Source organism: Rhinatrema bivittatum, chromosome 5, assembly GCF_901001135.1.
Source record: "Rhinatrema bivittatum chromosome 5, aRhiBiv1.1, whole genome shotgun sequence".
Lineage (NCBI taxonomy): Eukaryota > Metazoa > Chordata > Amphibia > Gymnophiona > Rhinatrematidae > Rhinatrema > Rhinatrema bivittatum.
In genome coordinates this window covers 268599269-268743447 of record NC_042619.1, presented here as the reverse complement: position 1 = coordinate 268743447, position 144179 = coordinate 268599269, and the positions used below count along the sequence as shown (strand labels likewise).

Below are 144179 nucleotides of genomic sequence, written 5' to 3'. Positions count from 1 at the left end.
AGGGCCGGGCGGGTGGGTTAGGTAGGGGAAGGGAGGGGAAGGTGAGGGGAGGGCAAAAGAAAGTTCCCTCCGAGGCCGCTCCGATTTCGGAGCGGCCTCGGAGGGATCGGGGGTAGGCTGTGCGGCTCGGCGCGCACCGGCTATACAGAATCGATAGCCTTGCGCGCGCCGATCCAGGATTTTAGCGGCTACGTGCGTATCTACTAAAATCCTGCATACTTTTGCTTGCGCCTGATGCGCCAGCAAAAGTACGCCTATTCGCGCGGTCTGAAAATCTACCCCTAATAATTTTACACAAAGCAATACATGCAGAACATGTAGAATGCATCCATAAGACTACATACACCACAGCACAATTTAAGATCATCAAATAAAGGACTATTGGCAATCCCATCATTATCATCAGATAGACTAATATCAGTTAGAGAAAGGGCACTATCCTTTGCGGCCCCTAAGATTTGGAACACCTTACCTGTTGAATTAAGGCTAGAAACAAGACAGTCAGGATTATATCTTGCGGTGGCACTTTATCTAATTTTATATTTAATGTGTCAATTTTGTTTTTCAAAAAAGTAGCTAATTCCTGACTGAGGTTTAAATTTAGGTCATTGCTTAATTGTGTATGTTCTATGGTTGTTTTTTACTAAATTGAAGAGTGCCTTCGGATTCTGTTCACATTTATTGATTTTCTTCCAAAATATTCTTTTTTGGTTCGATTTAAATGAGGTAATTTGGTTCGAGATAAATGAGGTAATTTGTTAAGTTTGTATTATTTTTGTTTTTTCTCCAAATTCGTTCTTAGTGTTTGTTTTGCTTTTTTAGTCTCCATGTTGAACCATGGGGTTGCCTTTTTTGTATTCTCTTTGTATTTAGTTCTCATTGGGTTTAATTTATTTGCTAAATTGGTTGTAATAGTATACCATTCTTCTATTGCTGTAGTCGTGTGTCGGGGAAGACTATAGAGATAGGAGTGTACTACTGTCCACCTGGTCAAGATGGTGAGACGGACAGTGAAATGCTAAGAGAAATTAGGGAAGCTAACCAAATTGGTAGTGCAGTAATAATGGGAGACTTCAATTACCAGAAATATATAGAAGCAATCTTGCACATAAGCAAGTCCACAAAAACACTGGTGCAAGTAAAAGAATAAGGTTCCATTCAATGAATATAAGAGTCTTTATTAAACCCAAAATTTATAAATCATTCAATTAGTACGGCAACTCCATACGGGTAGCAGCAAGAAGAGTTAAAGTCCCCCGACACGGTCCCGTGTTTCGCGGAGGCTGCATCGGGAGGGACCAACAAGACGTTTATTCACATCTGTAATATAATATGCAGTAGTAAAGAACGGAACAAAGAACTGCCATAAGGTTTATATAGAGAAAGATGTACATACCTCTTAGAGTCTCACAGGAGCGCAATCGCCCTCAGTGTTTCAAACATTTAAAGGACAAAAAGGCGCGAAAGGTAACTCTCGCGGGATGCTGTGATTAGTGAGCTGACACCTGGGATACAGACATCCGATCAGGATTCAATAAAACTGATACCATTCGATATCTTTATTTAAACCAGAAGGGGCGACTGTGTGAAGGGTATATATCCATCGTTGCTCCTTCCGTCCCAGCATGCCGGCAAAGTCCCCTCCCCGCGAGGGGGGCGAGACCACCTCCAATACCGTGAAGGAAAGAGCATCGATGGAATGTGCCGTCTCAAGCCAGTGAGACACCAGAGGCTCATCAACTCTGGAAGATCGTATATTCGAACAGTGTTCTATGATTCGCGTTTTAACCATCCGGGCGGTCTTGCCCACATATAGCAATGAGCAGGGGCACCTAATGACATAGATAACCCCTTTTGTACAGCAATTGGATTGAGAGTAAAGTTTGAAGACCCGTCCAGTCAGAGGATGTATGAATGTGGATGCTGGTTCTGTATGCTTACACATCGTGCAGTGGCCACAAGGCTGATGGTGCCCACCCAGCCTTAGTGGCGATTGCGTAGGTAAAGCAGTGTGCACAAGTCGATCCCTTAGGTTGGTGGCTCTTTTAAAAGTAAATCGTGGGGGACCATGCATCAAAGTGTTCAAAGACAGGGCTGACCAGTGACATCTGATCATAGTGGCTATAGCTCTTCCCACTGTGGAGAATGGGAGAATACAGTTATGCGAGATATCATCCGAGTGCGTGGGCGGTGTAAAAAGCCACTCCCGGTGTGTGTATAGTGCTCGCTTAAAAGCTTTCTTGATAACCCGCATAGGATAACCCCTTTCGGCAAACCGGTTAATCATACCCTGGGATTGAGACAAAAATTCTTGTCTTGTTGAGCACAAGCGACGGAGTCTTAAAAATTGCCCCGTAGGGATATTATCCCGAAGTGCCCTAGGGTGGAAACTGTTATAAGCAAGCAGGGTGTTCCGGTCGGTATGTTTGCGAAAGAGTGTCGTCTCAAAATGATCCTCCACCCACCTGACAGTGATATCTAAAAAAGATATACAAGTGGAATGAATGCAATAATTGAATTGGATATGGGGATTAATCATATTCACCCAATCCAGAAACATAAAGAATTGCATATCTGTCCCTGTCCAGACAATAAAGATGTCATCAATATAGCGTAGCCATACATGGATGAATTGATGCCACTCAGAAGGATAGATGTTCGATGTTTCGTAGTCATCCATGTATAGGCACGCAAGGCTAGGGGCCATAGTAGCCCCCATCGCGGTCCCCTTGACCTGCTGATATATTGTATCCTGAAATTTGAAAAAGTTTTTTGTAAGAGCCAATTCGGCTAGTTGAATCAGAAATGGTGTGGACACTCTCTGCGGAGACGGGCGGGCATTCAAATACTTCTCAATCACTACAAGGGCATCATGCTGGGGGATATTTGAATACAAGGACACCACATCCAGTGTAATAAGAAAAGTCGTGGATTGTGGGGTCTGCAATCCAGATAGTATTGTCATGAAGTGAGATGAATCCCTAACAAAGGACTAAGGATGAGACCAATGCCCTTAATGTTTTGGCTCGAGATCATTCTATCGTTATTAAGCCAGCGGACAAAGGGGGAGGGACAGTGGTACTGAATAGAGTTGACTATGAGGCAGAAGTTTTGAGACAACTTGAAGATACCTCATTCTATGTCCCCCTCCCGTTGGACCCCACGGACGTGTTGAGCCAAGAGATTAAACTCATTGTCCAGTCAGCATTAGAGGCTCATATAATCACGAGTAAAGAGGCTAAATTCCTGACCTCCACACATCCGGTGATGCCCTTATTTTATGTCCTCCCAAAAATACACAAATCTCTGGAAAAACCTCCGGGACGCCCGATCGTATCCGGTATCGGCTCTTTATTAGAGCCTTTATCTCAGTTCGTGGATGTGTTTTTACGACCACTGGTACCATCTATAAGGTCCTTTTTTAGGGATTCATCTCACTTCATGACAATACTATCTGGATTGCAGACCCCACAATCCACGACTTTTCTTATTACACTGGATGTGGTGTCCTTGTATTCAAATATCCCCCAGCATGATGCCCTTGTAGTGATTGAGAAGTATTTGAATGCCCGCCCGTCTCCGCAGAGAGTGTCCACACCATTTCTGATTCAACTAGCCGAATTGGCTCTTACAAAAAACTTTTTCAAATTTCAGGATACAATATATCAGCAGGTCAAGGGGACCGCGATGGGGGCTACTATGGCCCCTAGCCTTGCGTGCCTATACATGGATGACTACGAAACATCGAACATCTATCCTTCTGAGTGGCATCAATTCATCCATGTATGGCTACGCTATATTGATGACATCTTTATTGTCTGGACAGGGACAGATATGCAATTCTTTATGTTTCTGGATTGGGTGAATATGATTAATCCCCATATCCAATTCAATTATTGCATTCATTCCACTTGTATATCTTTTTTAGATATCACTGTCAGGTGGGTGGAGAATCATTTTGAGACGACACTCTTTCGCAAACATACCGACCGGAACACCCTGCTTGCTTATAACAGTTTCCACCCTAGGGCACTTCGGGATAATATCCCTACGGGGCAATTTTAAGACTCCGTCGCTTGTGCTCAACAAGACAAGAATTTTTGTCTCAATCCCAGGGTATGATTAACCGGTTTGCCGAAAGGGGTTATCCTATGCGGGTTATCAAGAAAGCTTTTAAGCGAGCACTATACACACACCGGGAGTGGCTTTTTACACCGCCCACGCACTCGGATGATATCTCGCATAACTGTATTCTCCCATTCTCCACAGTGGGAAGAGCTATAGCCACTATGATCAGACGTCACTGGTCAGCCCTGTCTTTGAACACTTTGATGCATGGTCCCCCACGATTTACTTTTAAAAGAGCCACCAACCTAAGGGATCGACTTGTGCACACTGCTTTACCTACGCAATCGCCACTACGGCTGGGTGGGCACCATCAGCCTTGTGGCCACTGCACGATGTGTAAGCATACAGAACCAGCATCCACATTCATACATCCTCTGACTGGACGGGTCTTCAAACTTTACTCTCAATCCAATTGCTGTACAAAAGGGGTTATCTATGTCATTAGGTGCCCCTGCTCATTGCTATATGTGGGCAAGACCGCCCGGATGGTTAAAACGCGAATCATAGAACACTGTTCGAATATACGATCTTCCAGAGTTGATGAGCCTCTGGTGTCTCACTGGCTTGAGACGGCACATTCCATCGATGCTCTTTCCTTCACGGTATTGGAGGTGGTCTTGCCCCCCTCGCGGGGAGGGGACTTTGCCGGCATGCTGGGACGGAAGGAGCAACGATGGATATATACCCTTCACACAGTCGCCCCTTCTGGTTTAAATAAAGATATCGAATGGTATCAGTTTTATTGAATCCTGATCGGATGTCTGTATCCCAGGTGTCAGCTCACTAATCACAGCATCCCGCGAGAGTTACCTTTCGCGCCTTTTTGTCCTTTAAATGTTTGAAACACTGAGGGCGATTGCGCTCCTGTGAGACTCTAAGAGGTATGTACATCTTTCTCTATATAAACCTTATGGCAGTTCTTTGTTCCGTTCTTTACTACTGCATATTATATTACAGATGTGAATAAACGTCTTGTTGGTCCCTCCCGATGCAGCCTCCGCGAAACACGGGACCGTGTCGGGGGACTTTAACTCTTCTTGCTGCTACCCGTATGGAGTTGCCGTACTAATTGAATGATTTATAAATTTTGGGTTTAATAAAGACTCTTATATTCATTGAATGGAACCTTATTCTTTTACTTGTACCAGTGTTTTTGTAGACTTCAATTACCCCAATATTGACTGGGTAAATGTATCATCGGGACATGCTAGAGAGATAACGTTCCTGGATGGAATAAATGATAGCTTTATGGAGCAATTGGTTCAGGAACCGATGAGAGAGGGAGCAATTTTAGATCTAATTCTCAGTGGAGCACAGGACTTGGTGAGAGAGATTATGGTGGTGGGGCCACTTGGCAATAGTGATCATAATATGATCAAATATGAATTAATGACTGGAAGAGGAACAGTATGCAAATCCACAGCTCTAGTGCTAAACTTTCAAAAGGGAAACTTTGATAAAATGAGAAAAATTGTTAGAAAAAAACTGAAAGGAGCAGCTACAAAAGTAAAAAATGTCCAAGAGGCATGGTCATTGTTAAAAAATACCATTCTAGAAGCACAGTCCAGATGTATTCCACGCATTAAGAAAGGTGGAAAGAAGGCAAAACAATTACCGGCATAGTTAAAAGGGGAGGTGAAAGAAGCTATTTTAGCCAAAAGATCTTCATTCAAAAATTGGAAGAAGGATCCAACAGAAGAAAATAGGATAATGCATAAACGTTGGCAAACCATTGATAAGACAGGCCAAGAGAGAATTTGAAAAGGAGTTGGCTGTAGAGGCAAAAACTCACAATAAAAACTTTTTAAAATATATCCGAAGCAGAAAGCCTGTGAGGGAGTCAGTTGGACCGTTAGATGATCGAGGGGTTAAAGGGGCACTTAGAGAAGATAAGGCCATCGCGGAAAGATTAAATGATTTCTTTGCTTCGGTGTTTACTGAAGAGGATGTTGGGGAGGTACCCATACTGGAGAAGGTTTTCATGGGTAATGATTCAGATGGACTGAATCAAATCACGGTGAACCTAGAAGATGTGATAGACCTGATTGACAAACTGAAGAGTAGTAAATCACCTGGACCGGATGGTATACACCCCAGAGTTCTGAAGGAACTAAAAAATGAAATTTCAGACCTATTAGTAAAAATTTGTAACCTATCATTAAAATCATCCGTTGTACCTGAAGACTGGAGGATAGCTAATGTAACCCCAATATTTAAAAAGGGCTCCAGGGGCAATCCGGGAAACTACAGACCGGTTAGCTTGACTTCAGTGCCAGGAAAAATAGTGGAAGGTGTTCTAAACATCAAAATCACAGAACATATAGAAAGACATGGTTTAATGGAACAAAGTCAGCATGGCTTTACCCAGGGCAAGTCTTGCCTCACAAATCTGCTTCACTTTTTTGAAGGAGTTAATAAACATGTGGATAAAGGTGAACCGGTAGATGTTGTGTACTTGGATTTTCAGAAGGCGTTTGACAAAGTTCCTCATGAGAGGCTTCTAGGAAAAGTAAAAAGTCATGGGATAGGTGGCGATGTCCTTTTGTGGATTGCAAACTGGCTAAAAGACAGGAAACAGAGAGTAGGATTAAATGGACAGTTTTCTCAGTGGAAGGGAGTGGGCAGTGGAGTGCCTCCGGGATCTGTTTTGGGACCCTTACTTTTCAATATATTTATAAATGATCTGAAACGAAATACAACGAGTGAGATAATCAAATTTGCAGATGATACAAAATTATTCAGAGTAGTTAAATCACAAGCAATTGTGATAAATTGCAGGAAGACCTTGTGAGACTGGAAAATTGGGCATCCAAATGGCAGATAAAATTTAATGTGGATAAGTGCAAGGTTATGCATATAGGGAAAAATAACCCATGCTATAATTATACAATGTTAGGTTCCATATTAGGTGCTACATCCCAAGAAAGAGATCTAGGCGTCATAGTGGATAACACATTGAAATCATCGGTTCAGTGTGCTGCGGCAGTCAAAAAAGCAAACAGAATGTTGGGAATTATTAGAAAGGGAATGGTGAATAAAATGGAAAATGTCATAATTCGAAATGTCATAATTCGAAAATGCCAATTCGAAGGCCCCTCGTTAAAAGCCTATAATTTTATTGTTCTTTGACCCTGTTACTTGGCTCCAAGTTATATTATACCTGTTATATGTAAAAGCATTCTTACATGCTAGTTTGTGTTATACTGTAAACCGAAGTGATGTGTAATTGTCTACATGAATTTCGGTATATAAAAATGTTAAATAAATAAAATAAATAATGCCTCTGTATCGCTCCATGGTGAGACCGCACCTTGAATACTGTGTACAATTCTGATCGTCGCATCTCAAAAAAGATATAATTGCGATGGAGAAGGTACAGAGAAGGGTGACCAAAATGATAAGGGGAATGGAACAGCTTCCCTATGAGGAAAGACTAAAGAGGTTAGGATTTTTCAGCTTGGAGAAGAGACGGCTGAGGGGGGATATGATAGAGGTGTTTAAAATCATGAGAAGTCTAGATCGGGTAGATGTGAATCGGTTATTTACTCTTTTGGATAATAGAAAGACTAGGGGGCACTCCATGAAGTTAGCATGTGGAACATTTAAAATTAATCGGAGAAAGTTCTTTTTTACTCAACGCACAAACTCTGGAATTTGTTGCCAGAGGATGTGGTTAGTGCAGTTAGTATAGCTGTGTTTAAAAAAGGATTGGATAAGTTCTTGGAGGAGAAGTCCATTACCTGCTATTAATTAAGTTGAATTAGAAAATAGCCACTGCTATTACTAGCAATGGTAACAAGGAATAGGCTTAGTTTTTGGATACTTGCCAGGTTCTTTTGGCCTGGATTGGCCACTGTTGGAAACAGGATGCTGGGCTTGATGGACCCTTGGTCTGACCCAGTATGGCATGTTCTTATGTTCTTATTATATTTATATTTAGAAATGCTTTGCTACGAGCTCATTTGAAATCCCATGTGTTATTTAAATCTGTTTTGCTAGCCTGGAGGTATTTGTGGAAATGGTGGGGTGGATCACCATATTACATGTAGACGGAGTTACTTCCCTCACCCCCTCATTTATCAAAATGTGTTTTCGCATGTGATAGCACCATATCGTATGGTGCAATGCAATTCTGAAAAAGAGGAGGAGTTAGCAGCAAGGTTTGCTAAAGCCATAATTGCCAATTTGAGAGAGAGAGAGAAAGAGAAAGAGCACCTAGCCGTAATGCCATCACCCTAGATACATGTTTATATCTCTATGGGAGGCCCACCTAGTAACTCGAGGTGAGGTTTAGGTATTAGTGTAGGGGGTTAGGGGCCACTTTGACATTCAATGTGAGACATATGAACAGAACAGTGCTCTCTTGTGAACATTTGATGACCCTCGGAGTGAGAAAACTCACCCAAAGATGAGATTAGTGCAGTGTTCTCTCAACCTAGCTTGATGTTACCCAGGTAGAGAGCCCATCAAGCTAGGTTGAGAGAACATTGCACAAATCTCATCTTTGGGTGAGTTTCCTCACTCCGAGGGTCATCAAATGTTCACAAGAGAGCACTGTTCTGTTCATATGTCTCACATTGAATGTCAAAGTGGCCCCTACCCCCCTACACTAATACTTAACCCTCACCTCGAGTTACTAGGTGGGCCTCCCATAGAGATATAAATACCTATCTAGGGTGATGCCATTATAGATAGGTGTTCTCTCTCTCTCTTTCTCTCTCTCTTTTTTCCTGGTAGTAAACATGTGGGGAAATACCACATTCTGGCACTTATCTCAAAGTGCAAAAATGTTATCACAATTGTATTAGTGCAAATTGCAATAAACTCCCTATTACCATAAAACACACCCCTTTTCCCATCACATACGATATTTACTGCATTTTGATAAATCCAGGCCTTAGTTGGTAATCTGAATTTTTTACCTGGTTTACAACATGTAGTGGTTCAAGAACAGAAAAAAAAATTGTATTTTGAACAAATGAAAACACAGTATTCTTTACCCAATAAGCATTTTTTTTTTGCATATCTTTAAACTCGACACTATATAGGAGAAGTGCTATCAAATTTTCATTGTTTTTTATCCAGATTCCATAGCCGGTGTGCTTCATTTATTGAATAATCAGCGTAATTCTCTTTCTCACTGGTACAAACTTCGGGCTCTCAGGCATCAATCCTTCAAACTCAGTTTTTCTCTGGCAAAATTCTGGAGTGATAATATCGGCCTGAAAGTTACATCAGAAAATATAGTATTATTTTTTGAAGTAGCTTTTACATTATTTATTGACTCTAAATTCCAAGAGCTTTATAGACATGATGATACAGGCATATAAAATAGGTATTGGGGAATCACCAGACTGTGTTAAATGCCATATTGAAAGAGGTTCTCTTTCCATTCTTTTGTACTTTGTGCTAAACTTTTTTCTTTTTGGACAATTGTATTAGATACTATAGAAAACGTGATCAATGTCAAGTCACCTTATGATAGCCTTTTTTTTTTGCTTCAGATGTGTCTAAAGGGTGCATTCAATTTACCAGAAAAGCCATTTTATTAGCAGTGTTTTGTATTCTTAAAAATTGGATACAGTCTTTCCCAGCTTTTGAAATACTGTGCTGTCATTACATGGCTGACTGGATGCAATTAGAATGCCTGGATGTCACATTTACTCGACGGAGTGTGGCTAAGGATTATGTGAAGATATGGGAAACTTTTTATTAACTTCTTCTACAAGTAATATAAGACAGACTGTGAGCAGCGGATTATTCGCATAAATGGCACTAATATATGTTCTTAAATGGAGAGATCTGCTCTGCTGCTTGGAATGGCTGAGGTATGTTTGGATGAATGCATGGGATGTCTAGTGTGTGGCTGTTTGGCAGCTTTCATGTTTCTCATTCCATTGAAAAATGTATTGTGATGCAGTTTTTTACAAGGTGGCACTTGGAAGGGTTGTCCACATATCCTTATCATTGAACCATAAGACAGTAATTTTCAAAGAGGCACACAGACACACATGTGCATGCGTTTGTTGGCCTGCGCCCTGCTATTACACAATTGCCTTGGTTTATTGTGTCACTTTACTTATAAATAAAATAAAATATATATATTATTAATTTATTCATTTTTACAGCTGATACATTGCATCCAGATTTGTCTTCTAATCTTCTTATTTTGTCTTCTAGGAGAGCATGGAGATTTGTGAGAGCCTGGCTTCACTTGTCTTGCTTACCCATTTTAGGAAACCCACCTTCCATTCCCTGCACACTTTTCTGTATCCCTTTTTTATTAGGTTGGCAAGAGGCGGTGTTGTCTTACTTTAGGATCTGCTGATCAAGGGAACAACACAACTAGAGTCATTAGACTTTTGTGTTCAGAGCCGGGAGTTCCAAAGGCACAATATCTATGTACAAATGAGGCATTATTTAAATTAGATTTTCACCCATGTATTAGACAGAGATTTAAAATGTGAAGAACTTTGGTATATTGTCAGGGTAAGTTAGACCTGCGAAGAATTGAACCACTGACTGAGCTGTATAAATTGTGAACATATACTGTATATTTAGGATTGGTTAAGCTTTTTGGCTTCTCTTTTCTGTTAAGCTCTCTGTCTTTTCTGGAAAACTGAACCACTGAATTTTGTATGCTAGTAGTGAGTCTGTAAGGCCCTCAGCAAATCTGCATTATTGAGCTACCTATAGATCACATTCTGCTGATCTTTTTAAGCCAACATCTGGCAGGGCCCTCTGCCTTACAACTGGAATGCAAGAGAAAGAAAAAAGTGCACAACATGATTGATGGCTGAGTATTGGTGGAAAAGTCAGACAAAGAACAAGATATTTTATATAAACCACCTTACAAAACCAACACTTCAGTCCTGGTGGTAATGCAAGACATTCAATGACATGCCATGCTCCAGCGTGCTTTCTTCCTAGAGCAGTGGTTCTCAACCCTGTCCTGGGGACCCCCCCCAGCCAGTCGGGTTTTCAGGATATCACAATGAATATGCATGAGAGAAGATTTGCATGTTATGGAGGCAGTGCATGCAAATGTTCTCTCATGCATATTCATTGTGGATATCCTGAAAACCCAACTGGCTGGGAGGGTCCCCAGGACAGGGTTGAGAACCACTGTCCTAGAGAATGACAGTCTTCTATACTGCTAAGGTGATCTGAGGGACATAAGCAGATTTAGAATTGCATTGTATATATATGTTCTCTGGGCCTGAGATTTACTCAAGAGAATGCACTTTACTCAAGTAAGTGTGATTTTGAAAATTGCTACAATATATGCCATTGAATTGTCCCTAGATTTTACTTGCGTAAGTGCATTTTACTCAAGGCCTGCAGCCCTCCACTGACTGTCAGATATGCAGTTGCAGTTGAAACTCAAGACTTGGCTCTTCCTTCAAGCTTTCCCAGAGAGCTAAAGCAGGAAGAACAAACATCCAGCCTTGACTTACCACAATAATGTAATGCTCACATTGAGTCAGTTTTGTTCCAAGTTGTTATCTAAGTTGATCTTAGTTGTTTCTTAATATAATATACTATACTGTTTTATAGTTCTTCTGTTCATTATATTATATTTGATATGTTCCATGTAAACCGCCTACCCGGCGATAGTTATCTCTGTTAAATGTGAACCGGAGTGATATGTATTGTATACAGGAACTTCCGGTATATAAAAACCAATAAATAAATAAATAAATGGCTTTTGAAAATTGCTACAATAATAGTTACATTTATTTATATTCCACTTTTCACAGCACTTCAAAGTGGATTACATGCAGGTATTCTCCCATCCCCAGAGGGCTTACAATCTAAGTATGCACTTGAGACAATGGAGGGTAAAGTGACTCGCCCAAGGTCACAAGGAGTGGCAGCAGGACTCGAACCCTGGTCTCCTAGGTCACAGCCCACTGCTCTAACCACTAGGTTACTCCTCCACACATGTAACTCCTTTTTAAAATTACCCCCTCTGGATTTTAATTTATTCTATGCATATACTTTCTTGTATCTTCTACTACATTTTTATTTATTTTTCCTTGTTTACATTATACCTTATTCTTAAGTACATTGCAATTTTTATTCGTCTTATATTATTATATATATATATATATATATATATATATATATGTGTGTGAAAATCAGCTAAGCACAGTGTATAAGTAATTTTCTTTGTGTCTGTGGGAATGGCTGTATGCCCTCCACTAACTTGAATTTGAAGCTGCCTCCTGCCGTCCCGGGTCGATGACATCAGATGGCTGGGTCTCAGGCAACAACCAAGAAACAAAATGATGAGAAAACTTCCACGGCAGTTCAAGAAGTAGTCTCCTTAGTAGACCAGGGAAAGGATTGCATTCTCTTTGCAGTCCCCGACATGCGCGCTGCTCCTGACTTGAATTTGAAGCCACCTCCTGCCATCCTGAATCGATGATGTCAGATGCTGGGGTCTCAGGCAGGAACCAGATAACAAAACGATGAGACAAGAAAACCTCCATGTCAGTTCAAGAGGTACTCTCCTCAGCAGAAGGATGGCACTCTCTCTGCAGACCCCTATGTTTTTCATTTTCAAATCAAATGAATATCCGTACTTTGTACATAGGAGCTAGGGAACTGAATTAAACCGCTCAGGATGGAAACTGCTGCTTGTACCATGCCGTAAGCTGCATGTCTGCTCCATCAGAAGGTCAGTTATCTTCGACATTCGAAAAAAAGAAACATGGCAAAAAAGTTCACAGTCCTAATCTTTTGTAGTTTTGAGCAGTTCCCAGAAACAATTAAAAGTCCTTAATAAGCAAAACTGACTACCCTTATCCACTGACAGATTGCACAGTATTGCTGAAAACTACCGATTCAAAAAACTTCCTGAAATGCAGTGTTTATGTGCTGCACCCTTTTCCAAGGTTCTTCGGTCTTGGGCCTATCATGGAGATGGCCCACTGCAATGTCATTTAAGGGTAAGATTGATGGTGGTACCAAGTGATGGTGGCCATAGTTGAGTGCCTAGATCACTGAAAACCACCATCGCTACAGACACCAATGGATATCCCAGGCATTAGGCTGGGCAGAGAGCACAACCATCAGAGAAAGCCCCATGGAAAGCAGATTGAGGTACGCTGGCAGGGCAGCATGAGGAAGTTGGTGCTTGTAATGGTAAGGACTAGGGGTGTGAATTCGGATTGACCGCATTAGTAAAACGCAACTCATTTTTTTTTTACTTAAAAAATTGATTCGACATAAACGATCGGATTTCCCACATATCGAACATAGATATGTTCGATATGTGGGAAATCGCGATTGTTGAGCCAAAATAAAAATTTAAACCCCCTCACCCTCCTTAATCCCCCCCCCAGACTTACCACAACTCCCTGGTGATCGAGCGAGGAGTGAGGACGCCATTTCTGCAATCCTTGGCGAGAAGCATGTGACGTCGGCGGCACGTCGAGTGACGCCGGCGTCACGTGATTCCCGGCTCGTTCGCGCCGGACGGCTCGTTCGGCCCAAAAAGAACTTTTGGCCAGCTTGAGGGGGTCAGGAGGCCCCCCCAAGCTGGCCAAAAGTTCTTTTTGGGCCGAACGAGCCGTCCGGCGCAAACTCGCCGGGAATCACGTGACGCCGCGTCACTCGACATGCCACCGACGTCACATGCTTCTCGCCAAGGATTGCAGAAATGACGTCCTCACTCCTCGCTCGATCACCAGGGAGTTGTGGTAAGTCTGGGGGGGGGGATTAAGGAGGGTGAGGGGGTTTAAAATTTTTTTTTGCACATATGTACATATACCCAACTCATTGGATTTTTTTTATGTCCATATTGGCCGCAAGTGGGACCCCCTTTCGGACATAAAAAATATGAACATAAAATTTTGCTCTGCACATCCCTAGTAAGGACCCTTACTCGTTTGAAACCAAACAGAAAAGAGTGTCTACCCCTCACTCTCCCCAGAGTTTAACAGATGAACAAGGGACAAGTTGGGAGAAGGGGGAAAAATAGTGCAGGTAGAAAGGGAGAGTTACTGAAATGGGTACCTACCCCTAGGAGCAGGGGACCAGCGAGGAGGGTCCAATGGAGGACAAGGACAGGCCATGGGGAGGAGTTGAAGGAGGGAACTAGAGGATAAATTGGGGGGGGTGGGGGGTGGACAGGAAGTGGAGGAGATAGAATGCCTCCCCCTAAGCAGAAAGATGATGAGGAGTAAGAAATGCTGGAAATCTGTTCCTCGGTAGGAGATGACGAACCGATGGATACAGCAAAAGCAAAGTAGAATGTAGGCAGGCCTTGAAAGGAATGTGAGGCAAGACTGACTGTGGGAGGTAATGACTGAAGTTATGAGAGTAAAACCCTCAGTTACCTGGAGGGAGGAGGCCAACTAGCAGCCTATCACATAGCTAAGGCAAGCTGTAGAAGAGAAAGCCAGTTTTGTTTAAAACTGCTTCTTACTGGGAGGTGGGGGTTTTTTGTGTTTAAAACTGCTCCTAAAGAAAGAGCGACTGTGTCTTTTGGTTGTGCAGAGGCTGTGCTAATTACTTATCAGAGAATTAATGAAGAGAGACTACCAGAGAAAGCCAGTGCTTAGTTTAAAAACTGTTCATTCCTCATATTATTATTTGGTTCCTAGGTGGGAGATCTGCTCATTTTGGAGAGGCTTCCAGTCCTGCATGTTTCAGTGGACATGTGAAGAGTGACAAGGAGACCCCTGAAAGCATCATTCCCCCATACAAACTGCAGGCCTAGTTACCCAGAACTTGGAGGAGAGCGGCTTACCTGTGTGTGTGTGTGTGTGCGTGTGAGTGAGTGTGTGTTTGTGTGTGTGTATGTGTGTGTGAGTGTGTGTGTGTGTGTGTATATATGTGTGTGTATGTATATGTGTGTGTATGTGTGTGTGTCTGCATGCGTATGTGTGTATGTTTGTGTGTGTGTGTGAATGTGTGTGTGAGTGTGTGTATATGTGTGTGTGTGTATGTGTGTATGTGAGTGTGTGTGTGTGTGTGTGTGAGTGTATGTATGTGTGTGTACGTGTATGTGTGAGTGTGTGTGTGAGTGTGTGTAGCTTGCACTGCTGGTGCCTGTGCTGTACCTGTTCTGTGGTAGGGCAACATGGGAAACCTGCAGTGCTGCCACCTGTCCTATACCTAGCCTAACATACATACAGCCCGATACTGTAAAACCGTGGGAGAGCGGACGAACGCCCGCTCTCCCGGCGCACGCACTGGCCCTTCGCCGGTGCGAGCTATCCAGTATGCTCCAGCATGCAAATTAGGCAACGCGGTGCAAACGAGGGAAAGGAGGCGCTAGGGACACTAGCGCGTCCCTAGCGCCTCCTTTTGGCCTGGAGCGGCGGCTGTCAGCGGGTTTGACAGCCGACGCTCAATTTTGCCGGCGTCGGTTCTCGAGCCCGCTGACAGCCACGGGCTCGGAAACCGGACGCCGGCAAAATTGAGCGTCCGGTTTTCGGCCCGACAGTCGCGGGCCGAATTCAAATTTTATTTATTTTTTTTTTTTTACTTTTGGGGACCTCCGACTTAATATCGCTATGATATTAAGTCGGAGGGTGCACAGAAAAGCAGTTTTTACTGCTTTTCTGTGCACTTTCCTGGCGCCGGAAGAAATTAGCGCCGACCTTTGGGTCGGCGCTAATTTCTTAGAGTAAAATGTGCGGCTTGGCTGCACATTTTACTTACTGGATCCCGCGCGCATACCTAATAGGGCCATCAACATGCATTTGCATGTTGAGGGCGCTATTAGGTGCCGCGGGTGGGCCACGTGTTTTCCTCCCCTTACTGAATAAGGGGTAAGGGAAAACACGCGTCCAGAGCAGGCTGACAGTGCGCTCTGACGGAGCACACTTTACTGTATCAACCTGATAGTAAATGAAGACAAATGCTCCATACAGACTGCTCAGCAACTCTTTTTTTTTTTTTTTTTTTTTTTTTAGGGTAACTGCTGCTCTGTGCAGGTTACCCCTAAACAGAAATGTAAATTAGATGTAACACAGGTTACCCCATGTCTTCATTTCCATTCCTTATCCAGTAGGGATCCTCTGTTTGTAGCCCTTGCCCTTTTGAATCCCATTACCATTCTTGTCTTCATCACCTCTTGTGGGAGGGCATTCCATGCATCCATCATCCTTTCTGTGAAGAAATATTTTCTGACATTGTTCCTGAGTCTTCCCCCTTGGAGCTTCATATTGTGACCCCTAGTTTTACAACCTCCTTTCCATCAGAAAATATTTAGATTTGTGTGCATCATTAATTCCTTTCAGGTATGTGAAAGTCTGCATCATATCTCCACTCTCTCTCCTTTCCTCCAGGTTATACATATTTAGGTCCAGTTTCATCTCAGACCCACACCATCTTGGTTGCCTTTCTCTGGACCGCTCCCATCCTGTCCTTATCCTTTTGAGATGAGGTCTCCAGAACTGAACACAGTTCTCCAGGTGAGGCCTCATCAACTATCTGTACCAGGTGCATGTTCACCTCCTGTTTCCTGCTGGCTATGCCTCTCTCTATGAAGCCCAGCATCCCTCTGGCCTCAGCGACTGCCTTGTCACCTTGCTTTGCCACCTTCAAATCATCAGTTGCTATCACACCAAGGTCTCGTGGTGATGGGGCAGAATGTGTGAGTGTATAGCTTGCGCTGCTGCTGCTGTCTGTAGATATGTGTGTGTGTATAAGGGAAGCTGTTGCCTGTGCTGTACCTGTTCTGTGGTGGTGCTATGTATGTGGGGGGGGGGGGGGCAGGGGGGGAGTGCATGTAAGGGAAATTTTCACTTATGCTGCCCATGCTGTTGCCTGTCTCTCCAGGACCCAGTTAAAAAGAAAGCATTGGTCGGAGCCGCCTCGTCTGACCTGCCGCCAATTGGACCCCCTGAGGAGAGAAGCACCTCCCAGGACATCAAGGCCACCCGACGTCGACATCATCACTGCGCCAGGGGCCTAGAAAAGGAGGTGTCCTGTGACGCACCAAAGCCACATGCCAAAGGCTCTCGCCCCTTATGCCTTTTTTTTTTTTTTTTTTTTTTTTTTTTACTTATAACGGCTAAGGATGGGAAAAAAGAGGAAAGGGAAGGTTCAAGCTTAGACTTCTTCTCCTATAAGTGGGCCAATGGATCGTCATTTATTATTTATTTGTTTATTTATTTGGGCAATTTTATATACCTTCATTCCAAAAGACGATCACAACGGTTTTACAAAAGCAACATTCGCATTATGATTCCACGCAGCATCAAAACAAGTTAGATTGTTAAAATAGTAATTTGTTATACATAAGTTCCTTTTCAGTAACCTTCACATATTAGTCTGAGTTGTCTTCATAAACTTTACGTCTCTCAATAATTGTTGTTTGTTCATCTAACAGTATCTATGTTTTTGATATTATAATTTTCTGCATATTGTTATTTTATGTTGATCATACATATCGTCATGTAATCCACTCCAGTTCAACACTGCAACAGAATGTGAGTACCAGACTGGAGGGTCTCTCATTGAGTCCTGAAGTCAGATCTCCTCCCCCTAATCCAGTTGCCCAAGCTAGATTAAACTAGGGCAATATCCTTGTTCAGACGTGTAGTGAAGTTCCCTCTTCTCAAATGGAAGGTTCTGACTGTTTGCTGGAGTTATGCTCGGGACAGTCAAGCGATGGGAATAATATCACCCCCAGTTCCACTTCCTGCCCCAGTCTCAGTAATGGCCGGAGGAGAAATTGATGGGACTAATATCACATCTATATCTGGGGACGTTTTCCTTAAAGATATTTGGAAGGTAGTTGTTGGGATTGACTCTAAACTATCTAATTTGGTCTCTCAATTATGCCAGTTCTCCCAGGAGACTTCCAACAAACTGCAAGGAATGGACACTAGACCCTCACTATTAGATTCTAAAGTTGTTAATCACTCTACATCTATTGCCAGCTTACAGTCAGTCTCTAATACAGGGATTAAAGACAGGATATTTACTTATGTAAAGTGTGAATCTTTAAAAACAAGCTTAGATATAATAATTTACGCTTGTTGAACTTTCCATGTTCTCATCTGATTTCAGGTGAAGAATAAGAAATATGAGGTTGATGTATTACAGTTTAAGTCTGATAAGAAATTTCTTATATCTAAATTTTATTATATACCTGATAAAAAGAAAATCCCTGCACTAGAAGTGGGGAAAATAGAGGCTGTACATCCTGATCTTTCCCTGGTTTTGCAGAGCTCTGATGATACCATCTCCACCAGATCCACCTTTGTGGTATCCTTTGCACTGGCTGCTGACAAAGAGATTTTCTTCAGGCAGTATTTCAGATTTAAAGATGTATTATTTTGTAGTCAGAGAATACAGGTATTCTCAGATGTTTCTAGGGAAACCCAGGTAAAAAGGAAGTAATTTTTTCAGTTAAAACCTAGGGTTGTGTCATTGGGAGCTTTGTTGTATCTTAAATTCCCTTCTAAGGGGCCAATGCAATAAATTTGCGTAGAAAGTGGGCGCTGAACAGTCAGCGCCCGCTTCCTTAATGAGCCCCTGGGGGGGCACATGCAATATTTAAATTAGGGGGGGTCGCATTAAGAAGGAGGCGCTAGGGTTGCTTGTGCGCCCCTAGCGCCTCCTTGCTAACAAGAACCCGATTGGCGTCGGCGGTCTGCCAGTTAAGAAAACCAATGCCGAGTTTATCGGCGTCGGTTTTCCTAAATGCTGCACAGCCAGGGGGTTCAAGAAACAGACGCTTGTCATTCGAGCGTCTGTTTCCTGCACCTGACTGCCAGTGGGGTTTTTTTTCTATTCTTTAACTTTATTTAAGTTTGTTTTTCCTCCTACTTAATATCGCAACGATATTAAGTAGGAGGCAGTACAAAAAAGCAGTTTTTTCTACTTTTCTGTACTGGTTTAAGGAGCACTCAGCAATTAATGCCTGCTCCAGGCAGGCGTCAATTGCTTTGTGCGTCCTAGACACACATTTTTTTTTTGCATCTGGAGTGAATGCTAATAGCCTCAATCACATGCATTTGCATGTGATTAGCGCTATTAGACTCACTCCATGTTGGACGGGCGTTGAATAGGCGCTAATCCCCTTATTGCATTAGGGGATTCATTAGCGCCTATTCAACCCGCGTCAGACTGAGCGCACTGTATTGCATCGGCCCCTAAGTGTATTGTCACTTACCAGAAAAACAAGTTTGTATTTGTTGATCCTCTCCATTTGGAGACTTTTGTTTTAGACAAATCTCCCTTAGTATAGCTAGGTACCTGAAGATTTCGGTATGAGATCTGTACTGTTTGAATAATTTTCTCTGAGGAACTCCAATAAATTGGACTGTAATCTTTTTTTTTTTTTTTTTTTTTAGATGTGGTTATAATATTTTGTGATCTGAATTTTTTTTCCTGTTTTATTTCAAATTTCTTTGTGAATATAAATTAAACTCAATAAAGAAATAATTAAAAAACAAAAAGCATTTATCTTAACTTGACATTCCTGGCCAATTTATATCTACCAGTGACTTCAACAATGCTTTACTAATAGTGGGGCTAATTCAAGGGAACTGTGCCATCCATACCAACCAATTAATGTTACAAATCTGGGACAGATCCCCTGCCCTGATCCCAGCAGATATCTACAGAACTAACTGTGGTTGTTGCACAAGAGAGAGAGAGAGAGAGAACGCCAGCATGCAGAGAAATTTTGAATGTATAGCATTCCATATGCTAAACTGTTCAGCTGACAATTATGGCCTGCAGGAGGTATCAACAAATCACTTTGCTTGGCGGGAGATGCTGTACTGTCCCTACAGTACTGCATGGCAAATTGACAGATGTATACAAGGCTTCAGGCTTCAACAGTGCAGAAATCTTCAAAATTATCATGAATTTCCCTAGAAACAAAGGAATCTATTCACAGCGATATTAGGGTCTTTTTTTCTCTTTCATGCATGTTCTCTTTCTCTGTAGAAAAATTAGAAGTCATCATGAAATTCTGCCATCAAGCCTCCTTAAGAGAGAGCTGTTAGAGATTTAGTCACATTCATGAGCCTAAAAAGATTGTAACAGCAGCAAAAGAGACCTGTGTTTCATGCCAGCATGTTGCAGCAGAAAGGCATCTTAAAACAGCAATCTGTGTTCTGATGTAGACAGATAGATATTTTATTTTTCAGAATATTGCTGAATCAATGGTGCTCCATTACTTTTCTCAGAAAGGATCCATAAGTTCTGAAACCAGATATTAAAATGGTGAAAGCTATTATTTGATAGTAAACATAGTAATGATGGCAGAAAAGGACTGGGTTGTCCATCCAGTCTCCCAGCACCCTTCTTATGATAGTGTCTGCCGTGCCGTGCAGGTTACCCCATGTTTCTCTTAAGGATAGAACTGCTGCTCCATGCAGTTATCCCCAAGCCTTATGAAAACCCATAAAATATTTACTGCTAGCAACATTTTTACTGGGTGATGAGCCTTCTTGAAAATTCAGATAGTGCTGCTTGATGGGCTATGCTTATGGACTTGGCTGAAAAAGCAGTCCTGTAGATTTTCCCTTATGTCTGCGTATCAGTACCCCAGGCCATAAAAGTTAGGGCCTGTGTTGGTTATCATCTGAATCCAATTCCTCTCCTTCCTCCCACTGTCAAAGAGGGGAATGATGTTGCAGTTACATCAAAAGCATCAAGGCTTATTGGATATGTAAGCAATATAAGGGTATACATAGCCGGGGGGAGTGCCTGTTCCTCCTCCCCTTCCCTCTCTGTAGGGTACTGGCCATGTTACAGAACTTACCACTTATTATTTTATTATGCAATATGAAAAGCCCAGGAAAGGACACCTGTTTGTCTTAGAATCAGACTGCTTTATTTTCAGACATTCCAGATTTACCACTTAGAAGAGTATTTCCCAACCAGTGTGCCATGACCGACCTGCAGGTGTGCCGCGAGAAGAGCCAGGTATGAAAAGAGGGGCCACCATCAGTCTTCTGTTTGTCTCCCTTCCGAGCTTGCAGGTTGTCCTCCTACCAGCAGAGGGCATCGGAGAACAGCTCCTATCTGCTGCTGCTGCTGCTTCCCACTCTGCTAGCTCTCTTGTGCAAGGCATGCTGGCCTCTGCTGTTATTTTTGCAGAGGAAAGCTGGCAGAGGAGGAAGCTGCTCAGACTTGTGCTGGTTCTGGTGGGAGGGGGAGAAACAGCTAAATGTGCCAAGGGGTGTGGGGGGAGGGAAAGATAAATGTGCCATAAAGTGTGGAGGAGAGGGAAGGTAATAATGCCAGGAAGGTAAAGGGAGGAAAGGTAATGATGGCAAGGGGTAGTAAAGAGGGAAAATGATGATGGGGCTAGACTAGGGCTGGGTGGCTGGACAAAGAAGGTGATGATATACAGAGGAGTAGAAGGAGAGGGAAAGGAAGAAGGTGATAATGCCAGGGGAGAGGGAAAATTAAGATGATGATAGTTTATAGTTTATTGTTTTTCTATACCGTCACATCGGCAAAGCCTTCACAACGGTGTACAATTGTATTGACAGAGAAAATACATTAAATTAATAAAAGAGCTAACAGCTAGCATTAATAAAAAGATGAAGCACAAAAAATATGTTAGCTGTTAAAAAACATCATAATACTATAGTACTTAAAACATATTACATTAAAAATCCTTAAAAGCAAATATTAAGAATAACTAAAAACTTCTCATATTTTACTAAAATATAAATTAACATTAATTAAAAGAAAAAAAGTTAAGCCCATGATGATGATGGTGCTAGAAGGGTGGAGAGAAGGGAAGAGAAAGTGGGGATGATTCCAGGGGAGAACGTGGTGATGCCAGGGGTGGAGGGAAAGAGAAGGAAGAAGGTTATGATGCCAGGGGAGAGGGAAGAAAAGAAAGTGGTGCTCAGGTGAGTGGAGGGAGAAGTGGTGATGATGCCAGGGAACGAAGGGAGAGGGGTTGGGGAAGAGAGAAGGTGGTAATAATGCCAGGGAAGAGAAAGTGATAATGCCAAAAGGTTGGAGAGTAAGGGAAGATAAGATAGTGATGATGCCAGGAGAGAGAAGATTAAGGTGACGATCATGATGCCAGGGGGTGAAGGGAGAAAGAAGTAAAAGCAGTGATAATGCCAGTGAGTAGAGAGAGAGAGAGGTTGGGGGAGAGGGAATAAAACAAGGTGATGTCAGGAGAAAGGGAATAGAAGGTGGTAATGATGCCAGAAGTTTGAAGGAAGAGGGAATAGGAGGTGGTGGTGATGTCATATGGGTGGAGGGAATTAATCCATCTAGCGGTTTACAATAAGACATACATAAAATCTTTATATGAGAGTAAAAACATCATTCAAGCAGTTAAAAGGGGGGGTTATAAATAAAAACATCAAAGACTGGGGGATTAATATAGAACACAGCTCGATAATAGACTAGAATTAGAATTACTTGGTAATTCTAATTCTAGATAATAGGAGGTGAACATAGGAAGATAGTTTATTTATTTATTTATTTATTTATTTAACATTTTTTATGGACTGATATTCGTGGTGACATCATATCGGTTTACAGATAACAATAATGCAGCGTTAAATAGCTTTACAGGGAACAAAAATTAACATGAATGATATATGGCTCTGTTCCTTCCTCCCTCTGATGTCTAAACTTTTGAGGCATCTCTATTTCCCTGATTCATCTCCATCATACGATATCTATGTTCAATTCTCCCATACATATCCTTGATACCATTTCATTTATACCTGTTCAATAGTCCTAACCCCTCAGCATATTCTAAGCAACCTTGCAAGTAATTGATAATCTTCCCCTTAGTATCCATCTATAGATAATCTTTTTGACATATATATTGTTCTTTGCATTGATATTTTTGTTCTCCTTTTTCTTGTCAAATGCATCTTAAGTGTGGTTTATTGTTTTACTGTTAACTGATGTGATATCATTGATGAATGTCGGTATATAAAACTATTAAATAAATAAATAAATAAATAAATAAATAAATAAATATGGAGAAAGTGAAAATAACAAGGAATTGGTAGTTAACAATAGAAGAGAGGCATTGCATACTAATGATTAAAAATTAGAAAATTAATTAATTAAAAAATTCCATATAACAGGGAATCAGCATAGTAATATAACAAGGTAAATGACAGGGGGAAAGCAGGACGGCCTATGCTGGGTATGCCTGTTTAAGGAGCCAGGTCTTAAGCTTTTTCTTGAATTTGAAAGTGCAAGGCTCAAGGCGGAGTTCAGGGGGTAGCGCGTTCCAAGGGGTAGGTCCTGCTACCGAGAGTGCTCGCTCCCTTGTGGAGGTAAGGTGTGCGTTCTTGAGGGAGGGGGTGTGAAGCGTACCTTTGTGGGCTGTTCTGGTGGGGCGGTTGGAGGGGATGAAGCAGAGTGGCTCATCAAGCCAATTGGAATTATGTGATGTTGTAGACAATGGTACAAAAATAAGTTTTTAAAGTCTTTTTGAAATCTTTAGTATTGGGAATTAGGTGAATGTCTTCAGGTAAGGAGTTCCAAAGAATAGGACCGGCAACTGAGAATGCACATATGGCCTTATGGTAAGAGTTTCCCCATGTGCGTCTGACTAGGGCTATTACTCTGCTAAAAAGGATGACAGAGAATATCAGGTGGACAACTGATATTGTGGCTAGGACAGGTAAGGCAAAATCCAGAACATAGTCACTTTGCACAATATTTTCATCTCTGGATTCAGAATTGTAGTCAGCAATTTCTGCTGTGTCCTGGTTCACAGACAGTTCAACAGTGTGAGAGTCTTTATAGTCTAAAAAATATACCAGGTTTTCATGGCCCCAAAACACATCCAGAATCTCTTATCCCTGTGGGAACAGTGTATGATTCCAGGTAATATAAGGACACCACACCCCCCCCCCCCTACAGTGACTATGGAGTTCTTAGGTACTGTGACTAAAGAAACATTACTGGATAAGGGAGCCTTACTGGTAGCATCATGTTTGTTAGAAATAGTGATCTCTTTCAGCTAACTAACCAAACATTGGGCTTGATTTTAAGATTTACACGCGGGCATAGATTTGTGTGCACAACCCAGCGTGCACAAATATACACCCCAATTTTATAACATGCGCGCGCAGCCATGCGCATGTTATAAAATCCGGGGTCGGCGAGCACAAGGGGGTGCACACTTGTGCACCTTGCGCGCGCCGAGCCGCACAGCCTTCCTCCATTCCCTCCAAGGCCGCTCCGAAATTGGAGTGGCCTCGGAGGGAACTTTCCTTCCACCCCCCACCTTCCCCCACCTTCCCCTCCCTTCCCTTACCTAACCCGCCCCCCAGCCCTACCTAAAAACCCGCCCTTACCTTTAACTTAGAAGTTGCGCCTGCCTCCGGGCAGGTGTAGGTTGCATGCAGCGGCCAACGGCCGGCCCGCAATTCCGGGCACAGCAGCAAATGGCCGCTGTGCATGGAGGCTCCGGCCCCACCCCTCCTCCGGACCGCCCTGCCCATGCCCCGCCCCCTTTTTCAAGCCCCAGGACATACGCGCATCCCGGGGCTTGCGTGCGTCGCCGGGCCTATGCAAAATAGGCTCGGTGCACGCAGGAGCGGGTTTAGAAGGGTTACGCATGTATCCCTTTTAAAATCCGCCCCATTATTTACAACAACCTTGGTTTCAGAGAATTCATCATACTTCGTCAGGGTAATCTTATATTTCTCTCGGACATTGTCAGAGGATAAATCCCACAGATCTTCAGTAATATCCTTTAAGAAAGGCTTACTGGGACACAACCAATGTATGTTCTTTGTTTGTTGGCATAGGCCTAAATTGGGAACTAGATATTGCTGTGCGTTGTCACTTTGATACACCAGAAGGGCAGGTGTATCTGCATGTAGGTATAAATTGTCTGGCCAAGTTCCTACGCTAATTACTTGTTTCAATTGGTAAACATTCTCAGGTAAAATGAAAGGCAAATTTAAAACATAAACAACCCACATATTCTCAATGTCCACATGTATAGCATTACCCATATGATAAGCAATCTGGATTTGAATAGACTCAATATTATTTCATTAATTTTAGCAAAAGCATCAGTAATGACATTTAGGGAGAACAAATAGGTTGGAATCTGTCCTTTCATTAAGTTATTAATGCTGTTGTCCAATTTTCTAAACAAGTCAATGGGTTGGATAAAGATACGGTCCTCACTCAGCACTGTTTTGATGGTAGTGATGTCTTCTTGATTATGCTCAAATCGCTTGAGAATGTATGTTAACCAAGATGATAGTGTAACTTAGAGTTTTACCTTGTGCAGTTAATTGTTCTTGTTGATGGTGTATCTGTTTAGAGAAACTTTTCATATTGTCCTGCAACTCCTTAACAGTGCTCTGCAAATTTTTAACAGAAACTGTATTCACAATGGACATGGATGCACCAAAGAGCAAATCCAGGGCAGATCCAGCAATTAGTCCAATAATCCTCTTGGTTCAGTCTAAGTCTTTTTTTTAATGGGCTGGATCATAATTTTGTCCAATTGGCTCAGAATGCTCTCAGCATTCTAGGTAGCAACCTTCGTGTGATCTTTGAACCAAGTTGCAGGCAAACGCATATTAGTGAGGTTAGAATGTTTCTGGATCATGTGTTGCGGATCAAGCAACATAACTTTCTGGGTAAGTATCTGCAACTGTGTAATCAAAAAGCTCAAAGTATCTGGCATCATGTTGCTGGAGGAGGAGGGACCAGGTTTGACCAACCTGGCCGCTTCCGCTCCTGTGATCAGCAGCATTAGGAAAATCACCCTCAGGGATCGACTTTTCATCTGAAAAACAGCAGAGAACTACTCCTCTGTTTTACTGTTAGTGTTAGTGTCCCTGGGCACAGCATTTGGATCCACAAATTTACGAGGGTGACGAGGTTTAAGCAGATTAATGTGGACACATTTAAGGACTTCTTCACTGTCAGGATTTGTCTTAATTCTAATAAGACAAGGGACAGGTGAAGCTTTATCCACAATTATAAAAGGTCCTTTTCAGCTAGGCCAAATTTTGTTTTCTTTGGTTTTGTTTTTACTATAATTATCGTAAAAGACCTTGTCTATAATTTCATATTCTTTAGAGGTAGCTTTTAAATCATAATAAGTCTTTCTCCCTCTGACATTGGCCTTCAAATTACTCTTGACAAAGGCAAGGCTGCTTTGTGAACCTTCTCACTGATGGGTAATATTCTCACAAGCAGTGGTAGAACTAGTCAAATTAGCATCCTGCGTCCTGTTGAGCAAAGGCATTGGGTAAGATTATTTCTCTCCCTGTCACATTTGAAATGGTGAGAACCCCATTGCTTTGACTGCCATTAATACTAGGGGCAATTCAACATCCCAGTCCTTGCCTGATGTGGACACATGCTTCTTCAGAAAACTGATTATGGTTACTGTGCTCTCCCATTTCTTCAGAAGATTGTGGGTGATATGATATGTGGAGCTTATTTTCTCACCCATCAGTTTCCACTTATTTTTAATCAGTAGTCTAGCATAGTGGGGGCTCAGGTTAGAATCTATCTTCATGGGTAGCCCCCAATGGCTAAACAAGGATATGGAATGCTTCACGAACTTGCAGGCCATGAAATTGTCTCTGACATAGTCAGAGTCTGTGCAAGTTATGATGGACTGCAAACCATGCTGTATAGCAGCTTATACCGCTATCAGTGTGGCAGCAAGCTTTGTGTACTGATTGGATTCTAGATGCTAGGGTATAGCTAAGAGGATCACAGGGATGTCTCTCTTCTTAGACTATTACTCCTGATGAGACTAATTTATGGTTTGTTTCAGGTTCCAAGGTCAAATCCAGTTTTCTCCCAGCAGCGCAATCGTGTAAATCTGCTAAATTCAGATCCTCCAACACTTTATGTCCTTGACCATATCGCACTTCAAAAGGCCAACCTTGAAAAATGAGTGTCCAGGAAGCGACTTTGCTGTGGAAGACTTCACCGGCCTTGATTTGGTCCGTGGCTAAAAAGTTTAGAGACTGGAGACATGCCTTCCAGTATTAGTTGTCTCCTTGCATGTAACTCCTGAAGTGATGAAGAGCCCAAACTGTAGAAAGCAGGGATTCTCACACTCAGAATATTTCTTTTCCACCTGGACTAGAGCTTTCTGACATACACCATGACTCTCTGGTCAGTATCAGATTTCTGGTACAAGCCAACACCCATGCACTCGGGAGTAAAGGCTAATTACAGGGTGAACTCCTTACTGCTCTCCAGATAGGCTACACTAGGGCTCCACCTAGAATTCCCTTCACTGAACCATCACTGCTTGCTATTCAGATCCCCGCTGCCACGGTTTCTATTCTCTTCTTTTGGGGACGCAGTCCCTCAGATGACTTCCTATATATAATAACTAACCCTACTATTATTTCCATCAATGTTACCTATCTTTTTCAACTATGATACTCTCTGTTAAAACCCTAATGTTACTTTGTCCTCATATATTTTTCCTGTAAACTGTTGTGATGGCAAAACCAAATGACGGTATACAAAACATGTTAAATAAATATCCTAAATATTGCATAATTTCCTACACCACTGACCTATAGAGAGGAACCATTTAGCCACAACTACTTGTAGCTGGGCCAAACAGGTTCAGTTTCTCTTAAGTATTACCAGAAAGTGATGTTTTTAATTAGAATATCTTCCGGGTACCTCAAAGTACTTCGAGCATCCATTACTATGTGGATTATTCACCATCTCCACACACCCCAGGATGGGTTCGTTCGGTGCTACCTCCACTCACTCTTCTCTTCTATCTCTTCTGAAATGAAGTGAGCTGGAACTGTCTAAATAGTTCTGACATTGTTGGTCTGGATTTTGTACGTCTCACTTTTGCCAATCTTTCTTGACGATAGGAGATAATGGTTTCCTGGTTTCACTGGAGAAGCCTGATCATCATAAGGCCAACAAATTGTAAAGTGATCAGGCCTTTGGGCAGGGTTTTGCAACACTTAGGTGGGTCTTTCCTGGAATATACTTCAGTGTTCATGGTAAGTTACCTGTGATTGGAGGAATTTATCTTCAAGTCAGGGAATGATTCACCAATAAAGGGACCTAAGGGTCTTTTCCCCCTTAGTATTATTATCTCTGGACCAGCCATCCACAGGGACAGTTCTGTGTCAGACATCTCCCCACAAGGTGTGGCACCCATGGACAACCCAGACTCACAAAATCTGGTTAGGGTGAAGAAATATTTGGTTGACCTGTGGCTATTCTAGCCTTGAGAGGGTAATTCTGCACTTTGTCAGGGATAGGCACTTTTTCAGTGCACAGCATCTCTCATACCTGTGGAGCCACCTGGCAGGAATCAAGGGACTTATCCATCGGGGATACCTACAGGATCGCATCTAGTCGACTCCAGAGGACTTCATTTGAAAGGTCTACATAAGCTCCCTGCCTTATGAGACAGTCTGTGCCCAAACACAGTGTTACATTTACCCAGTCAATACTGGAGTAATTGAAATCTCCCATTATTACTGCACTATCAATTTGGTTATTCCCTAATTTCTCTTAGCATTTCACTATCCGTCTCACCATCTTGACCAGGTGGATGGTAGTATACTATCCCTATATTCTTTCCCAACACACAAGGGATTTCTACCCATAAAGATTTGATTGTGCATTTAGTCTCATGCAGGATCCTGTTTGACTCTATACCATCCTGGACATAAAGCGCCACACCTCCTCCCAGATGCTCCTCTCTGTCATTGCGATATAATTTGTACCCCGGTATAGCACTGTCCCATTGGATATCCTCCTTCCACCATGTCTCTGAGATGCCAATTAAGTCTATGTCATCATTCACTGCTAAACATTCTAATTCTCCCATCTTACTTCTTAGACTTCTGGCATTAGCATACAAACATTTCAAAGTGTGTTTTTTGTATTTTCATTCTGCTTTTTAATTGATAGAGATAAATAGGGATCTTTTAGCTCAGGTGAATTTTTAATTATAGGCATTTGGACTACTTTTCTTATTATTGGAATCTCTCTGTTGGGATGCCCTAATTCTAATGCATCATTAGTATCCTTTAAAGATACCTCTCTCCGAACCATGCGCTTCCGAGCAACTGTTGGCTTTCCCCTTTGTCCTAGTTTAAAAGCTGCTCTATCTGTTTTGTAAAGGTTAGCGCCAGCAGTCTGGTTTCACCCTGGTTAAAGTGGAGACAATCTTCGGAAAAGACCCCCCCCTTCCCCAAAAAGTTCCCCAGTTCCTTACAAAACTGAAACCCTCTTCCTTGCACCATCGTCTCATCCACGCATTGAGATTCCGGAGCTCTGCCTGCCTCTGGGGACCTGCGCATGGAGTGTATTACTATATTTCACTGCATCTAGTTACTATTTATTTATTTTAAAATCTTATATACCGCAAAATCCAAAAATATATTTTTCAATGCAGTTTACACCATCACATATATAAATATATAAAAACATATCTACCTTTTTACCATTCACCTTGTGAAAGAAGGACTTGCTAATGAAGGATTCTTCACTACTGAGCATCAGGGGTGCCTGTATGTTTTGTGTTTCTGCTAGCGTACATATACTGAAATGGCATCTCCACACGGACCCAGGTTTTGCAGTTCAACTTCCTGGGGTGGTTACAGGTGGACTTACCTCCTGAGTGCCTGAGTCAGCCCTGCTCTGGTTAGTCAGAGTTCAGTCGGGCTCAGTCAAGGCAAATCTCCATTCTGTTGGTATCTAGGAATATGCTGCATATGGCCTCCTTTTTTAAGAGGATAACATTGTCATTATTATCTCCCCATGCTTTTGGTCTGTCTGTTCCGAAGTACTTGAAGAGAGAGGTCTGCTGACCTCTGGAAATGTATTCTTTCTGCTCTATGGATCTACAGGACACCTTCCATATGGGAGAGGGTGCCTGACCTGAGTCCACATGACCTCATTTACATAGTCAAGAATGGGGACAGCCATATGAGGAGTTCACTCCCAATCAGAAATTCCTCTCCAGGACTCTTTGTGGATAGAACTGGGTGTTTTGTTTCCCCCTTCCCTAACTGAATGGTGAACCAGACCTTACCTCTAATCTCCACAGGCCCCTAGGGCCAAATCTACCTTGGAGCAGATCTATTCTTTAAGGAAGCAGAGAACTTGTTAAGCAAGCTCTGAGTGATTAGAGTGACCTCAGAACCCATATCTAGGAGACCCTCACTACTGAATTCATTTTGTATTCTGACGGGGATCATACACTGGGGGTTCCCGAATTTCCCCTTTCCCTAAGGCAGCGATTCTCAACTGGCAGGGGCCGAAGATCAGAGCGCTGGCCACAGCGGAGACCAGGCTGACGGGGTGAAGATTGGAATGCTGGCTGTCACCGAAGACCAGGCTGACGGGGGCCAAAGACTGGAGCTGTTCATCTGGGGGCCAGCGTGTGTGTGTGGTTTGTATCTGAGACGGGGAGGGTGCTTATATGTGTGTGGTTTGTATCTGAGACGGGGAGGGTGCTTATATGTGTGTGGTGTGTATTTGAGATGGGGAGGGTGCTTATGTGCATGTGGTATGTATTTGAGATGGGGAGGGTGCTTGTGTGTGTGTATGTGTGTGGTGGGTATGTGAGAGGGAGGGTGCTTCTGTATGTGTGTGTGTGTGTGTTTGTGTTGTATATGTGAGGGGGTGCTTCAGTCTGTGTGTGTGAGAGAGAGAGAGAGAAAATGTGTGTGATTGAAAGCCTGTGTAAGTGAGAGAGAACATGTGTGTGTTTGAAAGTCTGTGTGTAAGTGAGAGAGAACATATGTGTGATTGAAAGCTTGTGTGTAAGTGAGAGAGAGAGAGAATATTGTGTGATTTAGAGACACTGACATGTGTCAGAGAAGTGATGTGTACATGTGAGAGAGACTGATCCGGGACGGGAGGTGTGTGTGTGTGTGTGTTTGTGTGTGTGTGAAAGAAAGGAGAGACTGGTTGAGAGATGATTGATGTATGAGAGACAGAAACTTGTCCTGAGGGTGTGACTGGTGTGTGTGTGTGTGTGTGAGTGTGTGAAAGAGAGACAGAGACTGGTTGTGGTCCTAAGGAAGAGGACCGTGAGGACAGCTTCAGCAGCTACTGCTGCTTTTGGTGTGGCCTGGAAGGGAAAGGAGTAGGAGAACTGGTGGAGAGGGTAAGAAAAGGTGACTTTTTAAGTTCATTTTTCTTAATTGACTGCCATTTTAATTATTAGGTATTATGTAATGTGTCTGCTGTTTTGAAAATATTTTATTGGTGTTTGGACAATTTTTAATAATTTTTGAGAGTTTTTAATTGTTAGTTGATGTTCTTTTCAGCTGTTTTGAAACATTTTTTCATATAGTTTTACACTTATTTCTGTGTGGGAATCTATAACAGCTTGGTTTTTTCTGTTTTCCTGATTGGAGGTGTATTGGTGTTTAGGGCCTGGTTTAATATTTGTAGTATTGCCTTTTTATAGGTAGGGTTATTCCATTTTAGTGCATGCCATAATGCAGGTGTAACTTTATTTGGATTAGTTTGTGCGCATTATTGCAGATCCTGGTACTATGTTAGGTGCTATATTTCTGTTTCCATTTCTCCTGTTTGTACTGCATGCAGAGTGGCTTTTTTGGGTTTCCATTCCATTTTCCATCTACATATTTGTAATTTGTGGTCTTTCTATACTTGGTGAAGGTCGATTTTGTATGTGTGACTGAGGTGATGTATTTAGCATGTAGGTTAGTAAAATACCTCACAAGCAGGCCGATACAGTAAAAATCGCTGGAGAGCGCACAAGCCACTCTCCTGTGCGCGCGATTCAGTAAATAGAATTATTCAAATTAGGGCCCGCGGTAAAAAGAGGTGCTAGGAACACTAGCGCGTCCCTAGCGCCTCTTTTTTGACAGGAGCGGCGGCTGTCAGCGAGTTTCACAGCCGACGCTCAATTTTGCCGGTGTTGGTTCTGAAACCCGCTGACAGCCACGGGTTCAGAAACCGGACACCGGCAAAATTGAGTGTCTGGTTTTCAACCAACGAGCCGTGGGTCGATTTTAAATTTTTTCTTTTAATTTGTAATTATTTTTAACTTTTGGGACCTCCGACTTAATATCGCCATGATATTAAGTCGGAGGGTGTACAGAAAAGCAGTTTTTACTGCTTTTCTGTACACTTTCCCAGTGCCAAGAGAAATTAATGCCTACCTTTGGGTAGGCGCCAATTTCTGAGAGTAAAATGTGCGGTTTGGCTGCACATTTTACTTACTGAATCACGATGGGAATAACTAATAGGGCCATCTCCATGCATTTGCATGTTGCGGGCGCTATTAGTTTCGGGGGGGTTGGACGCGCGTTTTCGACGCACTATTACCCCTTACTGAATAAGGGGTAAAGCTAGCATGTTGAAAACGCGTGTCCAAACGCGGGTTAACAGTGAGCTCCGCCGGAGTGCACTTAACTGTATCGGCCTGCTTATTTGTTGTGTTTTCTCAGGAGGTCATGCATTGGTGGTGAACTGCTGTCTTTTGTAAGAAGGGCTATTGTGCCTGGTAGTAGAGGGAGTTTGTGTTGCTGTTATTGAGATAACACCAGAATATCTTTTTTGTACGGTGAGTTGTATGGAGAATGTTCTAGTTCTGCTTTATACCCATTGCTGAGGGTTGGGGATGGGGTTCCCGTGGATGCAACGTGTACATTTACATTTAGCCTTGTGACTGTCATGTGTTCAGTGTGTCACGCATGTGAGAACTATCTGTCACATGTGACGTGACAGAAAAAAGGTTGAGAACCACTGCCCTAAGGCATAGTTATGCTTCCGGATAGGGTCCACATCCAAAACGGGGGTAGCGTTCTTGTGTAATAGGGTGTCACCTAGTGTTATAGAGGTGGCAGCATCAGCAGATTCAGATAGGGGAGATTCTTTTGCACCAGTAGAAGATACCTGGGAAGTAAAAACAGTATTATTTAGTCATGATGCGTTAGTAGGAGACTCAGAAGAACTGGTGTCTACTTTGGGGGTAACAGGCCCTGTGCTGCTCTTGGGGTCCCCAGACTTATTCTCTCGGGTGTCACCAGTGTCCTCTCCCGCTGGTCGCTGAGACTCTGGGGGTTCCTGCGGATCACCTGAGCCAGTGTCTTGGTTTTCTGCTGACTCAGTGGATTCCTCCTTGGGAGGTGTCCTAGGCCTGTCAGATGTAGGATAAGAAAAGACAGCATTGACTTTAAGGCATATATCTTGACCCTGAATCCCAGTCAGTACCTGATTACTATCCTTCTCATCAATATACTGACTCCTAGTGGTTGGTTTACCCTTGTGCCAAATTTCATAGAATCTCTGCGTCTAAGGATGCCTTCCTGTGGGCAGCTAGGAGAGCTCTGAATTGTATAGGAAGAGCCCCATAGAAAAGGTCTCTAAGCTCTTCCAGGTCCATTTCATTTGTACAGGTAACATCATAGATGAAAGCCTGTTTTAGCTTGTAGCGAAAATCCTGAGGCTCTCCTCTTTGCTACAGGACATTCCATCTGTCGCTTTCCTGGTGCAGAGAGCACTTTCATACACACCAAAATGCTTTTTGAGTGCAGCTTCAAAGGTTGTTAAATTCCCCTTTATTTCCTCAAGTGTGCTAGAAATACTCTTCTGAACTTCCTCGCTAAAAGGACCAAGGGAAAGGGCAATTCTGTCTCTCTCAGAATTAATGTCCAGAAGATCAAAGATCAAATATATTCTGAAGCTTAGCTAGATGCTGTACTACTGTAAGACCCAAGCCCTGCTTAAATGGGGTAGTCAGCTCTCCGAGGGTCTTAATTCGCTGAACTAAATTTGTGTGCACCAAAGCACCCACTAGTGGCGGCTGCTAGGATGGCAACCTAGGTGGTAGGTACCAATCCTGGCTCCTAGCTAGCCTGACACCCCCCCCCCCCCCCCCCCCCCTTATCCATAACTGAGAGAGGTGCGGCTCCCTGCTCGGGCATTCTTCTCTGCCTACTCCCCCTTTCTGGGGAAGGGGATGGGAACTCCCCACTGTCTCTCTGTTCAGGGAGCCCGGCATCTGATCTCCCAGCACTCTTATGAGACTCTGCCTTCCCTACGCTCTGTTTGCAGGGCAGTTCCAAATCAGACCTTCTCTCTCCCTTTGTCATTTGTTGGGGGCATGGTGCCTGCCCAAGCCTGACTGGGGAAGGGAGGGGAACCCCTAGTGGTGGTCTTGTCTTTGACCTCAGCTCAGCTAGGTCTGATCGTGCCTCTGCTAGATGCTGTACAGACAGACTGAATACCTAATCAACTGGCCTTGGGCTTCTTTTAACTGAGATATTAAATTATCTTTTCCTCACTGTTGGTTAACCAGGGCTTTCAGGGACGGAGTTTCTTCTCTATATGGTTGTGCTTTACCTTCATTACTGCTTCCAGTTTGTTTCAGCTTAGTCATTTGTTTGTTTTTCTGGGCTATTAGCGTTTGATTACTTGCTAATTGTCCTTCAAGAGAGTTAACTTTAAGCTGATTGCTGTCATTCTCCTGACGAGTGTGAGATTCAAACAATGCTTTCTGTCCTATTTTAAAGTGGCTAGCTTTACATTCTAACCCCTTAGTTTCTAATTCAGGTAGACGCACATGAATTTTGGACTTCATCTCTGAGGACAGGTGTCCTGATATTGGCTGTCTCGGTGCAACCTCCATAATGTAAGCAATATAAGGGGGTATATGTAGCCGAGGGACTGCCTACTTCCCATTCCCTTCCCTCTCTGGGGTGGGGTACTGACCGTGTTACTGGAACTTACCACTTATTACCTTATATGCAATATGAAAAACCCAGGAAAAGATACCTGTTTATCTCATAATCAGACTGCTTTGTTTTCAGACATTTCAGATTTACCACTTAGAATGAGATAGACAACACATGCCTCTATAGCCCTTAATCCAGCATAGGCTTATACTGAGTAAAGCTTTGCATCTTTAATGATGTTATATCAAACATATCAGATAACTTGACTTACTTTAAGTATGTTAATTAATAAACATAACTAACTAGCCCTCATGACTGTAGAAGATTACCATCAGTTCTTACCCTTATAGAGGTATAGTTTACAGATCCATGGGAGATGCTGTGGCTCATGGAGGACGTCCCTGGAGTGGCAGCACATGTTGAAATTTCTGTTATCCCAGCCATGGTGCAGCAGGCAGAACCTTATCTTATGTGGGGAGACCTCAGGCAGGCTGAAACAGGTCTGTTGCAGTAGGGAGGGGCAGTCAGCAATGGCTCAGGCATCATCTTCAGATGTTAATGAATCTCTATCTGCCGGCTGCCACCGAGTCTCGCTCCACTACTGTTTTAACAGTCAGGACATGAATATGCAACAGTTCATGCATAGTCAATCAGCGCACAAAAAGGGGTTTCTCTTTCATTAGATTGCTAGCTCTTTTCTCATTGGCGGGGGGGGGGGGGGGGGGGGGGATGTCTCTGCTCCTGCCATGTAGCAACTCCAGACAAGGGTCACATCTCGGTCCTGGGACCTCTTGTCCCGCAAGCTGCCCTGCGATGTCAGCACTTTTCTGTGAGTCGACCTGTCTGATGAGCTCGCCCTTAGGATAAGCTGTTTTTTATCTCTAGGCAGATTTGGGCTATGGCAGAGTTCACCTGTGAGCCCCCCTGGCCTGATAAACTCTCCTTCTTGGATGGGTTGTTTCTTGTTTCCAGGCAGATTATGGGACCTGTCCCTGACATAAGCCTGGGCTGTTTCTCAGCTTATTTATGTAAAAAGTCAGTCAGACCTTAGAGGGGCCTCGGTGCACAGCTTGCTAACAAAAGAAATAGCTCAGATATGAATCACTTCTCCAGGTCAAAGTTCATCATCTCTGTATCCCTTAGCTGAAATGCAAGTCTGTGCCTGTTTTGTGATCAGAATTCATATTTTGCTGCATACAGTGAAACCTCTGATATCTCCTACAGTTAAGAATAGTAATCCCATGCCTTCTGTTAAAGGCAGTAACTGCTGCTCCATGCAGGTTACCCCTATGCTTATCAGTTCCCCAGACCATAAAGTCAGGGCCCGTTTTTCCCAACCATTGAAGCGGAGAGCAATGATGCAGTTACATCAAAAGCATCAAGGTTTATTGGTTAAGGGTTTAATCGCTACACCAGCAGGTTACCCCCATTCACCCTTTTCTTCATTTCCAACCTCTAGCATTTAGGGATCCACTGTGTTTATCCCATGCCCCTTTGAATTCTTTGACTGTTTTCATCTTCACCACCTCCTCCAAAAGGGCATTCCAAGCATCTACCACCCTCTCCATGAAGAAATATTTCCTGTTGTTTGTTGTGAGTTATCCTTCCTAGAGTTTCATTTCATGACCTCCTAGTTCTACTGTTTCCTTTCCAACAGAAAAGTTTATGTGTCATTAAAGCCTTTCAGGTATCTGAAGGTCTGTATCATATCTCTCCTGCACCTCCTCCCTTCCAGGACATAAATATTTAGATCCTTCAGTCTCTCCTCATAAGTTTTTCAGTACTGATCCCACACCATTTTTGTCACTTTTCTCTGGACCACCTCCATCTTGTCTCTGTCCTTTTTAAGATACGGTTTCCAGAACTGAACACAATACTCCAGGTGAGGCCTCATCAAGGACCTGAAAAAGGGCATTATCACCTCCTTTCTCTTACAAGTTATTCCTCTCTCTATGCAGCCCAACATTCTTCTGGCTTTAGCTATCGCCTTGTCACATTGTTTCGCCATCTTCAGATTGCCAGATATTATTACCCCAAGATCCCTCTGTTAGTCCATGCACATCAATTTCCCCCTCCCCACCCCCCATCACATACAAATCTTTTGGATTACTAAACCCTAGATGCATGACTCTGTATTGGAGTCATGGACTCTTGGGCTGAAGTGGAGTTGGGGCAACCTATAGGGAGAGGCACTGTAGGTCTCCACCGTTAGCATGGGAGTCAGATGAGGCAGAGATCCAACTGGAGTTTGGCCTATACCAACCCACATTCCCCTCGGATTAAGCCTTTGGGTGCCAAGGCTGGCAGGTCTTAGGTGGGGGCCTCTGCTGATGGTTGGGAGATCCATTGAGGTTGCTGGGTAGTGCAGGCGAAATCAGAATAAAGCTGGGGTTAGAGGCAGGTGGCATTCAAGTGTCCAGGAGGCAGGCAGTGGTCAGTGGTAGGTGGCTTTCAAGGATGTCCAGGAGGCAGGCAGTGGTCAGTGCTAGGCAGCTTTCAAGGATGTCCAGAAGTCAGGCCAAGGTCAATACCAGATATCCTTCCATAGGGAAAATGGGACGAACAGACAGGGCAGAAAGACAAGGAGCAGCACAGGAGGCGAGGCACATTGAAGAACTAAAGAACTGAAGAAATGACCACGAGGACTGATGACAAGACAAGGACCACAGGAGCTGGAGAACAAAGACACTGGAACTGAAGAAGCTGGAATGCTGGAACTGAAGACAGGGAATGCTGACCACACGCACTACACGCAAGCAGAAAGACCTATTGCCGAGGAACTGGAGGTGCTTCCAGAGGGGCCTTTTATAGACCTGAAGAATGATGTCATCAAAGGGTGCCTCCAGTTTTTTCACGCTGCTAGCCCTTTAAATCTGATGCTGTTGGGCGCACATGTGACCCAGGAGGAGCGGGACCAAGCGGTATCGGCGGCGTCTTGCCACTTTGAGAAGTGGCGTCCCACTGCACTGGAGGAAGAGCTGCCTGGCAGCGTCAGGATGTGTTGTAAGAGACCTGACCCGTGGGGTAAGTGCGGCAGTTCACTGGAGAAGCCTGCGGACTGCCAAACGCAACATTCTGCATTTCTTTGCATTGAATCCCAGCTGCCAAAACTTTGACCACTCTTCAAGCTTTCTTAAATCACTTTTCATTCTCTCTGCTCCTTCACGTGCATCCACTCTGTTGCAGATCTTAGTATCATCTGCAAATAGACAAACTTTACCTTCTATCCCTTCCACAATGTTGCTCACAAAAATATTGAATAGAACCGGTCCCAATAACAATCCCTGTGGCACTTCACTTAACATGGCTCTCTCTTTACAGTAGGCTCCATTTACCATTACATGCTGTCTCCTATCAGTCAATCAGTTTGTAATCCACACCACCACTTTGGCACTCACTTCCAAGCTTCTCATTTTATTCACAAGCCTCCTATGTGGGATCATATCAAAAAGTTTGCTGAAATCCAAGTAGATCATATTAAGCATTCTTCCTCAATGCAATTCTCTAATCACCCAATCAAAAAACTCAATCAGATTTGTATGACAGGACCTTCCCATGGTCAATCCATGCTGCCTTAGGTCCAGCAACCCACCCGATTGTAGATAGGTCACTATCCTTTCCTTCAGCAGTGTCTACATTAATTTTCCCACCACAGAGGTGAAGCTAACTGGCCTGTAATTTCCAGCTCCTCGCTGCTACCACTCTTGTGAAGCAGGACCACCATCAATCTTCTCCAACCCCACGGCACCAATCCCATTTCCAGGGATCTATCAAATAGGTACTTCAATGGACCTGCCAGCACATCTCTGAACTCCCTCAGTATTCTGGGATGTATCTCATCTGGCCCCATTGCCTTGTCCACTTTCAGTTTACCTAGCTCTTCTGTAAACAGAGTTTTATCTGTGACAAAATCGGGCTCATGATTAGTCCTGGAACTGTTAATTTTTAATTTTTATTCACAACAGTTTTCCTTTCTTTAATATTTAGTGCATGGTTCCTGGAAGCTAATGGGGCTCCTAAGGTCCCTTCCTCTGCCAGTGCTTGAAATGGTCCCATGGACCACAGTGCTAGACTGTTCCTCCTTTAATAAAGGCATCACTTCCATCGATTCTCTTCACTGGGTTTCTTTTAAACTGGCTGTGTTAACATGATGTTTGTTTTCCACTTTGATATATGTAGTGAAGAAAAATACAAATATTACCGAGTTTAGGTCCTAGTCTTTTGTTTTCTCACTGTTTTCCACTTAGTAGGACTTGCATCATTCTCGATGGAATATACGCACTTTAAAATAAATATGAACTTCTTCATATCATCTGCCTCCTGCTTCCCCTCTCCCCAACACACACACACACACACACACACACACTCTCTGACCTATTTGTATTTCAGAAAAATGAAAAAAAAAACAGATTGCGGTGTGCTTCTTCCTATAAGCTCTAGTAAGAATTTATAGACAGTTCACAGGCCAGCAGAATCCTGCTATACTGAGGATAGTGCTAAGTTCTGTTATTTATTTATTTATTTATAGTTAGTTGGACTTATAGTCTGCACAGTCATGTCTAAAAAGACACCCTTGCCAGTTATCAACATAATTCAAATAAAAAATGATGCAAACAACCAAAACAAGAAAAACAAATGCCAAGCACAAACAACAAAAAAATATAAAAATGATGCCGACATTAATAACAGAACACTCAAAAAGCAAAGTTAAGTGTTTTGATGTAAAAAAAAAAGTGTATTTAACTAGCATAGCAGTTAAACCTGCCTTAGAAGGGCACATGTGTATGATTTTCCCACCATCCATGCCCCAATCACACCCACCCCACTTTCTACTTTTGTTATATAGATAGTTTAGCAGGCAGAGGCCTTACTTCTTGCAGCTTTGCTCATTTATTTATTTATTTATTTATTTAGCATTTTTATATACCGACTTTCCAATAACAGAATTACTGATCAATTCGGTTTACATTTTAACAGAACAATAACATTGACAAGTAAATGTCTTACAAAGAGCAGGTCGATATAACTTGGATAAGTAAATATGGGGTTAACCAGTAAAGATACATTGCCTAATATAGGTATAAGTAAAAGATACAGTGCCTAATGTAGGTTAAATAAACAGTTGCTAATTATAAGACTAGGTTATGTCTTCGACTGCCATAGATTAAGTGAGTTCTATAGATGATCTAAATAGCTCTCAGGTGGGTAATCATTGGCCGAGATGTTCCACAGGAAGCTGTTATGGGAAAGCTTGGTTGAACAACCAAGCTTTCCCATCATTTCATTATATCTAATAATCTAATAATTCATTATATCTAATAATCATTTCATTATATCTAATAATCCACTTCTTGCTGGTTCATTCAAATTATACCCTTCCAGTTTTAACCCAACAATTCTGTTTTTGTCTGTGTTGTCTGTGGGTCTTAACTAGATTGTAAGCTCTGCAGAGAAGGGACTGTCTCTTATGCATTTCTGTACAGTGCTATATAAATGACTAATAGTAGTAATAGCTTTCAGTGCCCTCCATTGCACATGTAAGCCTGGCTAGGGTAACTAGAAAGGAGTTCTGGAGAGCTCTAAAGGACACAGAGTTCTGTTTCCACGGTGCTCTGAAAGCTGTAAGACCTTTCCTGTGTAGGAGGGTTTGGAAGGGTTCACAGGAATGTACAGCTAGTGTTGAGTGATAGTAGAAGGTGCCATTCCTCAAAAGGGGATGGGTTTAATGGAAAGGAATTTCCACAGACACTTGGGCAGAAGCATTGGGATGAGGAGGGAAGGTGGTATAGGGTTCCTAGTTCAGAATCCCTAGCTTAGAGAAGAATCTGTTGGAAATTGGAAGTGTGCTAGACCACTGTGTAGTCATCCAGAAGTTCAGCCTTCTTCAAGGAAAAGAAGAACCTCTTCTACCTGGGCTTGCCCACAGTGGAGGTTTTGAAGACTTGTTCTGGCATTATGTTGGGACGCTATGGGTTGGGACCATGGCAGAAGAAAGGATTTAACAACAGAATTATAGCTCATGTAGTGAGTTTGTTAGCAACAAGAAAGACTGTAATTCACTTTACTTCAGTTCAATTGTTCTTTTGCCTATTTCTGCTATTGACATCTACTTTGGAAGATCACAACTTTCTACTTGTATTTTTGTTTTTGGACTTTATTATAAATTCTAATTTTTGGAGCCAACTACAAGGTGTGGACTTTGAGTGTGTGGTAAGTCTCCCCTTGGGCCTCTCAGAATTATCTGGTCCCCCATCTGGCGATCCCTGGTGGACTAAGACTTTTCCCGGTGCTGGAGCAGAGTCACTCACCACCTGTGCAGTCTTCGAAGATGACCTCTCAAGAAAGGGGGGTTACAAAGTGAAAGCAGTGGCGCCTCTAGACAGAAGTATTTAGGACGGCGACAGTGGGGCAAGCCAAGAATGGAAAGGGGGGGAGGGGGGGCAAGCCTAAGTGACATTTACACACATCACACCCCCTACCCTTAAAGTGGCTATAAAAGATACAATACAAAAAAGTCCCAAGGTTCTTCTGTGCATTTAGAAAAAAGCCCAGCCAGTTTCAACCTTCCAGTAAAACCACCATTAAAATTATTTGGTAGCCTCATTCAATCATTTTTTCTATATGGATATGAGAGTGAAGTCTAAAGTCTAAACAAGAAGGGATAAAATCTCAATATAAATCCTGCGCCTCCAATTCTGTAACACAATCTGCATCCACAGAAAATCCCCCAACAAAGAGCCTAGGACATTGACCCTTTCAAAACATCAATCATACTAATAAAAAAGAATACATATTTCAAAATAGTTGATGAATAGACTAATATCTAATGCTGATAATTAAAAACACATATTAACATTTTTAAAAATGTACCAAACACCAATAAAATATTTTTAAAAAGCAGACATCAGATAACAGTAAAAGGGATAAAAAAAAAAAAATCCCCTGCTTTCCATACCTAGGAACCTTTGATTTCCAGTCACCCTGAGATCATCCTGGATTAGTGGGGATGGGGGAGGGTACACAACTTTATCCTCTCTCTCTCTCTCTCTCTCTCATGCACACTCGGTGGTTCTCTCTCCTTCATACACACACACAGGCTCTTTTACACTTTGTGATTCTCATATATATACACACTGGTACCCTCTCATACACATACACACACCCACACACACACATATATATAGGCTCTCTCCCCCTCTCACACAGACACACATGCTTTCTCACACTCAGTGGCTCTCTCTCCCTCACACACACACCACTGTGCTGAAACCTTCTTATTTCTCATGCACTACAGCAGAGGGAAGGAAGCAGGATGAGGTGGGAAAATCAAACTGCTTGAAAAACTCATACACACTGACAGGCAGGCTCCCTCACACACACACACACACACAAGAAGACAGGTTCCTTATAAAAACAGATTTACGCAGGCAGGCAAGCTCGCTCACACCCATACACACAAGCAGGCAGGCTCCCGCTCTCACACAGACACACATGTTTTCTCACACTCAGTGGCTCTCTCTCCCTCACACACACACCACTGTGCTGAAACCTTCTTATTTCTCATGCACTACAGCAGAGGGAAGGAAGCAGGATGAGGTGGGAAAATCAAACTGCTTGAAAAACTCATACACACTGACAGGCAGGCTCCCTCACACACACACACACACACACACACACACAGGAAGACAGGTTCCTTATAAAAACAGGTTTACGCAGGCAGGCAAGCTCGCTCACACTCATGCACACAAGCAGGCAGGCTCCCGCTCTCACAAACACACAGCCAGGCAGTAGTGGAATCTCTAGACAGAAGAATTTGGGGGGGTGATGGGGGGGGGCAAGCCAAGAAAGGAGAGGGGCAAGCCAAAATGATATTTACACATATCGGGCTCCCCTGCCATTAAAACGGCTATAAAAGATACAATAAGAATAAAATACCAAGGTCCTACTGTGCAATTAAATAAAAATGGGACATTTTCCGAAAGGTTAGGGACAAGATGGCCACGAGCCACCAGACGCTGCACTGCTGAGCATTCCTTATTTGCTTAGTTTCCTGCTCAAATCTGACATGGCACTGAAGAGAAAGGGGAAAATTAGGGGTTTTCCCCCCGAACCCTCTTTACCTCCTGGCCAGCAGTCGATTGTTAACTTTGTGTCACCTGTGGACCCCGGAATCTCGGCGGTGAGCTCCCCGAAGCAGCACTCGGCGAGGGAGCGTCAGTGCTTCCCGGTGATGAGGTTTCCCTCGGCCCCCGAGAACAGGCTCCTCTGCCGGCTGATTGATGCGCCCCCTCCGATGACGCCACCGAAACGCTAGCAAGTCTACTTTTGCCGGCATCTGTGCGGGTGGGAGCCGAGGTTATTGCCGCGTCTACCATTACAACTTCGATGGCTTCTGATGGAATGGCAATTGTTGGAACTGTCTCTTCCTCTCTGTCCTCTGAAAGTACTGGTCTGGTAAAAGGGCAGGTTTATTCTCCTTATGGGGCTGTTTCTTCTCCAGCGGTTCCACTGTTGCAGGAGTCCCTTCAGATGCCTGTTAAGCCAGCAGTTATTACTTTGGAATTACTCCAGGAACTGATGGAGAATTTTGCCAAGATTTTGTCCTCTTCTGCATCTAAAGTGGACTTGATTATTACTAAATTGGATCCTATGGTCGTGCAGCATGAAAGTTCCATCCAAGAGCATTCTAGGCAACTTGCAGCAGTTCTTCAAGACACTGCAAAAATCCAGGCGATACAGTCTATCTCCATTTGGGATAATGGAGTTCTATCCCGTAGGCTAGAATTGATGGAGAACTCTTTTTGTCTGCTTAATCTCCTAAGATTCTGGGTGAACTCCCGATTGTTACCTTAAAAAAATATTTTCACCAGTTTCTGGGTATTCCACCTGAAGATCTCCTCCCATACAGGTCGATACAGTAAAGTTCGCAGGAGAGCAGGCAAGTGCCCGCTCTCCCAGTGCGCGCACAGGCCAGTGTCCTGTATGCGCGATTCAGTAAACTAAAATATTTAAATTAGGGCCGGCGGTAAAAAGAGGCGCTAGGGACACTAGCGTGTCCCTTGCGCCTCTTTTTGGACAGGAGCGGCGGCTGTCAGCAGGTTTGACAGCTGACGCTCAATTTTGCCGGCGTCGGTTCTCAAGCCCGCTGACAGCCACGGGTTCAGAAACCGGACGCCGGCAAAATTGAGCGTCGGTTTTTAAGCTGCGGGCCGATTTCACTTTTTTTTTTTTTTACTTTTTTAAACTTTCGGGACCTCCAACTTAATATCGCCATGATATTAAGTCAGAGGGTGCACAGAAAAGCACTTTCCCAGTGCCAGCAGAAATTAGCGCCTACCTTTGGGTAGGCGCTAATTTCTGAAAGTAAAATGTGCGGCTTGGCTGCACATTTTACTTTCTGTATCGCACGGGAATAACTAATAGGGTCATCAAAACATTTGCATGTTGCGGGCGCTATTTGTCTCAGAGGAGTTGGACACACGTTTTCGACGCGCTATTACCCCTTACTGAATAAGGGATAAAGCTACGCGTCCAAAACGCACATCGAAAACCGGAGTGCACTGTACTGTATCGGCCTGATAGTAAGTTAACTTTTTTGCCGTCATCTTCTCATGCTTCAGCAGATACCTCAGCTGGGAATCAATTTCCCCCTTTGAATCTTACAGAATTTCTTCAGTCATCTGGTCTGGAATAATAGACAGGGCTACTCTGCTTGTGTCTTTTGCTCTGATTCGCATCTTTCTAAGGTGATGTCCCTTTACTTTCAGAATCTAAATTCTCCTTTTTATGGTCAAAATCTGCGCATTTTTCCGGATATCTCTAGGCTTACCCAGCAAAGGAGAAAAGGTTTCTTAGCTCTCAGGAAAGATTATCTTGATATAAGAACTTCTTATGTATTGCGTTACCCATGTAAATGTTTTGTTAAATTATTTTCAGATACTTTGGGGTTTTTTGCTCCTGAGCAGCTGCAATCCTTCCTTAATGCTAGGAAAATACTTACTTCTTCCCCAGTTCTGCCTGATCCTTAGTATTAGAGACATTTATTAATGTATGGGGGTCCTTACTGCTACTCGCCTTTCCTTGAGTTGCTTTATTGTTTACTCCCTGGAGTTACTTCCCCTCCTGTTTGTTTCTTTTCTATTAGGGGATTATAATAATGATGTCATGTGTTCTGTTTCCAGCATATTTCATCAGATATAATGGAAATGTATTTATCTTGAGTTAGGATTGTTTCTTTTTCTTTTCTGTTATTATCCTCATATTGCCTTTACAAAGATTCATCATGCTTTGTATATTTAAAATTGCATAAATAAAAAGTTTTTAAAAACGAAAGCTTCAACCTCCCAGTAAAACACACACATGCAGGCAGGCAGGCAGGCTCCCTCTCTCAGACACTCACACAGGCAGGATCCCTTCCACACACACAGGCACAGGTATAGGATCAGTCAGCAGCTCCACTGGGTGCCCGTCTTCCACTGATGCCACATTGGAGAAGGAACTCTAAAAAAATGTTTTACAATTTTGTAAGGCATGAGAGGAATTACACCGCTAGAATCTACATGAATAGCCCACCAAATGGAAATTGTTAAACAAGAATTTTTTGAAGGAGGGTATTTTTTGTTAGCCATACCCTTTTGTTAGCCATAGACGCTGAAAAGGCGTACAATATGGTCCATTGGCCATTTTTGTTTTCTATTTTGGATAAAATGGATTTTGGTGCTTTCTTTCAAAATTGGTTACGTTCCCTTTATCATAACCCAAAAGCTTGCCTAAAAATTAATGGAGGATACTCTGATTCTTTTGAGGTCCAGAGGGGAACCAGACAAGGCTGCCCTCTCTCACCTTTACTTTTCGTTTTATTCCTTGAACCATTGGCCACCACTATAAGAAATAACCCTCTTATTTCTGGATTTCAACTAGGTTCTCAGTCTTTCAAATTATCCTTGTTTGCTGATGACATTTTATTTACCATTAGCAACCCATACATTTCCTTGCTGGCCATTGAATCTAACCTGGCCTCCTTTAGCCCATCTCTGGCTTTAAGATTAACTGGGACAAGTCAGAGCTACTTAATATCTCCTGTGACATGCAATTCGAATCCTATTTAAAATCACTTCATCCCTTTAAATAGGCCCAGCATAAACAAATATTTGGGCATATACATTGGTAGACACTTGAAGGATCTTTATTCATTAAGGGCCAGATTTTCTAACCTACGCGTGGGCGTAGATATGTGCGCGCAACCCTCAAGGTATTTTGAAGGAGGGTATTTTTTGAAGGAGGAGAAAAAGCGAAATCGGAGCAGCGTCGGAGGGAACTTTCCTTTCGCCCCCCCCAACACCTTCCCCTCCCTTCCCCTATCTAACCCACCCCCCAGCCCTACCTAAATCCCCCCCTCTCCTTATTATTTAAGTTGCGCGCGCCGGCACTTGGCCGACGCGCGATTCCCCGGCCTAGCAGGCCTTCGGAGGCCTCTGGCCATGCCCCCACCCCGGATCGCCCATGCCCCTTTTTTCAAGCCCCAGGACATATGCGCGTCCCGGGGCTTGCGCACGTCGCCGAGCCTATGCAAAATAGGCTCGGCGCGCGCAGGAGCAGGTTTTCGGGGTTACGCATGTAATATACTCGCGTAACCCTTTGAAAATCTGCCCCTAAACTATGGACCCCTCCTTAAGAAAATCTGACAAGACCTAGACAAATGGGAATGCCTTTCTTTAACATGGCTAGGGAGGATCTCCATGGTAAAAATGAACATATACTACCTACATTTCTCTATTTGTTCCAGGTCCTCCCTCTCTCATTGCCCAATTCTATCCTGAGAATTTGGCAAAAGAAACTTCTCCGTTTTATATGGAGACATCGATTGCCCAGAGTAGCCTACACCATCCTATACCAATCTAAATTAGATGGTGGCTTAGGGGTACCCAACCTACAGCAGCTCAGTTGTGCCCTATAATTGATTGGCATCATTCTAAAACAGTTAAACACTGGGTTCAAACAGAACAATTCTGGCTGAAAGACATGCGTTTGCAGGCTACCCCTTGGCAACCTCGCCAATCCTGGCATCAATGCCCTAACATGGCTGCCACTTCCCGACACACCTTAAGCACCTGGACAGTTTGGAAACACCACTTGGTAAGCCCCTCATCTTACTTTCAATTAACCTCTCTCTTTCAAAACCTCCTGTTTGCTCCTTGCTTGCCCATCCAGTCATTTAAAGCTTGGAAAGATAGAGGACTCCTCCTTATTGAACATGTATGTCTAATTGGGAAGATATTATCCTTTAATGACCTACAGACTAAATATGAGTTCCCTCATTCGGAATTCTCCTACCTTTAGATTAAACATTTCATATCTGATCTACAAGCAAGATCTCGTCTCCTGAGAAATCTCTTTTTGAAGGGTATTGTTCTCACGCTTACCTCATGAAAGGTCTTGATTTCTAAAATCTATATGTTATTGAATGCTGGCCCGAAGAACAAGCCCACACACATAAGAGCCTGGGAAAATGATCTAGGACCTTCATTTTCAAATGATGATTGGTGTGCTGTTTTTCAGATGACCAAAATGTCCTCAATCTCTTCGCTACTCAAAAATAGCCATAAACTTCTATTTATATGGAATTATACTCCGGTTAAGCTTCATAAATTCTGTCCTCAAATAAGTGATCTGTGTTGGCAGGTTGGCCTTCTCAGGGGACCTTTATTCACATGTGGTGGGAATGTTCCCCATATACAACTCCTATGGCAACAGATATCCACTATTCTTTCCAAGATCCTTAAGAAAATAATTAAGCTATCTAAGGAAATAGCACTACTGAATTCTCCGGCTCCCGCTGAAGACTCAGCCGCCCAGGTCCTAGTTCAACAATTCTGTATTACTACAAGAATGGAGATAGCGCTGTTCTGGAGACAGGATCATATGCCGACGAGCCAGGGAGTGGTCTCTCATATGGACAGAGTCTGTACCATGAACAAAATCACTGCTTTTAAGCACCACAAGCTTAGTAGATTCATCTCCATATCGGACCCTTACTTGTGTTGGAGACAATCTGTCTCCTCTTGACATTTTGCAAGTAATGAGATCTCAGACATTAGTGGGTTTTGTTTCAGATAATTGGGAATATTTTCTGCCTTAATAGATGACACACTAAGGTGGGAGGGCAGCTGGCAGTGTCTTGTAACAGACAGATCCCTGCACCCCTAAACTACTTACAGTTTGGAGATTCCACCGAGATTGGATAGACCACGCCCATCTGCAGTTATGATGTCAGATGCGCAGGTAGATTTAGTAGAACTAGAGAATGAAGTGCTAACTCATCTCCTCAAAACCTAACAGTCCAGCAAGGGGTATTGACCTCACTTTTGGCAACCAGTCAAAATTCACTGGATACCAAAAACTCTTCTGTCCATGGGTCTCTGCCCCAGTCTTACATAGTTGCAGATTGAAATCACTGTGAAGTCCAGGTCCTTCAGAAAGGGGTGAACTGGCCCTCCTGTTAGAGGCTAGTCAAAATAGCAAAAATCGCAAAAACTCTTCCAAAATCTTCCACTGGTAAATCAAGAGGCCTCCCAAAAATAAGCACTTTCCTTTCCAACTCCAACCCTAAGGAATCTCACTGGTGACCCCCCAAGGTTCTGTACTGAGTATGCTCCAATAGGAACACACAGGCACACTTAGCCACTCCCAAAAAGGGGGTGGTAAAAAGTATGGGGAGGACCCCAAAAATGCAAAAGCCAACTCAAACAAGAAAATAATTGGGGGCGGAAGCCCAGGCCCATCACACAAATACTACCCCCTCCCCACATTCCCCTTTCTTACACATACACACATGTCTCCCTGCTGATCCTCTATCATTCCCCAGCCTCTCTCCTCAGCCTGGATTGGCCACTGTTGGAGACAGGTTGCTGGGCTTTATGGACCCTTGGTCTGAGCCAGTATGGCAATTTCTTATGTTCTTATGATTGCAATGATCTCCCACTCAGCCCCTCCTAATTTCCCCAAATATATCCTGCTTGCTCTGTCTGCTACAACACCCCCACCCCCACCGCCACCCCTGAAATACAGGAAGAGAGAGACTGACTTAGGGGGCAGAGATGCTCTTCTTTGCTCTGTTATGTTTGTTCCAGGTTCATCTTCTCTCCTCCTGTTCCCTGCACACTACCTGGGAGGAGAGCAGAGGGGCTGAAGCAGGAAGCGGGAAGACAGCTAACCTTCAGCCAGCCTGCTGCCCATTTTTGCTTCTCTGGGCACAGGAATATTGTACCTATTGACAAATCCAGACCTGCTCAGGGGAGCATTATACACATAGGGATCTGGTGTTAGATTGCTGCTTGGAGGTCCACCACAGGAGGCAAATTAAAAAATCTGCCCTGTGCAAGACATTTCTTTTTATGTTGGATCTTCCAGGGCATCATTAAAAACATGGCAAAATTAAGTTCTCTCAAAGATCGTTACCGATACAGACTGCTCTCTACATGCTGCATGAGAAAGAGGCCTGGGCAGCTGCTTAGATTACTGGACTATGCCAGGGAAATCTTTTGGGATGCTGGTTCTAATCCTTCCCTCGCCACTGGCATTCTGTGTGATCCTATATAAGTCTTTCTCTTCTTGTGTAAATGGGTAATTATCACAGCAACATTGTTCTTGCCTCAACATCCTGGCAGATTTCCATGCACTCCAGATGCCAGAAATGTACAGCCTGGCCATCCACCGCCAGATGTGACTGTATCTGTATATTAACTTACTAGGCTTGCTGAGATCCTACTCAGGCAAAATGCAGATGATTTTTATTCAATTAGTGTACTTCAGCTTCCTTCTTTTAAATAGTTAATAACATTCAGGCTAGCAAAACACTTTCCATCTTCATGGAACATCTGGTTTAGTAGTTATAATGGCAATGAGAAAGTTATGTTATTGCTGTGTTATTATTTATTCCAAATTATATTCGTTTTCTAAATAAAATGGTCCTGCTTGTAAAAATTAGTGCAAAAATGTAATTTCCTTCCAAGAATATTTAAAAGGCAGGTTTGGTTTGACTTGGCAACCTCAATCAGCAGAGTCAAGGTTTTATCTCTCTTCACAGTCTTCTAGATGGTTACAATTCTAGCTGCAGGCTTTGATCAGAGAGAGTCAATAGCAAACAATAAGTAATTAGGGGAAATATAGTTTAACTATGTACATTTCCAGATATAATCAGTGGAAAGGGTGCACGGGGAAAATGTTCTAGAATGGGCAGCAGACAGACTTGGCTATACTTCCCACTAAAGGGAAAGGAGCAATCTCCTGCAGGCAGTCAAGCTTGTAGGGCTGACAGCTAGAAGATATCCTTTTCTACCGCAATGTAGGCAGGAACAACCAGGCAGACTGGATGGGCCTGTGTCACCATGTCCTATAGAGTTACAGAGTAAGTGCACTGAAACCTCCTAGGGAGGGTATACAGACTGTTAGAGCTAAGTATAAAGTCCTGGGCTGGGGATATTGTATAAGAAGACACCCCAGGCTAAGTGAACCCTCAAAGCTGGAAAGTCATCATGTAGCGGTCGCATAGCTCCAGCCCCCTCTGAAAGTAGTCAGTAAGCGGGGGCTTTGTGGCACCCCAAGTAGGGCAATGCTGAGGGCCACGGGGGGAGGGGCATGTATGGTGTGACCTCCAGCAGGCCCCTTTGAGCCACAGAAACAGCTGCACAGGAGCTGAGTTCCACTGCCACTGTAATGATAACGGCAGTGGCAGCAGCGTGGCACCCCCGGAGGCTGCCTGGGTCACCCTCCTCTTCCGATGCATCTGTAACCAGTTCTGCAACAGACACAACTAATTCCTTCCCAGCCCAAACCATGGCAATCAACTCAGAATCACTGGATTAACTGTCTCTCCCTAGCATGTAGCTGTATAAAGCTGTATAAAGCCCACCAATATCTGTTTGTTTTTTCTAAAAACCTGTCCAGCTTATTTTCAATTGACTCAGCCTTGCAGTCCTATCTATTTCTGCTGGCAAAATGTGCCTGCGCTTCACATGAGTGAAAAGAACAAATCCCTTTCTCTTTGAAGGTTGTGAACGTTGTTGCCCTTTAATGTTACAGGATGCTGCCTGGTTTTGTTTGTAACTGCTTTGGGACCCTTGGAGAGGCCTTTGCACTATTTTCAGAGCAAGCTTTGTTCTAGCATGGTGACATAGTAAAGGCATGGTCCCTCCTGTCTGCCCAGCAAAGTATTTGGGAGCGTAACTGCCGCTTCGCACGGGTTATCCCTGTGCCAGAGGTTACCCCGTTTCTTCATTTCCATCCTCCAGCCATTAGGGATGCTCTGTGTTCATCCCGTGCCCTTTTGAGCTCCTTCACCACCGTTTCCGGGCGAGCTTCCCATGCGTCCCCCTCTCCTTCCGTGAAGAAACCCCTGGCGTTGGAATCTCCTATCCTGATCCCTAGCTCTACCATTTCTTTTCCGTTGGAAGAGGTTTGATTCCTGTGCATTGTTAATACCTTTCAGGTATTTAAAAGTCCATATCTCCCCTGTCCCTCCTCTTCTCCAGGATGTACATATTTGGGGTACTCCACGCTCATCCACACCATTTTCATTGCCTTTCTCTGGATCCCTTCTATCAGGACTCTATCCTTTTTAGCCCCTTTATTAGGTTCGTGACCCTTCCTTGCTCTTTTTCTGATACTTAGAGATTCGTTTTGGGATCTAAACTTCATACTCCGTATGTGTTCTGATCCAGGACTTATACGATCGTAGAATAAAGATCCCAAGGCTGGAGTCTGAACTGCCACCTCCACCTCGCTGCAGCACCCCAGCTGCGGCAGGACGCCCAGGTCAGGAAGCAAGAGAGTGGCTGGGGAGTGACGGTCGCTCCTTCACAAATGACAGTGGGATCCCAGGACAGGAATTAATTAAATAAAGGGATCTCAACATGGGTGTGAATCGCAGCCGGTAACGTCCGAGACTAGAATCCAGAAGCTGTGGATTTACTTCTTTTATTTTGTATTGAGATTCCACCTTTGGTGCCACATCAAAGCGGATTACATTCATATACCATAGGGATTTCCCTAGCCTAGAGGAATCCGTTTTCGGTTATGAAATACAGCTGGGTCCCTTTTTATTCCCTGCCCCTCCTCCTCCATCAACTCCAACCAAACCAATCTTGAAATCTAGGCAGCCAGCAAGCTAGCGCATTGCCCCCGCAGCTAATTGTGCTCTGGTGCCACCTTGTGACTTGCTGGAGGAGCTGCGAGTTTGCTCACATCTTCAGGGGAAAAAAATCAGAACCTGAAACTTCCCTTAATTTAATACTGATTTGTTATGTTACATGCAGCTTGCCAACCATTGATGCATTAGCAAATTAGTAATGGCTGTTGGATGAGGGAGGGAGCTGCTCTTTATCTGCATTTCAGCTAACCTGACTTTTAACGTCAGGAGGCTTAAAATGCATCCCCCTGGAGATGGGGAGAAAAGGATGTGGAGAGGGAAAAGTGGAGAACAGTCGAGGGTCCACTATTGAGAGCTACCTATTCTGCATTTAAATCCTCCTATGTTAAAGGCGTTTTCCTATTTTGGGGAAAAACACATGGTTATATCTGGCTCTCTAATAGGTTATAAGCATTACTTTTGGCATGTCCTATATTCATTAAAAATGTAATTGTTTCGGCGGCTGTTTTTGGTGAGACGGCGACCATCTGACCTGGCGAAACGAGTAGGCAACTTGGCAGCGTTGTTAGAGGAGCCTACAAGCTGCTATCCGCCGCGGACCCAGAGCTCCACCCCTGCCGCCCCTGACGTCATCGGAAGGGGACGAGGGCCCATAAAACGGGCCTCAGGACGGGAAAGCAGTGCGGCTGTTTTTGGTGAGACGGCGACCATCTGACCTGGCGAAACGAGTAGACAACTTGGCAGCGTTGTTAGAGGAGCCTACAAGCTGCTATCCGCCGCGGACCCAGAGCTCCACCCCTGCCGCCCCTGACGTCATCGGAAGGGGACGAGGGCCCATAAAACGGGCCTCAGGACGGGAAAGCAGTGCGGCTGTTTTTGGTGAGACGGCGACCATCTGACCTGGCGAAACGAGTAGACAACTTGGCAGCGTTGTTAGAGGAGGCTACAAGCTGCTATCCGCCGCGGACCCAGAGCTCCACCCCTGCCGCCCCTGACGTCATCGGAAGGGGACGAGGGCCCATAAAACCGGCCTCAGGGTGGCGTTCCGTCGACGCCGGCGCTCCGCCAAGCCGCGCGTGCACAAGGGGCGCGCCGGCTTGGTCCGGCTTAGTCCAGAGCAGGCCGGAGGAGTGGAGGAGAAGGAAGCCAAACCAAACAGTCCATCAAGAGGAGATAAACAGCTGTAATACAGTAATTAACCGTGAGTAACAATAATTGGTTGTGAACATGCCTCCGAAAAGAAAGGGGAGAGTTCGGGTCCACCCTCCCATCACTCCATCTAATTCCACTCAACGATTAATAACTGTTTACACCCCTGCGTTAGTGTCATCTAAGGAGGAGACTTTCCCCGCTACGGCTTCAGAGTTAGGAGCTCTCTCGCCGTCTGGGGACGTGACTCTGTCTCCTCCTGATCCCAGGCACCAGATAATGACTCCCCTTACTGATTCCCTTGAGTTTGCCGGCTTGACAAGAGCCGAAGGGGCCACAGCTGAACCGACATGGGTGGAACTCGGGAAAGAAACACCTTGCCTACTTGAATCTCCTGGAAGCACCGTGAGAGATGTAGGGGTTGGAAACACGGTGGCTAAATCTACATCTACCCCTGTACAGGGAGTAGGAGAGAGAAAAGGAACGCTGGTGATAGTGGGGGAAAGCCCGGCTGACCGTATGGGTGTGACAACCCATTATGTGACTCCAACAAAACCGGCAGTTGTGACACTTGATTCATTATGGGACTTAGTGGCAGGCTTGAGTAAAGCCCTCTTTGAGACCAATGCAAATGTTGGAATCTTAAATAATAAGGTTGAAATAATAGAAGAAAAATTAGGGAAAACAGAATCCAGATTAAATAAGATTGAAGCAATATGTGAAAATAATTCTTCTGTTCAATTAAAATTACTTAAAGATGTTACCTCAGCTTCACATAGAATAGAATATCTTGAAAATTTTTCCAAACATCTCAACCTTAGATTCACTAATTTTCCTAGAATTGTGGGTCAAACAGTTGAGGTGACATTAAAAAAATATTTCCTCGAAAATTTAAAGCTAAATGAACAAGGGTTACCTTGTGTCATAAAGCAGAATTTCCTAAAGACCTCACAATTGGTTAGACCTAATACCTTAAATCAGGCTGAGATTATGGAAAATTTGACCGGATACCTTGAGGATTCTTCCTTGGAATTATGTGATAGAGCAACTCTTCTGGTTACTTTTGCTAATGTGCAAGATATGGGAATTGTTATGAGGAATTTCTTTAAGAACATCTCGTCTCCATTTTATGGAGCAGAGATAAGAATTTACCCAGACCTTGCTCGTTTAACGCAGCAAAGGAGATGGGAATTCTTGATGTTAAGAGCACAGGTTAAAAGTTTAGGTTATTCTTTTGTTTTGAGATATCCAAGTAAATGCATTGTGAAAAGAAAGGATGAATGTTTTGTGTTTTTATACCCAGAACAACTCAAGTCCTTTGTAAATGCTAGGGTTATATCTGTAATATCACCTAGCAAACACTAAGTGGGATCTAATTATGTTTATAGACACTAAGACAGCTGATCCAATTAAGATAATTAGTATTACTGATATTTCTCCTATGATTTCATCTCCTCAATTACTTTTGTAAGATTAAGCCAGGAATGATGATTTTGTACATGAAAATGCACATAATTGTATATGGCTATATCTCTTTTCCATTGTAAGTGTTATCTTACTTGATATATGTGAAAAACATAATAAAGAGTAAATTAAAAAAAAAATGTAATTGTTTCATCCTGCTAAAGAGACTTTTAAGATACTTGGATTTTTACAAGAACCTTTTAAGCCATCACTACAGACCAGAAAAAAACAAATCCCAGACACCAGAGATGACAAAGTGTTAGTCTGTGTCAGCTCTGGTCAGATGGAAGAATACAGGAGGGGATATTCTTAGGCTTATCATGACCTCTTGGTCTGCTGTATGCCGAATTATATCCTTAATCGAACTGTAGCCTTTAAAACTTCTGGAATTTAATTTGTATGTCTAACCCTTGGACTAGCGTCTCATCCCAAGGCCCCAAAGACCACACCTCAAATAAAGGTGAAGCTGGTTACGTCCACCCCTGCTGTTCCTATATTCTGAAAGTCCAGAATTCCCTGTCAAGGGCGGGGAGGTGGGGGTGAAGATTACATCCTAGGTCCTGAGTCAATACAGGACTGAAATCTCTTGTATAGAGAGCACTGATAATAATCACGCTGGAAGCATTTTGCTGGTTTCCAACTTAACTTTTACTGCTTAATGATGGAAAGTTGATAAAAATGTTCCGTTACAAGTTCTTATTCTTTGTAGTCCATTTACAACTTTAGTTCTTTAATAAATTGTGACTTTATGCTTCCAATTAATATATGTATACTGAAGTCAACTGATTTCTGTTACTCCTGATCCTGTCCAATTAATGGCGTAATTTTGGAGCTTCCTCCCAGGATGATCTTTTCCCAGTGTAAGTGTACTTAAGTCATGTCCCATTCTCCATCCCTGAGGCCAATTGTTCAGTCCTCCTTACTTCCCAGTCTGTACCTGGATGGTACCTCCATATCCCTCCCTTCAATCTCATGATAAAAGAGCTGTGCTTACACTGGATGAGTGCCACAGATCTTCTTCACAGTCTCCTCTCTCTCTTGCCGGGAACGAACCCAGATTCATTCCTCCTCCAGGATGTATGATAGTCCTCGCCTCTAGATGGCGTAGGCTGAGCCCCAAGCCAAATGGGGTAAGGCTGGAAAAATAAAAGTCGTAAGAAGGGGAAAGAAAAAAGAGAAAAAGGAAAGGTGCAATAGTGTCCTCCTCCTAAAGCAAAAGGTTTCCAAAAGGACAGGTTAAAGTTAGGCACAGACGCCCTTTCTTCTTTCCCTTCCCCTAAGCCTCACCCTTCAAGGCCACTGGGTCCTCCCCTAAGTAAACCAAGCAAAAGCCAGGAGACAGCATAGTGACCTGCTGCCCCTACAAGGGATAACTCAAACGTCCACTCCCTAAGATGGTGGCAGGGGTTACCATCTCAGGCTCCCACATGGGGGCACTAACACCCACAACAATAATACGACCCCTGTTCCCCCTCTGACAGATGGAACAATCCTCTTTAGTAAAGATCCTTTAGGCTCGCAACATATGACTTTCATTTTAGAATCAGCATAATTAATTGAGAAAATAAAATTGAACCATCACAAGGCTCCAGATTTTCAGAACAGGCTGATCTAATCCCGTTTTTATCTCTCTGCCTGTTTGGAATTGTATTCTTGCTTTTCTAAGGAAATCCATAGGGACCCCAGAACTCCATGTCCATGCAGGCAGTGGGATAAAACCAGGACTGGGTCAATCTGTCTTGAAAATCTGGTAACCCTGTGATAGACTGAAATAATGTCTTAGCCTGAACATACAGCACCCTGCTACAGTAACCAAAACTACACAACCTGAAAATGTGCTTCCCTCTAGTACCAGGAGATGGTGCCTAAGCCACAGTAAAGCTAGCCTGTCACCTCCAGCGCTGCCCCTGGGCATCATAGTGCTGTGACTGCTCACCCTGACAGAGGGGCAGAGTCAAGGGTAAAGGCAGCTAACAATTACTGAATTTCCAATCACTATTTAAAAAAAAAAGAAATAGTGGCAAGATTCAGTGGAATTTTTTCCTGTTAATGTGCACTGAATCTGGCACTATTGTTTCTGCTAAAGCAAAGAACTTTGCTCTTGTTCTCATGTTATTGTGCTTATGCCAATAGCTGGAATGGCTCAAACTGGCATTCAATGGGAAGCAGAGTACTCGCCACCACCACACATGCACACCAATGGGTTAACTCTCCTAGGGGATGCATTTGTGACCTGACTCCCGGCTCTGAGCTTTGGCCTCCACTCGGGTTTCTGATGAAAATCTTTTAGGTTCATAACGCAGTACATGTTGTCATTACCTGCCCAAATTCTTAATGTAATCCCTTCTCTTCCCACATCAGAGGTCAGGTCATCTTCCTCACCTACAGAGTGTCAAAAGCATCATCTTTCCAGCCCTGCCACAAGGAGACGTGTAATCCTGTCCTTTGTCTCTCTGGTACAAGACGTACTGGCCTGAGCGAGCCACGGCTGAAAGCTGACCGGTGAGGTATGGTAAACAAAAGCCGGTTTCTAGGTTTCTCTAGGTATAGTATTAATTGTCTGACTTCAGATGGGTTTTACTGTTCTTTCAGGAGTCTTCTATTCCATCCCACCCTAAGCAGGCAGAACTCTGGTTACTCGTGTATTACAGTCACGCGCACACAGTGGCCGCTGTTTCCCTTTCACAAATCTGGATAAAGTGAACAACAAGATGGCCGATGAGCTCTAAAAACTGGCCAGTTGATAATATCAAGTAGAAAGTCTCATAGAAACAGTGAAATGTGACTGCAGAAAAAGACCGTAAGGCTTATTTTATCTGCCCACATCCACACCAACCGCTCAGCTCTACCCATACCACTCCCTGAGAGATCCCCCCTGTGTTTGCCCCATGCTTTCATGAATTCAGATACCGTCCTTTTCTCCTGAAGCTCTAGTGGGAGGCTATGCTACCCTTTCTGACTTAAAGCAGATACTTTGGGGAAGTGGATGTACTGGGACGCAGTGGATAAAGTTACACTACTAGACCATGCACACCCAGCTAAAAGTCAAAGAATTTGACTGCTGAAGCAAGTGACCCCCCCCCCCCCCCAAGCCATAACGCCAATGCCCGCAGACTGGTCTGTGTCCCCCCTTCCCCTTTCTATGCTGGTCCCAGGCTCTGCTGGTAATTAGCTGCTCTGTTTCCATGAATTATATCATAAAAGGTGAGCAGCGGCATCACTCATCAAGGCTTTAACCCCTGAGCTAAGCCTGAAAGTCCAAAGGTGTGAACTCACTGCTGTGCCTTTGATGCCACGGAGGCAAGGTTTGCTGAGGGAGGTATCATCTGCTACCATTCCAGAGGACCCTGAGGACTGTCCATGAAATGCCAGAAATCAGGAGTTACTCTCACAGATTTTACCCTGAAGTTTTGGACTTAGGGAGGGCGATATTCAGCACGACTTAGCCAGATAAATCTGGACCTAGCCGGCTAAGTGCAGCGGCTGAATATCTACCATGAATTAGTGACTGGCACTTAGCTGGATAAGTACTTATCGAGATAAGTTTTTAGCCAGATAAGTGGCGGATGGGAAGAGGATGTTGCGGGGAGTAGCTGAATTAGCTGGATAAGTTATCCGGCTAACTCTGGTCGGCCCATAGAACTTTCTAAAGTTAACCGGATAAACTTATCTGGCTAACTTTAGGAGAGCAGGTATATTCGGTGGTATAGCCTCACCTTATCTAGCTAACTAGCCAAGCCACACAGCAGCTCAGTGTATATATATATATATATATATATATACTGTATCTCATGAAGACTTAGAAAAAAAAAAACTAAAATTCCTATGGATTTTGCCCAATTTTTATTTTTTTTTACCTGAAGTCATGGAATAAATGTTATAAAGACATCACAGATCTTTATCAGTGCGTTAGAAATACTGAAAGCATGCTGGAAGCTTCCTTCATGCCAGGCATTTCTCCCTGTCTCCGTCAGGCAGACAGAAGGAATACAGATGAGTTTGCAGAAGGTTTCAGCTCAATAGAGCTTTTCTCCTCCTCCTTTCTAACTCTTTGGAAACTGCTGGCAGAATGAGACCTTTCAGAGGTTTTCAGTTCCTAAAACAAACCTTTTTTTCATTTTGCGCTGGGTGGACCACAGCCCTTTCAGCCTTGCTTTTCTTGCACTGTGGCCCCCTGTGGGATTCTCTCTGGGGCCTTTGTCCAGAGTTCTCGGATTGTGTTGCCGTCTGTCGCTGTTCAATAGCCAGTTGTTTTCTTATGGAGACAGGTTAAGCTGGCTGCAGGGATGCTGTGGTGCGGAAGCAGTGACTGTGTTTGAAGTACCCCTGTTTCCAAAATCCCTGCTTTTTTAAAACATAAACTTGTAACCAGGTGGACTCTGTGCTCTGAAATTGTTCCATGGGCAATGAATTTCAACTCTCTGTTCATTTCATTTTCGTGCTTACAGCACCAGGTCACATGTTCTGGTTCTATGGTCTCTCCTTGTCAGGTCTGAAGGCTCCTGCAGCATACCGACACAGGAATAAGATTGCAAAAGGGGGTTTATTTCAAAATGTAAACACAAGACAGCTCCTGACTTAGGCACTGCAGGTGAATCAATGGTAAATAATAGGTAGGATTAAGGCTTACTTAGTCCATAATATCAGACCAGGTCTCTGCACCATAGAATTCTTCCAGAACACAGCACAATTTAAATGTAGACAGACTTATCACTTCATAGCACAGAATCACATTAAAACACATAGTTTGTAAAGAACTCATGGGTCTCCTCTGGGATCCCACACCCTTACTTGGACTCCTCGCCATCTAAATGTTGGGAACACCTGTGAGGTGTCCCAGCTGTTCTTTCGAGTCCCCTGAGGTCCAATCTGGATCCTCAGGGGCGGGGCCATATAGCAGGCTATCTTAAGTGTAGAGATGGTTATATCTAAGCCATTCCGTGGCTCTATGAGTAAAACCTTGACCCTGAAATGGGAAGACCTTACTTCAAGCCCAGGAAACATGCCCTTTTTTTCCCCCTGGCACTCCTCCAATCCAAGTGGGGGCTTCACCAGCACACCAGAACCATTAGAATAAAAAAGGAGGCCTCAGACATTCCAGATTTCATGTGCATTTATTATGAGGTCATAGTTAGAGAGCTCATTTAGACCCTTGCCTAAAAGGCCAGGTTGAGCCTCTCTCGTCTCTTGCATTTAGAGAACTGGAACCAGAAGTCCCTGCATGTAATGTGCAAGATTCAGGACTGGATCAGCCTGGCCCCTATGACAAGGAGCCATCTGGTTAATGGAAATTGTGAATCAATATATATCAAAATATCCACATTCAGCAGCACTCTCCATACACACACATCTATATACATACATACATATGAACATATAGAAAATAAGTTCAAATTAAATGGGGAAGGAAAGATATTTTTCAAGTTTTTACCTTCTCGCCTGCTAATAAGTGTAAAGCAGCATATAAGGAGTTTAGATCTGTAGCAGATTGGGACCTTAGTGTAAAATCTCTGGTTCTCAGAATCTGCTTAGCCAGTCAGGTTTCCGGGATATCTGGAATATGCAGGAGAGAGATTTGCATGTGCTTCCAATATTGAGAGTGGATTTCAAATGGATCTAGATGTGTTCGAACAGATTAACATGGCTACATTGGGGCTGTTTGTGACTTGGCCCCCTTCAGTGGGGGTAAATAGAAAAGAGTGGGCTTGAGGTCAGGGTTAGGGCAGAAATGGGAACGCATTCTTTACTGCACATATTTAGCACCTTCTATAATGCTGGTGTAAAGAAAGTGGGGACGTCTGGACCCGCAGACCCTGTGGGCCCTGAATTTTCATTAGCTTGCAAGCCCCAGGTGGGGGGGGGGGGGGGGGGGAGGGGGGGGATTGAAACCTGCTCCCCAAACATGCAGCTATGTTTCAAATATATTTATTGTGACTGTCCTGATAACTTGACCAGCTGGGTGGATCCTGAGGATTGGGCTGAGGACCACTGCTTTCCTCCATCTCCTGAGGAAAGGAGACCACAAAACGATCATGGAGGTAACGTGGATTATTTTGGATGATGTGGTTTGGGCCCTCTTGGCCAGTAAATGTGAAAGGCATCCAGATTTGTTGGCCTTGGCCATGTTTTGGACTTTGCATTTGAAGTTTGCAGCATTTACCAATCTGGCTGTTTGTCAGAGATGCAGAAGTCACCGTCTCTCCAAGAAGTTGAAATTATGACTTGTTATAACATGGGGAAAGTTGATTGGCTGACCATTCTCTATGACAGAAGTGGCAGAGGTCCCAATGGGTGTAGGTCAGTAACTTTCTTAAACAGTCGTACAAGGCACCTCAGTTCCAGGAGACCTACCAAGTGTCCCTGCTCTCAAGCATAAGACCCACTCCTGCTCAGAGCAGTTTCCCTGGCGACTGCTTTCACGCCTCATCTAGTGGTTTCTTCTTTCTGAGTATGTAATGAAGATAGTTAAAGTGAGGAATCTATCTCAAATGATTCTGACCAAACTTCTTATGAGTAAGTGAAGCTCTCAAGATTCACCACTGGTGAATGTGCTGAAAATCAATAGGAGAGCAGGAAATTTATTTTGTTGGGAAATCGGGGTCATGAGTAATCATTGACGGATTACCTGGTAGTCAGAACATAATTCACAGTCGACGTGATTCCATCTAAGTTTGAATCTGTTATCCTGCTCAGCCTAACTAGACATCTTTGGTTGGCCTTGTCAAAGCTTAATAACTAATCAGTCAAATAAAGGGATAAAGGAAGATGCAAATCGGTGAGTGCCTCAGTCAATGTGAGGAGGAAGGAATGAATGATCATGAATGGAAGAAGTGATAAAAGAATAAACCAATCAACCAATTAATGACTCAGGAGGGGATGAATCACTGGTTAAATGGAGGAATGGGTGATTGGATGAAGGCCCTTTTCCATCCCCTTCATCTCTACCCATCCCTTTCTCTTAACTTACCCAGTTTATGGAATGAGATTTTGGACTAGCCCTGGCCTCTATCTCCCATCTCAGTACATTCATCCCACTACTGCTAATATGGTTTTCTTGAAGAGAAACAAGCAGGACTACAACTGTTCTAGTTCAGATGATTTCATATTTAATCTGAACTGGTTTTCCCACCCCCGGCCAGTTTGCTCGAAAGCTAAAAAAACAAAGGTTCTTGGGCCTTTGCTAGGCCAAAGAAAGAACAATTCCCATCTGTCTTTCGTGCTTCCCATCCCTGAAGCACAGTCTTCCTACACACTCTGAATCTGCTCATTTCACAGCAGGTGCTTCTGTGATGTGTCTAATCCACATTTTTTCAATTGCTTTTCTCATACACTCCTACAGATGTTTGGTTAACACAGCACAAATCTCAAAGTCCTCTAAGTCCCAACATCATAAGATAACACATTTTTTGTGGGAAGCAGTAATGAAGACATATGCTGATTCTATACCCAGCTTAAAGATTTTTGTTTAATTCCGGTGCTTGTGTATCCTCACGGGGAACCTGTTCTAGAAGACACTTTCTCTCTCCTTCAGACAATCATCTGCCTTTCAAAACCAGCGAGGAAAAGTCTGTCTTGTTTTAAAGTGGTCCTAGTAACTGCATCGGTCCTGCAGAAACATGCATTCTTTGCAGACTGTTGTAACATCTATTGGACCAATCTACAAATTATCCTGTGGTGTACATGAACTGTCCAGACCACAAAGGTATTTTTCATGCCATTTCAAGACCATTCCTTTCTGGTAATGAGGAAAATCTTTATCGCCCTGAAAGAAAGTAGTCTGTGATCAAATGAAATTTTGCCCTACAGCAAAAAGTTAGTATTCTGCTGCACAGAATGGAAGAAATAATGTTAGACATGGCAAACTAGGAAATCTTTGAGAGGAAGTGGGAGGAATAGTGAATTTAAGTAAAATGTAACAAGATCTCAGTAGTCAGTGCATCCAGCCAAACTGGGAACCATAGGCCCAAAATAATCTGAGAGAAACAAAGAAAGGCCATGATCTGAAAGTAAACGTTACACGGTTACTGAGCACTGGCCAGACACCAGCTGTTGGTATGTGATTGCCCAAAATTGCCTTCTGTCTCTGCAGTGATGCCTCTCTAGGCTGATGGAATCAAACATGAAAGATGCTGACCTGTTTATGAGCCAGCACTGGGGAGAGTCTGGATGCATTATCTAGCCCCTGGTGCATGTTTGATCATCAAACTGCAAAGATGTCATTGGAGTATTGCATTATGGGAAATGCTATATCCCTTGTCATCAGATATCAGAGATGATCCATGCTATGATTCTTCTTCAGACCTTCTTGTTCCTTAGAACTACTGATGGATGGGTGGGTAGATGGAAGGATAGACAGATGGGTAAATAGAAGGCTAGGTGGGAGAAAGGATGGAAAAATAGGTGAGTGACTAGAAGAATGGATGGTTGGATGGGTGGAAGGATGAACATGTTGATGAATGAATGGGTGAGTGGAAGGATAGATGAGTGGCTAGGAGGATGGGGTAGGTGGGTGGGAAGTTAAATGGCTGAACTTTATGAGCTGAGCAGTTACCTCAAAAGTACTCATGTCTAAATTGCACAGATCCATGTGAATCATTCTGGGTAGCTCGAAGGCAGGCCCGGATTTAGGCGTAAGCAACCTAGGCAACTTCCTAGAGTGCCAAATTTTGAAGGTGCCAAATATCCAGGCTGAAGAGGAGCCTTCTCCCACTTACTTTAGGGCCATGCATCAGTGCCACTTCAAAAAGCCACCAGCTCGGCACTTTAGCCCAACACCCCTCCACCTTCTTCAATCTCTGGGCGTGACCCTACCCTCACACTGCAATCCTGCCTATGGGTATCAAAATCTTAAATCCAGCCTTAGCTAAAGAACTAGTTAAATGTTTAGAAGAGCAACATGGAGCTTGTTGAATTTCAATAAAAGCTTTTTAGGTAAAAATATTAAAATTTCCCCTCAGAAATACCTCATGACTATTACCTAGACAACGCCACATGGTCAGCATTGCATATTAATATATATATGTATCTGTCAATAAAGGATTTTAAGCAGTGTTTTCTTGGGTAAGCCTTCAGTACCATTTCATTACTATGACATGTTGAACAAGTTACAATTAATGGCTCTTTATGGCTCGTCTGTCAATGGATTGTTTCCTTTACTGGACTCTTCCTGCAGTCTGTGCAGGTATGGAGCTACACAGCAAGGTTTTTGAATCAGTCTGGCGTTGGAGAATAGTCAGAGTTGGGAAAACATTTACGTCATATTATTTTCCCCCAGACTGAATTTTTCCTCCTTCTTTGAAACTATAAATAAACTCCCAGCAGTTCCTGGGGAAATCTGATTGATGACTCTGAAAGCAATTTTGCTGATTTATCCATGGAAGGCAGGCAGTGGGGGGGCCTGAGTGATTGCACACACTGACAGCTCATGAATCCCACATCAGCATGACCCTCACGTCAACCTTCAATCAGAAAGAAAATTCAAACAGAAATGGAACAGATTAATTCAAGCATTAACTAATCATCAGTGAGTCCTTAAAAAAAAAAAAAATTGCCATCCTGGATATGAGCCAAAAATAATTCCCCCCTCACTACAATTTGCTTCTGTGCAAATAAAGATTTTTTTTTAAATGTAAAAACTCCATGTTTGTATGTGCTTTCCATATTCTGGCAGGTTTTATCCAAAATACACAGGGCGGCTATCTTTTATGCTGGATGCAGGCACACACACAGGGGCCTTGTTACACTCTACATCCAGGCAGGGGTTCTATATATTTCCAGTAGCTTAATTAAACATTTGTGGTGACTCTGTGTCTGTCCTGGTGAGATCTTGGATTATTCTTTCCTCGATGGGAACTCAAAATGAATTAAATTATTTGACTAGCATTTTTTCCTTTTCAAATTAGCTCCAAGGCCTGGCTCTGGGCACTGTTTGCTTCACACTTCAGTAAGGGTTTCTGCGATCGATGCTAGTTAAACATATGCTTAGTGAAGGAGCCTCTGCTGGTCAATAATACAGTATCTATTAGCATCTTAAAAGCAATCATTTCCAGTACAATCCATCAGATGTCAACTATATTATGGAAGAGGGGTGTCCTTTTATGCCCCTTAAAAGTAATTCTGTCCCTTACAAGAATGGCAACTGTAGCTTTAGCTGGTTTGAGTACCCTCAGAGTGTGAAAAGGGTCTCTCTAAACCAGTGGTTCTCAACCCTGTCCTGGGGACCCCCCCAGCCAGTCAGGGTTTCAGGATATCCACCATGAATATGCACGAGAGAAAATGTACATGTTATGGAGGCAGTGCATGCAAATTTTCTCTCATGCATATTCATGGTGGATATCCTGAAAAGCCGACTGGCTGGAGGGTCCCCAGGACAGGGTTGGGAACCACTGCTCCAAACCTTGCCCTAAAGTGTCAGTATATTATATTAGGGAGGTGTCAGTGTGTTAGGGAGTTGTACCATTGGGAGGGGTTTTGAAAGCGTATAAACTCTCTGCACCTACCGTATGTGGTGCTGAAGGACGAGTGAGAAAGGATTCCAGTAACTGGCCTTCTGCTAGGGTGCTATTTATGCAGGGTGGTGCCAGGGGGCCTATCCCTCCACGGGGAAGAATGAGTTCCTGGAACCTGGGGAGAGACTGGCCAGGCCTGCAGAGAGGAAGGGATTCCAGGAGGGGTAAAAGTCCTGGGAGTTCCAGAGAGCACTGAAGGAAGATGTGCTCCTGAGGAAAACCAGAGTCTGAGGAGCCCTGTAGGAAAAAGGATTCCTTAGAATCTGTGGGATGTGGAAAGGAGCTTTCTGGAGCAAGCCTACCTGGTAAAATCCACAAGAAAATCTGCCAGAGCTTGCTTAAGAAAAGGAAATGAGAGGAACATTCAGCTACTCAAAAAGTACTGGGAGGGCCCAGGGTTAAAGAAACTGACCGACGGGCCGATACAGTAAAAGTCGTGCGATTCAGTATTCAAATGAGGGCCCGCGGCAAAAAGAGGCGCTAGGGACACTAGCGCGTCCCTAGCGCCTCTTTTTGGACAGGAGCGGCGGCTGTCAGCGGGTTTGACAGCAGACGCTCAATTTTGACGGCGTCGGTTCTCAAACCCGCTGACAGCCACGGGTTCGGAAACTGGACGCCAGCAAAATTGAGCGGCCGGTTTTCAACCCGCGAGCCGTGGGCCGATTTCAAATATTTTTTTTTTTTTAACTTTTTTTAACTTTTGGGACCTCCGACTTAATATCGCCATGTTTTGGACTTGTTTTTCCTGCCACCAGTTTGCAGTAAAGATTTTATTTTTGGACACCAGAACAAGAGTGAAGACTGTTTCTTTGGTGTGACTAACTAGTATGCAGAAGAACCTACTGGAGAACAAAACACTAAGGACTTTGAAAAGCCAGGCGGTTTACAATAAAAACAATCACAAATAGATAAAAGTCAGTAATAAATAGTCCTAAACATATTACACATTATAAAATAAACAGACACATAACATAAAAACAATGCACGGTAAAATCCTGCCTCTTCCTGCGCTTATTAAGGCACCATAACAATACAAACACTAATAAGCATAATATTAACAGAGAAAAAAACAACAACAATTAAAAGACTCATAAGAACATAAAATCATGTAGTACATATCTCCTTGTCATGGCCAAAAAATATTTTCCAAATGATGCTGAAACCCCAGAGCTAAGAATACACCACTCCAGGGAAAAAATGGACTCTTTGAACCATGTTCTTATTTTTTTTCAATCCTCATCAATATTAAAGGCCTGCTTGAATAAAAAAGATGTAATCATTTTCGTAAACTTCAATACTGAGGTTTCCATCCTAGCCTCCAAAGGAATCGCATTCCAAAGTTGAAGCCCTTGTATAGGAACCCCAGGAGGTGATGGGGCCTTGTGTGGTCCATTGCTCTCCCCATGTGCCTGATTGGAGCAGGGGTTACAATTAAATTACTTTTTTTTTTTTGCAGGTAGACTGATCTCCTGTTATGACAATAGTAGTTACAGTATGGTGAATCCAATGGGGTCAAGTTGGCAGGGTGTTCACCACTCCCCCCCCCCCCCCCCCCCCCAACAATATGGTACAGAAGGAACTGTCCTCAGCTTAGGGCTCAAACCCTGAGCTTGGATCCCAGCTCAAAAGAAGATTAGGGCGATTTGCAATTTATTCAGTCTGAAGGGTTGATTACATTAAAATCCACATCTATGGGTGAATAGGTACCACCATACAGAGTTTAAAAATAAAGAACACCAGCGTTTATGTAGCCTCTAGTGTATCACTGTGTGTTCAAGAGTGGAGATTTAAAGGTTGACCCTTTTTTTTATTATTATTGTACTGTGGATTAGCACAGGAGGACTAGTAATACAATTTATTGCACAGTTTGGCTAACCTCTGAACTCATCAAACTCATGAGTTCTCTCTGTCATTTTTAGATGTTTTTGAGACCCAAAGTGAATGCACCTACACTGTGTTTGCCATCTGTCCATCCTTATATATGTATTGGGTGTGCATGTGGATGGACAGACATCGTGAAGGCAGGCCAAGGAGGTTGTTCTATAGCCATCATGAGCCACGTACCTCCCAAGGAAGCCCCAGTCCGCAGGCCCTGCTTCCCTGGCAGCACACTGCCACCCTCCTGTCCGTCGGGCAGAGATTTCCTGGGCAGCAGCTCTGCAGGGCCTGGAAAGGTTTGGGCTAGGCTGGCATTGCCAGCATGAGGGTTTGGCCAGAAGGGTGAGGAGTGAAAGTACCTTGGCTGAGGAGAGAGAAAGAAAAAATTGCCTCTTTTGTGCCGAGTGTGCACTTTCCCAGCTTGCTATTTTTATTAGATCCCAGAGAAGACTGTTTTAGTTCAAAACCCAAGTGACTCTTCAAGCAGGTATTGCCCCGACCATCCCCAAAATCCCAAGCAGGTAAGGCACTAATCCATGTAAAGCAGGAATTCAGCAGGGACAGCTGAAGAGAGGATCGTCAACAGAGACCCATGCATGCATTACAATGAAAAGTGTGAACACAACATAGACAGCTGAAGAATGGATCCTCCTAACAGCCCCTTGCAGGTATCACCCTGATATATGTAAATCACGAGTACAGCATGGTCAGCTGAAAAGTAAAGCCAGGGCGGCAATCATAAAAGGAATTCATTTTTCCCAAAAAAGAGAAAACATGTCTATGTAAAATGAAGTGACAAATCAGGAAACAGAAGGATATTTCATGTTTCTATAAATATTGTATAGTATTCTAGCTCATCTATAATAAAATGGCAAAATAACTCAGCAGATTTCCAAACATATACAAATTATAGGATGATCAGAAGGACTTTGTTACAGAAAAGGCCTGTTGCATTGCGGTTCGGTGCCCAAGTCACATGAGCTGGCATCACTGCCAGGTCATTATTTGGGGAGAACAAAGAACTTCGCTATTGTCCTGTCAGATCAGAAGAGAACGGGATGTCAGAACAGCTTGCAGCCAGGAGACACATCATGCTGCTTCCCTGGGCAGGAGGCAGCTGAATCCGAGGCACCCCAGAAAGGGGATTCAAAACCTCTAATTTTCAAAGATTTAGAAGGTACCAGAAGGAAGCATTTTCCATAGAATGAGAAGTTCAAGGACAAGGAGCCCTCATATGAAGCTGACAGGAGGGAAGCTGGAAAGGAATGTGAGAAAATTCTTCTCCACTGAGAGGATGACCCCTGGAACCTTCCAGTGGAGGTTATAGGAGCCAACACAGTGGTAGAATTCAAGCACAAAGGGACCTTAGTAGCGGGGGAAGATAAAAGAAGGCCACGGATCTTGTAAGAGCTGTGACTGCACAAATGGGCAGACTAAGTAGATCAAGTGGGTGTTTCTGATTCACTAAAGGCAGGATGTGTTTGTGTGGGTTCTCCAGGCTTGTGTCTTTTCTGAGTGGCACCCACTTGTGCATTTGTGTTATCTCCCCATGGAACATGTATATCCCAGTCACTGCTGGAGAGAATAAGTTAGAAGGTCCCTAGTTTGAGTGACAAGCAAAACTTGAGCAGAGGGGAGGATAAGGGCCAGATTTAAGGATCTGGTGAAATTTCCAGGGCACTCTTTCTGCCTAGTGTTTCCTTCCACCAAATTACCTTTGGGCAAAACTGGCACTTTTTCAAATCTGTTAAGCCTAAATGCTGAATAATATTTTTGTGAAGTCTTTGGTTTTTTTATTGTATAGGTGTGGAAACTGAGGGATATTTTTGCACTAACTTTACATTTGGCAGAATTGGCAAAAAAGCAAAATGTTTTATCATGCAAAACATTTGGTTTGGGGGGGAGGAAGGGTTGATATATTGTTTTTTAAATTATATATATGTGTACGTTTGCCCATGCCTTAAAATCAGGCATTCAGAGGTGAAGGCGAGGCTGGAACTGGGATCTTCGTGACTGTCAGCTCTTCTGTGTTATTGTATACAGCACATGGATTTGGCTGTGTGTGCCTTACAGAAAGTTACAGTCTTTCTCGGCTTGTTTCACCATAAGATTGTGCTGAAGGTGTGAAATCCCAGCCCATTGAGCACCCAGTGCCTCCCAGAAACGGCAGCAGGTTCTCACGCCTTCATTTGCATAGCAGCCTTCTCCCTGCTTCCAGGTGTGTGCACACCTGTGCTGTTGTGACTGCGCCAACTCAGACAGGGCCGGGGCAGGGAAAAAGTGGAAGGTCTGGGAGCCAGGATATGTCAACTGCTTAACATGTGCATTTTATTCTCGGGGGTGGCTGATAGCAGCAGGACTCCAAACGGTTTTCCACTCTTCTTTGGAACCAAGGCAATGCCGGCTTGTGCCTTTAAGAGGAGAGAGGACTGAACTGCAGACAGAAATAGGGAGTGCAGAAGAAAGCTGGCAGCCAGGCATATTTTTGTGTAAAGCTCGGCAGTGTGTTCTAAGTGTCTATCTTTTGTAGAAGTTGACTAAGTGTAGCTGACGTAGATAGAAGCCCTGAAGGGGTGCGTAAATTTTTAGCATGTTTTGTTTTTTTTTAAGCGAGAAAATGTAACCTTATCCAGATTCATCGAGTGCTTCTGCTTTTGTGAAACTTCCGAAAGAAGATGCCAGCCTTACGGCGAAGGAGTAATTCTTCTAAAGCTCGGGTCACCGGGTCTCTGGCATTAGATGGGAACAGCTGCCTGACTCGCCAAGAGTGGCGAGTCAGGCAGCTAGGGCGGCTCTGGAGGGGGAGTCAGCAGAGCAGCCAGGGGGGGAGGGGGAGGGGGGCTGCAGGTAAACGCAGGCAGAGAGGTGAGAGGCAGGAGAACAGGGGGGCGGGGCCGCAAGCCACGCCCCTCCCGGCGCTGGCAGAGGGAGAAGCCCTCCCCTCCCGCCGCAGCCCGAGTCACAGGATGAGACCCTGACGGGAGCCGGCCCGCGATCACTCCTGCCAACGCTGCTCGGCCGGCGGCACACGGGATTGGGATACTCTGGGCTGAATGGGAGGTGGGCTACGCCTGTACGAGGCACCGTGTCTGGTCCAGCTCGGGAACATGCTCGCCTCACCTGGAGAGATCGTCCTGCTCCTCCTAGGTAGGTTTCATCCTTTTGGGTTCTGGCGTCCTCTTGTACAAGTTTGCAGCTAAGAGCACGTTCTGCGAGGAGTCTGAAACGGGTCAGGCTGTTCTTTGGTATATTATTATTATTATTATTATTATATACTGTAAGCAGGGTGCCGAGCAGCCAGTGCGGACTACTAGAAGCTCTTTTTAGATTCAGGGAGCTGTTACATGGTCTTTAATCTTGTTTCAGAAAACATGATACTGGATAATATGTGTGTGTGTGGAGTTTTGCCGTTTGGTGCCTCTGACAGAGGGGATAATATTTGCCAGGGTTAAAAAGGTTTACTTTTTATTTTCACACACCCTTTGGGCTCCACTCCCGGTCTCGGACCAGGGATGCTTTGCTAATTACCATTTCATTTTATGACGTGGGGATCTCCTTCTAAAGAACCAATCCATATTTTCAGCTATATATATATTTATATAATTATTATTTTTTTATTTTTTTTTACACATTCTGGTTTCTTTTCCAGACAAATGTTCTAGAGTACCGTACAACGTTTTGCCTTGGGTTTTCTTTTTTTTTTTTTTTTTTCCTAGATAAATTCTTCCATTCACCTGCGATTTATTTCCAGGTTTGGAGATTTCTTAAAATGTTTCTTCTTTGAAGTCTGGCACAGTTCCTCCCCCACCCCCTCCAAACTGTTTGCAGCTCAATATAACTGAGTACTTGGGGAGAGCAGTGTGGGCTCTGGAGAGTAGCGCCCAAGTGCAATTGCGGTGACCTACTTTCACCAAAGGTTTGTAGTAATCCTGATCCAAGGCTGGCAGCGCGCCTCAACCCGTGGCGAGCATTCCCTCGTAAAGCCGCTTTCCGCGGTTCTGTGAGGGACTGAACGGCTTCCTCCCCCCAAGCCCTGCAAAAGCCACAGGAAAGGGCCGCATTCGCGATTCACTTGTAAGCTGTAACCAAACCGCAGGGCCCACTACGAAATGAAATCAGTTAAGAAAACACCTCTCGTCAACGTAATGCCAGGGCCAGGTTCTGGGGGAGAGCAGCATCTCGGAAGGCTTGAAAAAGGCTTAAACTCCTTGGCTCCCATCACTTTAATGGTGGAAGTGTCTGCAGGATTCGGCTCTCCTTCAATGCCCCAGCTGAGGAAGCTCTTCCAGGCCCCCCTGGGAACTGCTGGGCTGAGGATATTCCTGCGTGTGCACATTTAATTATATTTGAGTAGCAGGAAAGTTCAACTTCTAGGTTTCACGGTACAAAGTTCATCTTTATTTGTTAGAAAACCGACAAAGTGTTTTTGTTTTTTTGTTAGGCATATAAAAACGCCCCACTGCTAGGAACCTGATCGGTGAAAAAATGCAAGGTTTGGGATTTTCGGGACTTTTTCTCAGGCAGTGTACCACCCAGCGCAGCTGAAGTTACTTTAGAGAGACCCGGAATAGGGTTGCCAACTGGCTTGAGATTTTCAGGACAGGTTGATCCAGTCCGGCTTATACCGTATTGCATGCAGGGATTTGTAGTTTTGATTTCCCTACTGCAGTCCCTAAGAAAAGAGAGACTAAAAGTCCCCTGCGTTTAGTGGGATAAAACCAGGACTGAAGTGGCCTATCCTGAAAATCTGAAGTCAGTTGGCAACCCTAACCCCCGGAGGGGGGGGGGGGTAGAGAATGAGGAAGTTCTGATGTGTTTGAGTAACTTTAACTTCCTTGCTGGGCTTTGCTGAGGAAGGGTCCTTGGCCCCCCCAACACTTATCTGTGTTTCTGTAAATCACAGGTTTCAGCTTCTTCAGAAGGAGAGAATGCAGCCTAGCTAAGGATTAAATAGACCGGTTCATCTTTCAGTAATGCTGAGAATCTCTCAGGGTTTGACAAAGCTACAGCTGGAAATGCCAGTTTTGCAAAGTAGTGATCATTTCAGTTTATGAATGACCCAGCCCTCCAGCTTGCAGTGTCCCACGCAGACTGAATGGAAGTCAAAGCTTCCCATGTTCACACATAGGCGTGCACACACCTTAGAAACGTGATCACAGCTCTAAGAAGTCTCCTGGGCCAGAGGTGGCCAACTGCGATCCTCAGGAGACACAAACAGGCCTGGTTTTCAGCATCTCCAAAATGAATATGCATGAGAGAGATCTGCATGCACTGCCTCTAATATATGCAAATCTCTCTCATGCATATTCATTAGTTTGTTGATCTTGTGGACCAGAGTTGGCCACCCCTAGCCTAGGCCATCGCTATTATCAGACACAACACTTCCAATTCTGCCTGATTGCATACGGCGTTACTCCAGTCGCACTGTTGCTCAGCTATGTTTCCAGGAGGGTAACTTTGTATCCTTACTAAGGCCGTTGTCCTCCTCTTCATTTTCATGCACAATTTACTTGACTCCTGAGAAATCCTTGTCAAGATGGTTCTTCTGTTTACTGTTTAGCAGCTAAAAACAGAGAGTCTGCTTTCAGCCGCTGTGTGGCTTGGCTAGTCAGCTGGATAACTTTATCTGGCTAAACAGGGTAATATTCGGCAACATGGTCACAGTACTGAGTATGTCCAGCTATCTTAAAGACAGGTCTGAATATACCCGGCTAGCTTTAGGACAGGTCTGTGGCCCGACCAGAGTTAGCTGGATAACTTATCTGGTTAATGCTGCTCCAGGCTGCACTCCTCCTACTCCCAGAATGTCCCCCTCACTTATCTGGCTAAATTCTTATCGATATCCATATCTGAATGTTCATTAAACAAGAGATACTAGGGTGCAAGGCAGCCCCCACTCAGTCAGATTCCTAGTTTGCAATCTCTGAGCAAGGAGAATCCCACAGTACTGAGCTATGAAGAGAGTAAAGGTTGATACAGATAGATTTGTTAAAGTGGCATACAGGACAAGCAGCACAGGCTTATGGGTTGAGTTTTGAATGGAGTTAGAAGATATTCAGACAGGAAACATCCCTCGAGATGCATCACCCCACTTTCATAAATGACCTCGCCTTGTTGTGGGATGTGAGCATTGTGTGTGTCACAGCTGGAATTCAGAAAGGCAGTGTGAACATGCACTGCACTGGAATTACATCGGGACAGGGAGATCAACCTTGCAAACGCCAGTTCTGGGGCAGGTTTCCAGAGCCCAGGCCCCTACTAACCCAACTTGGCCTGTGGCACAGGGAGGGCTCTGATGGGCATTATCAAGGAGGGAACCTCCTTTTCCTTTGGTGTACTCCAAGCCCTGATATGATGAGAAAAGAACACAATTGTGAAGGTATTTTATCCCATAGAAACATAAGACTACAGCAGATAAGGACTGTTAGGGCCATCCAATCTGTCCAATTTAAATCTGATGCAATGCCATAGATCCCACCTGATCCTTGGCTACCCCTCTCCTCTTCACAGCTAGGGATCTTCTCTCCTTATCTCCTGACTGCATGAATTTTCTTACTCTTTTAATCTCCATTACCTAGACTGGAAGGTTGTTCCATGCATTCACCACCTTTCCTCTACCAAGATCACTTGCAGACTATGGAATTGAGAGAACACCATCTTTCACAGTGGCTTTTTTTTCTCCAACTGCTGGGGTTTAGGAACATTATGCTTTTACATGGACCCAAAGAAACACGTTTTCTAAATGGCCAACATTCTTCATGTAACCCCACCTGCTGGACACACAAAATGAGAGGATCTGCCCCCATATGGGTTCTCTTTAGTGCTGCCATAAAAAGATCTATCATTTTTAACAAACAGTCACACCACTCCTAGATCTAACCAAACTCCTAACTTTATTTTTCTGGATTTTCCAGCCAGCACCTATGTATAATTTTAGAAAAGAGTAAAACAGTCTGTACCGGATTCTGAAAGTTCATGAGACATGCAGAAAACATACACCACATCAAAACAATCTGGTACCCCAAGGTTTGAAATACCACACTCTCAGGCCACACGTGAACAGAATTTGGAACTTTCAGTCACAGACGCCTCTTTCCATTCTCCCTTTTTGGGGGACATGGAGCACAAATCTCCTCCCCCCCATGAATCACTCATGACCTTTTGGCCTCAGACACCTTCCTCCACTGTCCTGGGCTTCTCCATACAGTAAGGTGCAGGCTTCCCTGGTTTCTTCCACCCTCTGCTCCTCCTTGGGATTCTCCTTCTTGTCCAGGCTGTTTTTCCTCAGGGGGAGGAATTGCCTGCTCTCCAGCTTTGAGGAGGAGAGAGGCCCTGCAGAGCCCATGCCATCCTGGAGGTCCCTCTTTTTTTTTTTCTCCAAAGCTGCAACCTAGAAAGGGCAAAGACCGCCAGTTTGACCCAGAATTTATACTTTCCCAGGCCACATTCCCGTTACTCTTAAGGGGACAACCTCCTCAAAGCCCCCTTAACTTACTTTGCCTTAAAATATCCCAGAAACCGTAGTCCATATTCTTCAAGGCTATGTTTGGGGATTCTACCTTTCCACAAGAACTTGAGTTAAAAATGATCCATTTCTCTATTTAAAAAAAAAAACAAAAACCAAAAAGAAACTTGTGAGCAAAAAGATATATGTGATTAATATATAATTAATTTGAGGAGTAATGACCATTTTGGTAGACTAGGCTTGCCCCATCACAATAAATATAAAAAGGACTAACAAATACAGCATGCAACAAGTTAGACACTTTTAGTATTATGTGTGATTATAGACTCCACCTCATTAGAAAATAATTCCCCAAATATTTTAACACATTCATAATACCAAATAAAATTCTAAGTATCCAGTATTCCTAGTTGTGCACGCACGTTTAAAGGGGCGGCTAGAGAATGTCAGACGTCTGCATCAGTTCCAGTACGGCCAGAATTGATGACCACAGCTGGGCCCCCTCCCCCCAACCTTTACAGACCAGGGAACTGATATTCGGAGATTAGGGGACAGGCACAGGACCGCTTCAATGGCCAAGTCCAAAAGCAAAGCACATGTACGCAGCATTACGTGAACTAGCAAGAACCCTGCTCACCCCATACACTTTGCTGCTGGCCATCATTTTGTAACTTTGACTACCCGTTAACATAAGGCTTGAGGGTAAGGTGCATGGAGCAGCAGAAATTTGTTGTTGTTACTAGGTATATTACTATATCACACCAAGTGCAGGACTGCAGCTTCAAACATTTTTCCATAGCACTTCAAAAATGACAAAATCTACTGCTAAACAAGAATGGGACACGGTCAGGGATAGGGCTCCCCCCCACGTTCATGTTCTACTTGTCAAATGAGAAGGAAGTGTTTTTTGATGGACATAAACTTTTCTTCCCCCCCATCACTGCTGCAGAGAAACCTGGACCGAGGTAGCCCTGAAAACTTACATGCAGTAAGGTAACGTGCCCTTCCTTTTCTGCCAGCTTCAGTGAAAGTTACCATGGCCACCTCAGGCCTCTCTTTCCTGAGAGGCGGATGCAGGGGCAGCCCTTGCTTTTCCCACTGCTAGGACCTAGGGTTTTTCTCTGCACGCGCAACTGCTGGATCTGCCTTTTAGGGAGGGCATCATCTTTGCCAAACACTGAATGTAATCCACTTTGAAGAGTCACAAAAGAAGGAATATAAATTTAAAAAAAAAAAATCTAAAATGCATATTTGTCCAAAGGCTTCGTCATTATGGAGCATGATTTTTGCTGGCTTACATGAGAGAACAAAGTGAAGTTCTCACTGGTATCTGCTGGATCTCCAACACTATAATTATCGAGCTCTTACAGCGATGACTAGTGTTGCACAGTAACCCTGGACTGATGAATTAGGCAAGTTGCTCGTCACAAGTTACTGATCTAAAGAGCCAGGATTTCCTTGGCAAGGTGAGGACTGCAGACATGGATTTTGGTTTGAGATCAGTGAGAGGAATGGAGTTCCCCCATATCTCTAGGTTTTGAATTCCGGCGTTAGTCAAATGTGTCCTTCCCAGATAGATATGAGAATGCTGGCGCTGGCAATTTAAAAAAAAAAAAAAAAAAGTCCACAATTTCCCGTCGGGTACCTCGGGTTTAACTATAACAGAACCATCTCTAAACTCCAGTTTTCAAACAGAACAGAACAGAGCGCTGCCCAAAGGTGACCTCATTTGTTTAGACACATGGAACTGCAGGAAAGCGCAGTGTGATGTCAAGCCTGCAACCACAAGTCCCATTAGGATTGCAGGATAGTTCATATCTAATCTGGAATGGTGAAATAAGGCTCCTGCATGGAAACTGATTTTGTGCAGATGTTACACGGGTTGGGGTGGGTTGAAAGAGGAGCAGAGGTCCAAGTCCAACCATCTTCTGCTTGTCCAAAAGCCATTTCTATATATATTTTTTTTTTTCCTGACAAGCTCATCCAGTCCTGGTTGTACCCCACTGCATGCAGGGAGTCAGGATTTCTGCTTTTCTTAGAGAAATCAGAGCTGCAGGTGGTCCCTAGGAGCAATATAACAAAAATGCTGATCCGAGTGGGCTGGCAAACCAGCATAATCTCTTCTTGTAGTATCACCTTTATAATTGCATTTTCCAAGGGGCTCTAGAAATTCAGAAACTCACTCTGACACTCTTTAAACATCTGGGGTCTGATTTATGGAAGCCATTTCACCTCTGAGGGCCATAGAATGGGAGCAACCCTTTTGATTAAATCGGTCCTCCAGCATATAAACGTTTAAGACTTGTCAGACTAGGTTGTAACTTAAAGGGCATCTCTCAACATTTCAAAGGATCCCTTCTCTGGAGTTGCTGGCTGTGTATACGTCTGGATATATTTGTTTTATAAATTAAAGGCTGTATCTGGTAATTGCTTTTTCTGTTGCTGGAAAAGCATGCAGGCTGCAGTAAAGCAAACCGGCCCCAGGTCTCACTCTTTGCACTAATTGTGTAGGTACCTGTCTCCGTGCACAGCAGACAGCTCTGCGACAGGGGAAAACCCTGGCCTCACATCAAACTGGGAAGTGTTGGTGTCTTGTTCTGTGTCTTTGTATTCTGGCCTGGAAGAGCCCCCACGTTCAGGAAACATCTGTGTCGGGAAAGAGGGTACATGGCGCCAGGGAGACAGGCTGCGAGTGGACACCCCCCACTGTGGCTCTGCAGGGCACTATAAAGGCTGAGGGAAAAGCATCGGGAGACGGGTGGAGCGTCGGCTTTCTTGTGAAGGTGAAAACACGACGAGACTGAATGGTGAAAAAGAGACTTGCTGAGGGCCCATGATCTTGGACCTGGGAGTAGGGGGATACTGGGTGCCAGCCGGGAAGTCTGCGGCCGCGAGCGGAACACATCTCGCTTGTGGTAGAAGAAGAGGGAGGCCTCTGGGCTGTGAGCGGTGCGAGCACTGGGTGCCTGCCATGCCTCGGGAGCCCGCAACTGCATAGCCTTTCCTTCTTCCCACCTCTCAGAAGAGGAAGTGGATGGTCCACGCGGGCGGGAAGAAGGAAAGGTCATGCCGTCGCGGCCCGGAGCAGGAGGAAGAGCAACAGCGCTGCCCCCCTACCCTCCCCGCCGCAGATGCAGGAAGCAGAGCAGCACCAGCCCCCGCGCCGCCTCAAGGAAAATGAAGAGTCCCCGTCTGTCACAGGGGTTGAAGGAGGAAACTGCTGCTGTGCTTCTGATGAGGAGTGGGGTAGGAAGTGAGAGAGAATATGTTTGTGTGTGTGTGTGTGTGTATGTATGGAAGTGAGTGTGCGTGTGTGTGTATGGAAGTGAGTGTGCGTGTGTGTGTATGGAAGTGAGTATGTGAGAGAAAAATGGAGGGAGCCTGTGTACAGGGGTGTGTGTGAGGGAGAGGGGAACCAGAGATCACTGGGGGGGGGGGGGGGGAGAGGAGGGACAGAGAAGTGAATCTGGGGGAGAGGGGGGCCAAAGGAATCATCCACCCCGGGTGCCAAATACTTTAGGTACGCCACTGCCTGGGAGCTAAAGCTATTGCTGGGCAGTGGGGCCAGGCTGTTCATGGTGCAAGAAGTAGAGGACCCCCAACAGCCTGTGGGAAGCAATCTGCTGCCTTTTTTTTTTTTTTTTTTACCTCCACCCACCCCCCCTTAATGTAAACTATAAAGAAAAAAAATTTTCATTACAAAAAATGTGCTCATCTCAGCATAAAAAAAACTAGACAGAACTTCCGCTAGCATATTGATTCCTAAAATGGACCTTTTTCCTATAGTACCTTCAATCCCAAGTGGCTCTCATAGTGCTTCTCAAGCCACTGGAGTGGGCAGCTGCAGCATATGACCAGCCCGTTGTCTAATAACTGTGTATTGAGCCCCTCGTTCCCAGGCAGCCTGCGCACTCTGAGGCAGTGACTGTCCTGTTGGGGCTCGGGGAGCCTGGCCTGTCTTGCTGTGGTCCCTCCCCATGTGTAGGCTGCTCTCTGCCCCAGAAAGGAGCTGCAGGACGGGTTTCCAGCTGCTGAGTTTTCCCTTTGCTCTGTTGCAGAGTTGGGTTGCGGCTAATGAAGGCAGTTGTTTGTATAAGTGATATAATTAAAAGGAAATAATGTATGGGCTGTTCCTAAAATGTAAAGAATAACAAAGCCCTGGGAATTGAGAGAACCGGACAAACAGGGTGCTGCTTGCAAGGTGGGGAAGCTGCTGGCAAAAGGTATCCAGATGTTGAAAATGACTCCTCCCAAAGCTTAGGATTTCCGAGAAGGCATAAGGCAGTGCTTAACATTTTTTAATCTGAGACTTTCAGAAATATGAAGGTGCCTGTGGGACTTTGACTCAGATTCCTAATAAATAAAAAGACATTTAAAAACACAAAGGAGGGTTTCCAGCTGTAGATGTACCACCCCCTCAGCATATGAAGCAGTCGAGCAGTGCCAGCAGGGTTTCAGGCTTGGCACCTTCACCATCACTATCCGAGGTGTACGAAGGTTAGTCTAGGGTCTGGTCTTTAAGAGCGCTACAGGGGTGGCCAGTAACATAAAGGTTCATGTAAAAGGATTTTCTCAGAGTAATGGCAGTGAGCAGTGTGTGCAGATGGACCAGGGATTGCAATAGCAGGAAACCCTCCCTTTGCAAGGACAGGCAGGGGGTGGCAGAAGGAAAAGCTGCGGCCTTCACACCAAGCCAGCCTGTGACTTCCATCACACAAATGGGCCTTCCGTTCTGCTCAATGTAAACTGCCTTGGGCTGAACTTGTTTCGAGAGAGGCAGTATAAAAATAGAACAGAACAAGAACCAGACCAATCTCCCTTAGATTTGTGTGTGTGTGTGTGTGACTGAGTCCACCGACACTGCTATTACCCCTCTCAGGGGAATAAAGGCAAACCCACAGCCAAAGCAGACATCCAGGCTCTGGTGCTTTTAAACCAAGGCCTCTAATTATTTGGCCTGCAGGGCTTTAGCGAGTTTGCCTCCCCACCCCCCAAGGATAGCGAATGAGCCCAATGTTTACAAGGCTGCCGAGGGACCCTGCCGACCTCCTTGAGAGATTAACAAGTGGTGGAAGTTACATTATTCAGGCCCTGTCCCCACTGCACTGGGCATAGCCAGGGGAATGATGGATGGAAAATGGAGGAGGGGGCTGGACTAACTTAAGGCCTGCATTCACTCCATGGTGCAGAATAATACATTGACTTTTATAGGTAGGCCTGCAGAACCCAAGTCACCAAAGCCAGCTGTCTGCAGCTGAATGGCAGATTACAGAAGCTGTCTCTGGCTGTTTCTTTCTCCACTGGAGACAGGGGTGGGCAACTCTGGTCCTCCAGAGCCACAGACAAAGCTGATTTTCAGGGATAATTACAACATGGAAACGTAGCTGATGAATATTCAGTGTGGATAGCCTGAAAAGCAGACCTGCTTGTGGCTCTGGAGGAGCAGCCTTACTGCTACTTTTTAAAGTCCATTCTCAGAAGTTTTCTGAACCAGGGTCCTTTCCAATTTGCAGAAAAACAGTGGTGGGACTGGGAAACCAAATTGGCAATGTGACACCCAAGCCAGGAGAGATCTTGTTTTTGTCACTGAAGGTGTCTTCAGGGTGCTTTCTGGCACGGTGTGTACCAGGAAACCTGCACGTCTGCCTTTTGACTCCGATCCCAGTGCAGGGTCTGAGCTCTGAGCCGATGATGGTCCCTTCTGGGCCTTTGGGCTGAGACTGAGAGCAGGTGCAATAATTGGGATGCAGGGTTAACACCCTCGCCGTGGTGAGGACCAGTTCCACTGCATTATTCCATGTCCTGATGCTTCACTTCCCTTCTTAGCTGAAGTGGCTTAGTAACCTCCCACATTACCTGAGATGAACCAAAAGCCAGCAGTGCCGTTTCCCTGGGGGGGGGGGGGAGGGGAGCGAATGGAGGGCGCTTACCCAAATTTAGTTGCCTGCTGCTTCTCAGCAATGTGTTGGGTATCCGGGGAGGGAAAGCTGAGAGAGCGAGTGGGCCCTGGGAATTGCCGTAGGCAGGAAAGCACCTGCAGCCCCTCAGCTCCACAGTAGTAAGACTTGCTCGTGACGGCCTCTGCAAACGTTCTTTGCTTTCCAGAAAATGCTCTGCCTCTGCCACCGTGATTAACCAGAGTGGTGCCCAGGGGGAGCTTCTGACCCCATCAAGCTATGTCTTTGGCACTTAGAACTAAAACGGGATTTGCCCGGTCTCGGGGGGAGGGGAGGTGTTAAAGGACTCTGCTTGGGTTCTTGTAAGATCTTTTTTTTATAAAATGGATGTTTATTAGTAACACAGGAAGAAAATTGTTACTTGGTTCTGGATAAATCAAACTGGTAACATCTTCCCGTCCTCTAGTACAGCGGTGCCTTTTCCGGGTTTTCGGTGCCGTGTACCCTCCTTTTGTAGCTCTTCTTCATCTGTGTGCTGCGGCACTGGTCCTTTTTAATGCAGACCTGCCACTCTTTAATGCAGCACCCACATCCAGTTTTTAAAAAAATGTTACCAGATGTCTAATTCCTTCCACTCAGTATAGGGGTAGGTGAGGGTCTGGGGTGGGAGTTTATCTCCCGGCTCCTCTGCGAGAGGAGATTTGGGATAAACTGGGGAGGCTATTTGGTTGTCTTGTAATTAGGGTTATATTACAGTATTTCTGTATTATATAATATTGTTCTAAGCCACTTGGGATCATTTGAAAAAAATGTTAAGTGTAATGTACCTAAAGTTTTATTATGCTGTCCCTGGCATCTCTCAGTAATAGCATGGAAAGACTTGACCTTTTCAATCCTTGTTTCTTGAGCCACAAATAACGAGCACTAATTAAAAGCTCTGCTAATGCTGCTTCCTAATTCATGACACAACAGATCCCAGTGATTTTCTTCCTTCCCCCCCCCCCCCCCCCCCCCCCCCCGCCGTTTGGTTTTCATGAACAATTTTGGAAGATATAACATTTTATGTGGCTCTGAATGCTATAAAGTTTTATTGCAATAATAATTTCAAAACGCTTTTTTAAAGAACACTAAATTTAGAGCTTGCCCAAGTTAATAAGACACGGCTCTGGAAAGCTGGGCGCAGGTGGGCCATGTTTGTGGCTCTGGCCTGCACCCGGGGAGGGAGAAGGCCCCTGCTGTCTCCGCTCAGGTTATTGCCCTGACCACAGGGCAGCAGGGCGATGCATGGCCAGCAGCACCTTGACAAAGCAGCAGCAATGCTTTACCACTCTGGGCCTGATTCACCCCCACCCCAATGGCGACAGAAGGGGGAAAAAGATACCCAGGGGCAGGCTCCCCTCCAGGACTGACTGTTAATCCCACGAAAGAGAGATCCTCTCCAACTTGTTGACCGATTTTCTTCATAAAGGCAAGTTGGAGATGCCACTTATGGTGTCTAAGAGGGCAGCTGGGGTAGACCCCGAGGAGGACATACTGAAGGCACTTACTAGTAACAATGCCATTCTCACTCCCCTTATTCTCTCCTAGTGGTTGTATTTACCTTGATTCCCTCCCCGTCTTCGGTCATGCAGCTCACCTGAAACTGCTTTTCTTTTCCCAGGACTCTTGCTAGCGGTCTGTCAAGCGCTGGAGAACACAACGGCTGCTCTGAGCAGTAAGTGGCCCTGTTTTGTTTTTTCATCTCCTGTTTGAATATTCTGTGCAGAAATGATATAATGAATCTCCCTCCGTGTGAGCATGTATAGCTGCCAGTCTTGTTTAAAATGCTAGTGGGCTACCTCGGCTTCCTCGGAGTAGTAACATCTGCAGATGAGGACTTCTCCTCTTGCCCGGTAACTCTGCCCACTGTCACCCCAGACCCTACTCAGACTTGTCATTTCCCTTCCTTGTTCCTGCCCCTGACCTCAGTATCTGTCCCAAGCATGCTGGAAGCCTTCCTCTTTGTCTTACAAACAGTGAGCGTGGCTTTATAAGAATGTGGCACCTCCTTTTTAACGCTTTAAAATTCCCGGGCCCCGTCTGCATGTGCCTCTGTGGCAATGGCTGGCGTGAAGACAGAGAAGCAGCTGTGCAGCGGATGGATCTGGCTGGGGTGTCGGCTTCTTGCATCTGTTTACAGGTTCCATTCCTGGCGTGGTCCCGGCCTCCTTTGTCTCTCTGTGGGACTGCAATTGGGTAATATTAGTAACAGTTGCGTAACTTTGTCTCCCTAATGCGCCTAAGGTCTTAAAATAGGAATCACGGTGGCTGTGACACTCAGGACCGGGCTGCGAAGGTGTAGTAGGCGTGACCAGGGGAAGGTGAAATGAACCAGATTAGGACCTGGCGTGTGTTGTTCACCTCACGCGCAGTCTGATCCCAGTTTAGGATCATGTGCTTGGGGGGTGCATGGTGAGGAGGTGAGAGAGGACCATGCAATCTTTCCACCGTCTCTTGTACTTCCCTAACTGTTGGACTGATGGAGGACTTGACGTCGTCCTTCTCTCGCCTGCCTTCTTGGAGATGGCAAAAGACATGGAGTGATGTATTTCTGCTGATACCTCTGTGAGCTGATACAGTTTGTTTGTTTGTTTTTTTTATTTATTGAAGTAATGCAAGAAGCTATCATACACAAGCTTTCTAGGCCGCACAGATCCTTTTTCAAATGTGACCAGGGGGGGGGGGGGGGGGGGGCTGTGAGATAGCATCCTCTTTGCTAAATCTTATATAAAATCAGTAGAAGGTACCGCAACCCACAAGGAAATCCCGCTGTTACTCAGGCTATTAGAACTACGCTCTTCAGCTCAGGCAGGAGATGTGTCCCAAATGGCTTTTATTAATTATAGCCAACGCTCTCTATACAGCAAGGGTCTAATATTTACACATTTCAACAGTGCACATTGCAATAGTGCAATCAAATGGACTTCAAAATATGTATCAAACGTCCTGGACAAATGTGAACACAGAGAAGTTTTATATATGATAGTGTTTTTTTGTTCAGTTATTAGAAAATCGGAGAAATGGGGGAAGGGGAGACAATTTAATTAGTTACAGGCAAGAAAATCGGGCATCGTATCTCTCTAGCCCTCCAGTTCTGGAACGTGGTGTGCGGTCTCTGTGCTGGGACACCAGAGAGATTGCAAGAAACATCGCGCTTACAGAAACTGTATTTCTCTTGTCAAGCAGGTAGGACAAAGGTCAGCCAGCCTGCTATTCCTCCCGGTTTAAAGCCGAGCTGCTCAGCAAAGCCTTTCAGAGTTGGAGCCTCTTCCCCATTCTGTGGTCTGGACCTTTTCCCATACGCTGTGGCGGTGAGCTAAAAATAGCAGTTTCACCTGCAGCGCTGTGTGTGCCTGCACTCTCCCACACTATTGGTTTGACTTCTTGAGTACCTCCCTCCGGCTGCTCTCTCTCTTCTTCCTTTCCTCCTCTCTCTCTCTCGCACACGCAAGCTGTAGACCACAGAACAGGCCGCCTTTTATTCTGAGTGGGGGAGGGGGCCGGAGAAGGGGGTTACCTGGGTATGACGTCACTCATGGCGTACAATTTGCCCAGTAGTGTTGTTCCCAGGAAAACGCAGCTCACGCTTCCTAGCGAGGATAACATTGGATATGGGTGGTTTTTGTTTTGTTTTTTTTAATGAATGAAACTCTCGCTTTGACCCGAAAAGTCCCAAGGAAAGCAAAATGCCAGCGAACTTGTCAAGGCAAAACCCACTCCGAGTAAAAGATTAAAACTTCAAATATCCGGCCATTTTAGATGAGCCCACCAATTTGTTGGGCAGAAGGTAGAGTGCTCCTCTCTCTGCTGGGATCACGCACTGGAAGGGACTTCGGTGGATTAACTGAGGGCCAGCCCGTGGTTTATCCCGTAATTTGCTCTCACTTTATGAGCCGGTGGGGAAGCCATTTTCTCTGTTTGTTGGTTGTTCATCTGTGAGATTAATAAAATCAACAATGCATCGAGGATCTGCCAGCCCCATTGTTTATGTTCCTGTTTTAAAGTGGAAGGATTTAAACAAAAGTTTTTAACATTCTTAATTTTCTTTTTCTTTTTTAAATGTAGCAGCACTGTATAGTGCTACACAGGAACCCTTCACATCCTTGCCTGAGCTGTCCTCTGGCAATGTGTTTCTGGTTGGGCTTGGTTGAAACAGTCTGTGCATTCCGGACTTGGAAGACAGAAGCATGTTGGCAGGTGGGCTGGAAACAGGAAGAGTGGCAGATGTCGGGAAATTCCAAGCGATTAATTAAAAAAAAAAAAGATATAATTGTGAGAAATGAAAGAGGGCAGGTAGTGGGCTCAGGAAAAGCAGGTGACGGAAGAGGGGCATGAAACCCGGGTCGGAAGACCCGAGAGAGGCGATCACGGGTTTTGGCTGGCTTGTGTCTTTTACCTGCCTCTTCAGGGGCCTGCTTTGCGGTACAAGGAGTTAAAATAAAACTGTCAAAACAATTATGTGAGATTAATGAATTCCGAGGAGCAGCCAATGAAAGACTATGTGCAGAAGGAGCCACTTAAATCCCATAACCTCAGCATGCAGGCATCTCTGAGATTTGTGCCTGTCATAGGTATTCAGACAGAAGAATTCCACCGCAGGGAGGACGAGGCTTTGAGTTCTGCACACAGTAACCAGGGTGTCGACAATGGTGGGCCCGTCAAAGGGGCAGAAGGAATAGGAGAGTTGTGGGGAAGACACTGCCACTTCCGTTGAATTTACTAAAAACCATGTTTTGACTCTGTCTGGAGGGTTCTGCAGGCTCCTCACCAGGTCTGAGCTGTTGGACGCAGGACACGTGGACTGCTTAAGAATACTGCAAAACAGAATTTATATAATCTGCATAAGACAGCCCATCCCCGCTAGTACAGGAGAGACCCATACTATTGAGCCTGGTACTGTCATGACCACTGCATACCACAAGGCACCTTATTGTGGCTGGATTGCTGATATGCCCCTCATCCATGAGGGAGTCTGTCCAAAAGAAGCTTTAAAAATTAAAATAAATAAAAGTCAGGTATATAGTTTTATAAACAATTGCAAAACCAGCAGCATCCAAAGCTTTTCACCTCTGCAGAAATATTCTCGGGCTACCTCTATCCACAAATCTTTTTTGCCATAAAATTCAGCACAAAAATGGCCGTTGAAAGAGCAGGAAAACAAGGAAATGTGAATGCAGTGGAAAGGTCACCAATCCCCCCCCTCCCACCTCCTGTTTTTGATTTTGAAGCAGGGTAACACTGCAGGACTGGTGAATTTCATTATTTTCCCACCAGTGTCACAGACATTCTTCCATCTTAAAGTCCTGGGGCAAATAGTTTGACAAGCAGGGCCGGTTCTAGGACAAATTGCACTCTCAGCGTAAATTGTCTATAGTGCCCCTCCTTACTCGATTGATTTCCCACGCCCTGGACCTTGGCATGGATTAGCGGGGAGCAGGGATGCACACAAGCTTTCCCTACCAGTGAGCAGCAGGGGCTCTGATTGTTATCCCCCTTCTCTTATCTGCATCTGCCTTGTCCCACTGCTGCCACCACTTCTACCTGTTCTCCTGCCCCCCCTCCTCCCGGGAAAAATTCTTGTTTCGCAGCAGAGCTGCTGCCACCATTTTTCCAATGTGTGCTGGCCCCGTGAGTAATGGGTTAGCACTTTCCGTATGTTCTGTACCGGATCAGCATACAGAAAGTTTCCATCACTGCTCACGGGGCCGGCAGTGATGGAAAGGAAAAGAGGCAGCGATTGGCACTAACCTCTGCCGTTTCGTGCACCAGGTCTAGGTGTGCACTCCTAGGAACATAGTCATGATGGCAGAATGCATCAGTCAGTGCTGTTTAACGTGCGTTGCTTATGGACTTGGCTGTAGAAGCAGTCCTGTGCTTTTTCTTTAATGTCTGTGCATCAGTACCCCCAGACTCTGTGTGTGTGTGTGTGTGTGTGTGTGTGTGTGTGTAAAAAAAAAGTTATGGCTTGTATTGGTTGTCTTTTGAATTCAAAATCCACTTTCCTTACCCCCCTCTTCCTTCGAAGCAGAGGACGATGTTGCAGTTGCATCAAGGCTTATTGGTTAAGGGCAGTAATCCCATGCCTTCTGTTAAAGGGCAGTAACGGCTGCTCTGTGCGGGTTACCCCCATGCTTAGGAGTTCCTCAGACCATAAAAGGTCGGGGCTCTCGATGGTTGCTCCTGCTTAAGGAACCTGCTCAGCCACGCTTGCACGCACCACAGGGAACAGTGTTGGTGGTGACCTTGCCGTCTGTGCCCCTTGCTGCATGGTGCCTTCTTGACAGCATGCACAGCGTTTTGTTATCTTGTGTTCCATCTACCGGAATGGCTTCGTTTTTCCCACCTCCTTAGATTTAAGTGTAATTGCTAGGGAGAAACAAAGGTAATTGCTTCTCTGTAGCTACATTTATGGCATGTTCCAAAGGGACAATATCCACAAAAAGTGCAAGAATAATTTCAAGTCCTGGTCAATAATTTCACTGTAAAAATTATACTTTTATTCCGGCAACTCCTCAATTTACACGCAAAATCTTGCAGACAGACCCCCAACACGGACCCGTGTTTTGCCAGTCCGGCTACTTCGGGGGGGTGGGGAATAATTTTAACAATGATGATCTGTGTCAGAAACAGTATAAATTTCTCAAAGGAGTGCCCCCCCCCCCCCCCCCCCGAAAGCAGCTGGACTGGCGAAACACGGGTCCGTGTTGGGGGTCTGTCTGCAAGATTTTGCGTGTAAATTGAGGAGTTGCCGGAATAAAAGTGTAATTTTTACAGTGAAATTATTGACCAGGACTTGAAATTATTCTTGCACTTTTTGTGGATATTGGAACTTTTGAGTGCAAGTGGTGCTCCAGTGAATTTCTGGATGTTCCAAAGGGAGCAAGAGTCTCTCTCCCTCCCTTACTAATGGAGCATAGACTTTGGCAGCACCATTTACAATGCAGACTAAAACTGAAGGCATCGCCAGAATACTGCAGTGGGTCTCGGCATCAGCTCATTTCATATTCAAGGATATCAATGACTCGGCGGTGCCTAGAACTCAACAGCTATCACTAGGCCAGGTTATAAGAGCTAGTCTGTTATAAAGTGACTACTACTCGGCTTCAAGAGCGTCCCACTTGTGGAACTGAGGCTAATAAGGACCTGTTTAATCTAACTTCTGAAGGCATCGCCAGCATAAGCCATCAAAGCAGCATGACAAGCGATTCTGGCTTGTCTTGAAAAGTATAACAGACATCTGTTCTGTATTGGATGGCTCAACAGCTGGAAGGTCTTAGACAAAATGAGGTGGTCGGGGGGGGGGAGGGTCCCTGTCCCTGTCCCTGTCCCTTGCTCTGCCTCTGGACTGGGCGGGTAATATCGAAGTTTTATCAGGGGAGAAAGTTTATGAATGAAGGGTGGGAAGTTACATTTTTGGGGCAGTTTGAGGAGTGATTTGGCAGCTCAGCAAAAGTGTTGAAAGGAAGTGAAACATTGGTAGTAAATATGTGTAAACCCTTCCCCCCCCCCCCCCCTTTGACCATTTACCTTGTGGGGCATTCCTGGGTCCGGGACCGACCTAGCGGGAGCCCCCCCCCCCCCAGGGCAGACTCCGGTCCTCGTATTCTCAGCGCCTGGTGCCTCCACCTGGGGAAGAAGGTGTTAATGGGTGGGATTATCCTCCCTGCACCCCAGGAAAACAAATGGGATTGTGAACAAGGCTGGCAGTGTGTACACATATATATACAGGTTTATTAGACTATTTATGTATATACACTTCTACATGACTATGTACATGGCTAATAGAATGTCAGACAGCACACTTATCTACTCGTGGTTAGTAGTCTCAGGGCACGCAACTATACACGTTTCTACAAAATAGCAAGAACATGTAATATTTGGCTATTTGAGGTTGTAGGTCCCCACAGTATACCCCCATAAAGAATAGGAGAGACATCTTGTGTTCCCACTTAATAAAGTGTTATTATTGTCCTCTCCCTTTTATCTCAAGTCTCATCCATATGTTAAGATGCAACTGGGCTGGTGGGCCGTGCTAGTTGGGGGGGAAAGATCCACTGTGTCTGAACTGCTGAAAACAGAGATGGCTCTTCTGCACCACTTCCACTCCACTGACAGGTCTGTGCCCTCTAGGGGACTCCATGCTGGTCTGTCTCTGGGGTCTGCACCCTCCTGGGAGACCTGACTCCACCTCCTGGTCTACCGATTGGGGTCTCCTGGTTTGTCACTGGAGTCCATACCCTCCTGGGGGAACTGACGCCATCTCCTGGTCTGCTGCTGGGGTCCACACCCTCCTGCCTCCTGGTCTGCTACTAGGGTTCACACCTTCCTGAGGGACCTGACTCTGCCTCCTAGTCCACTGCTCTTTCTCGGCAGGAGGGATTTCCCTTGCTTTGTTGCACAGCTCCACTGAGCTCATGGCTTGCATATCGCTCAGTGATTCAGGCTCTCAGCTTTCAGTGATTCCAGTGCAGCTAAGCTCATGACCAGTCATTTGCTGTTACCCAGCCTGGAAAGATCCATCTCCTTTCAGCCAAAAGGCCAAGACCCAGGCAGGACTATGCAAAGAGAATATGTACCAGCCCTTCCATCCTGCCTGGCTCTCTCCCACCCCCCCCTGTTGACCTAAGACTTCTGATTCCCCTTGTTAGTCAGGGTGAGAAACTGTTTGCCTCCTAGGCCGGTTTATCAGTACATTTCTCTCACAAATTCACTTGGTCAGAATTCTACAATGTAGGACTTTTTCAGTCAAAGCTCTGTAACTTAGAAGTTTTCTATCCTTTGTTTTTAAAGTGATATTTCACTGACGTTGCCAGCATTAGTCAAGGGGGCTGTGATGTGCAAATCCTCTGCCTGAGTCTGACTCGTCAATTCAATGGTTGTTTAAGCACCTTGCAGTAAGGGGTCTGGCAACCTTCTCAGTCTCTCACGCTGGCTTTCCTGGGCTGGCGGCTCATATTACTCAGCTGCATTGCCCTCTTTTCTTCTACTGCAGTTCACATAAATGGTAGCATGCTCTTTACCCCTCCCCCCTCCTTGTACGGGGGGGGGGGGGGGGGGTCACATGTAAACCAATTTTCTGTGGAAACCCCATGAAAGTGAATGACAGCAAACAGAGCTGGGACCTCTCTTCACCTATGTGAGGTAGACATCCGCTGACTGTCTGAGAAACAATCTGTCTTCTTCCTCCAGTGTATTTCTGTGGGATGGTAAAACGTCCCAGGCCGCTTCTTGGCTCCCTGTTGGTAGAAATGAAAACAAACAGAACAGCAGGAACTCTTCCACACATGAAGAACTTTGTCCCAGAGTCATTTACTTTGTATAGTAGGCGGACTTTATTAACATCCTCTTTGAGGTCTTAAGACAGCAATTTCCAAAGATGTTCACATCTTAGGTTACAAAGGAGCTGCATTTTGGCACCACCTTATATAGCACCCAAAACTACAATTGCAACCAATTACATACAGGTATGATAGGTCCCTTCCCCAGAGAGCTTACAGTCTTAAGTAGGGACCTGAGGTAATGGGAGATTGAGGGACACTGCCCAAGGTTATAGGGAGTATCTGTGACAGAAGCAAGTGAAGCAGGTGCAAGGATATTAGGCACCCTGGGCAAACCTTCAGTCTTGTGTGGCACTTCCTCAGCCTCCTCTCCCTCCCACCAACCACAGGGCTCTTTTCTCTGGCATAGCATCATCCTTCACTCTTTGCCCAGCATCCCCCTGTCACCTTCACACCCCCCACAATATTTTCTCACCCCTCCAATCAGTGTGTAGCACATCTGCATCACCTTGGTCTTTTTTGCCCTTATTCTGCAGTGCTGGCATCCACTCTCTCTCCACCTCACCCTCCTCTGCCTAGCACCATCTCTCTCTTCACCCTGCCAACTTCTTGCTTTTTCTACCTCTTCTCTCTTTCTCTCTCTCTCTCTCTCTCTCCATATACATGCTCTTGCCATGCCATTCCCCGCACACGGTCTCTGTCTGCCTCCCACCATCCAGTACCCTCTTTCTTTCCTCTCCTCCACATTTCTCCATTGTGTATAATTCATAAACTAATCCATGATGAAAAGGCTGACTGGCTTAACACAGCACTGCGTGTACATGTACCAAACAGAAACCTTAGATCTGCTAATAAAGCTCTAACTATTCCTTCTGTTAAATCAGCACGCCTCACTCAGGTAAGGGAGAGAGCACTGTCGCTGGCTGGTCCTGAGCTATGGAACTCCATGCCACTCGAAATAAGGCTGCAGAGAAATTTGAAACTATTTAAAACTAGTCTGAAAACCAGGCTTTTTAAACAAGTTTTTTATAAAGACAAAGAGAAGGAGGAAAACAGTTGAAAGATAAGGACGCACCACGTAATCAGTTTTTTTCCTCTATCTCCAATTGCATATTAATGCTAGATTTGAACCTCTTGACAGTTTTTTGTTTTTTTTTCAACTGACATATAAGCCCTAATTACCACACAGTCCTTTCTTATTAAAATATGTTACCGTTCTTTGTTGGCACATGTATAATTTGTAATCTATACCAATTATATTTTTTCCTGATTGTGTCTTTCTGTAAACCGTTGTGATGGTGAATTAACTTAACGGTATAGAAGAGTTTATAAATAAATAAACTTCTTCAGCATTCCTTTCCCTTCCACTTCCTGCATTCTTTGCCCACTGGCAGGATGGGCTCTGCAGGTAGCCCCAGGCTTCTCTCTCCTCTTTTTGGTAACTGATGGGGTGAGCGTCGTCTTCTTTCTCTCTTGTCTGCTGGTGGGATGGGCTCTGCCAGCAGCCCAGGACCTCACACTGGTGGGATTTTGTCATCCTCACCTAATGGCAGCACCAGCCCTGGGAGCAGGATTTGAACCCTGATCTCACGATTCCCACCCATGCTCTCTTGTATATGATGCACTGAAAAATCATGCTCCTAGACATTGTAATTTTGTAGACATACAGAGTGCAGATCATCTCCTATCACTTACCTACCCACTGTTAAAGTCGCTCTGGGATGCATTCTAGATGTATCATAATAATTTATTTTTTTTTAAACTTTGTGGCCAAGGTAATACAGTAATTAAAGCTGAAAGCAGCAGCGCTACTGTAAGAAAAATCTTTTGTAACAGCTTCTGGTTTTATCTTTTGGACTCCTTTCTAAACCTCCCAATTACCCTCCTTCCCCCCCCCCCCCCCCAATTGTAAGCTTTTTTTTTTTCCCCCTTTTATGATTGTGCCTTTTGTTTAATTATATCCTTTCATAAGATCACTTCTCAGTTCATGTCATATCTGTGTCTTTGTGTAATGTCCACATGGAGTTCTGATTATCAAGACAGCAGCCCCCACAGTGTCCTGAAATTCATAATCCTGGGAGTGGTTATATATAGATCTACCATAAACCTTTTATGGTAAAAGAATAACTCTGCATCTCCTTAAGCTGTGTACGGTGTTTGAAAGAGCTCTCCCTTATTTACCTTTTGATTTTTCTTATTGGTGCTTGCTCCTCTGACCCGGTTTCAAGCCTGCAGTGGGCAGAACTGGGTCTTGGCGAATACTTTGCCCACTGTCCCATGCTCTGCTTACAGAGCAGCCTGGCTGTAATACCAAGGAACGCTCACATGCTTGCTAAGGATGGTAAAAAGATGACGAGGTGGCCCGGGCACACGTGAGCGGTGTAGGCTTCAAGTTCTGGAGACCTAGAGATGCAGAGGCTCTCATTTTTTTACCAGAGCGTTGTGGCATGTTTTGAGATACATGCACCACAATGGAAAAGAAGTATCTATGGACATCAAAAAGTTCATTCATAGAAACTGCATCCTGAGCACAGCCTGTGAAATGGGAAAGTGCAGCCTTCTCGCCTTTCATTTAAAAAAAAAAAAAAAAATGGCCCCAGATTGAAATCGAGAGAGAAGGGATTGCAAGCATGTCAACGCTTCCCTTTCCATCCTGCCCCCAGTCCCATCCTCCAGGCCCAAGACTAGGTGGGCTGTGTTGGAGAATATGTGAAGGGACTTTTCCTCCAAAGTGATGCCTTTGCCCGATAGGGTTAGCGCCAGAACAAGGGCAGACGCCTTGTCGTGGCGCGCTGGCATGCAAAGGCCAAAAGCCACCCCTGGGGAGATTTTTAAAGGGCCGATTCATGCGGCTGTACCTGCGAGGTGGCTTGGCTGCGGGTTGAAAGGGAATTTGTGTTTGCTGTATGCAAACACCGTCCCTGGCGCTGGAATAAGTCGGTCATTCTAGGCTTCAAGGCTGCGAGTCCCATTGCATTCAAAGAGCCTGTGTGGAAAAAGGAAACGAGGGGGGAGGGGGGGAAAGACATGGCCCAAACTGTTTATTCAGTAAGTGATGAAGAGAAGGCCCTTGGTGCGGAAAAGCTGCCGTCAGTCTGCTTAAAACAAAGGGAAACGCTTACTGAGCTCTCTGTGCTGTTCACGGGCGCTAAGAAACTTGAGTTGGACAGAGCTGAAGTGTGACACTGAAGAGAGCATCGAGGGGTTATAAGAGCCAAGGCAAAAGAGAGGGGTTTGTAGGGATCCTTCAGTTTACCAGTCTATTTTACCTCTGAAAATGTATTTTTATAATTGATAGGAATAAGGATTTATTTTCAACGGTGTGATGGCAAATGTTGGGTCCTAGCTGGCTCAATGGCACTGCCCTGGGATGGAGCTTTTTTACCCAAGCTCGTTGGCCTGCCTCTCTGGCTTAGGCTGGCAGTAATATTCTCACGTGGTAGCGGTTGGTGGCACCAAAGTCCCTCGGTGTGACGTGCTGCGGTGTTTGACAGCATATGAAGGAGGAGACTTGGGCATGCATGGGAGGAAGGAGGATAACACATTCTCTCCGCGGAGCTCACTCAAACCCAGTGCAAAGGAGCAGGGCCAATGCAAGAGCATTTGGTGCCCTAGGCAAACGTACGGTCATGCACCACCTCTCCCCCCCATCTTACTTCCAGCACAGTGCTCCCTCCTACCAGCAGCAGAAGCTGCAGCTCTGCCCTCCCTTCTTTGGTTGTGGTGGCTCTGGGCCTCGTTCTGGTGGGATTTGGCAAACCCTCCCCATGTTTAATTGATTGAAAACACAAAGAATGGAAGTGTTCAGCGTTCTGGAACCTCTCGCCTGACTGCATTCCCTCTTCTGATGACTTTAATTTTTTTAAACTTTTCCTACTTACTACTCATCTGTCAAAATATGGTTTATTGAGGCATGAACTTTTGAGGGCAAGAGTCCACTCTGTCAGATGCAAGCCTGTGTCTGACAAAGTGGTCTCTTGTCCTCAAAAGCTTATGCCTTAATAAATCTGTTATCTGTAAGGTGCCATAGCAACAGAATGATGTGTGCCAAAGATTATACTGAGCAATAACAGTTACCAATCAATTTTTTTATTTTACATATGCACACATTAATTGTGCACAATATTCGCTACCACAGTGAATAAATGTATAAGTGAAGAACACAGACACAGCCGTGTTTCGTATCAGGGCTGCGTCGGGGGGACCAGAAATTTCGGAGACCGGGAGGTCTCCAAAATGAGAAGTCAATAATTTGTTGTACTGTGAACCGGACCGGGAAGGTCTCAAATTGTGAAGTCAAAAGTGGGAGTAGGGCAGACTCTTCAACCGCGATATCCCAGCCACTACTCAACCCTTTTGACTTCTCATTTTGGAGACCTTCCCGGTCCTATTATAAAGCTGTTTAATGTACAACCTTTTCCACGATGGTTCCAGTTCCTTCACCCATCCGGTTCCGCACAATGACTTGACATCATGAAAGCCTATTTGGTCCTCAAATCTATTAAGACCAAATTACTGCCTTGGTGTCACGGCCACCTCCGTGGCTCCTCGAAATTCTCACCCTCTTGACATCCTGTCCTGAGCTGCATATCATTCTTGAGGCATTAGCAGTCTGTTTGCCCGGATTCACAGCATACAAAGTTGTGAAATTTCTGGTCCCCCTGACGCAGCCCTGATGCGAAACACGGCCGTGTCGGGGTCCTTCGCTTATATATTTATTCACTGTGGTATTGAATATTTTACACAATCAATGTGTGCATATGTAAAATAAAATGTTGCTTGGTAACTTATTGCTCAGTATAATCTTTGCCACACATCATTTTGTTGCTATTTATCTATATGTGTGTATGCTATCTACTCCGCCCTTCCCTTCATCTATAAGGTGCCGCCAGCCTATGCCATTTTTTGTTGCTACAGACTAATGGGGCTACCCCCTCTGGAAGTTCGTAGACAGAAGTGACTTGGTAGGAATTTGCTCCCCTGAGGTTGTAAAAAGCAGCAAGCCTTCCCAAGATCAGAGGGGAAATAGAGTTTAGAGGCAGAAGCTGGAAGAATTGGGTATGGGAAGAGAACAATAGATGAGGGCATGGATATAAGAAACACACCTAGATAGACTTCTCATTGAGAGAGATCTATATATGTGCATATGTGTACTTTCTATCATGTTTTAAAATCTTTGGTACTAGGTGTGGCACTGGAGCTCTAAAAGGTTCCCTCAATCACTGGTTTGCTATATACAAAAAGAAATGACGGTCCTTCTCTGCGCCTGTGAATGGACACTTCCTCTATTCTCCCACAAATTAGGAAGAGGGCTTCCAAAATTAAATTTAGAAGCAAATCCTGAAGGCATTTTAGCATGCTTGCTAATGGCATGAACCACTTCTGTGCCGTTGCCCTTATTTTGAAAAGCGTCTACCCAGGCACTGCCCGCCACGGTGGTCAAAGGTTTTCAGAGTTAATGTTGCTGGACTCCAGGAGGCCAGGCTTTGGGGCTGGCAGGGTCACGTTAGTTTACTCAGCACTGCACGAGATTAAACTGCAGGAAGAGGTGGTGCAAGTAAAATCAAAAAGGTACGGGATAAACAGAGGACCCCCTCGTGGCAATGAAGCACAGGGGAAACCTGCAGAGAACGGAAGTTACAGTCGAAAACAGCAGTTATGACTGCATTGTGTTGCCTAGAAGGCCTGGGGTAACCTGCAGGAAGTGGAGAAGGCAGTTGGAAACTTAAAATGTATTTAATTTATGTTCTACTGTTTGGCACTTCAAAGCAGATTACATTCAGGTACTGTAGGTATTTCCCTATCCCCAGAGGGCTCACAATCTAAGTTTGTACCTGAGGCAACGGAGGGTAAAGTGACTTGTCCAAGGTCACAAGGAATGGTAGTGGGTGTTGCACATACAAATTCCTATATGAAGCCCAACTATCCAAATGGATAAACTTTCTACTGGATGGGCCATTTTGGTTTTTATCTGCAGTCATTTACTGTGTAAACCATGTGACCATGGTTGGAGCATCGGGGGAAGGGATATGTGAGGGGCAAAGGCAGGATTAAAGCCAGGGTCTCTGTTACCTCACACAAGAAGTCTTGCAAGGGTAAACTAATTATATGGCTCTGTTTCCCAAAAATGAAAATGAGTTGTTTTGTTTTTTTTATTCCCCAAATGTTTTGGGGTGGTTTTTTTTTGTGGGTGGAGAAGGGGTGTTTAGTTGGCTTTACTAAATTTAAGAATGAACTCATAAGTTCCTGAAATACGCAACTACAGGAAATCAACTGACTGAGACCTTGTCTTTGTCTTCAGGGTGTACATTTCTCTTTCAATTAGGGGTAAGCAAAAAAAAAAAAAAGAAGAGAGAAATCCCTCGGTGGCGTCAGTGTAGGGGGGCTCAGACAGGCTTTTTCTAAGAGCCGAGGCCCTTTAGCACGGTGACAGGAAGACGTGGAACAAATTAGCCTGCAGTAAGCCATGCCTTACATCCCCAGCCGCAGGAACGCAGGGAGCCGTGAAAGGAAGCCCTGTGGTGGCCTACAGAAAAAGCTCAGTCTAAAGGCAGGAAATCAGTTACTACTAGACATTTAATTTAAAACAGTTCGGAAGTGGTGCATAATGAAAACCAGGGCCCTCTCCCATCTCCCTCTGTCTCTCTCCTCTTTATCTCATTCTGGCTGCCTGAGTATTCCCTAAAGCATCCGTTTACCACAGCTGCTGCTTCTAGACCAAGGCATTTCCAACGGTGTCCTCGGGACCCCCAAGCCAGCACTGCTGAAACCTCCCCCCACCCCCTCCAGCAAATCTACATTTAACACTAAATGTTCTGTGTCTGGCCCACGCAGCTGGTTAATTTGCACATATTGGTGATCCTGAAAACCAGACCCGGTCCAGAGGAGCCAAGATCTGCTAGAGTAAAGTCAGGGGGAAAAATGGCTCCTGAGATTACAAACCCCTTGCCCATAATCCATTATTTGCCCATCAGCAGGATAATCCAACTGTAATGATGAAATATAAGACAACAAAATTATCAACTTTTGCATTATAAAGCTGCAGAAACAAATACATTTTTTAAAAAATGGGTTTTATTAGCACATCACAATTTGAATCTGTTTGGCTGGTCAATCCTTTTTTTTTTTTTTTTTTGTTACTCTGTGGGTGCCTCCTCTCCCCTTCACTCTGTACCCCATGCTTACCATTACAGCAAGTCCTGGCATGAGTCCCATTGGGAAAAGAGGGGTGAGACCTAAGGAACTAAAGATGTCTGAAAGAAGAGGGTCTGACAGACATTCAAATACCTGAAAGGTATAAATGCAGCAGAAAGGAAGCTGTAAAACTAGATGTCACAGGATGGAGCTCTAGGTGTGTGGTGGGGGTGCTGAATAACATCAGAAGATATTCATTCATGGAGAGGCCAAAGCAAAAATCAAGAAGGCTAGTGATAAGCACAGAGGATCCCTGGGGTGAAGGGAAAGCTAGAGATCATTTGAGCTCTGTCATGTTAAAGCAGGAAGTAAATGGGGCATACTAGATGGGTCTTACATCCTTATGTACTGCAGTATTCTCTGTTCCAATAATAGAGAGATTTAGTTTCTACAGATGTGCATTTGGTTTTATCTGAATAGAAAAATGCAATTTCTAGCTCTGGTAAGGCCATCCAAATGGTTGTGGTCTGTTGAAAAAAAAAATCGGAATCCTTTCCCCATTCATTTGGTTCAATCCCATTAAAGTCTATGGAGGAAGCAAAGCAGTGCATTTTTGGACTTGAAGGCAAAGTTGAGCTGGTTAAGTATGGGATAAGGATAGAGAAGGAGGCAACCATGCACCAGCCTATTCCAGGTGGCAGCTGTATGTCTTGACTTCATCCTATTTATTTTAGATGAAAGTGAAATTAAGAGCACTTTGAGCAGAGCCCATTGTGTTGTCAGTTGGGTAACAGAAAGAAGGTAGATTCTAAAGCACCTTGCTTCAAAACTTTGAGGAAAACAAAAAGATTAGAAAAAAAGTTTACAGCATGCTGTTTAGTCACTCATTGACACTGTGCCTACCTGTGGCTTGGGGGTGCTACCTAGTAGCAGGCAGGTCTGTAATCTTTAATGGGGTTGGCGTGTCTCATTAAGATAAGACTACACTACAGCTGCGGCTGCAGGAAAATTACAAACAGATTCTCTGTCTTTGTGTTTCTGCACTGTAGTGACTTAAAGCAGTGTTCCCAAACGTTTGGCACACCAGTCTCTACAGAGTAGGTAGTGTGGACCTGGAGAGGATTCATGTGGCCAGGAGAAGAGCTAGAGAAACCTTGAAGGCCCCACCAGTGTCTCTTCCAGTTTTTCAAATAAAGGGAAAGGGGGGGGGGGGGATCATACACTGAATAAGTGAGCAGACTGGATGGATCAATTCATCTTTTTTTCTGCTGTCATCTACTGTTACGTTCTTTGTACATTGCACTACTTGGGATAGGGTTTCTTTAATTGAAGTACTCAAGGAACACATTGTATGTTTAGCAACAAATGAAGAGGAGGTCTAAGTTTTAAGCTCCTAAATGTAGGTGACTTTATGGCAAATAGGCATCTAGTGTAAACTAGGGACCTAACTTTTGGTGCCTAAATTTAGGAGCTTAAAACTTAGGGCCTTCACTTTAGGCCTGCTTTTCATTTGCCTAGATTTAGGCTTCTAAGTGACGTGCCTAGTGATGAAAATCTGAGCTAAGCTCCTAACATATATTTTGCTCTGCCCTAATTCCAACCCTGTAGCCACCCACTTCTAAGGTATCTAATTTTAGACACCCAGTCCTAGTAAACTTTCAAAAGGACAAATTAAGGAGCTTAACTCCTAATCCCTTTTAAAATTGACTCCATAGTGATTGATGGCAGATATCAAAATGGCCCATCAAATCTGCCCAGATGATGTTTGTGCAAACGAGTTCCCATATGTCACCCAGTACTAACTCCCTCTCTGCAACCTCATTTTACTCTTTCATATCCTCCCAAGCACATCTAACACCACTTATAGTGACGGCTTCTACCATCTCTGCTAGCAGGCCCCTTTCATGTTCCCCCCATGCTCGCTGAAATTTGGGGTTTTCCATGCATGGGGTTTTCCTTCATGCATATTTGCCAGCTTTCCCAGAGGCCCATTGAAATTTATGCCAGTTCTCTGACCAGGCTACCTGTGAATGCCTTCTAGAAAACAGGTTGTATCAATGACTTCTAAGAAGCACAAGGCATTGTCAGCGTTGGTTTTTTGGTGGTAACTGCTGCTCCATGAGGTTACTCCCAATGTATTCTTGGACACACAACGCTGTTCTGGGCTGAACCCTAGTGTAGCATGCAGGTTATCCAGCACTTCATTCCTATTGTCTTGCCACCAGGGATTCTGTGCCTTTTTGAATTCCATTACAGCTTCCTCGAAGAGGGTAGTCCAGATATCCACCATGTGCCTATGAGTAAAGAACCACATGAGTTAAGATTTCAAATTATCCCTGTCAACGAAAAGCAGGCTGTTAATACAAACAAAAACATACTTTGAAATGTCTGTGTGCCTATTCCAGAAATCTAAGAAATAAATTAGAGCATTATTGTATAGCACTGAATGAAGAGGTAGATATAATTGGCATCTCAGAGACCTGGTGGAAGGAGGATAACCAATGGAATAGTGCTATACCAGGGTACAAATTATATCGCAATAATAGGGAGGATCAACTTGGGGGCAGGGTGGAGCTTTATGTTTGGGATGGCATAGAGTCCAACAGGATAAAGATCCTGCAAGAGAGTAAAGGCACATATAGAATCTTTATGGATAGAAATTCCATGTGTTTTGGCGAAGAATATAGTGATAGTATACTACCATCCACCTGGCCAAAATGATGAGACGGACAATGAAATGCTAAGAAAATCAAGGAAACCTAACCAGTTTGGTGATGCAGAAATAGGAGATTTCAATTACTCCAATATTTACTTGTAAATGTAACATCAGGACATGCTAGAAAGGTAAAGTTCTTGGATTCTATAAATGACTGCTTCATGGAGTAATTGGTTCAGGAGGCAACAAAAGAAGGAACTGTTTTAGTTATAAATCTTAGTGGAGGCAGGTCTTGGTGAGAAGAGGTAATGGTAGTGGGGCCATTTGGCAAAAGTGATCATAACATGATTAAATTTTGAATTAATGACTGGTAGGAGGACACAAAGTCAACTTACAGCTCTAGCACTTAGCGTTCAAAAGGGAGACTGATAAAACGAAGACAGAAAAAACTGAAAGGTGCAGCTATAAAGGTTAAGAGTGTACAACAGGCATGGAAATTGTTTAAAAACACCATCTTAGAAGCATAGTCCAGATGCCTTCCATGCATTAAGGAAGGCCAGATAACTTCCAGCTTGGTTAAAAGATGAGGTGAAAGAGGCTATTTTAACCAAAAAAAAAACCTTCCTTCAAAAATTGGAAGAAAGATCCATCTGAAGAAAAATAGGAAAACACATTAGCAAGTTGAATGTAAAACAATAAGACATAGTTAAGAGAGAATCTAAAAAGAAGCTAGCCATAGAGGCAAAAACTCAGAACTTTTTAAAGTAGGAAATCTGCGAGGGAGTCAGTTCGACCTTTAGATGATCGAGAGGTTAAAGGGGTACTTAGGGAAGATAAGGCCATCTCGGAAAGACTAAATTTAATTCTTTGCTTCGGTGTTTATAAATGAAGATGTTGGCGAGAGACCCGTTCCAGAGATTTTTCAAGTGTGACGATTCAGATGAACTGAACCACAAAATAGTGAACCTGGAAGATGTAGTAGGCCCGATTGACAAACTGAAGAGTAGCAAATTCCCCAGACCAGATGATATATATCCCAGGGTTCTGAAAGAGTTCAAAAATGAAATTTCAAATATAACTAATTTGTAAACTGTCATTAAAACCGTCCATTGTGTCTGAAGACTGAAGGGTGGCCAATGTAATCCTGATATTTAAAAAGAGCTCCAGTGGTGATCCGGGTAACTATAGACTGGTGAGCCTGACTTCAGTGCTGGGAAAAATCATGGAAACTATTCTAAAGATCAAAATCGCAGAACATATAGATAGACATGGCTTAGTGGAACACAGTCAGCATGGATTTAACCAAGGGAAGTCTTGCCTCACAAATCTGCCTCATTTTTTGAAGGGGTTAATAAATGTGGATAAAGATGGGCCAGTACATGTAGTGTATTTGGATTTTCAGAAAGTGTTTGACATTGTTGCCTATGTGACGCTTCTAAGAAAATTAAAAAGTCATAGGATAGGAGGCAATGTCTTTTCGTGGATCACAAACTGGTTAAAAGACAGAAAACAGAGTAGGATTAAATGGTTAATTTTCTCAGTGGAGAGAGGTAAACAGTGGAGTGCCTCAGGGATCTGTACTTGGATTGGTGCTTTTTAATATATTTATAAATGATCTGGAAAGGGGAATGACAAGTGAGGTAATAAAGTTTTTTGCAGATGACACAAAATTATTCTGAGTAGTTGAACACAAGCAGATAGTGATAAAGTGCAAGAGGACCTTGCAAGACTGGGCATCCAAATGGCAGATGAAATTTAATGGGGACAAGTGCAAGGTGATGCATATAGGGAAAAATAATCCATGCTGTAGTTACACGATGTTAGGTTTCATATTAGGAGTTACCACTCAGGAAAAAGATGGGCATCATAGTGGACAATACATTAAAATCATCAGCTCAGTGTGCTGTGGCGATCAAAAAAACAAAACAAACAATGTTAGGAATTTATTAAGAAGGAAGTGGTGGATAAAACAGAAAATATCATGATGCCTCTGTATCGCTCCATGGTTTGACCGCACCTCGAATATTCTGTTCAATTCTGGTCACTGCATCTCAAAAATATAGATGCACTGGAGAAGGTGATCAAAATAATAAAGGGGATGGAATGACTCCCCTTTAAGAAAAGGCTAAAGATGTTAGGGCTGTTCATCTTGGAGAAGAGACTGCTGAGGGGAGATATGATGGAGATCTCCAAATTATGAGAGGAATAGAATAGAGTGAATGTGAATCAGTTGTTTACTCTTTCAGATGATAAAAAGAGTAGGGGCATGCCATGAAGTCAGAAAGTAGCACATTTAAAACAAATCGGAGAACATTATTTTTCTCTCAATGCACAATTAAGCTCTAGAATTTGTTGCCCAGTGTATGTGGTTAAGGCAGTGAGTTTAGCTGGGTTTAAAAAGGTTAGGGCAAGTTCCTGGAGTGGAAGTCCATAAATTGCTATTAGTCAAGTTGACTTAAGAATTAGCCACTGTTTATTACTGGCATTAGTAGCATGGGATATATTTATTTGGGTCCTTGCCAGGTTCTTGTATCCTGGATTAGCAACTGTTGGAAACGGGATTTTTATTTAATTTATTTTTTTTTTTAATTTTTATATACCGAGGTTCTTGTAGGAAATACAAATCACTCCGGTTTACATAAAACAGTGAGATGCCCAAAAAGGGAGGGGCTTTACATAAAACAGTAGAACACAGTACAAATTGAACATAGAATAGTGTAGTTACAAGAAACGTTTGAACTCAGTATCATAGTGTTGAAACAAATAACAAATAGAACCATAAAGTGCAGTGTATACAATAAAGTATAAATTATATACAATAAAATATAAACACATTAAATAGAATAAAGCTCAGTATCTTAATAGGGAACAAAGGGATGGGTTGACGTGAGTACTGAATATATAGTGCGAGAGTATGAGAGCATCTGGGCAGTGTTAAGTGTCTGGAAAGGCTTGGCGGAAGAGCCAGGTTTTGTTTTTTGTTTTTAACTCCTGATGACTAGGTTCAAGTCTTAGATCTGGGGGGAGCACGTTCCATTGGTGGGGGCCTGCAGATGACAGAGCTCGTTTCCTTAGTAATGTTTTTGCAGGCGGGGCATACAGTGTGCCTTTATAAGCACTTCTGATGGGTCTGGAAGATGTATGAAGTTGTGTGCTTAACTTGATGGGCGCGAGTTTGTGAGTCGCTTTGTGGACGATTGTGAGAACTTTTAAAGAGGATCCTGTGTTTGATAGGAAGCCAGTGAAGGTTGCGGAGGATAGGGGTGATATGTTCTCTTTTGTTGGAGTTTGTGAGGATTCTGGCAGCAGCGTTCTGTACCATCTGTAAGGGTTTGATAGTATTTGTGGGGAGTCCAAGTAGCAGGGAGTTACAGTAATCTAGCTTAGTATGATGGATTGGAGTACTAGCCGGAAGTCATTGACGTGTAGGAGGGGTTTTAGCTTTCTGAGGACTTGCAATTTGTAAAAGCAGTCCTTTGTGGTATTGTTTATAAACTTTTTTAGGTTTAGATTGTTGTCTAGCCAAGCTCCTAGATCCCTGACTTCCGTAGAGAAATTGAAAATTGAGTTTGTATGTTGAGGAGCTAGATGGGATGGTGGAGGGGTCATGGGAGATGATGAGCATTTCCGTTTTATTGGCATTCAAAACTAAATTGAGACTGGAGAGTAGGTCTTTGATTGGCTGAAGGCAGTCATTCCAATAAGTAATAGTTTTTTGAAGGGATTCTGTGATCGGGATAAGGATTTGTATGTCGTCTGCATAGAGGTAATGGGTAAGCTTGAGGTTAGCGAGTAGGTGGCAGAGGGAAGAGGTAGATATTGAAGAGGGTGGGTGAAAGTGAAGATCCTTGAGGGACTCCTTGGTCTGTAAGGATGGGATGAGATTCCTTGTTGTTTATCCTGACTTTGTAGAATCTATTGCTCAGGAAGGACCGAAACCAACTAAACCAATTCTAGTTTGGAGGAGGTGTTTGTTTGTTGTAAAGTTAAGCCTGCTGGACTTGATGGTCTGACTCAGTATGGCAACTTCTTATATTCTTGTTTCCTTTAAAAAGTATTTTCTGACATTGTTCCTTGATTTACTCCCTTGGAGCTTCATATTACAGCCTCTAGTGCTACAACTTTACCATTGAAAAGTTTGCTGCTTGTGCATGGATACCTTTCAGATATTTAAATGTCTCTCTCATGTCCCGCCCCTCTTTCCTCACTTCTAGGGTATACATTTTAGTCTCATCTCTTACGACGTTTGGTGTATATCCCACACCATTTTGGTAGCCTATCTATATCTTTGTTGAGATATGGCCTCCAGAACTGAACCCAGTATGCTAGGTGAGGCCACATCAATGACCTGTTTAAAGGCATTATCCCCTCCTCTTTTCTGCTGGTTATATCTCTCCCTATGCACTCTAGCATCCCTGTCACAATTTCACTATCCTGATATCATCAAACTATCATTCCAAGAGCTCTCTCCTGGTCTATGCACATCAGCCTCTCATCTCCCATCTTGTTCTGCTCCCTCGGATTTCTGTTCCCCAAGTGCATGGCTCTGTTTGACAGTTAACTTGAGTGGCAGCCGATTAATCTTTTCTTAGGTCACTCTCAATCTGTCTAATCCCTTGGGGGTGTCCACTTTGTTGCAAATCTTTGTGTCATCTGCAAAGAGACACACTTTTTTTCCCCCCTTCTAATCTTTCTGCAGTGTCACTCACAAAGATATTAAACAGAATTAATGTAAGGACCAATCCCCAAGGCACTCCATTAAACACCTTTCTGAATAAATTCCTACTCTGTCTATCATCCAACCAGTTTCTTAACAAATCTACCATCTTGGGACCCTCTCAGGCTACTCAGTATATTAAGGAGTCTCCCATGTAGGACAGTATAAAAACTGCTGAAATCCAAGAAATCCACATCTAACGCATGTCCTTCAATTGAAGAAATCAGATTGGACACAGTCTCCCTCTGGTAAAATCATGCTGCCTCAAATCCTACAACCTACCGGATCATAGATACTGTTATTAATTTTCTGACTACCGGGTCAGACTAACCAGCCTGTGGTTTTTAGTCTCCTCTGTTACCTTTTATTTAAGTAAAAAAAGGTTTATTGCTTGCTCAATCACTAGGTGGATAACAATAGACATAATCATAATGTTACAACAAAAAACAGTGAAATTTAAATGTTTCCCTTCTATTTTATTACAATTTTAGAAATAAATCTGAATAAATTTAAAGACAAAAGTATACAGTTGCATAGCAATGCCTTATGGAATAAAAAAAAAAAAAGTTTAAAACTTCCAAACATACATTCTAACACCAGTAACCCACAAAACACATACACATTAAAAAAAACCCACACATTCATAACCCAACCTACACATGCATACAAGGAAAATTCAAAGCAATGTAAACCCCAGCAGAGGCCCCTGTTTTGCTATTATATATAGCTTTTTCGGGAGGGGAAGGGAGAATTTTCTTAATCTGTTTCACAAAGTATTTTATACAATAGATGGTTCAAATTCAAACAACCATAATTACAAATGTTCCATGGTGTTAAGTAAAGGTGTCATGTTTCCAAAGGATGTCCCTTTCATTTTTTATTTTTTTTTATTATAAAATACAATTTTCACTGAACCACAGAAGTTTTAAGTTTTCGTTATCAGCAAATTGAATACAGCTCTGAAGGCACTCTATTTGTAAAGGGCTCTTTTGGTTTCAAAGAGAGGCAGTGAAAGTGCTCCTGACTATAAGAAGTGCTGAGAACAGTGCTAGCTTAAACAAATCCGGCAACACCATGAAGCAGACACCTGAAGAGAAACTGCAAAACTAGCTGTGCGGATCACATCGTGCGAACATCTGAAGTGAAACTTGCAGTTTCTCTTCAGGTATCTGGATTGTGTTCTTCCTGGGGTTTACATTGCTTTGAATTTTCCTTGTATGCATGTGTAGGTTGGGTTATGAATGTGTTGTTTTTTTTAATGTATATGTTTTGTGGGTTACTGGTGTTTGGAAGTTTTATACTTTTTTTTTTTTATTCCATATGGCATTGCTATGCAACTGTATACTTTGTCTTTAAATTTATTCAGATTTATTTCTAAAATTATTGTAATAAAATAGTGAAACTTAAATTTTTCCCTTCTATTTTTTGTTGTAACTTTTGTATCTTTTGAAGGGATTGTTTTCTTTTTTTATACCTTCTTTTGTTATACATAATCGTAAGCCAGACATACACGATTAAACAATATAATAAATTAAATTGGATAATAAAAGCCATAGCTACACAATTATGAAGAGGAAACAGATCTACCTTCTCCAGCCTTGCAGGACTGCTCCCATCTCCAAAGATCAATTAAACATCTCCTTCAGTGGACCCACCAGGATCTCTCTGAGCGCTCCCTTCATGTCCCAGGATGGATCCCATCCAGCCACATGGATATGTGATGGGGTAGAAATCATTTGCCAGTACCCTGTGCATCATGTGTCTTCATGTTATGGCGTTGGCCTTAAAGACTGTCCTTACTGTCCCATGTCCTGAGAATGCTGTGACTGACTGGGTTGCTAATGCTGTAATGATGTACGTTTTCTTTATTTTGAGTATTTGTCCTATTTCTCCCCCCCCCCCCCCCCCCACACACACACAAAAAGCTACTATTCTGGTACTATCCACATACGTGGTTGGTAAGAGCCCAATGGAGGAACTGCAGGTAAACAAGTCCTAAATTTATTAGCTCTCTTTATTTTGGAATACAGAGAACGTATCTGTGGTTTTCATATACTGTATTTACAGGTTTTGCATCTCTTACGGCTCATGCATTCCCTGGTCATGGTCTCCATGCCCAGTAGGTGTTTCAGGCTATGTAGTTGTGTCTAGAAGAATAAGGCCCTGGTCTGGTGTATAGAAGTTGCATTTTAAAATGGCAATGGACTCCCAACATTTCCCCCTCTTTGTCCTCCCACCCAATCCTTGATCTCTGCCTGGCCCAGCTGTAACCTGAACAGGGAATGAAATCCCACTGGGGCTCATGGAGCGGGGTGAGATCTAAGTGAGGTTTAAAACGTTTGGAGCAGCTGGTGGCTTATTTCAATGCCGCAGGGCCCTCCTAGAGATTCCTGCTCGCCCATCCCTGCCCATTTTGTTTATTTGTATTCCAGATTCAGACATAATTGGTATATTTTGAACAATCTAGACTAGTAATCATTTGTTAATCTAGTTTGTTGTATTCGTTGAACCTGGGCAGAGTAGCTGAGCCAAGGGATAGGTCCTGGGCTAGGATAAGCAGTAACTCCTCTAGCCACAGAGGGAAGGAAGGTGGGAGCTAGCACTGCGGAGGAAAAGAGTACTCCCTTTTTACAGGGCTGCCCAGCATGTGGGGGTGAATCCTGGGGGGGGGGGGGGGGCCAAGGACCCATCCCCAAACAGTTTGCCCCCCCCCCCCCATCTGGATGAAACCACTTTTGATCATTTTGGAGCGAGAAGCAGTTGGTGCTTGCCCACCCTGAAACTTGCCGTGCTACCTCTATGCTGCCCCATACAGAAATTTCTGGAGCCCTCGCTTGGCAGCATGAGGAGAACCCCAGCATACAGTGCAGCAGGGCTGTACAGTAGTAAAGGGCTCTCTAACCTTTGTGCGCACACAGGTTTTGATAGGTCTGGCCTAGCTTGGCTGTACAGCCTTTTGACAGTTCATCAGTTCTATAGACACTTGGCTCAGGTGCAGATTGCACGTTTCCTAAAATTGTATGCACATGGAGTTGATAAAGGAAGAAAGAGGAAGGACAGTGAGTAGTAATTGCACAAGCCTATGCTGGTAAGAGTGTTTGCACGGAGGATGGGTTGGAACTTTTTGGTGATTTAAGTGCAGGACTTGTCATTAACATACTGCCATTACAATTTAGTGACATAATGGAAATGACCATCTCTGGCTGCTAAACTAGAAGATGCCCAGAAGGAAACCCAGCTCCTGGGGGGGTGTTGCATGTGCTGACAGGGGACTCCAACTGAAGGAGCTGGCTTTTTTTGTTTTGACTAGAAAAGGATTTCCTTTGTGAATATCCACAACTATGACCAAAGTAATGCATCTGACTCTGTCGTCTTTTTTTTTTCCTCCTCTAGACCCTCCGGTGGCCGCAGCAGTCAGGTCTCATTATAATGACTGTCCGGATTCCCACAGCGAGTATTGCTTCCATGGGACCTGCCGGTTTTTCATCCAGGAGGCCACACCAGCATGTGTGTAAGTCAATATCTAATTGTGGAAGTCTAGCTTTTAATGCTTTTTTTTTTTTTTTTCTTCCATTTTTCAAGCCTCCTCAGGCTATGCAGAAAAAAGCAGAACTGCAAATCCCAGAGGGCTCTGCAATGGAAGTTAATAAGCTGAGCTACCATTTTAAGTGCTAGCCCAGGTGCCTGGTTGAGCCTGTCACTTTTTTTTTTTTTTTTTTTTTAATCTCCTTTATATTCAGAATATAGAGGATAAGATATTTAAAATGCCATGTATGATCTGGTGTTTTGGTCATGGTGGCAAATTTAAGAACCAGGCATGTGGATATTATGAGAACAATATCTAATGCTACCCTCCTTAAGGCCATAAGGCACCAGACTGATTCAGCCTGAACAAAAGGCTATCAGGGTTATTACAGTGCTGGATGGGAACAGCCTCAAAATCATCACAAACATCACTTAATTATCTGTAAACTAAAAAGGAACTGGGCATTGATGAAGATGACTGAGCCACAGTCATCTTCATCAATTTTTATTTTTAAGACTGCCTTTCTTACCAAAACCCTAAGGCAGGATAAGAACAAATATAAAATACCATATAAATACACAGTTCATAACAGTGAAATTAAACCATATAAAAATAGCTATACATAATCTTAGTAATAAAAAATATATATATAAACTATAGCCAAGTCCACTAATCCATAAATAGCTTTAAAAAAATCAATCTATATAAAGATAAATCAATTTAGTTCAAAAAATTATTAAACTGGCTCAGCAGATTAGACCACAGACAGTAAGAATAGATGCCCATCCCTTCTGAACAAATGCCACAAAGACCTGGCAGCTCAGTAAATTCAAACGTCCTTTAAAATAGCTGATTTTATATAATCTTTATAACAGCTTGTAGAAAGAGCCAAGTCTTAAGATAATGGGGAGAGTTATTATCTGTGCCACGTTTTCTGCAGTCACCAACCTGCAACCTTTATGAACTTCAGCAAAATCTTTCCTTTTCTCTGCTGCTGCCAGAGGGGAAGGCAGAGGCCACATCTGGCTCCAGCCCATACCTCTTTTTTTCTTCCCCTATAAAACCATCCTTGAGTATTTTGTATAAGTTTAATTGGTCTACAGTTTTTTCCAATGCTTGAGCTATGCAGCGGAGAGAGAGATCCTAGGTTTCCCACAACTGAATTACGGACAATCTCCCCAGTTAGGTGTGTGTGTGTTACAGCAGGATCTGGATTAGGAATATTTCATAGTGCTGCTCCTTAGGACCTTGGGGAAACTCACTTCTCTTTCCATTTCCTCAGGTACAAGCCTAGGGCCCTATTTACTAAGCATTTTTCCCATAGGACACAAAAAATGGGAGAAAACAGTAATAGGTCTCTAACAATCCTAAACCTTCTGGGGATGAGGAAATAATCTACTGTACGTGAATGCAATCCAATGTGAAGTGTCTGAAAGGTGGAATATAAATTTATTTAAAATCTTTTATTTGCCACATCTTCAATGAAAGGTAGATCATTGTTTCTGGAGCAGGTGGGCTTCGATCATCCCCCAAGCCACCTCATTTCCATCTCAGTTTGCAAATATGCTTGCAGAAAAGCTCTGTCTAGAATATAAAGCTGGTCTTAATGAGGCATCTTGTGTGTTCCTAATGTTGGCAGAATTTACCAGTCTACATTGGTTTTATGACCTGGAGGACAGAGCCTGTCACATCCTAATTCGCCCAACCCTAGTGGAGAAAATATTGACTTTACCAAGCTGGAGTAGCTTTTTGTCAACCTTCATTAGTCAAAGTAACTTTGGACAACTAGGCTTTTGTTACTAGTCATCTGACCGGCTCTTCCTCTTCTGTTACCAAACAAGACCTTCTCTTTTCTATCTCTAAAAGATTTACCTGGGACCAATTTGGCAGTCATTAAGATGAATTATTTGTGCTTTCCTCACCTTGCTCCCAAGAAGCCCTGACAGGAACCCAGACTCTGAGACTCACTGAATTGTCTGCACCTGCTGTCTGAATTCCCCTTTTGACCTCGTTCTGTTACTGTAAGCATGGTTCAGATTGCCCAGTCTGCTTAGTAGATTGGGGAGGTTTTCTCGTTCTCTGTTTTTGAATAGTGGTTCCATAAGAACAGGGCATGGCAGAGCTGTACCTAGGCAATTTGGTGCCTATGGGCAAGTGAAAATCTACGCCCTCCCCTTTACACAACACATGACACCACGAGTTGGGAGACTCTGTTCAGTGTTTGTACAGCAATGCCCATGGCCAGTGCAAGGGTATTAAGTGCCCTAGGAAAACTTTATAGCTTGCACCCCCCACCCCATCACCCCATCCTCACACACAATTAAAAATTGTGCATTTATAATAGATTTTACATAAGAAAACATTCAAAGCACAGTCTTCTGAGCTAAAAATATTACTTACAATATTTATATTATATTTACATGCACTGCTGAGGAGCCAACCAGAAAACCCTGCAAAAAGCAAGAGACGCTTGGAGCCTATATGGTATTAGGCCTACTGTAATGCATCTTGGGCATGGGCAGGACCCTCAGAGAGCCATGAGAAAAACATTTCTATATAAAAACAGCACTAACTGTCAGCACTCAAACAGCAACAATCCTACCATGAAAGTTAACACTATAAATATTACACCAGGCCTAAAATAGTTATAAACCCTTTATTAGGAAAACAGAACAAGCCAAGCTACTATAGATCCCTACATAGAAACTACACACTAGTGGAATAACTCACTTCAGTCACACATGCAAAATACAGATAGATCCTCAAACACAGATTAGAGACCATACAGTATAAATAGAAATGTACAGCAAAAACTGAACTGGAAACTTCAACAAGCCAAATTCTGTGTGCACTGCAAAAATGGAAAAACAGAAAAATTACCATTCCTCATTAAAACAAAATTAATAAAACCATACGAATAAAAAGAATAATTCAAAACAATTAATGAAAATAATAGCATTCAATAATTAAAAACATATAAAAATCTTCCAAACATCAAGAAAATATTTCAAAACAGACCCATCAAATAACACCCAACAATTAAAATAAGGATTAAAAAAAAAAAAAAATCCCCGTTATCCATACCTTGGCACTTTTGATTTCCAGGTGCCCTGAAATTGTCATTGATTAGCAGACAGAGTAACTGGGATAGTTGTACACACACATGCTCCTTCTCTCTCTCCCCCACATACAGTCATTCATACATACTCTCGCTGTCCCGCACACATGCTCGCTCTCTCTCTCACTCACTTCCTCCTTGACGTAGCAGGCAGCAGCAATCTCCTTCTTCAGCCCCCATGGCCAAGGGAACAACTTCTGACCATGGGGCATTGGATTACTTCCGGCAGGGGTGCTCCTCCTCCACCTCCGAAGCAGTGTGGCCCTGCTGAAATTGTCAGCGTGGTAAGCATTGCCTTAGTAAATGGGAAAACAGTGCAGCCCCGCCAGAATCGGCAGAGTTTCTAGCGAGACTGCGCTGCTTTTCCACGTATTAAGGCCGTGCCGACCACGCCATCAATTTCAACGGGGCAGCACTGCTTTTTTTTTTTTTTTTTGCAGAGGACCCACCAGCGCACGGCCACACTGCGCTCGTTGGTGCCTTTTGGTAGCGATGGCCATGGCCATATTGGCCATAGGCATGTAATGGCTCTGGGGCACGGTGTCTCACTTTGTTGGGTTGGTGGCCTTTCAGAGAGACTTTGTAGTTTGGTTATAAGACTCTTGACTAGGCCTGCTGACTCCATTTTTGCAATCCAGAGTGATCTAACTCTGGCTTTCCCGCACGACATGCATAGATTTCCATGCAGCCTTGGGTTTTCCAGCCCCTCCCCTCCCCCCCAGTCGGCATTCATGCTCTTATTCGTGCTTTTCCTGGGGAAATCAATGCATATCGTGGGGTAAAGCCAAGACTGGATCAGCTTGTCCTTTAAAAAAAAAAAGAAAACCTGAGTTGGTTGGCATTACTGCTCTTGAGAGTACTTTCTCCCATGGCTTCAGTCTGAGTAAAGCTCTCCTGTTCCTTTAAACATGTGTAACTTGGGTGATTGTGCATAATTCAAATGCAGGAAATCTCAGAGGCTGCACAAATAGAAAATATCTCCACTGCAGAGCTCAAACCTCCATAATACTTCCTCCATTCAGATATTCTTCCAAGTCCTGTTCCTCTTTAGTTTACAACTAGTTTGTACTAAAAAAAAAAAAGAAACCCATTAAGAATTGAGAGAGTGGTTTTTGGCCTGTGCATATCTCACGCAAGAAGGGAATATTTTGCTCCAGTATAGATCAAATTGGCCAACCCGTTTATCACAGAGTCCTAACTGAGAGGGCACAAAAGTGTTTAAAAAAAAAAAATACTTACTGGAGGGGAGGAATCGAGCTCCAGTTCCATAAAGTGATTTTAAGCATAACTCCTTCCAGGTTCTGCATCTTTGGGCATTCGCTGCAGAACCGGTGGCCCCTGTTGGAATCACACATCTTCTCAGCAGAAACCCTTTTTTTTTTTTCTGTGTTGAGTTTTCAAATAGTTTTTGCAAAGGGAAAGAATTTCCCTGGATGGACCTTTAGCCTTCTCACTGCTTTGTCGTTTCCTCCTATAAACCTAAGAAACACATGCCGCCTTTGATCTCTGGCTGTGTTTAAACAGGTCGGCTGGGTAGCATGACATTTATTTCACTGTTGACAGACTGAGCCACCTGGCAGAACGTGCAATAGCCAGACGGCAGTCCTTCCACCTCCACCCCAGCACCAACCACCCATCCCTAGTAATAGTTTAGAACGTTAGCACATTTAATGTGTAGTGTGCTCGGCGGCACAGGAGGAATTGTGCTGCAGAAAAACGAATTGGAGCCCAGGTGTTAAAGGCTGCCATTTAGGAGACTTGAGTTTTGGGTTCCTTGCCCTTCTGGGTTCTGCCGGTTTGGGAGATGTGCTGGTATTTACATGCACCGTAAATGCACCCCTCGGGCAAACCGCAGAACTTTAAAAATGTAAAGCCACTAGAGAAACCGGCAGAGGAGGGGGGGGGGGGGGGAACAGCTTGAAGGACAAGGGCTATGGACACGGGTGAGGGTTAAACTCAGGTGTGGATATTTAAGTGCACTTTGAAAGCCGTGGCATAAGACCACGGTGCACACGTTTTGAAGGAGAAGAGAAAATGCATGCAAGATGGGGAACCGTATCTCCCCTCCCTCCTTCCACACGCCACAACAGCTGACTTCTCTCTCTCTCTCTCTCATTTCTCTTCCTTCACAGTTGCCACCCTGGGTTCATGGGCTCTCGGTGTGAGCACGCCGACCTTCTCGCCGTGGTGGCTGCCAACCAGAAGCAACAGACCATCACAACGCTTGTGGTGGTGTCGGTGGTGGCATGCTTCTCACTCATCGCCCTGTGTGTGTTAATACAGTGAGTGCAAAATTGTGTTTTCAGCTGTAATAATGGGCTAAATAAAGGCTGCTTTTCCCGGTGAGCATGCTTAAATGATGCCATCTATACAACAGTGAAACCCAGGGGCTCAGCTGAATGTCTTGAACCAGATGTTCTACAGGCCGCAACTCATTCTGCATCTGCGGAAAGGCCACATGCCTCCAAGTTAGGAAGCACAGCTCTGATGTTCAGAAACCCCCAGGCTCTCAAATGTTTAGATAAGTTATTCCAGTCCTTTGAATTTTGGCGACTTTGAAAAATGTGAAAAAGTTTCTCTAAACTGATGAAGTTGTGAGATAATATTTATGATGTGTACAGAAGGCTGTGTAAGTAACTTCGGTAGCAGCAGTAAAAATCTTGCACTGTATTCTCTTTCTCAGCCCTACTAGTCCTGGAATCGCCACTTGCTTGACTGCTGCTGACATTGTTATGGAAAAATTTCAAGTTTAATATAGATTCCTATATTTAAAAATGATGCCCTTTATGGGGAACATTGCTGACAAAATCATCCTGGTCAGCTCCTTGACAAAAGCACCTGTGCAGGTCATTCTTACAAAATTATTTTTTATTTAGCTTTTTTTGGTGGGCGGGGAGGGGATAACTTGTCATGCTTTCTCATGCAAAATCGTCTGTACAGTGCCTTGTACAAGTCTTTATACCCTTGTACATTTTTCACAATCTGCTGTCTAAAAAATACAAATCAGAATGCATTAAAATAGGAGTTTGTTTCATACTGTTTTCATTATGAAAGAACATTTTATATAAATATTCTAAAAGTAATAAAGAATAAGAAGTCTTAATTGCATAAGTCTTCACACCCCTTGACTCTGTGCTTAGCAGAAGCCCCGTTTTGCGCCAGTAATAGCCATGAGTCATCTTTTATGATAAGTGTCTGCCAATTTTGCAGAGTGGGATGTTGCATTTTTTGTCCATTCTTCTTGGTGGAAGAGCTCAAGCTCTTTCAGGTTGGCTGAGGATCATCTGTAGTCGGCAGTCTTGAAGGCTTGTATTGGGTTCAGGTCTGCACCTTGACTGGGCCACTTGAAGACTTCACTTTCTCTTCTTGCTCAGCCACTCCATTTTGCTTTGCTTCGTGTTTAGGATCATTGTCCCGTTGAAAGACGAATCTTGTCCCCATTTCCAGGTCTGTGGCAGACAGAAACAAGTTTTCTTCCAGGATCTGCCAGTACTTTGCATCATTCGCCTTTCCCTTGATCTTCACGAGCTTCCCATGCCTACGACCCAATGCAGCCACCATCAGGCTTTTACTGTGGGGATGGTGTTAGAGTGCTGTGCTGTGCTTAGTTTTATGCCTCACATGGGTCAGACCACAAAACTCTCCCACATACATGCCTTGTCCCTTAAGTGTGTCTTTGTAAACGCTATGCGGCACATCATATGCCTTTTCTTCAGCAATGGCTTCCTCCTTAACAACCTCCCGTACAGGCCATTTTCATGGAGTAAAGAATCAATATTTACCCCAATCTCAGCCAGAGACCTTGGTGGTTCGTGACCTTAGGCCTCACAGCGACTCTTGACCCATGGTTACTGACTTTGGATGATTGCGGCACTCTGGCAGTGTCTTGATGGTGCCAAACTGTTGCCACTTTACAATGGTGGACCTGTCAATGCCCCGAGGGTTATTCAAACACGTTGAATTTTTCTTTTAAATCTTCCTCCAATCTGTACCTTTTTCAGCGGTTCCTTATTTGGCTTGTTTTGACCTTTGCTTCAGATTCATTTCATCCAATTCATCCAGAAGTATTTGAATCAGCTCAGCTGCTGTGGCTGGACACAGGTGGGCTCTGTTACTTCCTATGAGCCTGGTTAAGGCAAGTTTTTGTTAGAACATAAGAAATTGCCATGCTGGGTCAGACCAAGCCCAGAATCCTGTTTCCAACAGAGGCCAAACCAGGCCACAAGAACCTGGCAATTACCCAAACACTAAGAAGATTCCATGCTACTGATTCAATTAATAGCAGTGACTATTCCCTAAGTAAACTTGATTAATAGCCATTAATGGACTTCTCCAAGAACTTATCCAAACCTTTTTTGAACCCAGCTACACTAACTGCACTAACCACATCCTCTGGCAACAAATTCCAGAGCTTTATTGTGCGTTGAGTGAAAGAATTTTCTCCGATTTAGTCTTAAATGTGCTACTTGCTAACTTCATGGAATGCCCCCTAGTCCTTCTATTATTCAAAAGTGTAAATAACTGAGTCACATCTACTCGTTCAAGATCTCTCATGATCTTAAAGACCTCTATCATATCCCCCCCCCTCAGCCGTCTCTTCTCCAAGCTGAACAGCCCTAATCTCTTCAGTCTTTCCTCATAGGGGAGCTTGTTCCATCCCCTTTATCATTTTGGTTGCCCTTCTCTGTACCTTCTCCATCACAACTATATCTTTTTTTGAGATGCAGCGACCAGAATTGTACACAGTATTCAAGGTGCGGTCTCACTATGGAGCGATATAGAGGCATTATGACATTTTCTGTTCTATTAACCATTCGCTTCCTAATAATTCCTAACATTCTGTTTGCTTTTTTGACTGCTGCAGCACACTGAGCTGACTATTTCAAAGTATTATCCACTATGATGCCTAGATCTTTTTCCTGGGTGGTAGCTCCTAATATGAAACCTAACATCGTGTAACTACAGCAAGGGTTATTTTTCCCTATATGCAACACCTTGCACTTGTCCACATTAAATTTCATCTGCCATTTGGATGCCCAGTCTTGCAAGGTCCTCCTGTAATGTATCAAGTCTGCTTGTGATTTAACTACTCTGAATAATTTTGTATCATCCGCAAATTTGATAACCTCATTCGTCGTATTCCTTTCCAGATCATTTATAAGCACCAGTCCAAGTACAGATCCCTGAGGTACTCCTCTGTTTACCCTTTTCCACTGAGAAAATTGACCATTTAATCCTACTCTCTATTTCCTGTCTTTTAACCAGTTTGTAATTCACAAAAGTACATCGCCTCCTATCCCATGACTTTTTAGTTTTCATAGAAGCCTCTCATGAGGGACTTTGTCAAATGCCTTCTGAAAATCCAAATACACTACATCTACCAGTTCACCTTTATCCACATGTTTATTAACCCCTTCAAAAAAAAATGAAGCAGGTTTGTTAGGCAAGACTTCCCTTGGGTAAATCCATGCTGACTGTGTTCCATTAAACCATGTCTTTCTATATGCTCTACGATTTTGATCTTGAGAATATTTTCCACTATTTTTCCCGGCACTGAAGTCGGGCTTACTGGTCTATAGTTACCCGGATCGCCCCTGGAGCCTTTTTTAAATATTGGGGTTACATTGGCCACCCTCCAGTCTTCAGTCTTCCAAGTTCACAGTGATTTTGTTCAGTTCGTCTGACTCATCACCCCTGAAAACCATCTCTGGAACTGGTATCTCCCCAACATCCGGAGCTTATTTGGGTTTGCTCTGACAAAGGGGGTGAATACAATCGAGCCTCTTATTCTTGAAGCAATTACTTCTGGAATATTTGTCCTTTCACAATGAAAGTGTAGAGAGTGTTTACATTGATGAAACAAGCTCCTACTTTAATGTGCTTTGATTTCTATTTATTAAACAGCAGAATGTGAAGAATGTACAAGGGTGGGAAGCCTTTTTGCTAGGCCCTGTGTTTTCAGTCCCTTCCCTCCTCCTCCTCCTCACCCGTTTTGCCAGACGTTATAATCCTACCTTTCCCTTGCAACACAGGATCCCTGGATTGAAGGGAAGTCTCCAGATTAATCCTCTTCCTTGCTGTTGAGACTGGTATGAGCTGGGGGGTGGGGAGGGGGGGAGTCACTACAGTAGCACTGGCCACCTTCCTTCCTGCCCTGGAGCTTGAAGGTAGTTTATATATAAAAATAAACCAGCTAATAAGAATCATTCTCATTTTGTACCTTTTTTGTAATCTTATTATTGAAAAAAATGACCTTAAAGGTTGAAAGGCTTGCCAGCTAATTCTAAGACAGCAAGGCTTGCTTCCGTATGTTGTGGGTTTTTTTTTGTTTTTAAGGCTCGTTTTGAGTCTTCTGGAAGTTAAGTTTTCCACTCTGTAATGCGGAAAGAAAAAATGCCCATAGCAAGAAACGAAATTGCAGAGAATAATTAGGAAAACAAACCCAGGATTTGTTCAAAGGTTCCCTGATGGATTTCCTTTCAAATGTTCTTGCCAGCAGGTTAAATTCTTGATAAAACAAGCAACCTGTGATAGGCACTGCAAGATGGGAGCTTGCAGCCGGTAAAGATCACTGGATGATGAAAGCAGAATACCAAGGGTCAAAGCTAGCCTGTTGCACATATTCTAAGAAGGGAGGAAAGGTTTCATTAGTCATTGCATCACGAAAAAGGTATTTTCCCAAGCTAGAAGACCTCAGCTTAACATCTTTGTGTAATTATCTGGGACACAGACAAGCGTTGTGGTGTGGTTCATTACCCAAGGGCTGTGGTTTGCATTGCATCATGACTGGGTTTGGTAACCCAATGGACACCTAACTTATTTTATTTTATTTTTTTTAATGTATTTTATCCAAAAGAGAATTGTTTGACAGCAGGACACCATCCTATAGCTAAGCAATCACTAACACTGTTACTACAGGCAGGAGTGTATGGTACACCGTTACAGGACTGCTCGGCCCAGATAGTACCACTACAGCATGCCTTACTGTGACTGCTCTGTTTTAACACTCCCTCACCCACCCACCCTCGCTGCCGCTGTGAGGCCACTCTGCTTTGTGCCTAATAAGAGAATCTTTGTTTCAGCAATAGCTCTGTCACCAAGTAACTGGTAAAGACCTGAGCTACTCTTATGCCTCCTGGGTTAACTGAGGAGGGCACTAAGCAATGCCTGGTTCAAAGATTGGTTAATGAAATCTGGAACCTAAAAGGGATGAATGTATATTCAGGCAACATGATCTTATTTCCTACCCCTCCCTCTGAGTGGATCTTCTCTAGCTTTTTACCCTCTTCTGCCATAAGAGGAGAGAACCCTCTGCTCCAGGAGTCCACCTGTTAGCACCCATTGCTCACAAAGGCACATTCAGAAGGAAAATGTTATTGCAGGATGGTATGCAGGCACGGTGTTAGATCCCACTGGACAAAAGTTGCTATGCTTTGAAGATACGTTCAGGGAGAGAGGGATTGTAAGAAATGCATGTTTGGCTGCTTAGCCCCACAGATGATTGTAGTAATATATTACTATATTCATATGTAAACAGTACAGAGTCAAACTAAAGGGCCCAGCTTGCTCAGCAGGACTTCAGTGGGAGGTGTACAGGAAATGGAACATGTGTATAGGTGCCCTTCTAATTCCAGTATTTACAGTCAGGATGACATCCCTGACTGATGAGGTCAAGGGCTGGGGCCTGCAAACCTGCACAGCTGGGCCTGTTCCCTAACAATAGGGGGGGGGGGGGGGTATCCTTTTGCACAGCATGGCCTTGTGAATGCAGGGAGACGGTGGGCCACCTCTCCCTCGGCAAGGCATGGGTGGGATTAGTCCAGTAGTTCACCTTTTGTATCACGTTATACCTTGAGTTGCCAACTATGATCATACCAGTACCTGGAGATTTTATGATGTGATGGAACAAGGTTAAGGATGGGGCTTTCTGAACCTCATGGATAAGGGAGAGCAGCTTATGGCAGAAAATACAAATGTATGAGACGCATGCAGGTGTTTATGAGCATGTGTTATAAACAAATCTATGAACCTTTTATCTTTAAAGGGATTATGGCTTCTTTTGCTGTTTAGTGAAAAAATTGAATATAATTTAAAAACTGTGTGTCATTTAATTACATTAAAATGACTGACATTGTATTTGTCATCCAAACATCTTCTGTGGTGGGGGATGTCTACTCATGTGCCCTTTCACCTTGACCTTGCAAACCCTGGCTGCACTGTAGGCTCCAGGAATATCTTCTAAGGAGAGAGACTGAATTTGGTATTCTTTAATTGAGAATTCCCTACTTGTTTCCCGCCAGCCCTGATTTGCAACTGTGTCCTGAAGATTGACTTAATTCCCGGACAGTGTTGGCAGCCCCCATTGGTTCTGAAGCATCTTGTAGTGGGGAAGAGCAGAAACATTAAGGCTGCCCTTAGTCTCTCTCATTGCTGTAGGAGCTTGTTCCAAGTCAGTTGACACATCTCCTCACCCCTTTCCTCCTCTTTTTAAAATTGTCTTCCAGCTGCTGTAGGCTGAAAAAACGCTGTGAAGGATGTCGAGCCTTCATCTGTCGGCATGAGAAACCCGCCGGCCTTTTGAAGGGCGGAGCTTCCTGCTGCAATTCAGAAACAGGTAATATTGAGACTTATGACAATGTAAAAAGGTCATTTATCTTCCTGTGGCTGTATAATGCTACAATTCTGCAGAATAGATTTTCTATTGGTTATGACTACTCTTTCTTGGAGGATGGAAGTCACACAGTTGAGTAAGAGTTGTATGTATTTATGCGCCAAATATTCTGATCATTTGGTCACCACCTTAATTTTTAAGTTTTTCTTAAGTGTCGCTATTATTTGTATTATCTATTGTTCATGACTTCTGAAATTCTTCATGCAAAAACCGCTTGTAGCCTGACACTGACCCGCAGGCTGATGCAATATACTGCGCTCAGGCTAGCACCCCGGGTAACTCTAATGGGTGCACGTTTTTAGATGCACTAAACCCCTGGTGCATTACGTGGATTAGCGCATCCAAAACACATGTCCAATCGAGCGCATAGCTAATAGCACTCATCGCATGCAAATTCCATGCAGATGAGGCTATTAGCTGTTACCCTGTGATGCCAAAAATTGCTGCGCGGCCAAGGTGCTCATTCTAGTGCAGCAAATTTAAGTCCTGCCCAGGAGCTGATGTCATCCTTCCAGGCAGCAAACAAGATGCTTAGGAATTTTTTTATTTTTAAGATGGAAAAGCTGGACAAAGAGCAAAGGAGAAGCACTTTTTCCTCTGAGTCCATGCTCCTTAACAGCGCCTGGGCTGTATTTAGACATAGGCAACTTAGGCACATGCCTAGGGCAGGAAGCCACTGCCGATCTCTATAATTTCCAGGGGTGAAACCCCCAGCTTCTGATCCTCTGCCTATGGGCCCCATAATCTTAAATCTGTCATCTATTTTTTTTTTTTTTTTCCCCCCCAGCTAAAGCTTTTAATGCATTTTTTTTCTGCTTGCCTTTTTTCTGTAGTGGTCTGAAGAGGACAACCTTGGACAATGGAAGCATCCATCAGCGTACAGAAGGACTTTGGCTGTGCCCGCTCATGTGATCTCCGTTACCTTGAGCCTTGTCTGTGCATTCCTGACTGTAGGCTGAGCCGGTCTCCCCCCCCCCCCCCACTCCCTCCATTATCTCCCCCACCCCCCCTCAAAAAATTGACTTGGCCAAAACTCTCTGCCTTTTTGGGCCACACAAATGTGAAAAGGAGAATTCGGCACAACGTCTCTGAAGAGCTGCAGAGGGAAAGGCAAGGGGGGGATCGGAGGACTCCATTCACACTGGTGGTCAGCCTGGAGGGCAGCACCAGGTGATAGTTCTGTGTTTACATGGGCACGTGGGGGCACCAGCAATGTACCGGCAGCAATCGCTTCCAAGCCATGCCTAATGGAGAAGCAAAACTGCCCCAGCCTCACTGTATGGATTTGTTACAGAAAGGGGCCTGATCATCTGTTGAGGAGACTTTACTTTTTATTCATACAATTTTTTTTAACAAAGGGGAACCAAAAGTGCTGCTTTTTTTTTTTTAAGTTGTGTTTTTTTTTAGAGGAATCCAGTTTCTTATTCCAGTGCGAGCTTGCACAACCCATTAGCTACTGCCACCTTGGCCTGGAGCCTGTGTCGAGCAACCTGCAGTTAGACCTGGTACCGAGGAATCTCTGAAGGATGATCTTTCCGTCCGTCCCCCCCATCACCTGCTAACATAGCCACATTTCACTTGAGTGAATAGTTGGTTTAGGGTGAACGAAGACCAGGTGCCCAGGGAGTCTTGACAGCCTTTGGATTGCCCAGCAGCACCATGCCAACGTGAAATAAAACGGCTTCCATTTTCAGCTGGATTCCACCGCTGGAAGAGAAATTCCAAAATCGCTGCAGCAGCAGGATCCCTCTGCGTGAACTGTACTGTGTTTTTTTTCTTTTGTTTTGATTTGTTTTTTAGCACGAAAAATGTATGACTGATGGCAGATGTGGGGAGAATACGTTTATTCTAAGCCAGTTAGAAACTTGCTCAAAAGAATGATAAGCTTCAAAGGCTCTGTGATATTTTGAACAGAGAAGTTATTGTGTGTTAGGCTTGAAAGGTCAGAGACTACCTTTTTTTATAAAGCTGTAGAGGCAACAGAAGGGGGGAAGGAGGGAAGACATGTGAGCCTGCAAAGACAAACGAGAAATATCGTCTATGTAACACTTGAGTTTGCTGAGTGAACGCTATCTCCATCTTTGTATTCAACTTGGGCAGGGATTGTGGAACATGTTCAGTCCAGAATAGACTGGACTGGTATCATCTGTCCCTCTTCCTGCCCCTTCTGCCAACTGAGTTAAGGACATGTCGGCTAACATTTTAAAAGCTTTTGCTACTAAAAGGACTGTGTTTGATTCATAAGCATCTGATAGTCTACCTTTTCCTAAAGGTAGGCCACCAGCGGATCACATGAAGTACGAAGGCAGTGAGTGCATACAAGTAAATAAGAGAAGAAGTGGGGAATAAGGAAGTCTGTGCATTGGGTTTAGATTGATAGAATACAGTTAAGAAGTAAGTCCAACACCAGTTGGATAGAGAGAGCTTGGAACTGATATAGGTAGATCTATCAGTGTATGTATACCCAGTGCATCTTCTTCCTTATTCCAGAGATTGCGGCATGCCTTATTGTCCTAGCCCTGCTATAAAAGCGCTTGCCATGGGTCAGGGCTGCGGGGGCTGGAACAGAAAGACTTGGTTGAATTCTTAATGAACTGAAAAAGGGAGAGCGGAGTTTTAACAGCCCAAGGTTTATAATGCTGCTTGTATGATAGTAAACAGAACTGCTGGAAATTTTGTTTTTAGTGCTTGTTTCTTTTTGCCTAACTGGTCATCACCATTAGCCAAACTGCCTCACAGCTTATTAAAATGCGATTTAAATATTAACTTTTTGTAAACCTTCTGAGGGCAGTAGGATCCAGGTCCATCTACCTAGAAAAGGTTCTGAAGGGTTGTGAATTTTTTATAAAAAGCTGCATGGCTAGTTTGGTTTAAATCTACCTGGAGTGCAAGGACAGCAAAAGTGATAGATGAGAGAGCATACAGGGAAACTTGATTTATATCTGACTGTGTCCATATCAAAGGTGAGCCATCTTGCTGGTTTTTATTTTATTTTTTGCAAATGCACCCCCACGAGACTGTGCCAGGGGCCTTGTAAACCCTGGGATATTCTCTGACCTAATCCTAAATCGTCCTCTGAGATCTGGTCATACTTGAGGGGTGTCAGACTGACCACCCCAAAATTATTCCCCCTCTCTATAGGCAGAGGGTCAGATGGTAAGGTTCTATTTACAAAGTGGTGTTTATAGCGAAGTACTGCCCCAAAGCGACTGGGCGTGCTAAACTCAACACACAGTGCTCCTCCCTGGACACAGTGAAGGAGTTCATTCAGTCGGGCCGATTCAGTAAAATGACAGCTGATGCTTAACTTTACCGGCATCGATTGTCAAACCCGCTGACAGCCACTGGTTCAGAAAATGGACGCCGGCAAAATTGAGCGTCCGTCTTCCAACCTGCAAGCCGTGGGCTGATTTTTTTTTTTTTTTAATTTATTTTACGATTTTTTATTTTTGGGGCCTCAGACTTAATATCGCTATGATATTAAGTCGGAGGGTGTACAGAAAAGCAGTTTTTTCTGCTTTTCTGTACACTTTCCCGGTGCCGGCCAAAATTAACGCCTGCCTTTGGGCAAGCGTTAATTTCTTAGAGTAAAATGGGTGGCTTGGCTGCACATTTTACTTTCTGTATGGCACAGGAATAACTAATAGGCTCATCAACATGCATTTGCATGTTGCGGGCGCTATTAGTTTTTTGAGGGGTTGGACACGCGTTTTCCTCGCGCTATTACCCCTTACTGTATAAGGGGTAATAATAGCGCGTCAAAAACGCGCGTCCAGATGGGGGCTAACGGTGCGCTTGGCCTGAGTGCACCATACTGAATCGGCCTGACTTTTTGTAGTGCTTGAACATCCACTGCACCAACAGAGCTGACACCTGGGAGTAGAGCAGATTACTCTTTCTCAGTATATTCCCTTTTGGAGTATAGTTGTCACCTCAGCAGGTCCTTACTACCACTTTGATTTGCTTTCACATTCTTCCTGCTCCTCTTCCTCTCAGTTCATTTGCTCTCGGCCCCATCACTTCATGCCTGTATCATTTCACCTTCAAGTGTTCTGCAATATCTATTTTTATCCTGTCCTAGGGCCATTTTCTTTTTTTCCGGCAGGCTTTAGTGTGTTCTGTTCCCCAAATTAAATATATATAATTATTACAAAAAATATTTGTTTACATAACCTGGTGTGTGCTGTCAGCCTCTATTGGCTCAGTCCCTTCATGATACTTGGGAATGAATTTTATTATGGAGGAGGCAGCGAAGTGAGGAAGTAGCCAAAAATAAAAGCAGTTATTAGAAAATCAACAAAATGAGCTGAGTAGAAGGATGCTCTTATTTATAAATGCACATTCAAAGAGGGAATCCAAAATCTAATCCTCAGACAGGTGCCCTAACCCCAAAAGCCTATTACCTACTCTGACGCACCCTAGTCCTTCACAAGGTGGCATCTCCACCCAGCTATTGTGGGTAGTGTTTGTACCCAGTTGATTCTGTTTGGCACTCTGGGGAGCAGAACAGTACAAAATCTTCCTTACAGCTCACAAGCCCATTTTATCATGGGCTACAAGTAAAGAAGTCCATTTTTTTAAAACTATTTAAATCATGAAGCAGCTTATCAAATAACCCTTAGCTTTCTATTCTGGTTGTTCCAGCTTTCTCCTGAAGCAGTCACAGCTTGACAACACACAGCCCCATTACAAAAACTGCAAATATAACCTGTATGTAATTTTTGTAAGTTGATTGTTTTGGGTCAAGTATTGGCTAAATGCATTAGAACAGTAGCAGACTTGTAATGGCCTAGTAAAACTCTAAAACAGGGCTGGCCATCTCCAGCCGCAGATTTCTCATGCTTATTCATTGTGGTTATCCTGAAAACCAGGCCTATTTGTGGCTCTTGAAGACCACAGCTGACCAGGCCTGCTCTAAACCTTCTTTTCCCCCCAACCACACAAAAACCCAAGAACCAGAGGTAAAAAAGAAAAAAAAAAAAAAAACCAGAAGGAAACTTCTATAAATATAGACCAGATTTATTTTTATTTTTTAGCAGATCTGATCTAATTTTAATATGATGACTTAATTCTAGGGAATTCCTTCTCCTGGTTACTGGCAGACCATGAAATGGTACGTGTTTCACTTTGCTTTGTATTATAATAGACCCCCTCCTCCCATGCATTTTAGTAATGGTTACCGTAAATGTCTTCTGTACATTTTGCACTGAAAAAAATGTTACTATTTAATGTTTTTAATTTATTTTGTGCAGTAAATTAATTTTTTTGATTTCTATAACATGTTAAATGTGATTGGCTATTCTTATTTCTGTATCTCTAGTTAAATAGTTATTTAAAAGATTGCCATTAAATACATTTTTTCACAATCCTGGATGCATTTTATTATTACCAGTAGATGTACAATACAATGGAAAAACATTTTACATTTAAAATGCCTAGATTGTTGTACACAAAGGATGAAAATTATATTTTTTCTTAAGAGCACATTTTTTCATGAGTTACAAGCTTTGTTGTATTGGCCTTGCCTTTGCTTTCCTTGGCTGTAATGCATGCCAGTGTATTAAGTCAGAGTGTGCCTGAAGGGAGTTTTTTACTGCATACTAAAGAGACATTGGAACCCTTTAATGCCTGGGCTGTACTATTGCATTTATAAGAGATTTTCCCTCAATAAGCAGCCTGAATTAACCATAACACATCCAGTGGCACTAAATGGACTCCTGTCTCCTAGCTAGAAGAGCTTTGAACTCTGAGCATGTGCAGGAGCACTGCGCAAGCATTGCCTCGTGAGCCTCTTCAATCAGTTTTGTCTGAGCATAGCACAGACGTGTACACTGACTCTCTCCATTTAGAATTTTTGTTAAACTCCTAATTTTTTACCTTTGTTACCTCCCTGCCTAGGAAGCCCCAAACACAGCACTTTTTAGTGCTAATTTAAAATATATAATAAACTACATTTAGAGAAGGGACTATTTCTTGCCTCCAGTGAGGTAGATCAAAAAGAACACTATGAGTAGTTTCAAGAGCTGCCTATGTGCTAAGGTTATATCCCTCACAGATAGGCACAAGTTATGTTACATCTGCCTCAGCCCAGAAACCAGGTCAACTGCTATGCTTGTGGAAGGATGTTCATTCGTTCTCAACAAGCCAGGGTCCACAGAATTGAGAAGCTGTGCAAACCTTTTTAGAGCCACAGTGCAGCATCATCTGCTCCTCAGATAAAGCATTTGAGCTGGAACTCTTCTAAAACTCTCCTATTGATGCCTTGGGGGGGGGCCAAGCATCAAGGCTGATCTGCATCAAAGAAGAGGCACCATCATTCAGCAGAAACCTCTATGTTTAATAAGCATAGGGCACAGCAGGATGCATTGAGGCCAGTACACAGTGCATTGACTCATGCCACATCAATGCACAGAGCACTGGTGCTGTCAAGACATGATACCTCTATCATGACACACCCTTCTTGATGCCCAAGGCAGTGATTGGATCAAAGTCTGCCTCAAGCCACAGTGCAACAGTGATGCAAATGGAGCCAAAGCCACAGTTGGCAAAGCATGTTACACCTTCCTTGATACATGACCCTTCAACACCTACCACTTTGTCAGCTGGCACTGAAGTTTCTCCCATGTTCTTGTATCTATGCTCAACAATGCAATCATAATTGGTACAGTCTCACTCAGTGCCACTTTCTGCCACATTCTCTAAATGATGCTCCTCTGTGCATTCGAAGAAATCCTTTCCACTCTTCGAAGCACCCAGCGTATAGAATGCCTGCACCAGTGGCGTTGCCACTGATACATAGTGTGATGCCTCTGGCCTCCATGCTGATTGAACCAAACCAAGGGAGAGGTAGGAACATTTTGCCTCTGCCCCCCTCCCAGTGCCAGAGCCCTTTCCCTGAACAGGCTTGGTTGCAGCAGGCTACCAACTTGAGACATTGGAGCCTATCTGTTCTATTCTGCCATTCATTTCTGTAAGATCTTCAGGTCAGGAACAAGAACCAATTCTGGTGTCTGAGGAGGACAGGCTGCCTCCTGTAACAGGTCAAAGATTGCAAAAGTCACGTGACCAGACAGCGAGTGTAGTGAGGACTTTCTTTGCCTCTCTGCTGAGACTCAACCCATTTATCATTTACTCTTCAGCTTAGCCTTAGTGCAGCTACAGCAGGGAGTCCCATCTTTGTCCATTAGAGCACAAGTCTCTTTGAAACCTGTATTACAAGGTTCTTTGTCTTGTTCCATTACAGCACTGTCTAGCCATTCTTAGACAGTGGACCTGAACCTCTATTCCCCCCAAAGTAACAGCTGGGAACCTCCTCATTTTCCTTTGTCCATGGATTCCTGGGTTAGCATGCCCTCTCCTTCAGATTCTGAAGGATGTCCCCACTGGAGGACCTTATTTTCTCAAAGTTAATGGAGAAGATGGCAGTGGTCTTCTGCTACAAGTGCGGATGATTACGGACCCATGACTGGCAGTTCTAGGACTTCTTCATATTTTGGATACACCATTGGACCCAGTGGTTCTGCCGTTCACAAGATTCTGGATGAGCTGTAAATAAAAATGTAGCAGACCCCTCCATCACCTGTAGCTCTTCGGTGAGGAAGGTGGATCTTCCTCACAGAAGTACCATGGCTTTGGGATGGTCCTGCTCTCCCACTAATAAGCAGTTATGGAAGTGGTGCTGAAAAAAGCAAAGAAATCACATATCTCCTCAACTTCCACCCCAAGGAATGATCCTAAACTTCTGGATTATTTTTGGCAAGAGTTTTTTTAGAGCTTTGTTAACTTCTTGCATTGGTAAACAATTTTGCCTTGTATAATCTGAGTGGCTGCAGTTGCTTAAGCCTTTTCTCCAAAGGGCGGAGGGAACCAGTTACTATCCCCAGCCTCTTCTGGATATGGAAGAGGTGGATGAGACATCTGCTTCTTACAGTTTATGAATTATTTGACTCTATATCATGTACATCATCTGCTCCCATCGTAACTCAGCATATAGCATGGTTGAGAGACGGTGGCATTCAGGAAGATGTCCATGAAAAGTTATTTGTGGGACATCCTGTTTGGGGAGAAACTCTGAGAAACAGTAGCCCAAATCAAAGAAAAGAACATGGCAGTACAGGTCCTTTGTGGGTCCTAATCAGCTCCTTTTTCACTTACAAGCAGCTGTATTATTAGTGGTAACTATACCAATCCTTTCAGAGGTACCCCTTCTTACCCAGCACCAGCAGCAACCTCAGCAGAGGCCTCTCCAACATGAACCTCGACAACCCTAGGATTTAGTAACAAACCCAGCTTAAACTGGGACCTAGTTTTTGATCACTCTGACCCTCTAGGCAGAGGCACCAGTGGGTGGGGAAGAATTCAGTCTGTCTTGAGAAGGTGGTGCCTTATCACACAAGATCACTGTATCCTCAAGATACAACTGGTATCCAAACTGTACTATTTTTCCCATTTATCATTGTTTATGTCTCATATCTCAGTCCAGCTCTGATGCATCTGCACTAGCTCCATCTAGAAGTGAACTCCCTTCTCTAGCATGGTGTGATAGAACTGGTCCCTCTGTCCCAATAGGAGTAGGGCTTTTACTCCCACTACTTCCTCACTCCAATGAAGATTGGTGGGGGATGAAGCCTATCTTGGACTTGGAGGCTAAACAAACACGTCCATTGTAAAAAAATGTATTCACTTAGTACAATTCTTCCTTTCATTTAGAGAGGGGAAGAGATGTGTGCACTGGACCTCAAGGATACATCCACCCACGTTATGATTCACCCTTCCTATTGCTGTTACCTTTGCTTCAAACTAGACTCTTCTCACTACCAGTACTGTGGGCTTCCCTTTGCCATGGCAGCATCACTGAAGGTTTTTACCATGTACCTTGCATTGATATTGGCTCTTCTTCATCACTGGGCAATTCATGATTCCAATATCTGAATGAGTGGCTCATGATTGCATGTTCCAAGGAAGTGGTATTGGCCTCTTTGCAGGCAATAGTTCAGCTTCTCCAGGAGTTAGGATTCCTGGTAAATTTTAAGAAATTGTACCGTGTCCCAATGCAGAGAATAAAATTCAGTGGGGCATGGATATACATTCTGCAGAAAAGAGTCTTCCTACCAGTGAAAAGGGCTGCCACCTTTGTGTCCTTCAGGTGAGGGCTATTATCTGCATCATCATCATCATCCATGGCAAGTGCTTTCTTGGTGGTCTTAGGTCACATGGTAGCACTAACTCATCTTCACCTTCATCTGCAGTGGGGTCTATATTGCCAGCGGGATCAGCTGAAACAGGATTGAGGCTGGTGGATGTGACCCTGAGTGCTCCAGCATGGAGCTCTGCTTTGCTTCCTACTGCACTAGTTACTCTAATGACTAACAGCTCTCAAAGAGACTGGGGTGCCCATATAGGTCCAGTGTGGACTCTGGCCACGTGGTCCCTTGAGGAAAGTTGCTTCCAGATGAACATACTAGAGTTGAGGGCAATAAGGTATACACTCACAACTTCCAACACATCCTCAGAGGGAAGAGGATCTTGGTTTAAACTGACAATCAAGTGCCTATGTTCTGATCCTCATCAAAGAGGGGCCCACAGGTGCATAGCCCCTTCGCCAGGAAATGCTGATAATCTATCATTGTGCAGCCAAGTTTCAATCTACCCTTCAGGTCACTTATCTTTAAGAACTGTTCAATGATCTAGCAGATCACCTAAGAGGAATGTTTCAACTGTATGAGTGGGCTCATCGTCAATTAACTGCAACTATGCTGTTTGAGGTGTGGGGTCTACCAGCAGTTGATCTGTTCAGAATGGAGCAGACCAGAAAGCTGGAGAAAATTTGCTCAGTTCTACCTAGCGAGTTCAGATTAGTTCAGGATGCCTTCCTACTCTAGTCAGAGGGAAAGCAGCATTTAGTCTGGTGTAGCAAAAATGATACAATGCGGGTGGCATCTTTATAGACTAAGTCATTTTTATTGAGGCACAATCACCTGCCTTGTGTCATTTCTTCTACTTGATTAAAGCACAGATATCATGTATGCTTTTCCACAAGTACCTTTGATCACCAGAACGATCCAGAGAGTCCTTCAGCACAAGGCCCAGGTGCTTCTCATTGCACAAGTGGGGCCCAGGCAAATGGATCCATGGAAAGTTCTGTTCTTTGTATTGATAAAATCTGCAAGAAGAGTTAGCAAGCTTCAGGTGCTGGTTCACTATTTTCTGTACATGCAATTCTTCAATAAAAGAGTAGTACTTTATACTCGCCCAGAGTTTCTTCTGACTGTTGTCTCGGCTTTTCATAATAACTAAGCCATCATGTTATCAACCTTTTTTCTGAGGCCACATGCACATGGTTGGGGGGAAGAATCCCTCCATACAGTGGATTGCAAGCCTGCTTTGTCCTATTACAAGAAGAGGACTCAGCCACATTGTCAAACATCCCAACCTTTTGTCTCTTATGATCCCCAACAGGTTTGGCATGGCTGTCACCAAACATACCTCACCCAACTGCATTCTGGACTGTATTCATTGTTGCTACACTCTTTCAGACTTTCAAATCTAACGCCGTCAAAGCTCCTGAAGTGCGAGCTAAGATATCTTCAGTTGCCTACCTTTATGAGGTACCGCTTGACATTTGGAAAGCTGCCATATGGGCATCAGTGCATACATTTATGTCCCACTGCTGTCTGGACAATCTATTTGGACAGGCAGTTTTGCATAATTTTCTTTCTACATTAACTCTCCACGATGGAGTCTGAGCTGCTAGTTAGTAATCACTCCATTGCTCCCCCCATGTTATGGCTAATTCAGCCTACGCATTGACAGAAAAAGCAAGCTTACTTGCTGTAAATGGTGTTTTCTGTAGGTAACAAGATGAATTGGCAGACTTAATACCCGCCTGCTTCCCTGAATGGTTGAACACCTATCACGGTTAGCTCTCAGATTGACTGAGGACACTCGTGAGGCAATGCCTGTGTGGGAACTCATGCTTAAAGCTCTACTAGCTAGAGGTCTGTGCAGTACTGCTGGATGATGTCAACCACATGGTATGGCTTATTCATCCTAAAATCTTTGGAAAATATAGTTTATGGCAGGGCTTCCCAAACCTGTCCTAGGGACCCTGCAGCCACCTGGCTTTTCAGGATATATCCACCATGAATAGGCAAGAGATAAATTTGCATATAGGAGTCTCCATGGTATGCAAGTTTATCTTATGCCTATTGATAGTGGATATCCTGAAACTCCGACTGACTGTGGGGTTCCCAGGACTGGTTTGGGAAGCCCTGCCTTCCAGAAAGCAGATTTGCTTTCTTGGACTCAAAAACAAAAATATTATATGATTTTTTGAGAGGTTTTGTTCAACTTTCTCTGCTGAACTCTGACAGTGCCTAGAACAGGCAATGATGTCATCTGGCCTCACTAAAAAGCAGCCCTACCATTAGCTAGTGCAGTGATGGTAAACTCCAGGCATCAAGTGCCACAAACAGGCCAGGTTTCAGGATATCTACAATGAATATGCGTGAGAGATTTGCATGGATTGCCTCCATTGTATGCAACTCTATCTCATGTATATTCATTGTGGAGATCCTGAAAAAGTGCCCTGTTTGTGGCACTCAACGCCTGGAGTTCCCCATCACTAGACTAATGCCTTACACTGTGTTTTGACTGGATTTACATGCATTGGCTGCTGCCTAATAAGTTGCTCTGCTCCAGTCTTGGCTGTTTCCTAAAGGAAGTCAGAATCTTGGCAGGTTAGCACCAATCTGCTTTCAGGTGCTTGTTCTTTCAGAATGTACCAGAAACTCATAAGTTTAGCTTTCTTACTGCACAGTCCATGCTGCTTTACCACCTCACAACCAGCCAGTTAACATTCAGAGCTGCATGTCTTCAAGCTGCTTTTAATGGCTATTGACATCATGATTGATAGGAGGGCATACAACTAAAGAGAGGCTTTCCTTCATCTACTTGTTCCCGTATTTGTGGTTTGAGATACCTCGTGAGCAGACTCCTGGAATCTTCTGATCTTTCTCTTGCCTCAGAGCACACCCACACCATCTCGTTTGTTTGCATATAAACCATGTCCTGTGGCTGTTAAATTCCCCCATTTAAAAATGGGCAGGAAATCAGCTGAGACTGGGCCGGTTCATAACAATTGCACCTACATCTGTTTAGGGAACTACCTTCCAACATTCGCTGGGGACTAACCAAAGGCAAGAATACTTCATAATACAGCAGGATGGTAGCACAAGGTTTCCAAGCTGTAATCTGACACAACCAAGCAAAAAAGCAGGGGGAAGGGGAGTGGTCATGCTAAGAGAAAAAGCATACACCTGGTCTATTTTGGTTTAAGAATATCATCCTGTATATTCACTATGCCTCACAAAGAGCAAAGGGTTAAATACAGGACAAGAAGAACTTAACATATGCAAATTTGAATAAAACCATAGGTCTACTAACCCCGAAGTCCGTCACCCATTGTGTCCAATCCTGGTCACAAGTAGCCGGTGGATCCCAAAAAGTAGTTCCATTCCTTTTTGCTCACACCCAGGATAAGTGATGGCTTTCCCAAGTCTCCTTGGCTAATAACAATTTATGGACTTTTCCTCCAGGAACGCATCCAAACCCTTTTTTAAACCTAGCTATGCTAGCTGCCTTGACCACAACAACTGGCAACAAATTCCACAGTTTAATTGTGTATTCAGCGAAAATGTACTTTCTCAAGTTTGTTTTAAATCTGCTACCTGTTAGTTTCAGGCCGTGTCCCCTAGCCCTAGTACTATTTGAGAAGGTAAATAAGCAGTTCCTATTGATTGTTCCACCCCACACATGCTTTTATAAATAACTGTTACCCCTTTCCCAAGCTGAAGAGCACTAATTTATTTAGCTTTTCTCTATAAGGGAGCCATACTATCCCATTTACCATTTGTGTTGCCTCTCTCTCCCTTGTCTGAAACTGCTTTATCTTTTTTGGGATGGGGAACCCAGAACTGCACCCAATAGCATCATGGATCAATAGAAGCCTTATGATATTCCCACTTTTATGCTTTATTCCTTTCCAACTCATTCCCAACATTCTAGTTGCTTTTTTGCCTGTGGTTGCACACTGTGCTGAGGATTTCCACGGATTGTCCACAATGACTCCTAACATGGAGCTCAGCATTGTCTACCTATTGTCAGGGCCCCCAGGTCCTTCTGTGATTCTGCAGCCGTAGGAAGCGCTGCAAACTCTGCCTCTTCCTGTGGATTCTGCCACAAGAGGTGGAGTGAATTTAGGGAGGAAGTGATGAGGGGCAAGCATGAATGAGAGGAGCAGAGGAGGTGAAGGGAGGATGGAGAGTGAGTGAAGCATGAAAGTGAGAAAATTAGAAGAGCTGTGGGGTGAGGGAGGGGATCAGAGGAGTGGGTACAGAGAGCGAGAGAGAGAGATAACTCATTGGAGGGGCTGTGAATAAGAGGAACGGTGGGGGGGGGGGAAGGGTCAGTGTAGAGAGGAAGGGTGTGAGTCAATCATCCCTCCCACGCTTGATCCTCAGTCACTTTCTCCTCCCCATCCTCGATCTCCTTTACCTCTCCTCCAATCATTCCTTTTCTCTCTGATCCCCAATTCCCCCCTACCCCCTTCCTCCTGTGCCTCTATTCTCCCTCCATCTTTCTACCCCCTCCTGCCTGAGATTCCAGCTCTAGATGTTCTTTCTTTCTCCCATCCCCCAGCTGCCTTCTCCTTTTCTCTATTCCTTTCTTCCATTCCAGCACCCTTTCTCTTTCAAAAAAGGAACCAAATAAACTAAATAGACAGAAACATCAGAAAAGAACTTTATTTGTAGAAAGTAAAATAAAAATGGATGCTAATAAGAAAGGGCATGCATAATTATGCAAATTTGCTACAGAATTACTGCAGAATTTTGAAAAATCTGCTACAGGAAACCAAGGGTACTTGCCAGGTTCTTATGGCCTGGATTGGCCACTGTTGGAAACAGGATGCTGGGCTTGATGGACCCTTGGTCTGACCCAGTATGGCATTTTCTTATGTTCTATAGTTAGGGGGGAAAAAAGCCCTATGTGCATCACTTTGCAATTGTCTACTTTTAATATCATCTGCCAGTTAGATGCCCAGTTCCTCAGTCTGGCAAAGTATTTCTGAGTTCCTCATATTCTGTTAATATCGTAGCAATTTTCAATAATTTTGTATCATCTGCAAATGTTATCACTTCACTTATTGCTAATTTTTCACTTATTGCTCCCTTTTCCAGGTCATATGTTAAACAGCACTCATCCCTAGCCACTCCACTATGGGGTGGATTTTAAAAGGCGCGCGAATAGCCTACTTTTGTTTGTGCTCCAGGCGCAAACAAAAGTACGCTGGATTTTAGTAGATACGCGCGGAGCCGCGCGTATCTGCTAAAAACCTGGATCGGCGCGCGCAAGGCTATCGATTCCGTAGAGCCGGCGCGCGCCGAGCCGCGCAGCCTACCCCCGTTCCCTCCAAGGGAACGGGGGTAGGGAACTTTCCTTTGCCCTCCCCTCACCTTCCCCTCCCTTCCCCTACCTAACCCACCCGCCCGGCCCTGTCTAAACCACCCCCTTACCTTTGTCGGGGGATTTACGCCTCCTTCCGGGAGGCGTAAATCCCCGCGCGCCAGCGGGCCTTCTGCGCGCCGGGCCGCGACCTGGGGGTGGGTACGGAGGGCGCGGCCACGCCCCCGGACTGCCCCGGGCCGTAGCCACGCCCCCATACCCGCCCCCAAAACGCTGCCGACACGCCCCCGAAACGCCGCGACGACCGGGCCCACCCCCCGACACGCCCCCCTCGGAGAACCCCGGGACTTACGCGAGTCCCGGGGCTCTGCGCGCGCCGGGAGGCCTATGTAAAATAGGCTTCCCGGCGCGCAGGGCCCTGCTCGCGTAAATCCGCCCGGTTTTGGGCGGATTTACGCGAGCAGGGCTCTGAAAATCCGCCCCTATATGTTTAAAAATACAATCCTAGAGGCGCAGTCCATATGTATTCCACACATTAAGAAAAGTGGAAGGAAGGCAAAACGATTATCATCATGGTTAAAAGGTGAGGTGAAAGAGGCTATTTTAGTAAAAAAAAAACCATCTTTCAAAAATTGGAAGAAGGATCCATCTGAAGAAAATAGGATAAAGCTTAAGCATTGTCAAGTTAAGTGTAAAACATTGATAAGTTGAGAGAAGAGAGAATTTGAAATGAATTTGGCCATAGAGGCAAAAACTCATAATAAAAACTTTTTAAAATATATCCGAAGCAAGAAGCCTGTGAGGGAGTCGATTGGACCATTAGATGACAGAGGAGTTAAAGGGGCTCTTAGGGAAGATAAGGTCATTGCAGAAAGACTAAATGAATTCTTTGCTTCCGTGTTTACTAATGAGGATGTTGGGGAGATACCAGTTCTGGGGATGGTTTTCAGGGATGATGAGTCAGACGATCTGAACGAAATCATTGTGAACCTGGAAGATGTAGTAGGCCAGATTGACAAACTAAAGAGTAGCAAATCACCTGGACCTGATGGTATGCATCCTAGGGTACTGAAGGAACTAAAAAATGAAATTTCTGATCTATTAGTTAAAATGTGTAACCTATTATTAAAATCATCCATTGTACCTGAAGACTGGAGGGTGGCCAATGTAACCCCAATATTTAAAAAAGGCTCCAGGGGCGATCCAGGTAACTATAGACCAGTGAGCCTGACTTCAGTGCCAGGAAAAATAGTGGAAACTATTCTCAAGATTAAAATCATAGAGCATATAGAAAGAAATGATTTAATGGAACACAGTCAACATGGATTTACCCAAGGGAAGTCTTGCCTAACAAATCTGCTTCATTTTTTTGAAGGGGTTAATAAACATGCGGATAAAGGTGAACCGGCAGATGTAGTGTATTTGAATTTTCAGAAGGCGTTTGACAAAGTCCCTCATGAGAGACTTCTAAGAAAACTAAAAAGTCATGGGAGAGGAGGCAATGTCCTTTCATGGATTACAAACTGGTTAAAAGACAGGAAACAGAGAGTAGGATTAAATGGTCAATTTTCTCAGTGGAAAAGGGTAAACACTGGAGTGCCTCAGGGATCTGTACTTGGACCGGTGCTTTTCAATATATATATAAATGATCTGGAAAGGAATTCGATGAGTAAGGTTATCAAATTTGCGGATCATACAAAATTATTCAGAGTAGTTAAATCACAAGCGGATAGTGATACATTACAGGAGGACCTTGCAAGACTGGAAGATTGGGCATCCAAATGGCAGAAGAAATTTAATGTGGACAAGTGCAAGGTGTTGCATATAGGGAAAAATAACCCTTGCTGTAGTTACACAATGTTGGGTTCCATATTAGGAGCTACCACCCAGGAAAAAGATCTAGGCATCATAGTGGATAATACTTTAAAATCGTCGGCTCAGTGTGCTGCAACAGTCAAAAAAGCAAACAGAATGTTAGGAATTATTAGGAAGGGAATGGTTAATAAAATGGAAACCGTCATAATGCCTCTGTATCGCTCCATGGTGAGACCGCACCTTGAATACTGTGTACAATTCTGGTCACCGCATCTCAAAAAAGATATAGTTGCGATGGAGAAGGTACAGAGAAGGGCTACCAAAATGATAAGGGGAATGGAACAGCTCCCCTATGAGGAAAGGCTGAAGAAGTTAGCGCTGTTCAGCTTGAAGAAGATGGCTGAGGGGGGATATGATAAAGGTCTTTAAGATCATGAAAGGTCTTGAACGAGTAGATGTGACTCGGTTATTTACACTTTTGAATAATAGAAGGACTAGGGGGCATTCCATGAAGTTAGCAAGTAGCACATTTAAGACTAATCGGAGAAAATGTTTTTTCACTCAACGCACAATAAAGCTCTAGAATTTGTTGCCAAAGGATGTGTTTAGTGCAGTTAGTGTAGCTGGGTTCAAAAAAGGTTTGGATAAGTTCTTGGAGGAGAAGTCCATTAACGGGTATTAATCAAGTTTACTTAGGGAATAGCCACTGCTATTAATTGCATCAGTAGCATGGGATCTTCTTAGTGTTTGGGTAATTTCCAGGTTCTTGTGGCCTGATTTGGCCTCTGTTGGAAATAGGATGCTGGGCTTGATGGACCATTGGTCTGACCCAGCATGGCAAGTTCTTATGTTCCTCTACTGAGAAAACTGACTAGTCATCCTCTTTCTCCTGTCTTTTGACCAGTTACTGATCCACAATAGGACATGATTTTTTTTTTGTTTGAATCTGTTTATTAATAGCAAAACCATGATACAACAGAATATAACAATATAACATATGGCAATGAGTCCTCCTCATACATCCATCTTAATATTGTAGGCATACTTATTTACATTTCTTTTACATGGATACTACCATCCAAGTATACTTTATAACTTATAATTGCATGGAACTTATCAACGCAACCCACAGTAGTAGTGAGGTACCGCACTAAAAAACTGAATATCCCCTGTACCTCAAAATATGAAACAGTAGCAGGTATGTTAAGTTATACTAACAGATTGCTATACTACAGTTAAACATGCATATATTCCAAGGTTTTCCCCAACCAGGACATCTTCTAGTGCTCTAGGTCTTGAGTACATACATATTAGAGAAATGTTGAACAAAGACTTTCAGCCTTGTACACTATAATAGATTGCTATTATTAATTTTTCAATTTTTATCTATACAACTAACTAGTCTTATATTTCTTATCTTCCCCCTCCCCCCCATTCTCTCCCCTTAAGAAATATAATGAGTAATATTGTAAGATCCTTTTCTGTCCACTAGCTTCCCCCCCCCCCCCCCCCCCCCCCCCCCACCAAAACCTTGACACTCATATTCATATTACATTACATATCAAGAAATTTGATTAACCCAGCCCGATGAACCTGGACCCTTACAGAGAGTCCACCCCCGTCATCTAGCATTTTAAGGTAACCTTTATTTTAGAGCAGTTAACCATACGCCTTGGAACTACAGTCTTCCTCCTCCAAACCTCCATTCTTTCCAAATCCGATGGCCATCGTTGCCTCCTAACTTTTTGCCTGTACCTCCTCCCTCAACGAAGGAAGGGATGAAATAGCTTCTTCAGGCAGGGAAGTCACATAGTCTTGCCATATGTTAAGAGTTCTGTCTCGATGTTTAGCAGATTTCTGTCGAGCTGATAAGTATTCGTAATGTAATGTCTGTTGTATTTTGTGTTTCCACACCGTCTTGTAGTGAGGAGCTGGATTTATCCATTGATTCAGTAAAGTGTCCAACGCTATAAGTATCAGTTTATGCATAAATTGAATTTGGAATTTACTTAAGTGACTGTCCATATACGTCATAAGACCAAAAAGCCAAATCCGCGGTTCCAATTGTACAGTGATTCCCCATATCTTATACAACAGGTTTTGTAGATGTTGCCAAAAGTCTTGCACTATTTCACATGCCCAGAAGTTATAATAGTAGTCTGGGTTTTTAGCTCCACATCTAGAACAATCCTGGTTAGGTGTCAGGCCCATATGGAAGGCCACCAATTGGGAGTAATACGCCTGATGATAAAATTTATATTGTTTGTCTCTCAGGATCACATTCTCACATATGGTGGATATTCGTTGAAAACAGCCTTTAATATCGTCCTTGGTAATAGGTTCCGGCAACACTTTATTCCACTTGTGGAGGACATTAGAAAAAGCTGGCGATAATATCAATTGCAGTAACGCTGAATAATACTGCGAGCATGTGGAGCGTTTTCCCAAAGGACCTTTAATGAATATGAGGAGCTGATAAGAGCGTGTAAAGGATATGTCATTATGTAATTGACCCTGAATAAAATGTCTCAATTGTAAGTAGCCATAAAAGTCTGTGTGTGGAGTCTGGTAGAGATTTTGAAGTTCATGGAAACTGTGAACATACGCCGAGTCTGCTTCAAAATGTAACATTTGTGAAATATTTTTTAATCCTGATTTGGCCCATCTGGCGAATAGGAGATGTTCCCCTCCTGGTGGAAATGCAGGATTGCCCGTTATTGGTTGACAGACTGTGTTCTCTGGATGTACTTGATGGAATTCACAGATAAGTTTCCACATGGAGCGTAAAGGACGGATAAGTATACTTGTAGAGCAAAAAGATGGAAGTGATGTGGAAGATCCATGCAACACAGCTCCCGGTGATAATGGATGCAACCAGTGCTGTATAAAGCCTATAGGCGAGCATAAGTCTGTAACCAGAATCCAGTCTCTGATATGCCGGAGTAAACTGGCGTAATTGTACAATCGCAAATTAGGGCAATTTAAACCCCCGACACTTTTTGGCCGCATTAAAACTTTCAAAGGGATCCTTGCACGGTTTCCGGACCATAAATATCGGTTCAACACTCTATCGATCTCCGCAATATCTTGTGCTCTTAGCCAGATAGGCAACATACTAAATAGATATAGCCATTTTGATATTTCCATCATCTTTATTAATAATATTTTCCCGGACAAAGATAGTGGTAAAGTATGCCATGTTTTTAGTTTCTGTAACAGTTTCTGCTTTAGGGGTGCAACATTTAGGGAATAAATGTCCTTCGGGTGGGCTGGTATATAAATTCCCAGGTATTTTAGTGCTCTAGTGACCCATTTTAAGGGAAATTGACCTGGCCAGTTTGACTGTAAAGTTCCGCATACATCCAGTGCTTCAGACTTGTCTACATTAATCATTAATCCTGCAAATCGTCCAAAGGCTCGTTGAATGTTGAGTACATGCGGAAGAGCTTGGATTGGATTCGTTAGATACACTAACATGTCATCCGCAAATGCAGCTATTACAAAATCGTCTTCACCTATCTTCTGTCCTTGCAACTCAGGTGCTTGAGCCAATTTGCGGAGCAGGGGATCCAGAGAGAGAATGTACAAAATCGGAGACAATGGGCACCCCTGTCTAACTCCCCGCTGAATCCGGACTTCATTAGAAAGGGAGTCATTCGCCATAATATAGGATTTTGGGTGGTTGTAGAGAATGGATATAGCTTTAATCATCTGCTCTGGAAAGCCAAAACGCTTCATTACAGAGAACATATAGTCCCAGGATACACGATCAAAGGCTTTCTCCGAATCGAAGCCCACTGCCATTGCCTGCTGTTGCAGCCGATGAGACGTTTCTAAAGCTGTTATCAAGCGAAAAACGTGAGCTCCGGCATTCCTGCCCCCTACAAAGCCAGCCTGAAATGGAGAAATCAAATAAGGCAGGATTGCCCCCATTCGGATGGCTATTATTCTTGCATATAACTTCAAATCAGTATTCAACAGTGATATTGGTCGATAAGACGCTGCTTGTTGAATATCTTTTCCCGGTTTAGGTAATACCGTAATAAAGGCATCATTAAAGGTAGGTGGAAAGCCAGCTCCCAGCCATGCATGATTAAAGAACAACGCAAGTTTATCAACCAGACCAGCGCTCAGTATCTTATAATACTCCACAGGGAATCCATCGGGGCCTGGCGACTTGTTACATATTCCTGTTTTTAACACTCCTGTAATTTCCCCCACAGAGATAGGGAACATCAGCATCTCTTTTTGGATGTCAGTAATGCGTGGCAAGCTTATATCTGAGAAGAAGGTCTCCTCGTCTTGTTGATCCCCTTCTCTGTCTTCCTGGTAAAGGGACTCATAAAATTGTCGAAGCGTTTCAAGTATATCTGCTGTTTTGGTCACATAATTGCCGGTGTTGGTTTTCAAACCAGTAATATATGATTTCCTCCGTTTAATAGCCACCAATCTTGATAATAGTTTGCTCGATTTGTTGCCATATCGATAAAAATAATGATCAGATGCCTGTAGAGCTTTCTGTGCTCAAAGATGTAAATGCGCATTGAGCGAGTGGACACAGGCCCAATATGCCGTCTTATGGGAGGCAGAAGGACAATCTGCAAGCTGTTGTTTTGCCTGCTGCAGTTGAGTTTCCAGCTTTAATATAGTATTATTGAGTTGCTTACTTTTTTTAATAGTATAAGCAATTATCTCTCCTCTCATGACAACCTTTCCAGTTTCCCAGGTCGTTCAGATGTTGTTGATTATTCTCCTGAAATTCCTCCCATTTAGTACGTAAATATTCATGGAATTCCACATCTTTCATCAGATGACCTGGGAGCCGCCACGTTTTTTTCCCGGAGTGCCTCGAAGAGACCCAAAGATCTATCCATATAGGTGCGTGATCTGCCACTACGATGGCTCCTATTTCTGCTGTTTCCACTTGAGAAAATAAACGGTCAGATAAGAGTATGTAGTCTATTCGAGATAAGGTACTATGTGCCCGAGAGACATGAGTGTATTCTCTTGTTGTTGGATTCAGTATTCGCCAAGGATCGACAAGGCCCAGGTGCCTTCTTAGTTGTGCCACTCCTGAGGTGGCAGAAGAACGAAATCCTTTAGGTATTTGGGATTTATCCAGTTGGGCATCAGAAATACTATTCATATCCCCTACCACTAGCAGTTCTCCTTGGGCATTAGCGAGTATTAAAGAGATCAAGTTAAAGAAGAATAGTGCATCGGGCACGTTTGGGGCATAAATGTTGCAGAGAGTTATTTGCTTGCCTGCTAAAGTGCCCTGTATGAGAATAAAGCGGCCATTCGGATCTTGTATCTCTTTCGTTACTAGTAAGGGAGTGTTTTTATTAACTAGTATTGCCACCCCCCCTTTCCTGCCCGCTGCCGGAGAGTAGTAGCAGTCTGAAATCCATTCCCTACGCAACTTTGCACTCTCCTTCTCTGATAGATGCGTTTCTTGTAAGCATGCGAGGTTAGCTTTTAAGCGCTGGAGGTGTTGTAGGATCTTTTTCCTTTTTACAGGGGTGCCTAATCCATCAACGTTCCAGGAAATTATCCTGTATTTACCCAGGTTGGGTCCATTTTAGTTCCAGGCCGTGAAAAACTTCAGTAAACATAAAGTAAAGAGTTGCATGCCCCCAGCCTAGCCTGCAACCCCCCCTTCCTGTTATTTTTTCCAAAGCATATAAATCACATCTCTTGATATAGTCCACAATCATATAGTGTCTTCCCTTCCCGATCCCCCAATAATCATGTCCCATCCCTTTCCCTTTACCCAAAAGAAAATAACTATTCCCTAGGTGCAACACATAGACAAAGAGCCCTCTGTCTGAAGTGCTAGAGATCCCGTTCTGGAGTGTTCCCACTCCCCAGCCAACTTTTTAAAAAAAAAAATTTGGGCTGATTTTATTTAAATCATGGAATCCATCTCATTCTTATTCATTTTGAAATGCGTTGATGCAGTGTATTTACTCTGTCACTAAGTAGAAGTTCAGCCTTCATAATTGTGCAGAGGTCAGACATACCTTATGCCTTGTCGCTAAGGGCATTCAAATATTTTTGCGCTTCTTCTGGTGTCTCAAAAGTTCGCCCTTTTCCCCCATCCCAGATTTTCAGGATGGCCGGAAACTGAACTGCAAATTTTATTTGTTTATCCACTAATTTGGCACATACCGGAGAAAAAGCCCGCCGCTGCTGTGAAACCCGAGCAGAAAAATCTTGGGTAATTCGTACCTTGGTACCTTGATATAGAATTTCTTTAGTTTTTCTCGATGCTGCCCACAGTTTTTGGCGATGTGCATAATTTAAAATTTTAGCTATAGCTATCCGAGGCCTCGGATCCGTCTCTTTTCTTGCTCCCACTCTATGGGCCCTTTCTATTGTAATCTGATTTTTCAGTTCCGGCGCCCCCACTGCTTCAGGCAGTCATGCTTCCAAAAAGGCTTCCAGTCCTGATTGATCTACGGTTTCCGGCAGACCTAGAAAGCATAAGTTGGATCTCCTTGCTCTGTTTTCTAAATCGTCCAGTTTATTTTGGACCTCTTTCATCATTTTTCCTTGCGAATCTACTTTCCCCATGTAAGCCGTCACCTCATCCTCTAACACTGATACGCGTCCCTCCACATGGTCGAGTCTGGGGCCTAATTCAGTGATCGCTTCTCTCACCTCGTTCAGCTTTTCGGAAATACCTGCTAATTTTTCATCCAGCGTTGCCACTATGATTGCCTTAATATCTGCTGCTGTGACTGCTCCCGCAGAAGTAGGATCGCCATCGTTTGTTGCTGCCGCCGCCATTTTAGCCTCCGGCGCGGACTTAGCTTTTTCCTTGTCTTTTCGGGCGGTTTTTGAGGCCATGATCCCCGGTGAGTGATTCATATAAGTAACTATCGACATGTGCTAGTGATATTTAAGCTGCCGATGAATGTCTGAGCCCTCGGAAATTAATTTCGCCGTTCAGTGTTGGCTGTGGAGCTGGGAGCCGAAGCAAAGCACGTCCGCCTCAGCTCATCCCCCCACGTGATCCAGGACATGATTTTTAATTACCTGAAGAGTCTCTCATGAGGGACTTTGTCGAATGCCTTCTGAAAATCCAGATACACTGTTATCAACTGGCTCACCCTTGTTTGCATATTTATTTACTAAATCCAAGCTAGCTCTTCCACATTAAAACATATCTATCCATATGTCCAGTAATGTTGTTTTTAAGAATAGCTTCTACTGCAGTGTTTCCTAATCCTCTCCTGGAGGCACACCTAACCAGTTTGGGTTTCAAGATTGCCACAGTGAGAATGCATGAGACAGATTTGCATACCCTGGGTCTCCAATGTATGTGAATATGGTCTCAACTATATTCATTATGGATATCCTGAAACCTGAGAGGTTTGGTAATCACTTTTCTACTATTTGCCTGGCACTGATGTCAGGCTTATTGGTCTATAGTTTCCTGGGTCACCCTAGAGCGCTTTAAAAATTGGTGTTACATTAGCCACCCGCCAGTCTATAAGTACTGTGGTTGTTTTTAATGATAGATTGCTAGTAACAGATCTGCAATTTCATATTCAATTTCTTTCTGAACTCTGAGGTAAATACCAACCAGTCCTGGCGATTTGTTATTCTGTCGATTGTCAGTTTGCTCTATTATCTCTTCCATTTTCACAATAATTTGCTTCATTTCTTCTGATTCATTACCATCAAAGAACATTACCACTGTATACATCCGCCTCACTAAAAACCAAAGCAAAGGATTCAGCAGTGATAATTGACAGGAATAGGTACACAAAAGAGCCTAGGCGTCATTAAATTGAAAATATCTCACTCCTAGGTCAGTTATATTGCACTGTTAACATTCTGGGATATCAATTTTACCATTTTCAATCAGAATCTAGGGCTTCAATTTTACTATTTTTCTAACTCTTCTCTGGTTTGCAGTTAAATATATGCAGTCAGATTAAACTTGAGGCTATGGGGCTTTAACTCATGTAAAACAATGATTCTGAACCAGTTCTCAGATCCTCCGTGGTGTACCATGGACTTCTAGCACCCAGAAACCAATATCTCCTCCTTTTCATTGCAGTACTTAAATTTATAGAAAATTACAATAATAAAAACACCAAAGGGAACATTAGGAGTGTTGTATTTCTGGCCTTTGGTTAAAAAAAAATTGTATCTGAATGCTTCCATTTTTTTCCTCCATGTGTTTCCCCCTGTGGCCTCATTACACCACACTGCTCATTCCCTCCTCTAGAGAGGATGTGTTAATGGATGGGGGACATGCAGCCACACAGCTTGTCCACTAAACTATATAGCAGCAAGGGCCATGTTGATAGTAAGAACATAAGAACATAAGAAAATGCCATACTGGGTCAGACCAAGGGTCCATCAAGCCCAGCATCCTGTTTCCAACAGTAGCCAATCCAGGCCATAAGAACCTGGCAAGTACCCAAAAACTAAGTCTATTCCATGTAACCATTGCTAATGGCAGTGGCTATTCTCTAAGGGATTTTAAA

The 144179-nt window shown here is 43.8% G+C and overlaps 1 protein-coding gene across 1 annotated transcript; it reads left to right on the top strand.

The window, feature by feature from the left end:
• The first annotated feature begins 69826 nt into the window (after positions 1 to 69826).
• Positions 69827 to 122811, top strand: TGFA (transforming growth factor alpha). The gene is made up of 6 exons (XM_029604007.1): positions 69827 to 70043; positions 81919 to 81972; positions 107476 to 107593; positions 112859 to 113008; positions 119231 to 119340; positions 120231 to 122811. The coding sequence occupies exons 1-6, from the start codon at positions 69950 to 69952 to the stop codon at positions 120236 to 120238; spliced, it is 534 nt and encodes a 177-aa protein (XP_029459867.1). The 5' UTR covers positions 69827 to 69949; the 3' UTR covers positions 120239 to 122811.
• The last annotated feature ends 21368 nt before the right edge of the window (positions 122812 to 144179 follow it).

Excerpts from the sequence above, each read along its gene's own strand:
- TGFA (XM_029604007.1), top strand. The coding sequence starts at position 69,950 with ATGGGAGGTGGGCTACGCCTGTACGAGGCACCGTGTCTGGTCCAGCTC. Across the intron at positions 70,044-81,918 it reads GATCGTCCTGCTCCTCCTAG|GACTCTTGCTAGCGGTCTGT; the intron begins GTAGGTTTCATC and ends TTCTTTTCCCAG. Across the intron at positions 113,009-119,230 it reads GCCCTGTGTGTGTTAATACA|CTGCTGTAGGCTGAAAAAAC; the intron begins GTGAGTGCAAAA and ends ATTGTCTTCCAG.